The 139215-nt window shown below is 32.4% G+C and overlaps 1 protein-coding gene across 5 annotated transcripts; it reads right to left on the bottom strand.

The window, feature by feature from the left end:
- Positions 1 to 32479: 32479 nt before the first annotated feature.
- LOC132738682 (ATP-binding cassette sub-family C member 4-like) lies at positions 32480 to 134677 on the bottom strand. Of its 5 annotated transcripts, none has more exons than XM_060726265.1 (27): positions 134497 to 134677; positions 127581 to 127691; positions 125020 to 125140; positions 123901 to 124116; positions 119563 to 119652; positions 117069 to 117232; positions 115035 to 115160; positions 96342 to 96591; positions 59357 to 59470; positions 58283 to 58372; positions 57460 to 57651; positions 56514 to 56695; positions 55713 to 55809; positions 54690 to 54823; positions 53232 to 53400; positions 52491 to 52666; positions 51245 to 51537; positions 50774 to 50853; positions 48394 to 48544; positions 47888 to 48118; positions 47084 to 47184; positions 46300 to 46497; positions 45667 to 45822; positions 43498 to 43587; positions 42406 to 42578; positions 41043 to 41148; positions 32480 to 38038 (listed from the first exon to the last, which is right to left on the bottom strand). In XM_060726265.1, the coding sequence occupies exons 1-27, from the start codon at positions 134568 to 134570 to the stop codon at positions 37313 to 37315; spliced, it is 4611 nt and encodes a 1536-aa protein (XP_060582248.1). In that variant the 5' UTR covers positions 134571 to 134677; the 3' UTR covers positions 32480 to 37312. The 5 variants fall into 5 exon arrangements, with proteins under 5 accessions (XP_060582248.1, XP_060582250.1, XP_060582247.1 ...); XM_060726267.1 differs by lacking the exon at positions 96342 to 96591 and adding an exon at positions 92959 to 93208; XM_060726264.1 differs by lacking the exon at positions 96342 to 96591 and adding an exon at positions 82790 to 83039.
- Positions 134678 to 139215: the final 4538 nt, after the last annotated feature.

The raw sequence follows: 139215 nt of genomic DNA, 5'->3' as shown, positions 1-139215 counted from the left end.
TTTTCCCCTAAAAATTTAAAGGTGGCCGGCAATCGCCATTTTGACTTAAAAACCCAATTAACAATTTTTCCTTTTTTTAAAGCTAAAAATTTTGTTTTAAAATATGGTCATTTTAAACCCATTTTGGGGGGTAGGAATTTTTTTTTTTGTTAAACCCAAGTATCTTTTCAGTATCCCAACTTGTGACGGGAGTATTTATAAAAATTGAATGAAATGGGGGGAAGTTGTTTCGAGACTATAAAATTCTTCAAAGAGGCCCCGGCCAACATTATACTCGCAAAAAGGATAGGGTTTGGAATAGTTTTTAAACACCTCTTTTGTGGCAGTTTTTGAAAAGGAATTTTGGAAAGGGTTGTTTCAGTGGGGAAGAAGATGAACACTTTTTTAATGGTGGGTGAAAAATTTCTTTTGAAAAAAACAATTTAAGGTCTCTTTAAAAGGGCATTTCCTTTTCTATTGTCAGCAAAGCTATGTTTTGGGGAAATTTGGGTGGTTTTACTCTTTAATGGGGTTTTGTCTTTTTTTTCCCGGGAAACAGATGCCTTTAAAAGGCCCCCTTTTTTCCCCTTTTTTTAAACAGCGGGGGACATACGTACAATTGATCTGTTTAATGGGAAAATTTTGTTTAGGTTAAAACTGTTTACCTTTAAGAGATTGCAATTTTTCTTTTTAACCCCATTTAACATTTTAAAAAAAACCTTTAAATTACATATGGATAGTTTCTAGTTTGATGCCCCGGGAAAGTTGGGGTTGGGGGAAATTAAATTTGTCAAAAAAATGGGGAAATGTTGGGGTGACATTGGTGAAGTTTTGTCAAGTTTTGGGGAGTTTGCCCCCAGGTTGGGGGAAAGGGGAAAACAGTGTTTTGTTTAAAAAAAACTTAAAAAGGGAAAGGTCACAGGTACCCCCTTCATTTATAGTAAAAAGTCGGGGAACACGGGTTTTATAAAAAATACAGCCCTTTTCTTGATTTTTCCCCAAATTTGGGTTTTTGGGATTAAAAATTTACTTTGAATAATTTAATTTCCAAAATTTTAGTGATGGGACAACAAAAAAATCCCAATCATTACAAAATTTCCCTTTTTTTACAACACACTTTTCCCATAGTCAGTCGGGAAAAAAAGAAAAACAGAAGATGTTTCCCAAAAAAATTTTTTTTGCTTTTTTTTAAAAGGAAATGAATAAATTTTAATTTGCATTTTTTTTTCCCCAAATTATGTAGAACATTAAAAAGTTACATGGAAATTATGACTTCATTTTGAAGCTTTTAAATTTCAAATGTGATGCAAATTTGGAAACCTTTTGCAAAACAAAGGGAGTTGCATCAAATTTTGGGGGCTGATTGCATTTTTGCAGACTAGGGGACTTGCAATCATTTTGAAAGACTAGGGGAATTGCACAAATTTAAATGCTTAATTTGCACTTTTGCAGGCAAAGGGAACTTGCATTTTTTGAAAAACAGGGAATTTTTTGGGCATCAAAATGGATCCAAAATTTGCATTTTTGCAGACTTAGGTTTTGCATCATTTGCCCCTTTTGGAATTGAAATTCAAAATTTTGATCTGTTTTGCACTTTTGAAAGACTATGGACGGGGCTTTTTTAAAATTTTGCAGACTATGGAATTGAAAATAAAAAAGTGTTGTTTGTTGAATTTTTGCGGGGACTAGGGATTTTGCTTTCTTTTTTGCAAAATTTGAAAAATTAAACCCCAAATTTTTGATGCTGATTTGCATTTTTTGCGGGACTTTTTTGGAAACCTTTGCATCATTTGCAGACTTTTAAATTTGCATCAAATGTGATGCTAATTGCAACTTTTTTGGCAGGCTATGGATTTGAAATAAAATTTGAAAGGACTATGGAATTTCCCATTCAAATGGTTTGGTAATTTCACTTTTGAGGGCTATGGGGGGTTGGAAATTCAAATGTGATTTTGAATTCCCAAACTTTTCCCCAAAAACAAATTTGGAAAACTTGCATCATTTTAGACAAGGGAATTTTTTTAAATCTATTAATTGAACTTTGCAGACAGGCCCTTGCTCATTTCAACTAGGAATTTGATCAAATTAAGCTATAGTTTTTTTGAGATAGGAGTTTAAAAATTCAAAAATGTGTTTGCTAATTGCATTTTTTGGCGGGGACTAGGGACTTTGCCCCTTTTTCCCGGGACAGGAAATTTGCATAAAAATGTGATGTTTGATTCCCAATTTTTGGGCGGGACTAGGGGAATTGCATTTTTTGCGGGCCCTAGGGAAATTTGCTAAAATTTGTGAGCTGTTTGACTTTTGCGGGAATATGGAGTTGCATCAAATGTGATGTTTGATTGCCTATTGAGACAAATTGGATTTTGCATCTTTTGCAAAAACAATAAAATTTGTTTAAATTTGTGATGCAAAATTTGCACTTTTGCAGGTTTAGGACTTGCTTTATTTGCAGATTATGGAATTGCATCAAATGTGATGCAAATTTGGGCATTTTTTGGCGGGCCTAGGGGACTTGCATTTTAGGGAATTTGCACCCAAATGTGATGCTGTTTGCATTTTTTGCGGGACTATGGACTTGCATCATTTGCGGGGACTAGGGAAATTGGGAAATCAAATGTGATGCTATTGCACTTTTGCAGACTTTTGGACTTGCATCATTTGCAGACAGGGAATTTGCATAAAAAAATGGATGCTAATTGCATTTTTTGCAACTAGGGAAATTGCTAAATTTGCAGATTTTTGGAAATTTTCATAAAATGTGTGCAAATTTGGGGCATTTTTGCGGGCTATGGACTTGAAATCTTTTGGCAGATAGGGAATTGCATCAAATGTGATGCAAATTTCCCCTTTTGCAGGCTTTGGAGTTGCATAAAAAATGTGATTAGGGAATGCACCTTGCAAAACTATGGATTTGCTTTCAAATGTGTAAATGCACTTTTGCGGGGTTTATGGACTTGCATAAAAATATGTGATTTTTCAGACTGAGGATTTGCATAAAAATGTGATGTAAATTTTTATAACGGAATAATAAAGAACTTAAACATGCATGGGGGGAAGTTGATTGAGACTTATCTTTTCTTCGAAGGCCCAAAGCGACTATATACTCGCAAGAAGGTTTGGTAGGGGGAAAAGTTTTCCCTACACCTCGGGCCCTGGCAGTTTTGTTAATTTGGAAGTTGTTTCAGTGTGGATTGAGTTGGACACTTTGTAGGGTCTTGAAAATTTGCTTTTGAAGACAAAAGAAAAGGTCTCAAAAAAGGTATTTTCCTTTTCTAGTTTTCAAACGCTACCCTATTTGAAAGTTGATGGTTCAAACCTTAAAAGGTTTTTCGGGTCTTTGTCCAAAAAAAATTTGCTTTTTAAGGCACTTTTTCCGCTATCTGAAAATTTGGGGAACGTCCCCAAAATAAAAATAAAGTTTTGTATCTGTTTAAAAAAAAGGGAATTGAGCTTAGTTTTTTACTTTTTTAAAGAATGCAATGTTATTCTTTAACCCAGTAAACCTTTTCAAAAAACCCTTTGCAATATGTTGGGGGGATTGCTAGATTGATGTGGGAAAAACTGTGAGGGTGATTTATCCCGGGAATGGGGGATGGTTGTGGACACGGTAAAGTGATGTACATTCATGAATTGATTTTTGTGACTTTGGGTTTGAAGTGTTAAAATGTTTGAGAAAAAGACATGATGGACCCATGGGGAAAATTTAAATTTTTTTAAATTTTGGGTTGTGAGTCACGGGGTCAGCCGGAGTGAACATATATGGTGGGTTAAATTTTTTTCGTAGCTAAGAAAATAAATCAGTTACATTTGGGTAAAAATTAAAAATTTGGAATTTCCCTTTTGTACTTTAAAGTCTTTTATTTGGTTAAAGCTAAGAGTTTTTTTTAAAAAAATGGTCAATTTTAACATTTTGAGTTTGGGAATGTTTTTTTGTTAACCAAAATCCTTTCAGTAAACATTTTAGATATGGGCTGAGTGAATTGCTTAAAGTGGCCTAAAATGTGATATGGTTTAGTTTGTCTAAAAATGGGGGAAAAACACACGGGACAAAAGAATGAAAAAACTTGACGCATGGGGGGAAATTGATCGGGACTTTTAAAATTTTCAAAGGGGTTTCCAGCGACTATTACTCGCTAAAAAGGAAATATGGTAGGGAAATAGCTTTCTCCACCTCTGAGCGGGCAGTTTTGTAAGTTTGGGAAGTTGTTTCAGTGTGGAGAGAGATGAACACTTTGTATGGTTGGTAAAATTTTTTTTTTTGAAGTCACAAGTAAGCTAAATTTAAAGGCTTTTCCCCATTAATATTGTCAAAAACTAGCTTTTGCTTTGGGGAAAGTTGGTGGTTCTACTTTTAAAAGGTGTCTTTTCCTTTGTCCGAAAAAAATGTCTTTAAAGGGGCACATTTTTTTTCTATTTTAAAAAGCGGGACAGTCACCGACAATGTCTTTTGGGGGGAATTTTTCCTACTTTAAAGGGGGGGCCGGCAAGTCCCCATATAAACCTTGAAAACCCAATTTAACAATTGTTCCTTGTTTAGCAAAAGAGTTTTTTTTAAAATAGGGTCAATGTTAACTTTTTTGAGATGGAAATGTTTTTTTTTTTTTTTCCAAAAGTATTTTTTCAGTTTTACCCCACTTGTGACAGAGTAATGAAGAACTTGAAAAAAGCTGGTGGAAGTTGATGGGAAAATATCAATTTCTTCGAGAGGTCCAGTGACATTTTTACTCGCAAAAAAGGATATGGAAAGGGAATAGTTTTCTACACCCTGTGCTGGCAGATTTGAAAATTTGGAAGTTGTTTCATGTGGAGAGAGATATACACTTTTTTAGGGTGGGGTTTTAAAATTTTTGCTTTTGAAAAACAAGTGGGGTCTAAATCAAGGCTTTTCCTTTTTCTATTGCCCTAACTAGTTTAACTTTTGGAAATTTGGGTGGTTTTTCTCATAATAGGTTCTTTTTTTGCCCCGGAAAAAATCCCCTTTAAAGGCCCTTTTTCCCTAAACCTTTTACAGCTGGACAGTAGGGTAAAATTGATCTGTTTAAGGGGAAAATATTTTTTAGGTAGTCTTTTACTTTAAAATTGCAATTTTCTGTTTACCCCAGTAAACTTTTCAAAAAACCTTTTTGATACATCATGGATAGTTTTCTAGTTTGATGCGGGGAATTTGTTTTGGGTGGATTAAATGCCCAAATGTGGTTTGGTTTATGTGACATTGGTAAAAGATTTGGCAGATTTGGAGTTGCTCCGGGTTTGGGAGAGAGAGGGACAAAAAGTGTTTTAAAATTAAAAAAAAATTTACTAAAGGGATGTCACAGGTCCTCTCATTATGAAAAAAATTTCAGGACACATGTTTAAAATTTAAAAAAACAGTCCAATTTTGATTTTTTCAAATTGTTTTTGGATTAAAAATTTTTTTTTGAATAAATCGAACCCCGAATAAAATTTGATAGAAAACAAAAAAATGCCAATCTATAAAAGTAAAATTTACCACCTTGTTTCCTTTAGTCAGTCAGGAAAAAAGAACAACAAAAGGGGTTAAAAAATTTAAATTTTTTTTGGCATTTGAAGGCAAAATAAAAAAAAATTTGCATTTTTTTTTTCTCCTTTATGTAAAACAATAGTTACATGAAAATTATGACTGTCGTCTTCAAGAAATTTAAACAGTAAAAAACACAGTGTAAAATTTATATAATTTTTAAGCATAAATAAGAAAACATATTCACTTAAAAATATTTTTTGTTACTCCCACACAATGAAACTCATTTGAAAAAAAAAAAGGAAATTTTTTCTGTATTCATATAAAAAAATTAGGGTTAGTTTTTGCTTGTTTATTTTTCTCTATTTTAATTTTTTTTTCCCTTTTCTTTCCAAAAAAAAATTTTAAAAATTTTGAATATTTTTAAAGCTGCCCCACCTCCAGAGGGGAAAAAAAATATTTAAAAGAATTTCAAAATTGTGAAAAATGTACTATAATTTTTAGAAAGGTATATATTTATATTTTAATGTTATGTTTTTTTTTAAGACTGATTTTTGAAATTTATTTTATCACCATATTTCCCTATTTCCCTTTACAACGCAGTAAGGGTTTTTTTTTTGCATATACGGGACCACTTGGGGGGGCAATTTTTTTGGGATTGAAAACCCCCCGGTTTTTTCCCCCAAAAAAAAAACCTTTTTTTTTAAACTTTACAAATATTTTTTCACCGGGGAATTTTTAACGATTTAAAAATTTATTTCCAAAAATTTCTAAAAATTTAACATAAATTTGGAGGGCGCTGTTTTAAACCCGTCCAATAATTAAATGAGAAAAAAAACTGGTTTTTGCGGGTGATTTTCGTAAAAAAAGGAAATTTAAAAAAAAAAACAAGATTTAATCATCACGTTTGTCAAAAATAAGGGCACGGGGGTGTAAAAAAATTTTTTCCTTTGGAAGGTCTTTGCGGGATCAGTTTTCATTTTGTCGGGCCCTTCAAAAATAGATTTTGAATTTTTTTCTAATTGAAAAATTCAGCCCAAAATTTTTTTTAAAAAGAATAAGGGGTATTCATTAATGCTTTTGGGAAAAATACTTTTTGTTTTATATTGATTTATTTAATCCCTGCAATTTTTTTATGCCTTTTTTTGCGTATAATCGTGATTTTTATAAAAAAAATGCTTGCTGTAATTGATAAAGAAATCAAAAACTTTTTTTTTCTAAAAAAGAATTTTTGAAAGTTAAAAAAATTTTCCTTTATAAATATTCCTGACAGGTCATATGGCCAAATATAAACGGTTGTTTGCAATATAACCCTCGCTTAGCGGCTCGGGTTATATTTCCAATTCTATCACTCCACGTGATTTTGTCAATATAGAAAAAGAAGGAATGATTTTAATTTTGAAAATCTCTATTTTTTTTGCAAAATAGGGGTTTTGCGAAAATTAAAACATTGTTAAAACAAAAGGGGGGCCCACAGGAATTTTTTTCCATTTTAAAAAAAATTAAAATTAGGGGGTTTTTATTTTTTGGATAGAAATTCAAATAATCGGCCTAAAAGGGGCTTTATTGGTTTTTCACCGGTTTTGTCTTTTTAAATACGAGAAAATTAACCATTTCGGGCCCTCTCCCTTCGTGGTAAATTTCCTATGAAAAACCCGGTTTTAAAAATAGCCATATATAAAATCTCTCAGGCCGATGTTATTTCTTAAACAACCTTTTTAATTGGGGCCATATAACCGGTAAACATTCTTTAATCAAAAATAAAAAGAGATAAAAAAAATTTTACTGCCGACAAATTGGTTTAATAAACTTGGGATTTTTTAAGGGGTTGTTGAAATTCTTTTGGGTTTGGGCTGTAAAAGAAATCCTTGTCAAAGCCCGATTTTATTTTTCCCTTCCCTTTATTTATAACTTTTATGAAGGGGAAATTCCTAATAAGGGTTCCAAAAAATTTAAAAACCAGCTATTCATTCATGTATCCATTAGCAAGCCTTAAAAATTTTCTTTGTATCCCCCCCACGACCCACACCCGTTTTAGAAGGTTGGGCCAAAAATCCCAAAAAATATTTTTCCCTTTCCCAAAATTATATGGATTTTAAATTTTCATAATTATAAAAAAATTAACATTGGGTTAAAAGGTTAGAACCATATTTTTTTTTGACTTTGAAACTGAACAAAAAACAATCATCAAATTTTAAAATTTTTTTGAAAAAAATAAAAAACCCAGCATTACTTATGAGGTTTTATTTATAAAATCACTAATAAACCGTATTAATCATTTAAAAAATGAAATTGTAATGGCAGAAAATTTGGCCCCCCAATTAAAAAACAAGCAACAAGGAGAAAAACCTTTTTCTTACCCTTTTGAGCCTGATGAGGGAACCCAGCGGACAAGCGCAGGTAATTTTTAATTTTAAAAAGATATTAATACCCAAAGATTGCCTAGTCCACTCGTGGAAAAATAGGAATTTTCCAAGCCCCCTTCCATGGGCAAAACCCCGTTACACCACCCGTCAACCCAGTGCATTTCTAACCGCCAGCCAAAAAAATTTTAAAACCCCCAAGGGTTTTCCAACACAAATGATTTTCTCGGGACTATAAAACTATTGCCCCTTACTTATCAAAACGAAACCAAATTAAACCCAGCCATACGCTTGGGTTTAAAACTACCCCACTTTTTTAAAGCAATCAAACAAACTGACCTTTAAAGGCTGAACGGACATAAGGGGTACAAAGGACAAAACGGGTTTAGCGTACTTTTTCCGGATAATAAATGACATGCCTGGCGGTTTTGTACACACCCCGAAAAATCAAAACTTGATTTATCACAAAAGGGAATTTTTAGTTGAAAATTTCAAATTATAAACAAGAAAATAATCCACTACCCAGGAGAAAAAACTTTGGGTTTTCGATTACCCCTTTTTTTACTTTCATGTATTTTGGGCCAAAGTGAATGTCCCATTTAATATGTACATGGCATAAATTTTCTACTCAGGGGATACACCTTGATGTAGCAATTTGCCCCCCAAAGATTTTAAAAATTAATATTTAAAATTTTAAAAACCCAAATCCCTTTTCACTTATCCCCCCTGGCATTTAATATTTTTGCGGGCAAATTGCCCTTTTTTTGATAAAACACTGTTTATTTTAAAAAATATAATAGTATAATAATTCAGTTATATAAATTATTACTAAACGATTGAATCAAATTTAAATACACTGTATGCTGCATAAGAGTTTATAACATTGATAAACATCGTATTTAACGTACTGTCCCATAATTGGTATAAAACAAAATAATATAAAAGATCGTTCACATTTTATCCACACCGTTAACTAGATAACAAAGAACACTGTACACCTATAGATCGTTAACCAAATCAAATCATTTCCATGTGTCCTAGTATCGATGTAACCGCATGATAACATCCCAAGAAAAAATTGCGTCGTCCAAGAACAAGTTTGCGTCGTCCCGAGAACTAGCTGCATCGTCCCAAGACCAAGCCTGCATCGTCCAAGAATAAGTTGTATGACGATATATACGTTTAGTTGAACTCGGCTTATGTGTATAGATGTAGTTCCTGGTGTGGGGGAAGACAGTACTGCCCATGAACTCGCAAACTATTCTGAAAGTATAATAAGACCGTGACAGCAGAAAAACTGAAGGAAATTCAAAAACCCTATGAACATACCAAAAAATTGTTCAATATATTGTTTTTCCTTAATAAACTTTGATAATTTTGCCGAAAACTCATGGGTGTGGTGGGTGGGATTTTATCAAAGCCGAATGTTTACAGCAACAAGTTCTCAAGGAACAATGCTGACGGAAAACGGATGTGTCCCGGTGATTATAGCGTAACCGAGGTAATCCGCATAATTTACCGCCAAAATCAAGGCTGTATACAAAATCACGTGAAACTTCGGTGCGCAAAATAAAATCAAGTTATTTCGCTATCTGAAATAATTCGGGCCCTTATTTTTAATGACTTCGAAGCTGAACAAAACAAATCATCAAATTTCACATTTTGATTGAAACAATAAACACCGACAGCATTTACTTATGAGGTTCATTTATAACATCACTAATATACAGGTATTAATCATTTAATAAAATGAAATTGTAATCGGTGCAGAAAATGGCCGCGAATTAAAAGCAAGCCCAAGCAAGGAGAAACCTTTTGTCTTACTTTAGAGCCTGATGAGGGACGAGCGGACAAGCGCAGGTAATTTATAATTAAGAGATATTTAATACCCAAAGATTGCCTAGTACAACTCTGAAACTAGGGAAATTTACCGAAGCCATTCCATGGGCCAAAAACCCTGTTCCACACTCACTGTCAACCGAGTGACTAACTAACCGCCGCAAAAACTTTAAAAACCACACAATTTACCAACACACTGTTTACTCGGCACTAATACACTACATTGCCCATTACTTCATGCAACACGACCACACTTAACGCCGAGCCCATACCTGTTAAAGCCTACACACATTTTTGGTACGCAATCAAAACAAACTGACTGAATGGCTGAACGGACATAAATGGGTACATGGAAAAACGGCTTTAGCGTACTTTTTGCGGTATAATAAATGACATGCTGGCGGTTGTGTACACACGCGAAAAATCAAAATTATTTACTTCACAGGCAATTTCTAGTAATGAAAATTTTTAAAAATTATAAACAAGAGATAATCCACTAAGGGAAAAAACCCTTGGTTTAGCGATTACCCCTTATCTGTATGCCCAAAGGAAAAAAATATTTTAACAAATGACGAATTTAGTTAAACTCGCTTCTTTTTTTTATTTACCGTGCGCTTGTCCAACCCGTCCCTTTGAATTTTTGCCCCACGATAAATTTTTATGCAAAAAAAAATTTTTATTCCCCCGAAAATTCAAACGACGTATCACAACTTAATTCAATTATATGACCAAATTGTTTAAGTTTTTAAACGTACTTCAATATGAACATCCTTAATGGCATCAATGTAAAAATGCTAACCCTATATTTGATAAATGAAACTCCTGTCCGCCCTGAAGAAACCAGGTGTTTTATAAAATATCTACCGAAATTACCTTTCAGATTTGGGGTGACGACGAACTTGCTGCCTACCCCAGCGATTTATTTCGTTTTCCTGCTTTCTTCAATTTTATGTTTGACTACGGTCGGAATTCCATGAAAAGACTTGAAGAAATGTCTATCCAAATAATTACGGAATCCGGAAAAGCTTCACTAAAGAACTTAATTTCGGCACCAATAATAAATCTTAATTTTCTCAAATTTAGACAACACAAATCATTACCACTCCGAGATTGAATTAATATAACATCAGGTGGCTTGCTAAAGAATGACGTTACATCCACAGAACACCGGCGGAAGTCGTCCCAAAGACATTCCCCGTATGGCCCCACCATCCAATTGTTTTTTACCGTCAAGTTTAAGGTTAGGGGGTTTCCCAAATTTATTGGGTCTTTTCAAACCCGGGCCCCGTATGGATGGAATTTTCCCCCGGATCCAAATATCTAAAGCATAAATTTAAATCAAGGTAACAAGTACCCTGTATTTCAATTCTAGCTAAAAATTTTGTTTTTTTAAATGCTGAAAATCAATAATTCAAAAAAATTTATACGCGTATAAAAAGTTTTTTTAGGCAACTGATGACCAAAAAGAACCCCCTTTTTTTTTAATTTTAAAAAGGACGGCAAACCCATTTGCTAGGGGCCGTTGCACGGGCCCAAACCGGAAGCTTGTGAAGTATACTTTCCCCGGTTTAAACCGGCACGGACAAAAACATTTATCCAATAGAAATGAAAATTGATTCTTTGCACCGGTTTTTCCCCTCACATGGCAAAAAAAAGAACCCTCGATATCCGGCCCTCACCATTAATGGTAGAATTTAAGGGCCGTAACCGGACATGCGTTTTTTCTTGTTCAAGTGCGGAGTTTCAAACGTTGCTTTTCTGCATTGGATTTGTTTTGGGTGCCTATTTAATGACACTGAAACGAAATGACCGGGCCGGTGAAATGTAAATATTCACCGCGATTAATATTGGGAATTTGGACCGTATGCATAACAAGGCCACTAATTCCACTAATTCTGACACGACCAAAATATGCCAAAAAGCCAACCCAATGATTAATAAATTAATTCCCTACTGATTATAACATACTCCTGTGAAGTTCATTTAATATGCCTAACAAAATGTGTTTGTGATAGGCGCTCTATTACAACTGTTTTTCCTAACCCGAAAACACAACCATCAAGCAATTTAGCTGATCAAAAAGTTACATGTGACTGGTGGCCATTTTGTTACCCTAAAGAAAATTTAATTTCCCAAACCTGCAATATAAGTTTTTGTTTGATTTCGGAAAAGAGGGCCCTTTTTTGAAAACAAATATGGGAATAAACAAAAAATAATTGCTGTTGAGTTCCGGCCAAAAAGCTCCTCCAAAATTGTTTCATGGATCTTAAAATTTTAAAAAAGGGAAATAAAGGCCGTATTATGTTTTTAAATGGTTGAATGCCCAAAATATTTTGCATAAACCCCATTGTTGTTTTGGGTTTAAGATATTCAAAGTGATTTGGGGCTACCACTGGGGGACAGATTTCCCCCTCGGGGGCCCAATTTTTTAACTTCGTCCTGAAAATCGAGGGCAATTTATCGCAAAATTTTATTACCCCAACCAGGAATATTTTTGCTTTCATCAAGATATTAAATTTCAAACATTTTAAACGTTTAAACGCTCGCAAAAATGCACAAAAAACTAACTCAGATTTCGATTTTTAAAGTATTTAAATGTCACCCAAACCCCTTCAAATTGGGCACAATTTTAAAATTTTTAATTTTTTTAAATTTATTTAATTTTTTAAACCCCCGATTTTTTATGGCAATTTTCCCGATAGGAAACAGCTCGAGAACCGTTATATTGCTTGTAATATTTCTTTCATTCCAAGCTTTGGGCCATTTTTTGCCTGCACCAGTGATTTCAATAAAAAATTCCCCAAAACCAAAAAACCAAAACCACCTGCGCATCTTTTATATAATTGAACTTCCCCCGTTCGAAAAACCCCAAAAAGGTCATGGAAAGCTGTATTTCCCTTATGAATTTTTTAAAAAAAAATTTGCCACATACGTTTGTCGGGGCTTTAAGCCTGTATTTTCTCTTAAAAGGCCCATGAAATGACTTCGATACCCACATTAGCAATTTAAAAAGTCGTCTGCAAAAAAGGTCTTGCCGGCAGGGTATGCACGGCAGCAAAAGTTTAAAGAACCTATAAGAGACTGTATTTCCGTAACGACGCTTTTTTTCTTGTTTAAAATCTCCCTAACTTTTTTTTATTATTCCGTTATTTTTCAATAGGGAAAATTCGTATCTGCATTTTATCCGTATCAAGTTTCGAATACCCAAGAAAACCATAATTTTTATTCGGACCTTCGGTTTTTTTCGGGTTTGCTAGGGGAACGTTAAATCAGGATTCAATACAAGTTTTGAATATGTCCATAGCAGCGCGAACTAAATGTAAATGACCTACCTGCGCCAAGAAAATCAATCAAGATAATGAATTTAAACCCACCAAAACGTTTTAACCTCTGCTTAAACCGAAATACTCCCAAAAAAGTTGAAAACTTTTCGAACGTCTTGCAACTAACAGATGCCACCGAAAGGGTAATGATTTATCTATGTAAGTATAATCAACTTTTGAATTTCAATCTAAATACTTTCAAAATCTTCGGGCCTAATGGTAACAATCGAAAAGGCATTTTTAAAGAATCCATTTTAACAAGTAGCAGTGCCTTCCTAAAAAATTTTTAATCATTGCCACTGCTTCATCAAAATTCGAGTATATGACACAGAACAAAATTTTTTTCTATATAATCATTAACTGATTCACCTTCTGGGAAAGAAAGATGGTGTATAAGTCGAACTCCCCTTTTAATTTTCTTCGGAACTAAGCCTATAGGTGAAACGATTAAATTTGCATTGGTTTTATCTAACAAAAGGCCGGCCATACGACGGGCGTTTATTTCTTTTATTAATTTTTGGCTTGTACTACATTAGGATTGGATAAAGCCGAGCGTAAATTCTTACATCCCTGCCTAATCTCGGCCCGAATAATGCATATTAAACCATAAAGAAACCGTTTAATAAAAACTTTAGCATCCTTATGCTTATAATCCCGTTACCAAACGGCGAAGAGCACTCAAATTTATCGGGGGTAAACGCAGATCTTAATTAAATCTAGATTTTCCTGCATCTTTGATATTTTTTATTTTTTGGAATGAGCCCCTGGCATTACCCACGGGAAACAATTTCGCCTCTTCTGAATTTTGAGAATCGGAAATTCCTTCCCCCGAAAATTTTTAGTATAATTACCGAGAATTCTTGACGTTGCATAAACTCGGACAAAATCACGGCGGCGTGAAAAGCGTAACACTTCGAGCATATGTGAGGGAATTTACACATTGGCCAATTACCATCCTGCCCTCATTGAAAATTGATTACAATGATGGAGCACGAAGGTGGCTCGTGTTATTGTCCCAACTGGGAAAGGCGAATTCGGGCCCTAGTTTGGACACATCTCCACCATGAGGTCCATTATTAATACGTGCCCACGATGAGGGTTTCAATGCTTGCCTCAAACGAAATTGCTCATCAATATTCTCGCCATGCAAGTCGCCTTGCCTGGCCCGCAGCATTCCCTTATAACCCACATGTAAAAAAAATCTCGTATATTTTATTGAGGTTAGAAGCAGTGTAAAATCGAAGCGTAACACGATGAAGGCATCGGTCCATTTTTCAATGGTGTATATCTTATCTTTTACACGGCCTCGCCTGCGTTTCAATTTTTTCCCGTCTGCTGACAAACGAAGTGTGCTACCTTTATCATAGATATCGGACAACTCAATCGAGCCTTTTAACAACAGGGCTAAATTTACATACTCGCCACGTGCTATCTGCTGTTTGAGAGCGGGCGGCACGTGCGCAGCGATATCGTCGTCTGCTAAGATTGAACACATTCAGTAACACGCTCGTGTATTAAGAACTGGAATGCGGGTTTAAAATTGTATTGTGCAAGAGCGTGACGTGGCGCACAGTGGGGGATTAGCAACTACCTGCGCACGATCCTGTTTCTGACAATTGACTTTGGTTTGTTTGTTGAAAAACACCACCACACCCCTCATTAATATTTTGCTGGCTAACAATAACATTTACTTGAATTAGCCGAATCATCTGAAAAGCGGGCAATATACCCGAAACCTCTTATTAATTTCTTCAAAATCTATTACATTAGAACGGAACGACGTGAAGGTGAAGAAAAAGGTTACCTGGATCAGGCTGTAAAAGCCGAGATTCACAACCACTCTCCCTCATCAGAAGGTCTTGCTTCCTTTTCCTCCTCTGCGTTTAGGAGCATGATGCGCAATATAAATTGTGATTGAAACTGATTTTATCAAGCGATGTTTACAGCACAAGTTCTCAAGAACAATGCTGACGGAAACGGATGGTGTCGGTGATATATAGCGTAACCGAGGTAATCCGCAAAAATTTACCCGCCAAAATCAAGGCTGTATACAAATCACGTGAACTTCGTGCGCAAAAATAAAATCAATTATTTGCTATCGAAATAATTCGTCTTAATTCAACATATATCCAAACTTTATCATTTTACAATTATAAAAACAGGAGACAAAATAAAGATGTGACACACTTGTTGGGGCACCCTCTGTAAAAAAAAAAATTGCTGGGCAATTAAATTTTTTTTTGGTAACTGTAATTTTGGTGGGTATATTGTGGGAGGGGGAACAATATTTTATTTTAGACCTTCATCAAAACTGGAAATGTGCCATACACAAAATATATAATTTTATTAAAGGGTAAAATTAAGAAAATAATATTCTATTAAATGTAAGAAACGCCTTAGTGTTGGGAATAATGGCCACTTCCCTTTTTAATGCTTTGGGTGAATTTTCATAAATTTGTGGAAACAGTTGATTCCCTCCCTAAGTTAAATTTCCCATTTCCTTTTCCAAATTAATTTAAAATTAAATTTATTTTTTAAAAATGGAATCGATTTTGATCTAAAAAAAATTAATTAACAATAAGCCTACTTTGCTATATCATCTCTAATTCGATGAAAGCTTCTATTTTTGTCACAGTTACACAATGGCAAAGTAGAAATGCAATATGACCGCGTCATGACAAAACCCAAACATAATGGGTTTGCGACCCAATGGGTCCAGAACCACCTGTGCATCTCCGCAGTCTGAATCAGGATCCATGCGTTCGCTTACCAAGACTCTATAAACAAATAAAGAAACCCTGTTAGTGAACAGCATGGATCCCTGATCAGACTGCGCGGATGCGCAGGCTGGTCTTGGGAATCCATGCTGGTCGCAAACGCATTAACGTTGGTTTTTTGGTCAATGAACACGGCCTCATATGATTTTTATAGAAAAATAACATGCTACTGGCCATTTGCTATCAAATTTTTTGCCTCTTTTTTGAAACAAAATTATCTCGTTCAGTGCTTTTTTTGTTAAGATTCATATCCAATAAGCCTTATCAATATAATTAATAATTTTCACTTAAAAAAAATGCTCGAAATCAAAATTAAATGCATTTTTTGGAAGGACAGATAATCTAGACTAGGCTTTGCTTAATTGTCTCCCTTTAAAAAATTTAAAATAGTTTCTTTATATTTTACAAACAAAAGCATCACACCATTTGCTATAAACTTGAAATCCTTGCCTGCTATCAAGGACAAGTAATTCTGCCCCCTTTCTTCTTTCGTTTTAAAGCGGAGCATGCTGGTCTTGTTATTTTGATAAAAATTGGTGGTTGGTAGTTTTAACTCCAGTTCAAGGCAATGTGCCACATAAAATTTACAGAGCTCAATTCGGCCACTGCATGTTGCTGTCATGCATGTTTACCAGTACTGATTGCCTGATTTTTCACAAGGAACTGATAACTTCTGTTAATGCCAAGCAGGGGTTCAATGTGAATGACCATAGGAAGAACTTGATGATCACTCACCATTGAAAGTGAACTTGCATTGTCAGAGAATCGAAGTCATGTCACCCAAGGGTTCCAAGGTTACATAAGAAATCCTTTAAGCTCAAAAACTCAAATCTCAGGTTTCAGATTGGTCAGAAACTCCCGCAGAATGTACACTGACCAATGAGAATCCTGAGATTTGAGATGGTACTCAGAAAAAAGTTTTTATAACCCCAGGGCCTGATTGTTAGTCAACACTGCCTATTGGAAGCTAAACCGGATGGCTATTTTGATAATTTGTCTAATTATGCCCACTTCGAAGTACTTTTAGACCTGAACTATCAACAAAAAACAGTTAGTTAAATATTTGAGATTGTTTTTATTTCTTCTTTCTCGTCCTGGAAGTTAATACTGTAGTTGTCATTATTCATTGTATTAAATCATACTGATATTTACAAATTTCTTCTGTATTTTTTCTTGTAGGAGATCTGATGGTTCATCGGAAAATGGTGTAGTGTTGTGTGTGTGTGTTGATCTGACGGGACAATTTATTCCATTTTAGTAAGAAAGTTTCATTGATTTACAAATGTATTAAGTTTGTTTCATGTAGACCCAAGAACCACCGACCTTTCATAGTTATTTCATTAAACTTTAAAAAAGTAAAGAATTTAGCAAATTATCATTATTATTTATCAGTTAAAATAATTTATTTGAATATATTAGTTGTAAGGAATGTAATAATGTATGATAACTAGCATTTCTCTTTTAAAAAATAAGTACTTAGATATATTTTCCATCATGTTATCAAAGACGAGAGACAAGGCAGTAAGAATTGCAATGTTTTTAGTTGCTCAGCATTGTGAAAAGACGAGGCAAGTGCAGAACAGAGGTAAAATATTGAATAGGTAAAATAATGTATTTATTGTGGCGGGAGGGACATAAATAAATCTCATTATGAATAATATGTTGTGGTTAGTGAAATGAATAGAAAAAGATATAGTGAATTGCCTGTAAGAAATGAGAATGAAAAACATTGTGTAGTTTTGAGAATATGAATTAGGACATGAAAAGTCAGTGTAGTGAAAAATTGAAAGCGTTGTTTGAAATAGGAAAGATATGGAGGAACTGCACGAGGTCAGAAATAGACAATTTTTTGAAAAACAATGGAAATTTGAAAGTGAAAAATGAATGAAAAAAATGGAAAGGGAGAGAATACATGGAAATTTGAATGGAAACAATTGAATAATTGAGTCAAGGAAATGAAAAGAACTAGAAGAGTTGAATGAATAATGAAAAGAACTAGAGGAGAGTTGAATGAAATGAAAAGAACTAGAGGAGAGTTGAATGAAATGAAAAGAACTAGAGGAGAGTTGAAATGAAATGAAAGAACTAGAAGGAGAGTTGAATGAAATGAAAAGAACTAGAGGAGAGTTGAATGAAATATAATTTAAAAGCAAAAATAGTTCATCATATGTGAAAAGCGAATGAATATAAAAGAAAATCGAGAAAATGTAGATGAAAAAGATAAGAAAGAAATTGACTTTCTAGACAGATCAAACCATTCTGTAGAAAGTCAATTTCAGGTCTCCTGGCATACATGATTGTTGTTTGTTTGTACCTCCCCATCATAGTTCTGCCATGAAGGGGAAGTGCATATATGACATATTTTCTACTTTATTCTCATCTAACTTTATCTAGATCTTTAACAAAACTTTCTTTTCTATACAAAGTTTTCCTCACTTATTGACCAGAAAAGATTATGTAGGTAATGACCATTGGTCATTGACATATACCAGTTGTGACAAACCTATCCATCAAAACATTTGATCTTACTAGCTTTTATCATGGCATTGACCATGACATTGACCAATTTACAAGACTTTACGAACCAGTCGTGGCTTTCCCTATAGTTATAGATGGGGGAAGCTTTTTACTAATTTACTTTTACTACTAGGCCTATGCAACCTTAGACCAAAACATTTTTCGGGTTATTGGTCAGATAGAGACATTAGGCATTTATTGAAGCTCTTTGGCGGCAGTTGAATGGTGGGAGATGTGTACTTGTGACTTACCCCTCAGTTTCTATTCTAGGACTTGTTAATGCGAGATTCACACTATTTTTTCAAAGATTGCGCACATTTTGGAAACCCATGTGTGAAATTCTGCATCCAAATTCATCAGTTCTCTCAAAAAGCATAAACGTCTAGACAACTTATTTTGTTTACATGAACACGGGGAAGCCAAAGGGAGGTAATTGTGAACTAAATAAACAATCTCCTTCACAGTGATCTCCCCTTGTTAGTATAGTGATTACAATCTGCCAAGGGAGGTAATCATTGGGAGGAGTTTGCTAAATTAAATCAATACTTTTTGTTGACAACTCCTTTCTATAAAGTTTGTGACGGCACTTTTAGAATCTATTTGCAGCAAAAGTTATGTTCAATAATCCTAACTCTAAACCTTAACACATAAACATTAACCCTTACTCATTACTCAATATTAATAATAATGTGTAATATGATAAAAATAGCTGCAGACATATTCTAGATGAGCAGTCGCTGATTTGTTTGTACGAATAAAAACCCAATCTAGCTACCTTTTTATTTTTTAAGAAAATATAAATTGATAAAAACAACATTGAATTCTTTTACACAATTACTTTTTACTGGCACCCCTTGTTTTTGAACAACCTATTTTTTAATGAGGGGGGAAATTCACCCGTACCTTTGAATTTCTAGAATAGATACTGAATCCTACGACTTACTGTGACCAAACCCTACAACGTACAGTGACTGACTTAAATCCATTCAACATTTCAGAGCTTCAAGGTTTTGACAATCTCAACACTTCTCCCAATGCTGCCTAGTTTTAAAACAGCACACTCACAGATTTATATTGTTTCAACGTGTAATATTTTTATTATATGTCTAAATGATTTAGTAAAATATTTAGATTTAATGTTCTTTAGAAAACTTACAAAAGTCAGAATTAAGACAATGTTTCCTTTAATGTCTTAGTTTTTATTTATCAACAGTGTGTAATATTTAATTAATATTGGGGTAAAATTAGTAAATCAATACTATTAATTTGCCATAAAAAAGCAAATTTTGACTCGAATTGAAAATAGAATAATTTTTAATTAAAAAATTAAAAAATACACAGATGTGTGCAGTTTTAACTAACTAGCATGTCCCAAGCCATGGTAAAAGCAGAGGGGGAGAAAATAGTCTTGTATTTGTGATTGTTTATTACATTTTAAACACTATTAACATTTTGCCCAACGTGTTCATTATGTGAAGAGTGAGCCTCTGATAAAATATTAACAACCAAGTTGTGATAATTATGTTCTTTTTACATTTGTAGATCTGACCATGGTTATTGAAGTGTCAAATGTAATATGTCAGCATGGAAAAGCTGTGAATTTATTCGATTCTCTTAAGATAGACAAGTTTATTATGTAAGCAAAATTAAAAACAAATCATTTTGCCAACAATATTGAACATGTTTTTCTGTAACAAATTTTGATGTGTATCAACATAAACACCAAAATCATTTCATTTGAAAATGCATATAAATAAATTCGACCACAAATGTTCATGACCATGTTTTTTCTGTTGAAACCAAGTCCGTCTGCTTGCCTAGCTCATTAGGGAGAGCATCATTTTCATAATCCACTCTGGTTCAATCCTCTGACATGGCATAATTTCATCATGATGTTGTTATTTGGAACTCGGCAAATGTACCCCCTCATTAGCTTGGAAAAACCCAAAATAATTCTTTTATTCCGGAGTAAAGTCTGTTGATCTCAGATACTGTGCCAACTGGTTATTTAATTGTCTCTCACTGTTGATTCTGAAATCATTTGAGGTTAGTAGTCGGGTCGTTTGTTGAGAAACTGGTTAGTTATCCAGGAAAACTCCTAAAGGTGATCAACCTCCAAGATGTGACCAAGACATGTTATTGTCGTCTTAAGGTAATGCTTTCCCACCAAAACAATTCTAACATTTGTCAATACGGAACTTTATTTTCTCAAACTCTTTTGCAATAGATTATAAACAATCACTCATCCTTCACTACCGGTATGTACTTAATTCTGGTTAAAAAATTATTGAATACCAAAGACTGTGAAAAAATCTCATTCCTGAAATGACCAATTTATTACGATATTGGCCAATGTAAAAGAATTTGGGCAAGGAAGCATTACAGTATGACTACCTTAAAGTTAAATCCAGAAAGATAATACAAATTTGGCACCGAAGTTCCAGGTTTTACTTTAAATGGTTCAAATAAGCAATATATTTTGTTCACTATCAGCCATATATAAATGATGATTAACCTTAAAGAAAATCCACTAAGGTCCAATAGCCTTAAATAATAAATTGAGCCGCGTCACGACAAAACCAACATAATGCGTCTGCGACCAGCATGGATCTAGACCAGCCTGCGCATCCGCGCAGTCTGATCAGGATCCATGCTGTTCGCTATCGGTTTCTCTACTTGTTATAGAGTTTGTATGCGAACAGCATGGATCCTGATCAGACTGCGCGGATGTGCAGGCTGGTCTGGATCCGTGCTGGTCGCAAAGCCATTATGTTGGTTTTGTCATGACATGACTCACTTATGAAATTCTTTCTTACATCAACTGGTACTCTTAAATTTGAAACCAAACAATAGATGATATAAAAAACACACAGTATTAAATTGATAATCAATTTTTTATGCGATTTTTGCCTGATTTGAGTGAAAACAGTTTTCATTTTTGGGACCATTTTGCACAATAAAATTAATTATTTCTGGAAATGGAGTGACACATCTAGTTATACAAAAATTTTGAGAAAAACAATTTTGTCCTATCAAGTCGGAGTCCCTTTAATTACAAATGAAAATGTTACCAGTAAAGATGGATCTATATTCATTTCAAGGACAGCTAGATTATAGTTGTATTTTGACATAATGCCATCATATTTAAACCATCTTTTCTGTGAGTGAATTTAATAACAAGGCTAAAATTTGTAGTGTAAAAATAATCTTTGCGTACATGTTATCTTTTTCATGAACATCTTGGAATTGGAATCAATTATGACACATTATATTCTTATAAATGATATTGAAAATTATATATATCAGCATTTTTTCTTACTCTTGAATTAGTATTTAAAGCTACATGCCTCCAAATGAGTCAAATTATTTCAGGACAATCAAGGTTGTAGTACAATTTTTAGAAAAGGAAAAGAATCGAGATTCATGTAATAATTTACATGTGTGCAATTAAGGAGTGATTTCATTGTTATTATCACCATATTTCTTTTGTTTTTCTTACATTGCAGCATTACGAGCTATTTTTGCATATTTTAACCTTTTTTTGGTAATTTACATGAATTGTGAGTGTCTGCACTCTTTGTTCACTTAATAATATTTTACTTTGAAATACATTTTCATGGAAATTGGCATAAATCTGGAGGCAAGCTGCTTTAAGGATAGAAAATCCTCCCTTTAAGAGCAGAAATTCTCGGTATTTTACAGGGATTTAGGTTTGCAAAAAACATTTTAAAAAGATATAAGTAAAATATTAAGCAGGGCTCGGTTTTAGAGCCTAAAAGTAAAATATTTTATAATTATTTCTTTTTCATGTATATTCTATTTTAAGGAACCTTGGAATGGGACTGCAGTCATCATTGCGGCTTATATTTCCTATCCTGTAACGGCTTTTAAAAATGTTTCTCACATGACATTTCTCTTATGCCCAAAAAAAAAAAACTATACCAGATTTGCTACAATATTGGCCTATGTTATAATGTTTTTGGCAGGAAAGCATTTCACTGAGACCTTCAAATCGCCAAAAATCCATTAAAATTTGAAATTCCTACATAGAGCATTTTGGGCACTGAAAATGGAAACAATGTGAGAGTTAATAAAGAAACACACTTGAATTTGATAGAAAATAGATTTTTTGTGTGATTTTAACAAACAGCGTCTGCTTACCTTATCATGTTTTGTTTATTTTTCACTCTTATAATAGGAAATAACCGATTCACTACAGTAATTTGGCCGATGGTAGAATTTTTTTGGTGGTAAAGAAATTTACAGTAAGACTACCTTAAGGAATTTCAAATAAAAAACTACTAACTGATGAAGAAATGATACAAATAATTATTTATACAGTGAAAAGATAATTTTTTGTTTTAATTAATAACAGTCTGGTAACAGCATTGAACCTTCAAATGAATTTTTTTTTCGGCGCATTCCCCTCTCACCCCATCACATATTACAAATGTATAGCACTTTAAATAAAATCCTGGGGAACTCCCTGCTCATGGAATAGAAAGCATGTGTGAAAGCATGACACAAGTTGAACTACACAAACTTTGTGTCATTTTAAAGTCTCCCCCACACTAAAAATGCTCTTAAAAAAGTGTTTTATCCTAAGTTATTGTCAATCAATGGATTTTAAATGCATCATTGTGTTTATTCAGATGGTATTTATGATGATGTGGCAAAAAATAACCCTTAAATATTTTACCATCTTAGATTTGATTTGCACAGAGGCCACCATTTTATTTATTGATCAAGCATTCTTAAAGGGACTCCACTAAGATTTTTTGACATGATGGGACAGGAAATAATTTTCAAGATAGATGTTTCATTTGATGTTTGTTTATTCCATTAACTTTTGTGCAAAATTTCAGATTATTTGCTCACTTTTTTCTTCCCAATTTCAACAAATTACCCAAAACTGAAAAGCGTTACAACATTTTTCACTCAAATTAGGATACATGTATGAATATCACATAAAATACAATTTTCAATATATTTTGGAGTTATTTAATAATTATTTTTTGCATATCTTTCTGTTTTAAGGACCTATAAGGCCATCTATGTAAGAAATGATATTCATTGCTTATCTTTTTAGGCTTTTGGAGTTCCTTCAACATATATTTATATTGTACATTTTTTGTGTGTTAAGAAATGCTGTCCTGTTTCTTAGTCTTTCTTAAACTAAGAATATTAATAAAGAAAATTCTTATAATAATTTCTTTTGAATAAATATGAATATTGATAATACATTTATGGTATGATTTATATGTCCTTTGAAAAAAGAACATATTCTTTTTCTTCTCTGTTTTATGATAAGCTGATTGATATATTAATATTTGTGTAATGCTATAAGTAGCAAAATAACTTTAGTGACAAAGATTTGAAAAAACTTGAACTGTTTCTTCCAAAGATGGTTTTCACTATGAATTATAAATCATATATTATATTTTACAGGACTGATGCTTGCTGAACAAGTTGTTAAATATTTGATAGAGGATCTCCATTTGAATTGATACTGTGACATTAAAAATTGTATATATATGGCAACTGATTGATACAGAGTTGTGTGCTGGGCAGTGCCGTGTGGGGAACGGGTAGAGGAGCATGTTGCTTGAAGTGTTGCAAAAATTGCTAAAAAAGAACCAATTAAAACATTGTTTATGATTGGTAAAGACCATCAACTTGAGCAGTTTTTATAAAAGATTAATTAGATATTCATTATTTTATTACGTTCTTGACATTAGGTCACCCTCTTTGTGTCAAATTACCACAGGGCAGCAGTAACATAAGCAAAATGGGGCAATTACAAAAATGAAACATTTTGATGGATTGAGAAAATGGGCTGAGTGTTAAAAGTTTTAAATGTTAGGTGTTTTTAACACATTTTTAAAAATTCATCATTTTTGCATTGTAATTTTAAGTTTATTTGAAACATAAATATTGTTTTTATTCCCTTATCGGTTTAACCAGAGGTGACTTGGGTATACCCTCTGTCCTTCTGCATGTCCATCTGTCCACCAAGGTGATGCAAAAAGTAATGAAAATACTTTAATGATGCTTGAAATATGGGTAAATGGCAGTCTGGAAATTATGAAGATGTTCTTTTCTTCCTATGTTGAAAAATTTGGTTGCTATGGCAACAAATAGACTTAAAATATGGCAAATATAACAAAATTTTTGATTACTCAAAAGTACTGAAAATATTTTTATGAAACTTAAAATATGAAAAGATGACATCATGACCATACAGAGATTATGCATGTCAAGGCTCACAAATCTAGTACCAAATTTATTAGATTTACCCCCCTTGAACTTACAATTTTCATTAAAAAAATGTTCTTTATCAACTTCTTTATTTCTTAGCATATATACTTTAAACTTTGAATATATGTTTTATCATTACCCACTTCATAGGTGCATTATTCTAGCACCTTTATATTATCAGCCTTAAAGTTTCATATTGAAATTGGAATTTGTTTGAAAATTGTTAGATTTTTATTTTTTATTTTCTTCTTTATTACTTTAAATGGTATATTGTATTTTCCATTGCAATGTCATGTTGTATTTTGGGACGGAGTACTATGTTACAAGAAATAAACTTTACTTTTATATATTTGAAAATTGTTATATTTTTCACTTTTCATCTTTGATTCTATATATGGTATCTACTTGAGATAATTGTTGTTTGTCACTACTCATATCATGTATGATAATGTTCACTAGTCTAGCATCTTTATTTCAATTAACTTATATCCTCTTTAGTGTAAGCATTTTGCTTTTTCTTAAGTGTTATATTCTGGTTACAAACCAGGGATATTAAAAAAAATTGCCCTCATTCTGTCAGTCAGTCTATCTGGCCATCCAAAAACACTGTTCATTAGATGATAATTAAAGAACTTGAAACTTTTTGAACAAATTTAATTTAAATAGAGAAAAGTTGGCACATTAGTTATACATATTCATCCTGAAAAAATTTGTATAAACATAATTTCCTCATAAGTCATGGAAACTTAACACATTACCATGATGCAGATTAAAACAAAAAACTCCAAAGATTGAAGTTGATTCATGTTTACCACAATGGCTAAATTGAATGGCCATGACCCTTCAAAATGTTGCTTGAGTTCTTTCCGGTAGGGGACTTTAATATTACTTGCAATACTATCAAATTGATAATTGCTTGTTATTTTTAGCTCACCTGTCACAAAGTGACAGGGTGAGCTTTTGTGATCGCTTTTCGTCCGGCGTCCGTCGTCCGTCCGTCGTCCGTCGTCCGTAAACTTTTACTTTAAATGACATCTCCTCATAAACCACAAGGGCAATTTCACCCAAACTTCACAGGAATGTTCCTTTGGTGGTCACCTTTAAAAATTGTTCAAAGAATTTAATTCCATGCAGAACTCTGGTTGCCATGGCAACCGAAAGAAAAAACTTTAAATATCTTCTTTTAAAAAACCATAAGAGCTAGAGCTTAGATATTTGGCATGAAACATTTTCTAGTGAGTGTCTACCAAGTTTGTTCAAATAAAAGCCCTGGGGTCAAAATTGGCCCCGCCCCGGGGGGTCATTGATTTTCCCTATATGCATATAGTAAAAACTTAAAAAATCTTCTTTTAAAGAACTGAAAGAGCTATGGCTAAGATATTGAGCATGAAACATGTTCTAATAAGTGTCTACCAAGTTTGTTCAAATAAAAGCCCTGGGGTCAAAATTGACCCCGCCCCGGGGGGTCATTGATTTTCCCTATATATGCATATAGTAAAAACTTAAAAAATCTTCTTTTAAAGAACCAAAAGAGTTAGAGCTAAGATATTTAGCATGAAACATGTTCTAATAAGTGTCTACCAAGTTTGTTCAAATAAAAGCCCTGGGGTCAAAATTGACCCCGCCCCGGGGGTCATTGATTTTCCCTATATATGCATATAGTAAAAACTTAAAAAATCTTCTTTTAAAGAACTCAAAGAGCTATGGTTAAGATATTTAGCATCAAACATGTTCTAATAGGTGTCTACCAAGTTTGTTCAAATAAAAGCCCTGGGGTCAAAATTGGCCCCGCCCCGGGGGTCATTGATTTTCCTTGTATGTGTATAGCAAAAACTTAAAAAATCTTTTTTGAAAAAACCCAAATAGCTAGAGTTAAGATATTAAGCATGAAACATCTTTTAGTGAGTGTCTACAAAGTTTGTACAAATAAAAGACCTTGGGTCAAAATTGGCCCCGCCCCGGGGTCATTGATTTTCCTTATATGTGTATAGCAAAAACTTAAAATCTTCTTTGAAAAAACCCAAATAGCTAGAGTTTAGATATTAGGCATGAAACATATTCTAGTAAGTGTCTACAAAGTTTGTTCAAATAAAAACCCTGGGGTCATAACTGGCCCGGCCCCAGGGGTGTCATTGTTTTTAACTATATGTGTATAGTAAAAACTTAAAAAAAATCTTCTTTTAAATAGCCCAATGAGCTAGAGCTTAGATGTTTAGCATGAAACATCTTCTTATGGGTGTCTACCAAGTTTGTGCAAATAAAAGCCCTTTGGTTAAATTGGCCCTGCAACGTTTGGGGGGGGGGGGGTTGGGGGGGCCTATATACAGGTGAGCGACCTCAGGGCCATCATGGCCCTCTTGTTTATATTTATTTCTGTTTCCAGTAAATATTTCATTAGAACGATAACAAAATTGAATGGGCATATTATCAGATTGTTAAATATCACATTCATAACGTAAAAATGGTATTGCACAACCGTATATTTTGATGTGATGTCATTACTGTACAAACATAGTGAAAACTGCGGTGACTTTTTGGGGGTATGTGATAAATAGAATATTAGATTTGTGCAATTTCATAACAGAGTTTATTGAACTTGTCGAATAAAACAATATTATGCTCGCATAATATAATTTTATTCAACTCTTGCAATAAATTCAGTATTGAACTTACCCTCATTCAATATCCTCTTAACACAACAGGAGATATTGAATGTACACATTTTTCCTGTAGTTAAATTGTGTATTATATATGTTCTTTCAAATGTTGTACTGCTGCAGAAAAAATAGTTTTTATATAAAAATGAATAGGACATTAAGTATATATTAATTGTAAGTACATTACAACCTCTGTATAGCAACCATTAAACTTAAAAAATCTTTTTTATGCCCCCAAAGGGAGGCATAATATAATCGGTCTGTCTGTCCGTCCGTCTGTCCCACTTCATTCCTTTCCGGACTATAACTTTGTCATACATTGAGGGATTCTGAAAATACTTAGCACAAATGTCTACCACATCAAGAGGATGTGTCTCGTCTAAGAATTAAGTCTCTACCTCAAAGGTCAAGGTCACACTGACATTTTGAAGTTTCACATTATCACAAATAGAATTAATAGGTTCACATAATCGTGTCTGGGCTGTAACTTTGTCAAGCATGAAAGGATTTTAAAATAACTTAGCATAAATGTCTACAACATCAAGACGATGTGTTGCATTCAATAATCTCATCTCTACCTCAAAGGTCAAGGTCACACTAACATTTTGAAGTTCACTTTATCACAATTAGAGTTTATAGGTACACAGATTCGAGTCCAGGCTGTACCTTTATCATGCATCAAAGGATTTTAAAATAACTAGGCATAATTGTCTACCACATCAAGACGACATGTTGCGACAAAGACCCATGTCCCTACCTTCAAGGCCAAGGTCACACTTATAGTTTAAAGGTACTCATTCTCTCGAGAGAAGAGTTTGAAGATACACATTCATCTCCGGACTGTAACTTTGTCATGCATGGAAGGATTTTAAAATAACTTGGCACAAATGTCTAACACATCAAGACAATGTGTCGTATCTAAGGCTCATGTCCGTCTGTCCGTCCCCACTTACACAACAATCATGTCCAGACTGTAACTTTGTCATGCATTGAGGGATTTTGAAATAATTTGGCACAAATGTTTATCTCATCACAACATTTTGTCGCGTCCAGGAACCATGTCCCTTCTTCAAAGGTCAAGGTCACACTTATATTTTGAAGGTTCATGCTATCAAAATTAGAGATTACAGGTACATGTACAAGGAACAATATTCAGCAATTAGTTACTTTCATTCTCTTTTCTTTTCATAATACCTGCATGCTAAAAGAGACCTTTTCTGGGGCATTCGTCACTTGGGTGATAGCTCTTGTAAAAAAAATATCTAGAGCTTAGATATTAAGCATTAAACATCTTCTAGTGGGTTACTACAAAGTTCAAATAAAAGCCCTACGGTCAAAATTGGCCCGCCCCAGGGGCTCATTATATATCATAAAAACTTTTAAAAAAATCTTCAAATAAAAGCCCTTGGGTCAAAATGGGGGTCATTGTTTTCCCTATATGTATATAGTGAAAACTTAAAAATTCTTCTTTTAAAAAAACCCAACTATCTAGAGCTTAGGTATTAAGCATGAAACATCTTTTAGTGGGTGTCTACCAAGTTTGTTCAAATAAAAGCCCTAGGGTCAAAATTGGCCCCGCCCAAGGGGGTCATTGTTTTACCCTTTATGTATATAGTAAAAACTTAAAAATCTTCTTTTAAAAGACCCAAAGAGCTAGAGCTAAGGTATTTATCATGAAACATTTTCTAATGGGTGTCTACCAAGTTTGTTCAATTAAGGGCCCTTGGGTAAAAATTGGCCGCCCTGGGGGTCCTTATTTTCCTTATGTGTATAGTAAAAACTGAAAAAAACTTCTTTTAAAAACCCAAAGAGCTAAAGTTTAGATACCAAACATGAAATATCTTCTAGTGAGTGTGTACAAAGGTTGTTTAAATAAAAGCTCTTGGGTCAAAATTGACCCTGCCCACAGGGGGGGGGAATCATTGTTTTTCCCTATATGTGTATAGTAAAAACTTAAAAAAACTTCTTTTAAAATCTCTAAAGCGCTAGAGCTTAGATATTTCTCATGAAACATCTTCCAATGGGTGTCTACCAAAATTGTTCAAATAAAAACCCTTGGGTTAAAATTGGCCCCTCCCCAGGGGCCTATATACAGGTGAGCAATTTCAGGGCCATCATGGCCCTCTTGTTCTTATTTGAACCTCTTTTTGCTATTTTTTGAGGATTATAAGTGCTATTTGCAATAAGTGCAATTTTCTTTGTTCACTTCACAACCATTTTATTCACTTCACAACATTTAACATTTAAACACTTATTTCAAATTTTCATAAAATCTAGCATGAATCTGGAGGCATGCTGCTTTAAGACAACATGTGGTGCACAAAAGCAAATTCAGCAACCAAAAGGTCAAGATCATGATAGGATAGTGCATTAATGTAAGGCGTGTCAGTCAAGTACCTAACAATCTGCCCAGTATACTGCGCCAGTAATTTCCCCTCGGGGGATCAAAATATAACTGAAACACTACCTACAACATTAAAACTTTTATTATGAATATCATTGGCAATGTTTCCCATAAAATCAAAAACAATTGTTTCACCAATACATTAATCACAGTTTTTTTATCATCTTTAATCACAAAAATTAACAATACCTATACCACAAACAAAATCTTAACCATTACAAAACATCATAACAAAAATACAGGCACTAGACACAATTATTTTACCCATAAATGCTCATAATACTATATATAAAGAATTCTTTATATATAGTATTATGAGTGTATATGGGTAAAATAATTGTGTCTAGTGCCTGTGAACAAAAACACATTTTTTTCTTCTGTAATTTGAAATATGAAGATACAGAGGCACTGATTATTTGACCAGTAAATAGATATGTTATGTAGTAACAGTTTTTGTTCTAACGTTAAAATTAAATGTTTTCATATGAGGAAATTTAGGTTTTCTAAGAAATTTTCAATCTTATCTAACATACAATGTATAAAACTTTGGGGGAGTAAACCAACTACAAATAACACAAAAACAACTTGTATAATTTAAAGCAACAATTGTTACTAGTATTTCATATAACTTAACATTTCATTATCTAAATTTCAACATTCTTTAAAAAATTTACACTTACTTCCCTTGAATTTTTGTAACCGGCTTGTACTACTAGTATTTGAAATTATGCCAGTCCTTTGGTTGGTTTAGTGATTTCAGTATGTTAATAATGAAATCAAGCAGCAATTTAAAATATAGTATTGGCATGCAAGCTGATCTGACTGTATCATAGTGGTGACATCAGCATGTCTTAATAATAAACACTGCAAGCACTTAGTAGTTAGAAATTTCAAACAAGGCATGTATTAGAGATAAATCTGACTAAAAGTTAGACCATATGTTTTACTTAAAGAGTAACATTATTTGGATGCTGATATTAATAAAGATTGTGATGGTGATTTGAAGATAATTCTCTGGAGCACTTTAATGAACTGTCAACATTTATCCTTCAAAAATTACACAATCCTAAATACATATTCACAGTCATATAACTAAGAAATATAAAAATTAAAATCAAAAGGATTCTTCTTCAAATGTATTTCTGAATATCATTTAAATATCATAAAAATAAGAAAATGTCTAAAATTTTGCAATATCAAAATATCTCTATAAATGGCAAGACATTTTAAAATCCTAAGATTTACGTATTAAAAAAAAATGGTAAAAACATCAAAAGTCTTTACCAACAAGAACATTCATAAGTTGTTTACATGAGAACATAATTATATGATAAAATATTTCTTAGACATGAAAATGTTTAAGAACAACATTTTAATTACATTGTACAAAAGAATACTGACTACAATGCCCATTAGCATATTAATAAAAAGTGTAATTTAGAAAACAACTGCGAGAGAAATACATATATTAAAACTAGAAAAATATTATTATTGCAGTCATGAATCGAGTAAATACAATATAGTTTGGTAAAACAAATAAAAAGAAACAACCAATTACAAGAAAATTCTACAGATGCAAATTCTTAACATTTTTTTTTTTTTAACAGAAAGGTCAACAATCCTACAAAACATTAAAAAAAAAATAACAAGAGGGCCATGATGGCCCTGAGGTCGCTCATCTGTGTATAGGCTCCGCCACCCCCGGGCCAATTTTTACCCAAGGGCTTTTATTTGTTTATTTGAACAGACTTGGTAGACACCCCATAAGAAGATGTTTCATGCTAAACATCTAAGTTCTAGCTCATTGGCTTTTTTAAAAAAAGATTTTTAAAGTTTTTACTATACACATATAGTTAAAAACAATGACACCCCTGGGGCAGGGCCAGTTTTGACCCCCCGGCAGTTATTTTAACAAACTTTGTAGATATTTACTTAAAGATGTTTCATGCTTAATATCTAAACTCTAGCTATTTGGGGTTTTCCAAAGAAGATTTTTAAGTTTTTGCTATACACATATAAGGAAAATCAATGACCCCCCGCCCCCCCGGGCGGGGCCAGTTTTGACCCCAGGGCTTTTATTTGAACATACTTGGTAGACACCCATTAGAACATGTTTCATGCTAAATATCTTAGCTCTAGCTCTTTGAGTTCTTTAAAAGAAGATTTTTTAAGTTTTTTACTATATGCATATAGGGAAAATCAATGACCCCCCTGGGGCGGGGCCAATTTTGACCCCAGGGCTTTCATTTGAACAAACTTGGTAGACACTCATTAGAAAATGTTTCATGCTAAGTATCTTAGCTCTAGCTCTTTGGGTTCTTTAAAAGAAGATTTTTTTTAAGTTTTTACTATAACTATGCATATAGGGAAAATCTATGACCCCCTGGGGCGGGGTCAATTTTGACCCCAGGGCTTTTATTTGAACAAACTTGGTAGACATTCACTAGAAGATGTTTCATGCCAAATATCTAAGCTCTAGCTCTTATGGTTCTTTAAAAGAAGGCTTTTTAAGTTTTTACTATACGCATATAGGGAAAATCAATGACCCCCTGGGGCGGGGCCAATTTTGACCCCAGGGCTTTAATTTGAACAAACTTGGTAGACACTCACTAGAAGATGTTTCATGCTTAATATCTTAGCTCTAGCTCTTTGTGTTCTTTAAAAGAAGATTTTTAAGTTTTTACTATATGCATATAGGGAAAATCAATGACCCCCTGGGGCGGGGCCAATTTTGCACCCAGGGCTTTTATTTGAACAAACTTGGTAGACATTCACTAGAAGATGTTTCATGCCAAATATCTAAGCTCTAGCTCTTACGGTTCTTTAAAAGAAGATTTTTTAAGTTTTTACTATATGCATATAGGGAAAATCAATGACCCCCAGGGGCGGGGCCAATTTTGACCCCAGGGCTTTTATTTGAACAAACTTGGTAGACACCCATTAGAACATGTTTCATGCTAAATATCTAAGCTCTAGCTCTTTGGGTTCTTTAAAAGAAGATTTTTTTAGTTTTTACTATATCCATATAGGGAAATTCAATGACCCCCCCCGGCGGGGCCAATTTTGACCCCAGGGCTTTTATTTGAACAAACTTGGTAGACACTCACTAGAAGATGTTTCATGCCAAATATCTAAGCTCTAGCTCTTATGGTTTTTTAAAAGAAGATATTTTAAGTTTTTTCTTTTGGTTGCCATGGCAACCAGAGTTCTGCATGGAATTAAATTCTTTGAACAATTTTTAAAGGTGACCACCAAAGGAACATTCCTGTGAAGTTTGGATGAAATTGGCTCAGTGGTTTATGAGGAGATGTCATTTAAAGCAAAAGTTTACGGACGGACGGACGCCGGACGAAAAGCGATCACAAAAGCTCACCCTGTCACTTTGTGACAGGTGAGCTAAAAAACAACATCGTAACTTATGTAGGCTTTTACAGAACGCTTGTTTCTTGTCAGCTAGAACACTTGTCATTAACATATGTACATGTATTTACATTGTCAAATGAAATTTTACCCTGGAAGGGGCAGTCAGTCCAGAACAAACTATATTTTAAAAAGGACCAGGAAATTAAAAGAGAAGCAAAGTTATATTCATGAAGAATTAGACAATCAAGGCTTAACTAAAGTAACAAATAGAGTGAATCTGAACTAATCAATAAAATGTTACATTGATTAAACGAAGAACTATAAATCTGAACTAATCAATAAAATGTTACATTGATTGAACGAAGAACTATAAAAAAATCTATTAATAACAAGAATAATTGGAAGAGGAACCAAACTAAATACAGCAATAGTAAGAGTTAATTTACTGAGTGTCTTATTAAATTCAGGAAGAACTAAAGTAAAATTAAAAAGAACCAGAATTAATTCAGGAAAAACCATAATAAATTCAGGAAGATTCAGAATCAATTAAGAACCAGTATGAATTCAAAAAGATCCAGAATAAATTCAGGAAGAACCATAATAAATTCAGGAAGATCCAGAATCAATTAAGAACCAGTATGAATTCAAAAAGATCTAGAATAAAGTCAGGAAGAACCATAATAAATTCAGGAAGAAATCATAAATGCACGGATATGATTAACATTTGGGCACAGCATCATCATACAACATGAAGTATGTTCTTGAATCTTAAATCACCTTGACCGTCAATGTCATATTTTAAAATTCAAATAAATCTGAAGTGACTTTTTTTTTACTGACGGGTTTGATTTGCATTTTTACACAACAACAATTAGGACCAAACAGTAATTTTGAGTAATTCAAATAAGCATTGATTTAAAAAAATAACTTTCAACCAATAAAAAAAAAAAAAAAAAAAAAAAAAAAGCTGAGAGAACAGCACCACACTTATAATTCCTTTTACTCATAGCATTGCCATGTTTCTTGTCTGACTATTTCAGAGGAACAAATTAACTAGTAACACATATTCTTTTTCTTAAAATCTATATAAATGTATGTGTGTCAAATATTGTTTTTCATTATGCTTTCATTTCAATACACTTCTCTACAACAGTATCACTTAACAGCAAGCATACAATCTAACAACAAAACAGAGAAAAATATAGAACCATAATAATATAACACCATATTAAATATTGCCAGGAACCAGGGACATATTTTTCATATTTTCTTTAAATGACTATCTCAAAGCCATTCAGCAAAATTGCCTTATTTCAATTTAAACCCATCTCCAACCATCCCCATATACTAAGTCAAAGAAAAAGATAACAATGTTCCTTTAACAGGGAAGAAAAAGATAACAATGTTCCTTTAACAGGGAAGAAAAAGATAACAATGTTCCTTTAACAGGGAAGAAAAAGATAACAATGTTCCTTTAACAGGGAAGAAAAAGATAACAATGTTCCTTTAACAGGGAAGAAAGAGATAACAATGTTCCTTTAACACAGTAGAAAAAGATAACAATGTTCTTTTCTTCTCTGTTAAAGAAAAAAAGATAACAATGTTCCTTTAACAGAAAAGAGAAGATAACAATGTTTTTTAAAGGCTGTTTCAGGAACCTGGTCTTATTTTGACTAGATACTGTAAAGCTACACTATCATGTACACAGCTATATCTGTAATGAATGGATTATGCCCCTTTCAATTAGGAAATATTTATAATTAACTTTAAGGGGTCTCGATAACAAAATACTAAAAACTAAACAGCTAACAGACATGTATCTGAGTGACGCATTATATAGAATATATACCAATTAAAGTTAATAGAACAAAGTACTCTTAAGAATATAACACTAAATAGGGGTCATTAAAAGGAAGTTAAAGTGAATTGTTGAAAAATTGAAGGTCTGTAATAGTATTAAGTATTATATATTATAACAAACCATGAACAAATTTATAAACCATTGCATGATTTTAGCTAGTGTTGAAGTGTGAGACACTTGATCTGATATTTCATATATTTATATAACAGATAATAAAGTGTTCTAGAAAAAAGAAATATTATTCATCATAATAACTATCCATACTAAATCACTAAGACCTCAATCAATTTTTTTTTCCAAGACATATTTTTATAAGAATACTTAAATGATACTGTTACATTTCTTACATTTTAAATGATATTTGAAATATTCATTGAATATGTGTCCATTGTAGACCATGCAATACACTAAGTAAATACTGTCAATTTAAATAATTATTCAAAGTTCCATATTACCACTTCTTTGACTTTTTAAACCTAACTCACTATGAATGTGTTGTCATTATGGGCATATAACAAATATACTAATCACTTATATTCAAATGTTCTTCATATCTCTTACAAAAGGGCAACAACTCTGCAATGAACAGAGCAAAATGTGCAAACCACCATTCCTGTCAGATTTTATACAACTGCTGGAGGTATTGTTTTAAAGCTATAAATGTGTCCATAGGACACAGACGCTCCACAGTCTAGTTTTGTCATGCAACAGACAACAGTACAGACGGACAGGTCCAAGTTGAGGCATAAAATGTTAGTAATCTATGGCACACAAATGACAGTTTGGAATTCAGTATAAACATAAACAATATAGAGGTAAAGCTATTTACAACAGTTGGCAAACTGGCTATTATGTAACATCTATAAAATTTCTGTGATGTCTTTTGTCATGCTTTGAATTTGGAACAGTTTAAAGCATTAAAGTATGATACTAAATTTGAGGAACAAACAGTACAAGAGTCTGGTCATGATAAACAGATGTATAGGCTGGTCAGACTCTATACTGGTTATATATACAAGTTATTATCTTCACTAACATTCTGAGTCATGTGATCAGTTACTATGGTAACCAAATACAACAAATGTTCTGTTATAATTTAAGCAGTTTATATCATATATAACATTTAGATTTTATTTCTACTTTCTTTAAAAACCTTTCAAAAATATTCAATATAATTGTAAAAGTTGCCACAGTATATATAACTCAAATGTATTTGTAGATAAAACATAGTTCAATATTTAAACTATTTTAACCAGGTATACACAAAAATACATGCTGTTTCATTTACAGGTTTATTAAAACATTATTTTGCTACTAATAAATAGTCATTCTAATTTACTGTATGCATTCTAATATACATGTATATAACTTACTATCTGGAAATTGTACATGCCGGCGCTAGCAAAATAAACATTGTCTAGTAACACTATATTTTACTCATTCATGAACAGTACAAAAATATTTATGTGAGCTCAAAATAACTTTCTAAAAGCATAAATAAAATGTTAATTAAATGATCCTGACTATAAGCATAAAAGCATGTTTATAGCATATAAATATATTGTGTCATTTTTACATTTTTCTAAACTTGTCCTTAATCAAAATGTCTGATTATAATTTGGATAGTTCTCAATAACCAAAGTTAGTATATATAGGTACTACATGTAGGTTTAGTACTATCCAACATAAACAATAATACTTCAGTTTATTGCAGCACTAAACCAGCCCTACTTGTATGTTCTAATAAAATAAATGATATAAAAATTTTAGGCAATCTAAAAAAATAGAAAAATACTTAAAAATACATCTGACTAGGCAATAAAGAAAACATGTAAGTCATCATTCAAGTGATTTTTAAAAAATGCATTTATTAAAAACATGATTAATGTGTACCTAATATGAAATTCAAATATCCAAATATAAATAATACTTTTGTCTCGAGTTAATGCAGTATATAGAAAATGTATAGAGGATATTTGTTTAGTTCAGTGAAAGATCGGAATATATTTCACCGAGTGAGCACCAAAAGGTATATTTCACGAGTGGCACAGCCACGAGTGAAATATGAACTTTTGGTGTTCACAAGGTGAAATATATTTCGATCTTACAATAAACTAAACAAATTTTCTTTTTATTACATGCAAAGAAACGTTTTAAAAAGATATAAAACCTAATACTGAATGAAAAGCGCGCCAAATAATAATATAACGTGACGTCATTTACGACGTCATGTCATTAAGCTGGTACCCAGTACTGTGCACGCTGGTATTTCACTGAAACAATGTAAGGGGCTTAAATTCAAAACAGTGAAATTACCAGTTTTATATCACTGATATATTTCTATAAACCACCAAAAACATGTAATAAAAGTATATAACTAATTTTCAAAATACATTAATTTTTTTAACTCTGGTCTACCACAACATCTGGTCTGTAACTGTTAGGAAAAAGGTGGAACAAAAAGAACCTATAAATGATTAAAATGTTGCTATTTAGTTGTCAACCTTCTCATCATGTCCAGGTAAAAGTTTTGATGTTTCATCATTTTCATTAACCTCATGCTTGGTCTCTGATCGTTGTTTTGTATCATCAACCATGTCTTCCTTATCTTTCTCGTCCTTTCCAAGCAGTTTGGCATTATCATCATCTACATCTTCAATATCATCATGACTAGCATCTTCTATATCAGTTAGTGTATACTCATTAGCACCATCTTCAGTTTCATCACTTCCACTTGCACGCTCTTCTTTATCCACCTCATGGTCAACATCAATTTTGCCTTCTTTACCACTAGCATTGAACTCTTTATTCTCCTTTTCTACAAGTTTATCTTTACCTTCAGTGTTTTCCATGCCATCATTCACCACTTTATCTACCTTCCCTTCATCACCTTTTACTACATTACCACTATCCTGAACTAAAAGACTTCGCTCTTCATTCATTTCCATATCTGCATCATCATTATTGTCCCTATCGTTGTCTTCAACTATTGCAGAAACGTTATTGACTGAAACAGAATCCTGCTCATTTACTTTACCATCTTTAACATTACTGTCAACAATCTCTTTGGACTTTTCAAAAGCAGTTTTTGCTATCTCCATCAGATGAATGGTTTCAGATTTGCCAGTTTGTTCAACCAGCTTTCTTAGCGTACTGTTTGAGCTTTGTAGAAGCTTGTATGGCACATCAAACTCTACTACCTTTCCATCGTCAAGTACCTAAGCGTTAGAAAAATACTCATTTAGAACACTAAAAACCATGTAATCAACATTATAAAAATATAGACAAAAGAAAACTTTAAAGTTTCTTGACACAGCAATATTGAAAATCTTGCAATCTTACCTTGTTTGACATATAAAAATATCAATTTGGTCTTCCTTTATTCTTTGCATTGAATATGCTACTAAATCAAATCAAATGTAATAAGAAACAGTCAGTTAAAAGAAGTGAAGTTTTTCTATATTTTTTTCTAACAGTGGTACATAATGTTTCTTCTGATAACAGTGGAAACAAAAAAAACAAGAGGGCCATGATGGCCCAAAGTCGCTCACCTGTATATAGGCCCCCCAACCCCCCCCCCCCCCAATGTTGCAGGGCCAATTTAACCCAAGGGCTTTTATATGCACAAACTTGGTAGACACCCATAAGAAGATGTTTCATGCTAAACAATCTAAGCTCTAGCTCATTGGGCTTTTTAAAAGAAGATTTTTTTAAGTTTTTACTATACACATATAGTTAAAAACAATGACACCCCTGGGGCCGGGCCAGTTTTGACCCCAGGGCTTTTATTTGAACAAACTTTGTAGACACTTACTAGAAGATGTTTCATGCTTAATATCTAAACTCTAGCTATTTGGTTTTTTTCAAAGAAGATTTTAAGTTTTTGCTAAACACATAAAAGGAAAATCAATGACCCCCGGGGCGGGGCCAATTTTGACCCCAGGTCTTTTATTTGAACAAACTTTGTAGACACTCACTAAAAGATGTTTCATGCTTAATATCTTAACTCTAGCTATTTGGGTTTTTTCACTAAATTTTTTAAGTTTTTGCTATACACATATAAGGAAAATCAATGACCCCCGGGGGCAGTGCCAATTTTGACCCCAGGGCTTTTATTTGAACAAACTTGGTAGACACCTATTAGAACATGTTTGATGCTAAATATCTTAGCCATAGCTCTTTGAGTTCTTTAAAAGAAGATTTTTTAAGTTTTTACTTTATGCATATAGGGAAAATCAATGACCCCCAGGGGCGGGGCCAATTTTGACCCCAGGGCTTTTATTTGAACAAACTTGGTAGACACCTATTAGAACATGTTTGATGCTCAATATCTTAGCCATAGCTCTTTGAGTTCTTTAAAAGAAGATTTTTTAAGTTTTTACTATATGCATATAGGGAAAATCAATGACCCCCCGGGCTGGGACCAATTTTGACCCCAGGGCTTTTATTTGAACAAACTTGGTAGACACCCATTAGAACATGTTTCATGCTAAATATCTTAGCTCTAGCTCTTTGGGTTCTTTAAAAGAAGATTTTTTAAGTTTTTACAATATGCATATAGGGAAAATCAATGACCCCCTGGGGCCGGGCCAATTTTGACCCCAGGGCTTTTATTTGAACAAACTTGGTAGACACCCATTAGAACATGTTTGATGCTCAATATCTTAGCCATAGCTCTTTGAGTTCTTTAAAAGAAGATTTTTTAAGTTTTTACTATATGCATATAGGGAAAATCAATGACCCCCCGGGCCGGGACCAATTTTGACCCCAGGGCTTTTATTTGAACAAACTTGGTAGACACCCATTAGAACATGTTTCATGCTAAATATCTTAGCTCTAGCTCTTTGGGTTCTTTAAAAGAAGATTTTTTAAGTTTTTACTATATGCATATAGGGAAAATCAATGACCCCCTGGGGCCGGGCCAATTTTGACCCCAGGGCTTTTATTTGAACAAACTTGGTAGACACCCATTAGAACATGTTTCATGCTAAATATCTTAGCTCTAGCTCTTTGGGTTCTTTAAAAGAAGATTTTTTAAGTTTTTACTATATGCATATAGGGAAAATAAATGACCCCCTGGGGCGGGGCCAATTTTGACCCCAGGGCTTTTATTTTGAACAAACTTGGTAGACACTCACTAGAAGATGTTTCATGCCAAATATCTAAGCTCTAGCTCTTTGAGTTCTTTAAAAGAAGATTTTTTAAGTTTTTACTATATGCATATAGGGAAAATCAATGTCCCCCCTGGGCAGGGCCAATTTTGACCCCAGGGCTTTTATTTGAACAAACTTGGTAGACACCCATTAGAACATGTTTCATGCTAAATATCTTAGCTCTAGCTCTTTGGGTTCTTTAAAAGAAGATTTTTTAAGTTTTTACTATATGCATATAGGAAAAATCAATGACCCCCCCCGGCGGGGCCAATTTTGACCCCAGGACTTTTATTTGAACAAACTTGGTAGACACTCACTAGAAGATGTTTCATGCCAAATATCTAAGCTCTAGCTCTTATGGTTTTTTAAAAGAAGATATTTAAAGTTTTTTCTTTCGGTTGCCATGGCAACCAGAGTTCTGCATGGAATTAAATTCTTTGAACAATTTTTAAAGGTGACCACCAAAGGAACATTCCTGTGAAGTTTGGATGAAATTGGCTTAGTGGTTTATGAGGAGATGTCATTTAAAGTAAAAGTTTACGGACGGACGGACGGACGGACGGACGCAGGACGAAAAGCGATCACATAAGCTCACCCTGTCACTTTGTGACAGGTGAGCTAAAAAAGAATTCCTTCTTTTTGGCTTGGATTGCATTCACACTTATACTGAAAGGTCATATGGTGACTTCCCAGATTCACTTGTGAAAGAGCTGGTTATCTTATTTACAAGAAAAAAATCTATGGCAGGGTTCTAACTTTAACCAGTGAGGAGGAGGTGATTCAAACTCAGCCACCTCACCCACCCACCAAAGCTTGCATACATACTTTGTGAGAGAATCAGAATTTTTTCATGAAAATAAGCCAGCCAGTTAGGTTATGATGTTATAAAGGCAAGTAGTTCTACTAAAATCACTGTTTTAAAATACAGCATATTTAATTTTTCCATTTCCAGGAAAACAGGACACCAATTTATGACCTTAACAGGGTAGGTATTATTCAAAACCCAGTCAAACACACCAGCAAACTATCTTTTACATAGATATTGTAAATGCTTTTACTTTAGACTTACCAGCAATCTATCAGAATCCATAATTGTATGTAATCTATGGGCAATAGTCAATACTGTACACTTGCTAAACTTCTCTCGTATAGTTTGTTGAATCAATGCATCAGTCCTGAATAACAAAAATAAATTGTAAACATTTCAACAAATATAACAAAACTTTATTGCTTAAGAGATTTTCTACCAAAATGCCAAAGAAGAGAAAGAGCTGTAAAAAGAAGTGATGTTTCACTTTTTCATTATCCTTCATGCACAGACTCAATAAAAACCAAGGCTGCAATCTTTATGTAATTTTCTTGTGATTAATGCTTCTGTGAGATCACCCTTTCTCCAAATTTTAAAGCTTCCAACTCTATCCATTAATATTTGAAAGTCAAAATTTTAATAATAGAACAGTAAATTAAACAGGATTTTCTTTAAACACCAAACTGTCAGAATTTATAAGTATAAAATGACTATAATCACTAACAAGAGCTGTCGGTAGGACAGCACGCTTGACTATTCTTATTGCTTGATAGTAAAAGAGCCTTGATAATGTAAAATTTTCTAAGTTAACAAAAGTAATAAATTTTTCTTTTAATCCATATTACAGTTACAGGCCTTGGAGAGAGTCCTATTATGATCTCAAAGAAGTGTATAAAATTTCAATTTGTTTCAAAGCTAGATGTCAATGGAATATGAAAATATCTGAGGTGGTATGCAAACTTTAATGTAAATTCTTAGTCAAAAAGGGGGCATTATTCTGTCAAAATGGTTAATACAATTACCTCCTCCTGTCTACAAGTAGGGGTCATAATGGTGAACAAGTGTGCTAAGTTTCAAAACCATATGTCTATGGACTTTATAGATATTTGAGATGTTACAAAAACTTGACCATAAATTAGTTGAAAAATGAACATAATTCTGTCAAAATGCTTGAACGAGTTACCCCCTCCTGTCTACATGTTTGGGTCATGATGGTGAACAATAGTGCAGTTTCAAAACCATATGTCAATGGGCATTGAAAATATTTGTGATGGTAGCAAACTTTAACATAAATTCTAAGTAAAAAAAGGAGCATACTTCTGTCAAAATGCTTGATAGAATTACCTCCTCCTGTTTACAGGTTGGGGTCATGATGGTGAACAATAGTGCAAAGTTTCTAAGCCATATGTCAATGGACTTTGAAAATATTTGAGGTGTTACAACAATTTAACATAAGTGGTTACCCTGAAGCCAATGCTCAGGTGACTAGGACAGCTCTTCTTATTCTTATCAAATAGTCAAGCTAAGAATGGGCATAATTCTGTCAAAATGCATATTTTTCATCAGTGACAATGTGCCATCTATAATGTGATCATTTGATGTCAACAGAAAGGAGACTATATACCTTGGGTCAACATTTGCTGTAGCTTCGTCAATCATGAGGATTTTATTGTTGCGTAAAATTGCTCTGGCAAGACATATCAGCTGACGCTGTCCGACACTGAAGTTAATACCGCCCTCTGACACCTCCGAGTCTAATCCATGCGGAAGATCTTCGATAGCTTGTTTTAGCTGTACCTTAATAATGGAAAAAGTCATTGAATACAAAATTTATTTTTTGGACCTGCCTTTGAAATTCCGACCAAATTTTTGTTAATCATACTAACAAATTTGAATACAAAAATCATTTCTGTGTACACATTTGTTATATAGTTGTTAGTTCTAACCTGGGGAGATTCTTCTTTAAATTCCACAATTTGCACTGATGCAATTACTTGCTATGAAACCCTTGAAGCAGTCCACTGTTGGGACTTATCGGGATGTCTAAAGGGCATGTCTAAGTCCAAAAATGGGGTTTGACAATGAGAAAACTGGCAAAAAACATAAAAGAAATTTTTTTTGGCCTTAAGAATTGCACCTCATCATTTTAAACCAACTGAAGAGTAGATATACATCTAAGATACCTTCATACTAGATATTGATGACATTGGCTCAATAAATGAGAGAAAACAACAAAATTTAGAAAAGTCCACTATAAGCCTCAGTGACTTTAGCCTTCAAACTACTGTCTTTTTTTTTGGGGGGGGGGTTGGGTTTTAAGTCACATCGACTCAGTATAGATCATATGGCGACTTTCCAGCTTAACTGGTAGAAGACCTCAAGTGTCTTCCGTGCATTATTTCAGGCACCAATGGGCACCTGAGTAGAACCACCAACATTCCATAAGTTAGCTGGATAGCTTCCCCACATGAAAGAATCCAAAGTTCCTGTCGAGAAGATTCAAACCCACAGCGGTGAGGTGCTAGTGGATTGAAGATAATGACCTTAACCACTTGGTCATGGATGCCCCTGACTAATCACTATTGACCTTAATTGTGCTTGAATGCATGGTTTATGTATATACAAATTTTTTTTTAGGACTGCTATGACTGTATTTGTTTTTCTTGTTTAGAGTAAATATCGTAATATTGAGAAAATCAAGTATTAATGTTCTTACTTCAGTAAGTGCATTCCAAAGAGCATCATCTCCATGGTTACTGAACGGATCCAAATTTCTACGTAGCTTTCCGGTAAATAACACAGGGTCCTGAAATCACAGAAAACAAATATAACAATGTCCCAATAATTTAATTAATTTTCTTTGAATCCAATTTGAATTTTTAGCAAATGTTTTTTGTAATTTTTTATAATCTTGCAATTTAGAGCTAATAAATCACTATTTTTTCCTTGTTTGATCATAATAAGACATAGTACATGTTTTAAGAGGCCACCTGTTATAAGCAATTTGTTCGTATGGTTGGACTTTTGAAACAAAGCTGACTACTAAGAAAACAAGCAATTATCATAGTATTGCAAGCAATCCATAAGTCCCCTACTGGTAAGAGCCCAAGCAACATTCTGAAGGGCCATTGGCCATTCACTTATGTTCCTATTTTAAGTAAATTTGTTGACAAAGTTCTTTTAAAGTGATCACAGGAAACAGTTTTTATGTACAGACAGACAGACTGAAGGACACTCTAAAGTTATTTTTTAAACATCCCTGTTATCAAAATATAACATTTTTAAAATCCTATCATGATTGAAGAAGTTGGAGTAAAAATTACCAATTTCTCAAAAAAAGAGTCTAAGTTCAAAAGGGGCATAATTCTGGAAATAGTCTTGCTAGAGTATTGAACACTCACAAATGTTGAGTGATAATAAGAAACATTATATGAAGTTTGAAGTAGATACATTCAGAAAAAGAAGTTATTAAAAAAAAAAAACAATGTTTTTTTCATGAAAATTTTAAGTTCAAGGGAGGTAATTCTGATAAATTTTGTGCTAGAGTTGTAAACCTTGTCACATATTATGTGGTTGATGACAAGCAACTTATATTTAAAGTTTGAAGAAAATAGCTTAAGAAATAAAGAACTTATAGTGAAAAAACTTAAAAACTAGAATCAGAAATCTTGAAATTCAGTCTATTTGTTGCCATAGCAACCAGAATTTTCAACACAGGAAGATAAGAAAAGGATGTGCATAATTTCCATACTGCCATCTACCCATATGTCAAGTTTCATAAACATATTTTCAGTACTTTTTGTGTTATCACTGGATCCAGGTTATGTGTAAAATTTGCCATATTTTCAGTCTATTTGTTGCCATAGCAACCAGAATTTTCAACATAGGAAGAAAAGAAAAAGACGTGCATAATCTCCATACTGCCATCTATCTATATATCAAGTTTCATAAAAATATTTTCAGTACTTTTTGCGTTATCGCGGGATCCAGGTTATGTGTAAAATTTGCCATATTTTCAGTCTATTTGTTGCCATAGCAACCAGAATTTTCAACATAGGAAGAAAAGAAAAAGACGTGCATAATCTCCATACTGCCATCTATCCATATATCAAGTTTCATTAAAATATTTTCAGTACTTTTTGCGTTATTGCGGGATCCAGTTTTGCGGACGGACGGACTGACGGACGGACAGACGGACAGACAGACAGACGGACGGAGGGTAAACCTAAAGTCCCCTCCGGTAAACCGGTAGGGGACTAATAATAATATATGTATAATGTAAAATACATGTTTTAAAGAGGCCACCTGTTAAAACAAACTAATGGACAGTTTTTTAAAATAGGACTGATGTTACAGTTCAGAACTATTCATTACTTGGGGAGATATTGTGTGTAAGCTTTATTTAGGTGGCGCGATAGCTCAGTTGGTTACATCACTGACTGTCACTCCTGAGGTTCCAGGTTCGATCCTAGGTAACACCCTTGGGATTTTTCAGAAACACTATCAGTGCTTCCAACCTACCTAGAACTATACTGGTACAAAACCCAGATAATCATCGCATGTATCAGTGCTGTACACTGGGCAGGTAAAAGAACCAAGGAATCTATTCAATAAGAGCTAGGGACTGGTTCCCGGATTTCCTTGTATCTCATAGCTGTCTCTAGTGTCTGCTAAGGTGAGGACCCTACTGGAAATAAGTGCTGGCACGTTTCTTTGACCCCCCCCCCGGTCTAAAGAAAATCAATCAATCAAGCTGCGGGACAGCTCAGTTGGTAGAGCCACAGTACTGTATTCCAAGGGTCCCTGGTTCAAGTCCCAATCAGGCTGCAAATTTTTCTCACCCTGACACTAAATATAAAGATTATATATAATAATATATACCAACCTGTGGAATGATGGAGATATGTTTTCTTAGATCATGGAGACCAATACTCTGAACATTGATGTTGTCAATTGTAATTCTACCATTTGGTTCAACCAACCGGAACAACATCGTAATGAGGGAACTTTTTCCGGCGCCCGTCCTTCCCACAATTCCAACCTGCAAGAAGTAATAAATTTTGTATAAACATTTGCTAAAAATGTTGATTTTTTTTTTAAATGCCAGCATAATAATGTTGAAGATGAACACATCTGCGGATGTTTCTAAATTCAAAATTATACTACATTTTGTATTTTTATATTTAAATGTTGAATTCTGCTTAAGCCAGTGCTAATGGGCACTGCAGCATCTTCAATTTTGCTGTTTTGTGTGTTCTTTAGGGATTCTGTTTTTTCTATTTTATGATCAGAATATCTATCATATCTATAATACAAGATTAAATGACAATTTAATAAAGCTTTCATTTTACTTATTTTATCCCTAATCTGTAATTTTTGTTTCAATTCTTTCTTCCAATAAACAGTGTATTTAGGTTTAAAAAACAAAAGTTGTGAAAAATCAATTATTTTTAATTCTATGAAAGAATTTTTTCATTTTTACCCAAAACTTTTTTTTCTTTTTTTTTTCATAACAAACCTTTTCTCTAGCTCTGATTGTGAACGAAAGGTCCTTCAATACAAGAGGCCCATTTTTAGAATATCTAAGACAAGCTTCATCAGTTGATATTTGTCCATTTTGAGGCCAGCTTGGGGGTGGTTGTTTCTCTTCTTCTACCTCTAGCTGGGCCTCTGATGGCAATTTGGCATAGTCTAATACTCTTTCTACTGAGATCATCTTAAAGATAGAAACAAAGATGACAAATTTCAGACTTTGAACAAAATAATTTTGTTTGTCTTAATAGACTTATAAATATACCTTACATTACATATTCAACTGTAAAAGCTTTTTTTACATGATGTTATAAATCAACAAGTGCTGTAACAGTGTCTTAAACAGGGTGAGTAAGATGGTCAAATTTTTCTTTTAAATATTCAAGATAGAAATAGACATATACACTACCCTTCATTAGAAAGATTTAGCTTGTAAATTCTAAAGCTGTATAATAAGAGTTACCCTGCTTTGTATTTGGAAAATGTCAACTGCTGTATTTAAGAAATTTTAATTGAAAAAAGCTGAAATTGAATTGCCAGAAGTTTCTAAAGAATCCACTGTGTCCTTGAGCAAGAAACTATTGTGCATTCATTGCTTTGTACTGGTTGGTTCAAGGAACAAATTCAAGTGTTTCAATAAGCTTATAGCTTATGACACAATCAAACTATAATAAATTCATATAAACTAATAATGATCATCAGGATAATGTAACAAATGCTGCTAACATGTAAAGTATAAAAGACATTTTTCTTGAGAACAGTAAGTTTACCTGATTTTCAACTTCTGCACTTTGCCTCACACCCCACTGGAACATTCCCATTAATGTCATAGCATAGGTCATTGATAAACCTACCAGCCCAGCATTCAAACCTATAATATAAATAAATCATTGCCATTCAATCAATGCCATAACACATGCCATAGATAAATCAATAAAAAAATATGCATTCATATCTTATTATTTCATATCTAAATAACAAGCAAAACCTGTCCACAGACAACACAATTTTCTTTTCTGTGCTGGATCATAGAAAAAAGACCACATGGAAAAAGGGACACAAATAGCAGAGAAAAATACCTGCTTTCAACAGCCAACAAATATTGCAAGTTTGAGGTGCATACCTTTAGCAGTTTTTGAAAAAGGCCAATATTCTATGTAAAAAAGGGAAATTACTAGTATTAATCAAAAATAGCTTTAAGGATAAATTGCCCCTTAGAAATGCATTTCAAATTTAGTAAAGAAGAGGTACTCCAAGTTTAAAGTGAATATCTTTGATACTTCTTCATGAATTAACCTTAACAAAAAGTTAACCTAGAAATTCAGTCAAAAAAAATTTAAACAAGTTTTCCCAATTTGACAAATAGGAACCTGAGTAGAACCACTGACACTTTGTAAGGTAGTTGGATAGTTTCTTCACATGAAGGAATCATGGAAAGTTCCTAGTGGGATTTGAACACATAGTTAAGGGTCAAGTGGTTTGAAGTCAACAACCTTAACCACTTAGCAAAAGATGCCCCTTTAAGCTGTAGACCACTTAAATTGAATCTATAGGTGATCTGTCACTATACATACTTTCAGCAGCAAATACACAGCAGAATGAGACAGCCGTAACAAAAATAGCACACAACCAGTCAAGTCGGATAGCGAGCCATCGTGATGAGGACAGAAACAGGAACCAGCTCTCCGTGTGTAAATCCTGGTGACAGTCAAATTCCTCCGTAAACTTTCCCTCGGCCCCAAACGCTCTAATAGTATGTAAACCTTGTAGTGTGGCACTTAGGTGAGAAAATACTGGACTACGTGCTGCAAGTACAAACATTTATACATTCTTATTTATGTTTGTTCACTTAATCACTTTTTTAAAATACGTTTTTATTATAATTTTACAAGATATGCACATTTAAATCTTCATTCAAACATTGATCTTCATTTTAAATTTTATCATTCACCTCGCTTGAATTGCTTATATGGAAAAGTTTTTATTATCCTTTACATTCTTTACTGTCTTTTAATAAATTTCTTCCTACATACCAAAATAAGTATCGTTTAAAGTAACAATTAAAAAATAATTGACTCACTGGTTCCTTCAAGTCTTTTGATATGTCTGGATGTACGGATATAATATCTCCGCACAATTATAAACATCACTATAAGAGGTACAACAATTATAAACACCCAGGGATTCACTACTCCAGCAACTATCACTATACCAAGTATGAGTAACCCACACTGAAATCATAAAATGTATGAAAGACATGAAGTTTCCATGAAATTTAAAAAAAAGTTGTTGTTGTTTTTATTAAAATTAAAAACTTAAAGGGATACTGGTTTGGGAAATAAACTCCGCCGAAAATCAGTGTTTTGGGGGTATATTTCATTTATTTGTTTACGTATTCTGATGAATCTTGCACCATAATAAACTTCAGCTCTTCGATTTTCCGGTATCACCATAAAAGTCATATTTAAAAACATAACGGGTAATTTTGAGAGGCCCTGGAAGAGGTACGTAAAAAGGATATTTTTAACGCGCGCGAGTAGATAATTCCGGCTCTTTGTTTTTCTTCTTAAATGAGTAAGTTAAAATGTAAAATAAGATGTTAAGACATTCAATTATTTCTTTGCTGTTCATTTATGTCAAATAAAAAATATTTGTTACCAAAATTGTTGAGCATTACGTTAGTATAATGAATATCTATGATACCACGGTATTTATATGCAACGAACTATGTAACATATAAATCATTTTTACGTAAAATCACATGCATTATCATTTATTAACGTATACATAACGAACTATGTAGTTAAAGAATTAGTGATTCAAATTTATTTTTGCTTAGCTTAACAGAGTGAAGAAGAAATTAATTTAGTGGTATTCAACCTACACATTAACATATAAAAGAAGCATTTAACATCAGTCTTTTTTAAATCCATACCACTTAAAGACAAGTAAAATGGTTTCCTGCGGTGAACATTTTAATGATATAAAGATATTTCATTTAACTATTTTCAACATTTTTTGGGGGTGGGGGGAATAAATAAACATTTGTATCAGGAATATATTTGACAATTGAATAAACGATCAATATAGAAGAAGGTCTTTGGAAAGTGGTGACCGTTGAAGACCGGAGAAGGTCGAATTTCTTTTTAAGAAAATGAATAAATAGGCCTACCATTTTATGAATTATTCCGAGCAAAAAATAAATAAAGTAAACACACAAGTTTATGCAGAAAATATCTCTATTTATTATGGCAGATGCCACTACGAATATTTTAATTTTGTAGATTTTCAGTATAAACAATTTATTGTTTGTAAAATTTGAGATAGATATTAAAGAAACATTGATAATTTTCAGACACATCATTCAAGTTTTTCCACCTTAAACGGTAAAATAATTGTAGAAAATTAGAAATATCACGCAATAGTTTTTTGTTCTTAATTAGGCGTAATTCTGACTAATTCCCTACAGGTAAATCCGTAACGTACTGGCAAACGTTATTTAGCTGGGTTTTCGAAAAGGTCAATTAACCAATCATGTACGGTTTACAGATCACATGCTCCTCCATGTACCGAAAACAGGTCACGTGCTCCTCCATGCCTCAAAAGTTAAACGCGTACCAATACCCTGCGGTCTCCAGACCGCAGGGAATTACAATTGTGTAATCAGCCTTTTTTCTGAGTTAGCAAAACAAAAGTGAGTCTGAATTTCATCTACAAAATGTGTACGTAAACGTCGCCTGCTTTACCGGTAGTCGGTCAATATATAATTTAAGTACCCCTGTGCGGGCCTCAAAAAGAGCATCTGCTGCACATGCGCACAACAATGGGATTCCCGTACTTTTTATAGGCATGTTTTGTAAACAAACAGGTAAAAGTCTGTGTTATTTTTTAAATATCTTACCAAACTTGAAAAATTTCCAGATATTGTAGAATTCCAGCCATACTATGAGATGGTGAGCTTGATTAGATTGAAAATTCCGATAACTCGATTTAATTATAAAAAGCCGAGTTTATCAACCAGCCGAAGTTATCTCCCCAACCAGTACTGAGGCAAATTAATGACAAAAATATTAAAATAACTTATGAACTAAAATCACACTAAAATGATAATTTTTAAAGTCCCAGCAAGAATTTCTGTATAAATTCTATATATTTTGGGTTTTAAGTGTAAATCTAGCTAAATATGCTGAATCAAATTTAGATACCGACTGAATCACTGAGTAGTTTTAATATAATAACACACACTGAAATATAAAATGTATGAAGACATATGTTTCAGCCATGAAATAAATAATTTAAATACTAAACTGAATACCAATATACATGATTATATTGAAGATATTACATGCTTAAATATGATATTACATTGTCATCTAATTTAACATTTATTATTTTCTGTAGTCACTAATGCTCATTGTTTTTTCCCATTGAGAAAATTTTTATTTCAAAACAAAACTTACTTGGATGAAATCAAAGAATGTTATTGGTAGAATATCGTCCATGTGACCCACATCTTTGGAAAATCTGTTTAAAATTCGACCTGCAAAAGTTATATTTTTTTTTTGATTGTTGTTATTTTTTTGTGTGTGTTTTTTTAAGTATACTGGAAAATGAACTACACAAAAATCTGATAAATTTAAGATGATTATTTATACATGTAGTATGTTTTGGGTACTCCATCTATCCTGTAAATTTAAGTGACCTCGTTGTAAAAGGAAACATTTTAAAATGAAAATTTTAAGGAATCCATGTTTACATTACATTGCTTATTACCAGGGAATTTGACCATATTGAGGGTTGACCACAAAATTGTAGTAACTAATATGAAGTATAGAAGGACTTAACTTACATAGGTTTTGCTGTCAACCCTCAAAATATTAACTTAAAATATGATATTCAAATTTTGTTTCATTCTCCATAAAAATACATACCAACTGGATTTGTATCGAAGAATCCAATATGAGATCTTAAAATAGCTGCGAACATTGTATTATGTAATGCTTGTGACGCGTCTACAGCGACCTTGAAAAACATGAGAGCTCTTAGAAGACCTAAAAGAAAGACGCTGGCTATAAGTCCACTGAATACAGCGACGTTAAAATGTGTATCAACTTCTGGTATTGTTATATTTGTGCCATTATAAGTTAGGTTACGAAGTTGATATTCATTACGTAACAAACTGTCTTCTCTCATAGCAGCAAATCTTGCTTCCTCTTGATTGGACCTGAAACAAAAGAATGCAAAATATAGGAAATATAAAATGACATAACAGCATTATAATATTACAAGTTCAACTAATCAAAACTCCCAATTATGAATATTGGAAATGTCCTTTCAATTCAAACTATGCATTTCAACTGTATGGGATTTTTGTGCCAAAAACACAAAAAGTCAATTAAACATTCAGCAAGAAAGAGCAAGGTATTTTCTACCTATTACCAGGCGCTTAAGTAAGGCATCATTCTCAATCAAAATGAGCCTCATTTGACTTATGACATGTTATATGACCAAACAAATGTTAAAACCTAAAAAAGTCATACATAATGGTAGATTTTCAATTATTTTAATTTTCTAAATTGAATTTCCTAAAAATGTCGATTAATTTACCCCAATTTATGCCTATGGATTTTTCCAAAAATAGCTGGGAGAGTCCCTGAAGAGAGTATGGTTAAACTATGCTGTACTGAAGATAGGCCTGCTCTATATTGGCCTCTCATATTGTGTCCAGCAGAACCTTATATTCTGCTGTTGTATTTTTGTTTTATTTTAGGCAAGTCCAATTCAAAATCATAAGAAATGCCTAAGTTTTCCAAAATAGAACCCACAATTTATCCAAATTACAACAAATAACTAAAATTAACTTCCTCCTCCTACCCCAAATTTCACAACTTCAAATTTTCCCACAACTGCACCAAAACAAGTGCATGAAAAGCTGTATTTCATAATTGTAACACAGGTAAGTGAAAAAAGAAACATAAACATTATTTCTCTTGACTAAGTGTCAGAATATAATTAAAATGAAGCCCCTTAATTTTCTTACATATACATTTATATAAATGTAGCGAACATTAATTGACTAGATGAGCACATTTGGATGATAAAGAAGCAACCCTTTATCAAGATGTATAGATCAAAGTAACTTTCAACAAAAACACCAATGTCAACCAATTATCTCACCATATGGACAGCCACCAATCACTGTAGATATAAGCAACTTGTGCAGCTATACAGAGTAAAGCGAGAATTAAGAACTTGATAATCCCCGCTCCTGCCTTAAAATACTGATAGTACACACTCATTCCAACAGTGCCTTCATGTCTCTCTTCCTCTTCTGGTAACTGTACCGTCTCTGCCTGTAAAATATAAATGATTATCTTGTTACCTAACAACTTTAACTTTCGTTTTGTTTTATAAACACCAACAAAATTTAGGTCTTATGGCACCAAACCTGGGAAAATAATTTTGGCTAACCTTCGGTGTTACAAACTAACACCAGGGGTCAAACCACCTCACCTCACCTGCTGGAGCTTAGAGATGCATTGACTCAAGTAATTTGAACCCATTTAGTTGCCTCATATGATCACTCAGGGATAAACAGTAGCTGCAATTCTGATGCCTCAAACCTTTAAGGCAACCCCTTATGAATCATGATGAGTCTATCACAAGGAATAAAGGCAGAATTACAAGAAGTACAAAAGGGGGGCAACTCTATAAAATTCTATATACTTATTATAAATTTTGGTCAGTGACTTAAGAAAATAGCTTTAGTATTTCATGAGAAGTAAGTTTCAATAAAAAAACCTGGACTAGGTGTTTCACGGATATACATATAACCCTGTTGACTCTAAGGTTCTATGAGAATCCTGTAAAATGTTTTCTTACATTACTGAAATAACTCAATAATCAGTATTTCTTTACCTCAAATTCCGTTCCAATGGAAGCAAGTGACATCATAGAGCCCTTGACGGAATCGTTAACGGAATGATGTGAACAAGAAGAATCTACACGAGTACGCTTCCGTAAATTATGCAAATATCCATTAACGTGCTCGTGTGATTTGGAATGTAGGCCATGTAATCTGCTCTGGCTGTTGGTTACAAAAATAATTTTTTAATTAAACCTGTTATAAACGTCAATCATTGAGTTATTATATGTACACTTAATAATTATTAGCATAAGAAATCAAAAGATTCAAGAAATGTTCTTACGTGATAAAATTTTAGAATTTAAGTCAATATTCTGATAATATTTCAACATCAAAATCAGTAAAATCTAGTTTTATTTTAACATCACTAACTCATGACCCTAAATTTCACCCCAAAACAAGACAAACCTAGTCTCCTTCAGGCTTTGGTTCATAAAGTACTTAACCTCTATGGATTTTTTGTATAACTAACTTGCCAAAATTTGTCTTAAATTTGGAAAAGTCCAATAAAAGATTCAAGTAACTCTATACAACTGCCAAATAAATGGTCTATTACCACTGGAAGTGCTCAAAAAGACAATTTGATTATCTTTTGCCATAATATCTGATTCCTAACATCATATTGTTTCCACTTTTCAAACACCCCTCCCCCCTTACATTTTCTTCAAGGGGGGGGGGGGGGTAAAATACAAACAATACAGTATGATTCACATATGATTTATAATTTGATAACAGATAAATGACAACAGTATAAAGCTCTAACCTTTGATGTGGGTCGAATGACTCGTAAAGGTCACATATGATTTATAATTTGGTAACTTATAAATGACAACAGTATAAAGCTCTAACTTTTGATGTGGGTCAAATGACTCGTAAAGGTCACATATGATTTATAATTTGATAAGTGATAAATGACAACAGTATAAAGCTCTAACCTTTGATGTGGGTCAAATGCCTCGTAAAGGTCACATATGATTTATAATTTGATAACAGATAAATGACAACAGTATAAAGCTCTAACCTTTGATGTGGGTCGAATGACTCGTAAAGGTCACATATGATTTATAATTTGATAACAGATAATGATAACAGTATAAAGCTCTAACCTTTGATGTGGGTCAAATGACTCGTAAAGGTCACATATGATTTATAATTTGATAACAGATAAATGACAACAGTATAAAGCCCTAACCTTTGATGTGGGTCAAATGACTCGTAAAGGTCACATATGATTTATAAATTTGATAAGTGATAAATGACAACAGTATAAAGCTCTAACCTTTGATGTGGGTCAAATGACTCGTAAAGGTCACATATGATTTATAAATTTGATAAGTGATAAATGACATCAGTATAACTCTAACCTTTGATGTGGGTCAAATGACTCGTAAAGGTCACATATGATTTATAAATTTGATAAGTGATAAATGACAACAGTATAAAGCTCTAACCTTTGATGTGGGTCAAATGACTCGTAAAGGTCAGGGGGAGGCTCCTCCTCTTCCTCCTCATGTTTCAGTAACGATGAGAAATCTATACCTGAGGTTGATAACTCCTGGAATGTTCCTTTACCTATCATGTCTCCCTGAAATCATTTAAATATTAATGTTTTTTCACTTCAGCAAGATAATTCAGTTCAGAACATGCCCTTTGTTTTCATTTTAATTTTAAGAAATTGCCCTTTTCTAAGAAATTGCCCTTTGTTTTCATCTTAATCTTAAAAATTGCCCTCTGTTTTCAGCACAATTTAAGAAATTGCCCTTTGTTTTCTTCTTACTTTAATAAATTGACCTTTGTTTTCATCTTAATTTAATAAATTGCCCTTTGTTTTCATCTTAATTGAAGAAATTACCCTTTGTTTTCTTCTTAATTTAAGAAATTGCCCTTTGTTTTCATCTTATTTTAAGAAATTACCCTTTTTCTTCTTAATTTTAGAAATTGACCTTTGTTTTCATCTTAATTTAAGAAATTGCCCTTTGTTTGAATCTTAATTTAAGAAATAGTCATCAATTTTAAGCGAGTTGTTGTAGAATAATGCACTGTTGGAGTTTCAATATAACAACAAAGGCCAGCATTCCTTTCTGATGCCATGCATATATTGTGTAATAACTCACTTGACTGCCCTGTATGTTGAATAGGGAATAGTTTAAAGTATGTTAGAATGTTCAGAATTGAATTTGATGTTAAAACAATTGCAGATGTTGTTCTTTATTAGGTAATGTAGGTATTTGAACTTTGTTTATGAACGTTTGATACATATATTTCTAAACTTGTGTAATAAACTTGCCCTCCTTTGAACTTGGGCACTGTCCCTTGTAAATCAGAAATATTTTTGTAACAAAATACCAAAATTGACCAGCAAACAGTATGGAGTCTGGCCAAAATGACAGGCTAATGCAGAAGGCCAATGACAGAAGGGCAAGTGGGTGGGGTCTGATCAGTGGGAGGAGTTAACTTTAAATTATTCACCATACCTCTTTTAGAATGAGAATTTGTTCTGCCTCCTTCAGAAACTGTAACTGATGTGTCACCAGAATTCTTGGCTTATTCTTCAATATTCCTTGTACAACACTGTAAGAAATCATATAAATCATAGAAAATTTGCAACTTTTTCTAAAACATATCATTAACTTCTTGAACTTCATCTTATGCAACCCTGACAAAATTCTATACATGTTTTGTTTGGTTTAATAGCATACAAACACAATTAAGGTCATATGGCGTTGAAAAAGGAAAGAAGATTTTGGCCTACCTTGGGTGTTACAAACTTAATGTGAAAACCATTATATCTGCTAGAGTTAAGTGATCCATAGACTCCAGAAATGCAAACCTATTGAGTCGCCTCCTAGGATCATGCAGGCCAGTGGGAAAAACAGTGGTTAGACCTTGGCCTCAAGGGAGACAAAAACATGTGAAGAAATTACAGAACTCTTTTCAATGATTCAAGTGAGATGTGGCCAAATGGTTAACATGTTTGCCTCACAAACAAGGAATATAAAGTTGAAGCCCTATTTGAATTACAACCATGTTTCCTCATATCAGACAGGAGCTGGTTACTTCCTAAGTTATAAACGTAACTTGCAAGAGTTTACGTTAAATTTCAGGACATCTCCATTTCAAGCATTTAAAATAATTAGGGTATTAATGAAATTGTTAGGTTTCATAATTAAAAAGACCATAGAGCAACTAAATAAATCCAAAATACTTAAGATTAATAGCTCCTTTATCTGAAAGCAGCTAGTCATGAACAATATACAAAAACTAAAATTACAAACTTTTCAAACAAATGTCTTCCAACAGATGCGTCAACAGCACTGAGTGGATCGTCAAGCAAGTAAACTTCCGCGTCCATATACAGAGCCCGTGCCAAACTTACACGTGCACGCTGACCTCCACTGAGACTTACACCTCGGTCCCCAATCAATGTCATGTCACCATGAGGCATTACATCAATATCCTAAAACAGTTAGATACAATCTTGAGACAGTAGGTATAATTATGGTTGATTATTTTACTAATACTTCGCTTAAAACGTTATTCAGCGGACTGCCGATTTGATATAATTATAACCCAGAGACACCAAATTTGAAAACAAGTCGGGACCACAGTAGTAGCATCGTTATAAGCTGTATATCGTTATAAATGATATCGATACAAGCAATATCATTCTAAGTGGTGTTTACTGTTATACTGTTATAATAAAATTATGTGTTTAAAAATACTACATCACAGTAAGCTAATTATTAACATTTAATAACATATTAACAAGTAATTTAAATCTCTCTCTTTTCTTTCTATATCTGTTTTCATTTAAAGCAGCCCGTCTCCTGGGATTCATATTAAATTTTCATGAAAGTTTTGGAAATGTGTATTTAAAAGTAAAATATTGTGAGGTGAACAAATAAAGTAATTAACATATTGCTATTGGCACTTACAATCCAAGAAAGTTACCAAAATGTGGTCAACATAAATATTATGCAAAAACTGCCCTTACTGCATTAGTAACGCAGTAGAAATATGGTGATAAAATACTGCCAGTCTTAAACCACACATAACATGTAAAATTTAACTTGAATCTTGTATGTTTTTACCTTTCTTAAAATGTTAGTACAACATTTTTCTCAATATTGATTTTCTTGAAATATTTTGGCTCTTGAGAAGGCATGCAGCTTTAAACAATGTCTTACTCTTCAGTGTTATAAAATTTTTTGTTTTTTATACCTTTGTTAATGCACATGCCTTCAGTATTCTGTCATATTTCAGCTTCTCATACTTGTTACCAAATATAATATTCTGACGTAGACTTGCTGAGAACACCCATGGTTGCTGGGATACGTAAGCTATCCGACCTTTCAACTCTATATTTCCTTTCAACAGAGGTAACTCTTTCAATACTGACATAAGTAATGACGACTGCAATCAGAAATAGGAAAAATTATAGATTCTAGAATCACAATATTTCAAATATTAATTTTCAAATAATTTTTTGATGGAAGAAATTTTTGAAAACATTTATGCAAACAACAAAAAGAAATTCATCCAAACAATGCTTGAGTTAATAGGAAAACAGATAAAAGGACATAAAAACATTGATTACTTATTTACTTTTTGTATCTTTGTTGCGAATTTGATTGTCCCTTGTTAATTGAAGTTAGAATTAAACTGCCAGCAGCACAGACTAATAATACATTATTTTGTCATATGTTGCGGTTTCGGATCAGAATATCCGTCACAAAGGGAACAGCCTATGGGCGGGTTCCCATGGGACGGATATTCTGATCCGGACCGCAAACATGTGTCAGATACTTTTTCTTGCATATTCTACCATATTCCATTATATTTTAAATTCTTTACTTTAATAAAACAATTTTCCATTTCCTACTGATTTCTATGAAAATACAACTTCATTCATAAACGTACGTCATCCTAAGCCGGCCATTGTAAAGCACACGACTCAACTGGCACCCCCCATGCCAGATGAAATTTCCAGCATGAGTAAAACTAAAGGAAATGCCAGTCTAATATGCAAGACATAAATATTTACCTTTCCAGCACCAACTGGTCCAATTACAGCCAGTAATTTACCAGGCTCAACTCTTGCAGTAACATTCTGCAAGGTAAACTGTTCAACTTTCTGAAATTATAAAAAAATATATATATCACTTATAAAATATTTTGCTTGTAAAACAACAGGAAACTAAATCTTTAACATTTTGAATATGAATCTGAATTTCTCCAAAAATACTTGGAAGTTTATAACACAAATATGACAGTTTAGAAGGCTAGTTAATAAATACCAATTTGATTTTATTTCTGAAAGTTTTTTTTTGACATGACAGGACTGGAAATAATTTTTCGAGATTAATATTCCATTTGATGTACGTCTAGACCAATAACTTGTGTGCAAAATTTCAGGTCATTTGCTCACATCATTTTTCCAGAATAATTATTTCAATTGTGAAAAATAACCAAAAATTGAAAAGTGTTACAAAAAATTGCAAAAAAATACAATTTTCAATGTATTTTTTTATTATATTTCTTTTTTATCTTTTGCAATCTTTCTGTTTTAAATGTCATAGCTGATCTATGTAAGAAATTAAAATTTTATGTTTTAATGTTAAATGTAACTCATATACAAGCATAATAGTAGGGGTCTGTTTAAACGGGTATGGTCGGTTTTTAAATAAAAACCTGTTAGAAAATTCAATAACCTGTAACCAAGGTTAGTATTTGACTAAGGAGCAGAAAAGTTTTAAATTGATTCTTAATATTACCTTAATTTTTTATGACAAGATATGACAATTATTTGTTTTTTAGTTACTCAGCAATGTACTTTTATCCGATCTGATCGAATACGGTACGACCCTTGGGAAAATAGTTACTCCATATTCGGATATGTATTGTAATCATTTTGAGTACAACAAAATATGAACAAAAATGGCATATCTTGTCATAAAGAAACAAAGTAAATGTTGAATGTCTAAGGCTTTTATTTAAGTATGGTCGGTTAAACGTTTAACACGGTTATTACGTCACCGTTTAAACTGTTAGTATTTTCTCTAACTATGACACCACTACACGATAGTATTTTTATTAATATTACAATAAGATAAATTACCTGGTCCCATCTAGCAGAAACATTGTTAATATCAATAAAACATTCTTTAACAGGTATCTTTTCCTCTGTGATCTTTTGTTCATTTTCAGGAAGTTCATCTAGTTGTAGAAATGTCTGAAAAAGTTATATTTTATTGATTAATATTTGATGTCAACAAATAAATATGTGTAAGAAATATCAATTTGACAGTAAAAAAATAGACACATACATAAACAGCTGGCCAAAAATAGGATTATGTCCTTGACCTTTGAACCTACAGATTCGTAAAATGATGAACTTTGAGTCAGTATGTTGACCTTTGACAATAAACAGAGACTTTTGAATTTGGCCTTTACTTTTCAACCAAATGGACATAATTTAGCTTTTATTTTTTGAACCTACAAATTCCTAAAATGGACAGAAATTCACTTTAGAAGACCTTGAACTTATTGATATCTAAACAGAAATGAAATACAAGTATTCAGTCTTGACCTTTCAACTTACAAAATTCTAAAATCATGTGAAACTTGAAACCTTGACCTTTGACCTACATATCCAAAAAATAAATAAAACCTTAATATTTTAGCCTTTTAACATACAGATTCCTGAAATAAGCTAAAACTATAATTTGTATGGCAATGGATTCTCATAATAATACGAGTTGAAATTATCTCTTACAGTCTTGACCTTTGACCTACAGATTTCTAAAATGTATTGAAATTAATGACCTTTGGTAAAACACAATAGACAGGGACTTTTCCTTTGTTAAAGTTTGTTAAAATATACAAATAATCTCCAAAGTAATGTATAAAGAATTCAAATTAATTAAAAGGAACTTCTAAAACAATGATATTTAAGTTTTAAAATGCTCATAAAAATCGGATGTTACCTTACAAATGTAATAAGACATTATTTACTTCAATAATCACTAAGCAAACAGAAATATTTACAATTATCCTGATTCAGAAGTACTTTATTATTTTCCTTATCATTGAATAAGAAAGCACAAATAATTTGATACTGTTTGAAATTTAAGATATTTTGCATTTTCTTACTAAATAATTACCAGAGCTTATAACAGTCTAGTTATTGAATATTATGCTACATTCTTTTGTATCTTTTGTATTTAGATACTGTTTATGTATTTTAAATATTATATGAATCTTTTTTTTAATTTAGCTTTAAAACTAATTAAGGTATCAATAAAAATTATTTTTCTTTCTTATTTTACTTATTTTTTCAATAGCAATGCTTTAATAATAAAACATGTATATTATTATAAACTACAACAGTCTTTGGCTGCCTTTTAACATTAAAACATTTTGTATTTTATATAATACTCTTGATTATATATGTGTGCTGGGAGAGGGTCTGGTTATTGTTGGTGAAAGATAAATATACTGAGGTGTTAATAACCCTTAAACTGCTGAAACTGAAAGAAAATAGCCTTTGTGTCCTACTCTTAAACTGCTGAAACGTAAAGAGAATTATCTTTGTCCTACTCTTAAACTGCTGAAACGTAGAGAATTATCTTTGTCCTACTCTTAAACTGCTGAAACGTAAAGAGAATAATCTTTGTCCTACTCTTAAACTGCTGAAACTTTTAGAGAATTATCTTTGTCCTACTTTTAAACTGCTGAAATGTAAAGAGAATTATCTTTGTCCTACTCTTAAACTGCTGAAACTTAATGAGAATTATCTTTGTCCTACTTTTAAACTGCTGTAACGTTAAGAGAATAATCTTTGTCCTACTCTTAAACTGCTGAAACGTAAAGAGAATAATCTTTGTCCTACTCTTAAACTGCTGAAACGTTAAGAGAATAATCTTTGTCCTACTCTAAAACTGCTGAAACGTAAAGAGAATTATCTTTGTCCTATTCTTTAAACTGCTGAAATGTTAAGAGAATAATCTTTGTCCTACTCTTAAACTGCTGAAACGTAGAGAATTATCTTTGTCCTACCCTTAAACTGCTGAAACGTAAAGAGAATTAATCTTTGTCTACTCTTAAACTGCTGAAACGTAGAGAATTATCTTTGTCCTACTCTTTGCTAAAGTAATAGATCGAGCCAGGGCCAGCCTGAATTTTCTTGACATTTCACTGTTGGTAGCTTATTCTTATTTTAATACTGAAATCTTTTACCCCTGTAACAAAGTAGATCCAAAAGTGACAAAGTCATGCAACCAGTATAGAGCCAGGCCAGCCTGAACATACATGCAATCTGAACTTTCTAATGATCAACTTTTCATCTTGATATCCCTAAATTTAATAATGGACAGCTCCCAAAAATGGAAACTGGACAAGTCCATTTAAGAAATCCAGCAGGTTAACAGACTTTAAATTGTCTGTTTTAAATTTAAAACAGGGCTTATCCAATACACAAATTCTTACAGAAGGATCTGGCTTAAAAGCATAATAAATACACAATATCATTTTTTTCTTTAAACAAAATATATAATTGCAATATATAATAATCCCACGGCTTTAATTACATGTAATAAAAAGCCTTTTTATAATGGCATAAACCTTTTTTAAACATTTTTCTTTTACTTAAAATTGTATATTTTTTTTTATCATAATCCCCGGATAAAACAGATCCTGGGTCAACTCTGGCCCGCAATTGCGTGCATATTTTCGTTTAAAGGGTTAACCGGTTTTTAAAAATTTTTTGGGCCAAATTTAAAAAATATTTTTAAAAGTATTAAAAAACAATACAATAAAAAATGTACTAAAAAAAATACCTTTCGTTTTTGAAAGCCAAAAATAATTTTAAAAACCCCAAATTTTCTTTTTAGAATTAAAGGGGAAAAGGAAAAAATACATTGTTCTTCCTATGGAAAAAGGGGGCCAGGGTAAAATATTTTGATTTTTGGTTAAATATTTTTGAGGGACAAAAAAGGAATTTCCACGGGAGGTTTTAAACCAAAATTTTAATTAAAAATTTTAAAAATTTTTTTAAATTAATCAATAATTGGAAGGAATAGATAAACATGTAAATGAAACTTAGGATAAATTTATGCTTTTTTTTGAGCGGGTTTTTTAGTATAAAAGTTAAAAGTGGGGGGCAATGTTTTCTTTTTGGTTTAAAAATTTTCCCAAAAAATTTGGGGTTATCTCAGGGGGGGAATGGTGTGAAAAAAGATTTAAAATTTGGGCACACTTTTTTGGTTTTACAGTTTTTAAAGATTTGATTACAGGAAAAATCTTTTAACTATTTTTGGGTTCCCCTTTTAGGGTTAAAAAAAAACAAAACCTCAGTTTTAGCCCTTTTTTAAGATAAATTTTTTTTAAATGGTTTATTTGTATTTCCCAATCTTTGATAATAAAAAACTGCTGTGTTTAAAACTAAAATAAAGGGTTGATCACCTAATTTTTAATTGTTGGATTTGTTTAAATATGATAAATATTTCTTTTTCTTTTTTGTTTTGTATGTCAAACTGAGCAATAAAAATTGATGATAATTAACTTCTGTGATATGACCATTCATTTTATAACTTAAAACTAAAACTTAAAAATTTTGTCAAAATATACTCAGCAATCGGGAAAATTTTAAAGTTAAAATAATAACAAATTTTAAAAGCCCCAAAATTTATAAATTTAAAATTTTTCTCAAATCGGGCCCGGGGCATTATAAAAAAGAAAATTTTAATGTTTTAACTCTTTTTGGCAGTCTTGTTCAAAGTGCCCAGATTAAATTTTCCCAATTATTGCTTATTTTTAAAATAAAAAATATCCAGGGTTTCTTTTACGGGCGGGGGCCATTAAAACCAGACAAGGGGACCAAAGGCCCATTAAACCAGAAAAGGGGGGACACAAGGCCCTTTAAAACAGAACAAGGGGACAAAAAGGACCTTTTAAACAGAAAAGGGGCCAGGAAATTCAACAACAAGGATGGGGTGTTACAAAAAAAGGGCGGGAACAATTGACTTCCCCCTGAGCACAGTGGAAAAGGGTAAGCTTGAAAGGATTTAAAATTTAAGGAAACCAAAATAAAACTCAAAATTTTTTAAAAATTTCCCTGAAACCCTGTCTATTGTACCTTAAACTGGGGGACAAACGTACACATTTAAAAAAAATCAGGCCCCAAAAAATCCATTCCACAATTTATTAATATAGGGGGTGAGAACTTTAGCCCGTCCCTAGGCAGTATAGGCCCCTAAAAAAAAAATGAATCGGGGTTTCTTTGGGTTACAAAAAAGAATGTTTTTAGTGCATATACCTTAGGGGATACCACACATAAAAGGCAGAACAAGTTTTTAATAATTTCCTTATACTCATGTAAAATTTTACAAAAAAGGGGAATGCTTCAATAAACCTTAAATTTTTAACCCTTTCCCAAAACCCTGTTTGGAGCCAAAAAAAAATTAGCTTTTTTTGCCCCCCAAAAAATTTGGGGGGTAATATTCCAGAACAATCTGTTTTTGTTTAATAGCTTTGTTTTCCTTTTTTGTTTTTTTGATATAAAATATACCAAAAAAATTTTTAAATAGCCCTTTAAAAATTTCAAAGTGTTCCAATTTCAAAGCTTTCAAAAGTAAAAGCGTTACAAGTAAAAGCGTTAAAAGTAAAGCTTTCCCAAAGTCAAAAGCTTTCCCAAAAGAAAAAATACCCCAAATTTTCCAAAGTGTTTAAAAAATCAAAGTGTTCCGAATTTCAAAGCTTTCCAACCCAGTTTTCCAATTTAAAAAATTCCCAAAAGTAAAAGAATCCAAAGTAAAAGGCTTTTCAAAGTCAAAAAAAACCCTTTACAAAAAATCTGGGGTTTAAATTAAAAGTTTAATTGTTTAATATAATGACTCATAAATTTAGGTTGGTTGAATTTAGAAAAATTTTTAATTTCATTCAATCTACCAAAAACCTCACCATCGATTTTAAATTTCGACTGATCAAAAATTTTTCAAACTTTTTTTTTCAATTCAGGAAAAGGATAATTAGGGAAAAAAAAAATAATATCAATTTTTTTTAATCAAATTTTTTTTCCCTCCTTTTTTTAAATATATTTTTTTAATGTCCACATTCCCCAGATCCCAAAATTGTATGTGTATATAAATATATATATACATTTATTATATTACATTAAAAATATTCAGGGTGGGGTTTTTTTTAAAAAAAGGGAAAAAAAAGGATGTATTTGGAGGGTGGAGCACAGCATTTTACAACTTTCTTTAATTTTTAAAATTTTTTTGAATCTAGCAAAAAGCAAGCTTATATGAAACACTAATATCTTTTTCCCTCTTAACCCTTTAAATTTAACCTGCCCTTTTGGGGGGGGAACGTTTTTAACCTTTTTAAACCCTGCGGCCAAGTTCAGCTGGACTTTTCCAAATTCCCAATTGTATCAGGGTTTCCATGTTTGCATTTGGTTAAGTACTTATACTGAAATTTTTTAACCTATAAAGGGAGGGGGAAATAAACCCAGGGTTTTTGTTAAAGTTTTGAAAGTTTTGGACAATATTTTTAAAGAAAATGAGCATTAAGGAGGAAAGGAAAAAAAATTGGGGAAAGCAATACCCCTTTCATGATAAAAAAAGAAATAAGCATTAAATGTATTCTCAGGGTTCTTTAATCTTGGGAAATTTCTAAAGCAGGAAACAACTTTAACAACTTTGCAAATGCTATACCTAAAAAAATTTATTCATCTATAAAAACCCAAAAAAATTAAAATGAAATTTGTTTTTATTATAAGAAGAAAATTTTCCCTCTATTTTGCAGGGTTTACTTTTGTTTCAAAAAGACGGGTAATCTTTTCCAAATATTAATTACAGACAATGCTTTTATTTGCAGAAAAACAATGGAAGAACAGAAAACCCCAGTTTTTGTTTGGTCCATGGTTTTTAAAAAACCCAAAGGGTTTTTTAAAAGGGACAAAAACAAAAAGGAAAATTAAAATCTTGTAAGGGATACCCAAGGGAAATAAGGGAAATTTTAACTCAAACCTTTGTTTGCCCTTTAAAATTTTTCTTTACCTGACGGGCAAAAAATTAAAAAAAAATTTTTTTAAAATGTTTTTTTAAACAAGTTTAAAAAAATTTTTAATCTTTAATGTCCCAATACATTGTTATGTTTTTAAAACCTTTTTTTGGTTAAAACCTGTGTTATTTCGTATCACCAATTTTGTTAAAAATAAAAACCATTTTTTTAATATTTTCGATTTTTTATTTATAATATAAATTTTATATTTTATAGATATATATATATTATATATTATATATATATATTTTTTAATTTTAATTTTATAAGGCATTTGACAACCGAAACTTTGTATTATATCCCAGATGTATAAAATTTGTAATGGGGTGTCTTTAATTTTAAATTAATAGAAATTTGCCCCCCATTAGCTCTTTTTTTAAAGCTGGGTCAATACAAAAACAAAGGGCCTTTAAAAAAACCCCCCTCTGTCAAAAATTTAGCAATAGAAATTTTAATCCAAAAACACTCCTAAAGGGCCCTTTAAACAAAAAAAATTAAAAAATTTTAAAGGGGACTCAACTGAGTTTTAAATCAAACAAAAAAGGGGGTTTGGAAATTTTTTTTGTTTTTTTGTTGTGTCCCCAAAAGATGAACTCAAATAACTTGTTTTTGAAAAAATTTTCAAGGAATCATTTGTTTTTTCCCCTTTTTTTTCCAAAATTTTTTATTTTATTTACAAATGGATGAAAATGTAAATTTTTTAAAAATTATTTTTACCCCAAAAAGGGGTTAAGAAGGGCCCCAAAAAACTATTTTTTTAAATTCAATTTTGATAGATCTTATATCTTTTTAATTTTCTTTTGCAAAAATTTCTTCTGTATTTTAAAATATCGAGTTTGATCTATCTAAGGAATTTCTCAAATTTTTATGTTTTTATTATGGTTGGACTTAAAGTTGCGGAGTTTTCTTTAACTACTACAGCTTTTAGCATTATAGTAGCATCCATTATATATAACTATCAGCAGTAACAATACAATGAGCCAAGCAAAAATTCTGCAGGTACCTTCAGTGTATATTATAAAATGAATTAAGTTACATGAAAAATTGACCCAGTTGATGTGTCTGAATAACATTTACACATATGATAACATGGGAACAACAGAAAAGCGCCATAATAGCAGCTAGTAAGTCAACCCTTCAAAAAATCAAGCTCATAAGATGAAAGGAGAAAAGGGGTTTTTTTACATTTTATATAATTAAGTTACCTTATACATTGTGAACGGATGATGATTCAAGTAGAAAAGTTTATGAAAGGGGACGGGTTTTTATTTTGGGTTTTAATTTTCTTTTTTTAAATTTTAATTTGAGAAGAGTTGAGTAAAAGGAGATTCCCATAAAAATTTTAAATTTGGGAAATTTGCCGGGGTTTCCTTTCATTTTTAAAGTTAATGTTTAAAAATATTTAAAAAAATATTACCTTCACTATTTTGGGGTAAAATCAGTGCCCACCCCCGGGCCAAAAAAAGTTCCCCTGTCTAATGAAACCTCTAATATAAAAAAAAGGGTACCAAAAAAATAAATAAAAAACTCTTGTAAACCAAAAAATTTAAATATTAATCTTAAAAAAACCCTGCCTATTCAATAAATTTAAAAAAATTATAATACCTTTAAAAAAACACTTTTTTAACAAGACCCATCATTTTAAGGGGCCCAAATTTCTATTTTTTTTCCTTTTTTTAAAAATCAAACACACTGGGGAAGGGAAAATTTGAAAAAAAATTAAATTAGCCCTACCCAAGAAAAACTTTTCTTTGTACAAAAAAAAAATTAAAGTTTAAATATTAAACCTTGACGCCCTTTTTAAAAAGTCACATCTGATTTAAATCATTTTCAAAAATTTACTTTTGTCCAAAAAGAATCAAGTCCAATATAAATAACAAAGTTTTTAAATTTAAAGAAATTAAAATTAATTTGACTTTGACAGTTTTTGGTTCTTTATTTTCCAAGTATAAATCAAGTTTTTAAATTTAAAATCTGTAAAAAAAATAACAAAAAAACCCAAATTTAATTAAAAAATCAATTTTTTTGCCCTTGAAGGTAAAGGGTTTCCAAAAAAAGGGCCCGGTTCATTTTTTAAATTTATTCTCACAAATGTTTTAACCCAACAGGGATCAAAACCCGGGACCCTCCGAAAAATGTACCCCGGCTTTTACGGACTGAGCTACCCGGGCCGTAAATACACACTATCTTCCCCTTTAAAAAAGTAAACCCGGTTCTGAACTGGTACACATGGGAAAAGAACTTTAAGCCTAAAAAAATTTCATGACTAACTTCTTTTCATTTACCCTCAATTCTATAGCTCACTCGGGACCTTCTGAAAGAAAGCGGGACGGGTTAAAAAAATTTGGCATCCCCAAAACCCAGCTTTTCCACAACAAGAAAAATTTAAGGGAAAATAGCAGGGGAACACCTGGCTGGTCTAGAGGTTTTTTAAAAAACCAGAGAGCAAATATGAGAAAAAAGCAAAAATTATCAATCGTGTTTTCAAAATAAAAATGATATAAACTGGGGGTTTAACTTGGAGCAATGATTTTGTTCAGAAATTTTTTTTAAAAATTCAGACCTGTAAAAATAAATCAATGTAAAGAACATGCCTACACCAAACTGCAAAGATTTTATTGTTTGTTTTTTTACAAGAAACAGTCAAGTCCTAAGTAAGAATTTATTCCTGAAAAAATAATAAAATACTCATTATTTCAATAAAATTTTTATTTGCACCATTAAAATTTCAAGCACTCATCCCTACAAGAAATCACAATTTTCTCAGATGAAAAGATCCAATTTGTGCTGGAATTCTATCACAACATATAAAATCAACCAATACTTCATATGATTGTCTTCAAACTACCTCTTTGAAAAAACACAGACTTAAAGGTAATTACTAAACAAGTATCCTCAACCAAGAGCTAACCTAAGATTATAGTGGTACATTGTATTACATAGAACACGATATCTTAAGTATAACATTTCTTTGAAAACCCCAAGTTACTAGAAACCATAGCTTTTTAAAAAATTTGGCACACAATCAAATCCCAATAGGGGATTTTCACAAAAAAAGGTCAATTGGGGTTTTTATAAAAATTTTGAAAGAATTTAAAATTTTAAATTGTTCAGTTTAATTTTCCCATTTGATGTAAAGAGAATTTAACGAATAATTTGTTTTGTAAAATTTTTTTGATCTTTCCCCTCTTTCCCCTTTTTCAGAAAATTTAAATAATCAAATCTTTACTCTTCATTTTTCAAATTTTTGAAAACCCAAAAATCAACTGAGAATAGAAAAAAATTTATGGTTTTCGGGGTTTTTTTTAAAATAATCTTTTTGTTTTTTTTTAATTTTTAATTAACCAGCTTAATAGAAAACCTTATATTAAAACCTTTCCTTGCCCAATACAATGACCAACATGAATTCTGCGGGCGTACCTTCAGTGGATATCACAAAATGAATTGAGTTACATGAAAAATTAACAAAGTGTCAGAATAACATTTACACATACGATAACATAGGAACAATAAGAAAGCGCCATATAGCAGCTAGTTCCCTTAATCAAGTCAAGCTGAAGATACAAGCTGAGGAAAAGGGACAATTTAATTTGATTTTAATTAATTTTACTTAATAAATTGTTAACAGACTGATGAACTTAAATAGATAAGATATGTATGAGAAAGGTGTATCCTGTCAAGATAAGTTGAGTCAAAGAATAGTTGCATGGAAAATTTTCAACTGATGCCTGTGTTCCTTTTATTTTTAGTTAATGTTTAAAAATATTTCCCAAAATCATTACCTTTACCAAGATATAATCAGTGACCCCTGCCACCCCCCCCCACCTAAAAAATGTACCCCACCCCAAAAATGTACCCTCTAATGTACCTCTAATATAATAAAAGGTACCAGTAAAAACCAATACAAACTCTTGTCACCAACAATTTAAAAATCAATCTTACAAAAAGCCTGTCTAATACAAACATTAAAAGATTATAATACCCTTATTTCACCACACATTTACACGTTTAAATAACAAGAGCCATCACCTAACTAAGACCATACTCGACTTTTTCCTATTATTAAAATCAAACACATCAAACGAAGAAAATTGTAGCAAGGACTATCCTAGAAAAAAAAATTTCTTGTACAAAATAAAATTCAAATTTCATGTTTTGCCATTGACGGTCAAGTTCTTTTAGGTCACATCTGAATTAACCATCATGTCAGATTTGTTATAATTGTTCTTTTGTCTACAAAAAAATGAAGTCCATAGATTAATAACAAAGTAGTGAAGATTTAAAAAAAAAATTACAATAATTTGACTTTGACAGTAAAGGTCGATTAAAGGTCAGTCAAACCAGAATAATAATTCAACATGTTGCATTTGTCATATGTGTTCTTTTGTCCAAGTATAAATCAAGTTTAAATCAAATCTGTAAATAAATAACAAAGTTATAACAATTAATCAAATATCAATAATTTGACCTTAAAAGTCAAGGTCAAATAAGGTCATGGTCATGTTTGAATTAATGGCATACTGGTTTTGTCAGATTCTTTTTTTTAAGCATAAATCAAATAAATGAAGTAATGACAATCTAAGCTAAATTAAATATATGACCTTGATGGTCAAGGTCTTTAATAGGTCAATGTCATGTCTCAATTATTAATATGTCAGTTTTGTTCCAATTATAAGTCAAATCTATAAATTATGAACATTAAAGTTAAGGCCAATTGAAGCAAAATTCACTAATTTGACCTTTAGTGTCAAGGTCAATTTAAGGTCAAGTTAAATCAAATTTTCTTCAATATATTGTCCCAAGAATTGTTGTAACCAAATATGAAGATAATACATTCATTACTTTAACCCATTACACGATATACCCCCTTTTAATGCCTTTTTCACCCTCCCCCTTTTCTGTTGTCTCAAATGGTGAAAAATTGCCTTATTTAGCCCCCCAACACTAGTTTTTGTTTGAAAAATGTTGTTTAAAAAAGTGACCACTTTTTCGGGCCACCCCCTATCCAAAAGATACATCAGGGGGTTGCCAGAAGGGGGATGTGCACCCTTCTGTTTGGAGGGTTTGAAGGGGGCGGCTAAGTCCCCCTCATCGCCAAGAAAATTTTGGACTTGTGAGAGGCTAAAAATGACTCTATCTTAATCCATTGAGAAGTTGCAGAACTTTGAAATCAATTTTGATTGAAAAAATCAAACGCAAAATAGTGATTTTTGGCAATTTTGAGATGTCCCCTCGTTGCCATGGTAACAGGAAATTTAAGACTGAGCACATTGTTACAAAGTCAATAGTCCAGTCAACATTTGTGCCAAGTTTGATTAGTATTGAAGCAGTTTTCATTGTTTTATAGCAATTTGAACTTGTAACGGGAGACTTTCCAATGAAAACAGCCATTTTTCACAAAATGCTCATGCAGTAATGGGCTAATGAAAAAAATAAAAAATTCTACAAAAAAACAACAATTTTTCTTCAAATATATATGTTAGGCCATGTTTAACCATCGAAAAACAAGATTTTGGGTAATTTCAGGTATTTTCATCATTTTCTGTTAACCCATTACACGATATACACGCCTTTTAATGCCTTTTTCACCCACCCCCAATTTTTCTGTTGTCTCAAATGGTGAAAAAATGCCTTATTTAGGCCCCCAACACTAGTTTTTGTTTGAGAAATGTTGTTTAAAAAAAGTGACCACTTTTTCGGCTCGCCCCCTTTCTAAAAGATACATCAGGGGGTGCCAGAAGGTGGATTTGCCCCCTTCTGTTTGAGGGGTTTGAAGGGGGGCGGTAGTCCCCCTCATCGCCAAGAAAATTTTGGACTTGTGAGAGGCTAAAAATGACCCAAGATCGATCATAAGGTAACATGTAACCAACGCTGAAAAGCCTTTGACTCTATCTTAATCCATTGAGAAGTTGCAGAACTTTGAAATCAATTTTGATTGAAAAAATCAAACGCAAAATAGTGATTTTTGGCAATTTTGAGATGTCCCCTCGTTGCCATGGTAACAGGAAATTTAAGACTGAGCACGTTGTTACAAAGTGACTGGTCCAGTCAACATTTGTGCCATGTTTGATTAGTATTGAAGCAGTTTTCATAGTTTTATAGCAATTTGAACTTGTAACGGGAGACTTTTCAATGAAAACAGCCATTTTTCACAAAATGCTTATGCAGTAATGTGTTAAGTAATACCCAATTATAGCAAAAGGGAAAAACATTTGACTTTGGGAAGTAAAGGGTCTTTTATATTTTAAAGGGTCAAGTTCCACAAACAAACTTTGTGGCCCTTAAAGGGAATAAAAGAAAATCCTTTTAAAATAAAAAAAATTGTTGGCCAACGGGCTTGGGAATAGCTCCTTTTTTTCTTCAAAAAGGTAGGGTTTAAAAATTTTTTGGCTTGCTTTTTTGCTGATATTGCTATTTTTTTTAAATTTTTCTTTAAATTATTATTTTTTTGGGGTCTTTTACATAATTTTTAGGATTTTTATTTTCGCCCTTCCTTTTTTTCAAAGGGAAAAAATTTTTGCCCCCTTTTAATAGAAATTCATCATATAGGTTTTTTGCCCCATCTTAATTTTTGTAAAACGAAAATTTAAAAGGAAACTTTGTTTCAGGTTGAAAAAAATGTGCACCCTAACGGGCCCTCGAACCCAGGCCCCTCAGAATAATGAAAACCGGGCTCAAACTGACTGAGCTTTCGGCCGCATACCCCTATCCCCCCTAAATGGGTAAAAGTTCAAAACCCATAAACCACAAGAAAGAACCACCCCAAAAAAACCCCCCTAAAAAAAAAAAATTTTATCATAAAGCTAACTTTCCCTTTTCATTCCCTAAAATTTTCCCCCCAGCCTTTCACCCTGATTTTGCAGTAAAAAGGGGACGGGTAAAAAATGCTTTCTCCAAACCAGGATTTTCACAAAAAAGAAAAAATTAAGGAAAATAGCAGTAAAACCCCAAGCTGGTCTGCAGAGGTTGCATTTTAAACACAAGAGAAGCAAATATGGCAATAAGCACAATTCGATGGCTGAACGCAACACTGGTCTAACTTGATATTTACAAAATTTCAAGGAGGCTATAAAAACTTCATCAATTCTATAAATTGGACATTTTTGTTATTATTTTTAGATCTTTATATCCATAAAAGTTAAAATTTCAGTTAAAAGGAGTTTCATAAATTATTATTGTTAAATAAAAAAGATATTTGAAAAGATATGAGTTAGATCAGTTTTCCATGTATAAATCACAAAATTTCAATAACAGATTTTCAGCAAAACTGGTCTAACTTGACTTAGCCCTATGTTGCATTTACAAAATGGGTTCAACAAGGCCAAAAGTATAATAAATTAGTGCTATGTTTGAAAAAATAAGATGATATAATAGAAAACAGCTGTAACTTTAACCATATTTTAGTATGTTTTTAAAAGAAAACAATTTTTTTAGATTGACATGTTAATTAATACAAAATTGACAAATATTTGCATCATATATTAGAAATCAGACAATCTTAAAATAGTCAATTGTTTTATTACATAATTATAAGTTTTAAAAAAAATCTAATTATAAAGTTTCAGTTTGGATTGAATGGTTTGAAGACAAGATCAGATTTTTTTTTATAAAGCATTATTCAATGTAACATTAAATTGAAGCACATACTCATAACTGAAAAATAGAAGCATGTATATAAAACTTGCAACTCTTAGAAAACACTGGCAATTTTATTCAAAATGAATCAAATGTTTGCCTATTGGATCTTCATTTATATTTTCAAGTTTATTTATATAGTCAGGATTTCAAGTAAAATGTTTAGGAACATTTTGCATAAACTAAGCTGATCTCTCCAAGTTGCCAAAGAAAAAACTTTTGCCTCTCTTTGTAATTTAATTGGCATGGCACTTGTATCTAAAGCTTTGTCCACCTCAAATCCTTTGTCATCATCTGTTATACTCAATTTTTTGTCAGATTTTTAAACATAATTTTTTCCCATATTCCTATTACAGTAATTCATTACATTTTTCTTTTATCTATTATCATTCTTACTTTTTTATCTAATATTTTCCCCATTTAATAACTATTTTCTATATTACATAAACTTTAATTTTAACCATTCCCTTCTTGCCAGCACTCATTACCAGCATAATGATATCAAAAACCCTAATTTCACCTTCAAATTGATTAACAGCATTTTTATCACCATCATCATTCTTGGCTCTTATATAAACAGCATTGTCTCCACTAGCCCTTATTAACCAACATTACTATTCTGAGTACTCATCTCACCACCATTATCTTCCTCACCACCTATATAAGCAGCATTGCCACCAAATTAGACCTCATTACATTAGTTTTGTCATCAATCACACTTTTATCACCAGCATTGTCATCCTCAGCACTTACATAACCAGCATATTCCCCTCTAACTACAATTATAATATCACCAGTATTGTCCCCACTAACCCTTATATATACCTGCATTGTCCCCACTAACTAAAATATCAGTAACAGTGTCAGACTGTCCCCACTTAAACACTCATATTTTCCAGCATTGTTCTCACTTACTATAATATCATCAGCATTGTCCAAACTAACCCTCATCACCAGCATTGTCCCCATTTACTATGATATCACCAGTTTTGTCCCCATTTACTATGATGTCACCATCATTGTCCCATCTATGATTCAGAAAGCATTGTCTCCACTATTACCCTCTTTATCAGCATTGGCCCCACTAAATATAATATATCACCAGCATTGTCCCCCCTTTTTTTTTAAACATTTCTTTTCTTGTTGGGTTTTATGTCTCACTTACACAGTAGAGGTTTTATGGCAATACTCCAGCTTTCCCAGTGGAGGAAGACCTCAAGTACCCAAGTTCTGTTGCTTCATGTTTGTAACACCCCAGGTTAACTTATAAGGAATTAACTTAGCCTATAAGGAATTCACACCGGCTGCCGGTACAGACTGGAATATCTAACTTGACTGGTAAAGAGACTGCCGAGTTTCCGTTACACAGTTACCTGAGAGCAAGATATTCTTGTCTGTGACAACAGCTTGTGTTTGATTTTTTTTCTCGCATATTACATATTAGTGATATTTCGTAAAGAAATTACGATAACTAAAACTTTCATTTAGCACTTTTCTCGTATAGTAGCGTATGACTTTACAACTTCATTTGTTAAGGCAAAATGATGTCATCTTTCGAACGCAATTCATTCATAAAAGGCGCTATGGAATGACATCATTTAAAAACATTGACTTGTCCTACATGGGGGATGTTAGACAGGCTTTTTCTAGCACCGGTGTAAACAGTAGATAATCCTATCTGATATGCAAGAAAAAATCTTTCCTGTTTCAGCGACATAGGACCTCAATTGTGTTGGTGCGCTCTAAAACCAAACAAACCAAAAAATTTATTTAAATGATTACAAGCCTAATATGCATACAGATACTTCACTGAGGTCCAAAAGCATAAAAACTTCAGATTTGAATTTCTGAAATGAATCAACTTGGGCCACATAAGCTAAAAGATACATGAGATATAACGAAATTATACTTAACATGAAATTGTAAATTTTATCATGGTTCTATTAGTATCTAATTTGAGTTTAAAGCTGCATTAATATGCTTTTCAATATCCAGTCATTTTTATAGTTCACAATAATTGCTCGGGAAAAAACTAACAAATAATCTGAATGTTTTAACACCACAAGTTATTTGTCCAGACCTTCATCAAATTGTACGTAATAAAATCTCAAAAATATATTTTCAGTCCCATGATGTCAAAATAAAGGAGTCCGTTTAAGAAGAAGCAAATTGTATTAAATAATTATAAAATCTTGAAATTTTTAGAGGGTGGGAGATCTTGTTTCATCAGTATTACCATAATAGATCACTATGATTAAAAAAAACAACAGAAAAACAACACAAATTTTCTTGTAAATAATTTGCATCAACAGTGAATTACATGAGTTAAATATTATAATAAAAACTTTTTGAAAGGTTAATTTGCTATTATTTTTTATTTCAATCTTATATGATTATGTAAGAGATAATATAGCAATTTTAAACTAAATGTTCCTTGAAAACAAAATAGAATTAATTAAGAGTCTTGGATTTACAATTCTGCAATTTTGGCAACAAAAATGGGTAAAATGTAGAAATAAGTATTTATGAATATGCCAGACCTAACTTAATATCTGCAAATACAACAATACTGATGTTTATTGTATTGAAATTAAACAACAGCACTGTGCTAACTGGAGTAAGTACAGTGTTATTATCCAATAAGTAAATTTTAATTAATGCAACACAGTTCTAACTTGAGTTAGCTCTCTGTTGCATTTAAGTTATACTCACATTTGAGATAGAGCAAAATGCCAAGTGGTAAATAAAACCCATAAAATTTCCCAATTATTTCTAATATTTTATTTACTGATGTGTTTCATGCAATTAGGCTAAAAAATGCAAAAAAGTCATTTTTAAAAAAAAATCAAGTTAGACCAGTATTGCGTTCAGCCATCGAATTATCAATCGTGTTGTCACATCAAATGATATAACTGTGTTAACTTGGAGCAATGACTTGTTCAGAACTGTTTTATATTCAGACCTGTAAAAATCAAATCAATGTAAAAGACATGCCTATACCAAACCGCAAAGTTGTTTTTTTTTCAAGAAACACAAGTCGTAATTAAGATTTTATTCCTGCAAAAGTAATAAAACAAATTTTCAATTTCATTTTTATTTGCACCATTAAAATTTCAAGCACATCCCTAAAAGAAATCACAATTTTCTCACATGAAAAGACCATTGTCTCTAGAACCAATTCCTGCTGCAATTCTAACAACATATAAAATCAACCAATACATAATTATGATAGTCTTCAAATCACCTCTCTGAAAATCAAACACAGACTTAAATGTATGGGGGGGGGGGGGTTACATTGTATTTATACATAGAGCAGGATATCTCAAGTATAACATTTCATGCAAGACAAAGTACTAGCAGCCATAGCTTCTGAACAATGCACACAATATGGATATTCACAATTAAAGGGTTTGAGGTTTTATAATGTGACAGAACTGGAAATAATTTTTTTCGAGATTAATGTTCCATTTGATGTAGAAGATCTACAAGAAAAACTTGTGTGTAAAATTTCAGATCATTCACTCATTCATTTTTCAGAATAATTAATAATCCAAATCAGACTGAGATAGCACAAAATTATGAGCCGTGTCACGACAAAAACCAACATAATGGGTTTGTGACCAGCATGGATCCAGACCAGCCTGCGCATCTGTGCAGTCTGATCAGGATCCATGCTGTTCGCTGTCAGTTTCTCCACTTATAATAGAGTTGGTAAGCGAAAAGCATGTATCCTGATCAGACTGCGCAGATGCGCAGGCTGGTCTGGATCCAAGCTGGTCGCAAACGCATTATGTTGGTTTTGTCGTGACACGGCTCAATGATGGTTTTCAATTAATCTTTAATTAACTTTTGTGTTTCTTTCTGTTTTAATCATAGCTTATCTATGTAAGAAAATAAAATTTTATGTTTTTAGGCTTTTGGACCTCAGTGGAGTTCATTTCATACATGTGCATGAAAAGATGGACAGCATATATTGCAATAAAAATTTACTTGAGATAATAGGAAAATAACAAGATACATACAGGTGAGCTGAGTAAATATAAATGCCCTTAGTTAAGTAGATTCTGCAAGGATCAATTTTATTTTTACTTTTATGAGCATTTTAACTCTAATCCTGCTGCCTTTGTATCTAAATTTTTACTAGTGCAAAAGGCTAATCACTTTCAGTTCCAGTAGATAAAAGGTACAAAAGAAAACCTTAATTTGTTTACGTAAAATGATTTATTATGTTACATCACGATTCAAAATTAAAATTCTCCATAAATTTGTATTTGAAATTGTGTTTCTTGTTTATCTCCAAACATTATCCATGCCATCTGATTATGGTTTATATAATCAGTCAGTACAGACTTGAAAGGAGAACAAGAGATGTTTGTAACACATGCATGCCCCCCTCATCAGGATGTCAGAAGTTGCATACAATGTTGCTAGGAAACCGTTTTGTCTGCCAAGGTCAGTGTCCTTGACCTTTGAGCCCTTTCCTCAAAATTCAAAAGGGGTCCTTTACTGCCCAAGACCAATGCACCTATGATGTTTGTGCACAAAAGACCCATTGGTGGTTAAGTTATTGGTCAAAAACCATAATTTCAGTCAAGATCATTGTGACAGATGGACCAACCGACATGTGCAAAACAATATACCGCCACTTCTTTCAGGGGGGGGCGGGGGTCGGGGGAGGATAAAATTCATACACTATTTTCACAATTAAGTCAGGTGTACCTCAATATTCTGATACCTAAGCTAGCAAAGTAAAATTAATTGGTCTATCTACAGAATACACTCAGTCTCCAAAGAATACCTCAAGCCGATTCAACACAACATTTGATTACCTCAAGCCGATTCAACACAACATTTGTTTCTGCAATGTTAAACATCTGGTACAATATTGTACGATGTATAACAGCTTCAACAAATCTGTATATCAGTGGAATACACGGGTACAGGTACACCGGGCGCAGACTTATCCCATAAAGTGCTGGTGGAAGAACCATGAAGAACGTCAAAAGACGAGGGTAAACATCAAACGAAATCATCATCGAGGAGCCCATGTATTTTGTCTTCAGTTTCCAAACGAATTCAAGGCTGCAAAATTGCAAAAATTTGATACATTCAAGAAATGTTTGCTCCTATTTTCATGCTTGGTTGGAAGGAAAATGGTGAATATGAGTACTAATCTAAGTGTGATCACTCGAAAAACATCAGGGAAACGGGTTTGTGAGTTTATAAGACAATCCTTTTTTATTGCACTAAATCCTATAAAATAATCACATTTGGAATAGAATATGAAGGTAAGAAAGATCAACATAAGAGAGGTGTGTTCAAAGAGGCTCAACAAGGATAATCTACGCTCAATAAAACAAAGCCCTTGCCAATATCTATCAACACTGTCATCAAAACAGTACTACATATGAAAACACAGGCATTGGTATACTCAGGAACTGGGTAACATTCTACAAGGATGACTTGTATTTTCAATTTTGTAATAAATTATTTTTGTGACACACAAGGAGATGAAAAATCCCTTTCAACAAAAATTAAACTTTCTGAAGAGCACTAAAAAGTATAACTTTTATTAATCTCAAAGGTGACAAATATGAACATAATAATTAAAACAATACAGATTTTTTCAAGTATAATATCTATAAGTACAGTTGACTCTCGATAACTCGAAATCCAAGGAAATGGGCATTTTACTTCGAGAGAAACGGAATTCCAGTAACGTGGATCTGCCGCCATTACGTTGACATCCGTACATGTATATACATGTACCTGATTGAATGTGCAAAGAAGTAGGTTTGTTATTGTTGATAGCGGCAATGCTGCAATATTTAACCGTTGAAATGACTGTAAATCACTTACAAATACAAATTATAAATGAACAAAAATATATTATTCAAAATTTAATAGTGAAATATAAACTCAAGCATTCGTAGCAATGACATAAATGCAAGTTTGTCAGTATTCATCAGTAATGCACATGCTTTTAATACGTACTCATGATAAATCATTACAATAAAAGCACAATAACACATTTATTTCAACAACAATTTATCTAATGTTTGAAGTAAATTGATCATCGGACGAAAACGAAATTAGCAACTATCTTGAACCTGAAGTACATATTAATGTATGCAATATGACGGAAAATTAATTATAAAAATGGCATTTACGTTGAAAACACACATCAATACCTAGGCTAGCACAATTAAATCAATTAAATCTTAATTTACTTATCTAACTGTTAAAATCAATTAAGTCCTGAAACCGATTAAAGCCACTTTCACGACGTGCTTATAATACATGATGACCGGCAATTAAAATTACTATGAAACGTGTGAATCACGAGTGACAACATCTCAACTTGATGTCGCCGACCTTTGATCAGTCGGCTGTTTTCACACTTCGACCAATTAAGATGAAAATATGTTGGACTTTAATTGACGGGACCAAATTTTCCTTTTGACTAAACAGGAGTCTCGGTAAGTCAAAATTTGACCTAAGCGGAGTTAAAATACAAAGATAAGGAAGGAAATTTGACGGGACTTTAGAAATTCTTCGACTTACGCGGAATTTTGAGTAAAGCGATTTTGACTTATTGAGAGTCAACTGTAGTACATATGTTGGGATACTTGCAAGGGTTTAATGAAGCATTTCTGTTTACTTAGGTCAATTACACAGAAGTAAAGTTCTGTTTACAGGTCAATTACACGGAATTACATTTTTGTTTACTGAGGTCAATTATACAAAAGTAAAGTTCTGTTTACAGGTCAATTACACTGAATAACATTTTGTTTACAGGTCTATTATACAGAAGTAAAGTTTTGTTTACATGTCAATTACACTGAATTACAGTTCTGTTTACATGTCAATTCCACAGAAGAATTGCTCTGTTTACAGGTCAATTACACAAAATTATTATTCTGTTTACAGGTCAATTACAAAGAAGTATTATTCTGTTTACAGATCAATTCCACAGAAGAATTGCTCTGTTTACAGGTCAATTTCACAAAAGTATTATTCTGTTTACAGGTCAATTACACAGAAGTATTATTCTGTTTAAAGGTCAATTCCACAGAAAAATTGCTCTGTTTACAGGTCAATTACACAGAAGAATTATTCTGTTTATAGGTCAGTATGACAGCAGAAGAATTGTTCTGTTTACAGGTCAATTACACTGAAAAATTGTTTTGTTTACAGGTCAATTACACAGACGTATTGCTCTGTCAAGTCAATTACACAGTAGAAGTATTTTTCTGTTTTAGTGAGGTCAATTACACTGCATTATAGTGGTTTTTTCAGATCAGTAATATGGAAGTAATGTTTTGTTTACAGGTCAATTACACTGACTTGTTTACAGGTCAATTACACTGACTAACAGTTTTGTTTACAGGTCAATTATACAGAAGTATAGTTCTGTTTACAGGTCAATTACATTGAATTACAGTTCTGTTTACAGGTCAATTACAATGAATTACAGTTCTGTTTACAGGTCAATAACATAGAAATATTGTTCTGTTTACAGGTCAATTATGCAGTATTGTTCTGTTAACAGGTCAATTATGCAGAAGTGAAGTTCTGTTTACAGGTCAATTTCAATACACCAAAACTCAAAATATACCTTTAGTCGATTAAACACAACCGTTGTTTCAGCAATGTTGAACATCTGGTACAAAATTGCATAATGAATAACATTTTCAACGAATCGGAATATCAGTGGTATACAAGGGTACAAGTATGTGGGTCGTACAGCTATCCCAGACAGTGCTGGTGGCAAAATCATGAAGAACATCAAAACACGAGGATAGACATCCAATGAAAGCATCATCGAAGTACCCATGTAAATAGTCTTCTTTTTCCAAACGAATTCTAGGCTGCAAAATTGCATTATTATGTAAAATACAAGATATGATTTTTCCCATTTCCTATTAAATTTTGTTCAGTTTCTATATAATGAAAGGTTAGTATGAATAATTATAAGATGTTTATTATTCACATTTTAACAGGCTTCACATTATCGCCTGCTCAAATAGGTAGGACTGCCATAAATGCGTTACAAAATGATAGTATAATGCACTACTTAAAAAAGGAATGCTTACACGTCACGTCATATGATGTCAGATATGACATCAATTAACCAAATGATGTCTGGAAAATTACTTCTATGCTTAATGTAGTAATTCAGCATATTTTTATCAATTCTCTTTTTATAAGCATATAAGAAAATGGAAATAGGTAGTAATATTTCTTGCATTGTAGTATAATAATTTTTTATTTTACAATGCTCTTTTTTTATTTATCAAAAAAGTGCATTGTTTTCTTCTTCAACAATGAACAATGTTTTCTATATCAACAATGTTCATCATTTTCTTTATCAATGATGTTTATTTAATAACGTTAATTTTTATATACCAGTAATCCACATCATCTTTTCATCATCAATGTTCATTTTTATTTATCAACAATGCATATCATTTTCTTTATCAACAATGTTCACTGTTTTCTATATTAACAATATTATTTTTATGTTTTATCAACAATGTACATTGCTTTCTTTATCAATGATCAACATCATTTTTTTTAATCTTTAGTTGGTTCTTTTTTTTATCAACAATGCACTTTGTTTTCAATATCAACAAAGCACATGATAATTTTCTTTAAGTTATCAATAAACCTGTGGCAAAATTCCCATTAAATCGGGGTTTTATCTGGTTTAACATAAATTTTTGCCATTTCAGATATTTACTCAATTTGTCTGAAACACATACACACCATTTTACAATTTACTTCTTCCATGATTGCTTTTAAATTGTTTATTCCAAATTCATTGTCAAAATACATGTATGATTTAATTCTAATAAAATCATCATTTTCCTATGAAGATATTTTGGGGGGAAACCCCCACAAATACTGCTAACACAAATATGTTTGTAAAGTACAGTAGTTTTTAATTAATCAATAACTAACCACTAATTGGCTGATTAACATAAATGGACTTGTCCAGTTTCCAGTTTTGGAACTGTCCATTATCAATGATGAAAATTTGAGGTCAGTCTTATACAGAGCTGCAGGGATGTGCAGGCTGGTCTGGCTCTATACAGGCCGCAAATGCATATCACTTTATGGTCCAGCAGGGAAAAGCTAAATTATATGGTACTCAAATACCAGTATATAGTCTCTTAGGTGTCAAGGCTATAAATTCAGTACACAAGTCAAAATTAAGCCATTATCCAGAGGTAAAGTGAAGTCCAGAAATACAACAGAAATACAACTTGTTTTCAGTTTATAGAAAATAAAGATGTTTTCAACATGGTAAAAGCCAAACATATAAAAACTATTTTTCTAGTGAAATACACTTTCAATGCAGTTGACAGTAATTCTAGCCTATTTGAATACTCTTCAAAGCGGAGGTAATGCATTAGGGGGTATACTTCCTTCCACTCATATGAGAATTGCTGTCAACTCTATGGAGAAATTCTTTAACGTATCATATAACTGCTGTTAACTTACATAAGTACTGCTGTTAACTCACATAAGTACTGCTGTTAACTTACATAAGAACTGCTGTTAACTTACATAAGTACTGCTGTTAACTCACATAAGTACTGCTGTTAATTCACATGAATACTGCAGATAAGTCACATGAGCTTTGCTGTTAACTTACATGAGTTCTGCTGTTAAAATACACGAGTACTGCTGTTAACTCATATGTGTTCTGCTGTTAACTTACATAAGTTGTGCTGTTAATTAACACAAGTAAGGCTCTTAACTGACATGAGTTCTACTGTTAACTTACATGAGTTGTGCTGTTAACTTACATAAGGACTGCTGTCAACTTGCAACGATGACTTACGCTAATTCTTTTCACAGAGGCTTGGGCTTCCTTAGACTTTTGAACAACAAGGAAAACTATTCCCATCATTACATGAGCAATTAGGTAGAGTAACGGCAGACTTCGGTACAATTGTACTGGGCGTATTGAGCCGAAGGTGAGGACATGGGTCACTATCACAACGAAATACATCAGGCGCGGCCCTAAGATCCAACTTGATGCCACCACACCTTGAACATTATTTGTGCGCCATATTATGCGTTGTTCTTTTCTGAAAAGAACAGAGTATATAAAGAAAATCACCGTACCATGTCTTGCGAGCCTATACAATTATATGTATACCATGCCTTGAGATTACAAGTACCTGCTACTTCTGATCACTGTACCTTTCTTGTGAGCCTGTATATCTTATCATGGAGTATTTCTTGTGAAAACAGGAAGTAGACTTGATTATATAATGTGAAGACAGCACATGCCTCTTAACTTGTTATTATTCCACTCTTTCTATGCTAATATTACACCAGAGTGAATACCCCAAAAGCAAGATGCATTTTAACTGATTCAAGAAGTTATTGCAGGGTCACACTTCTGTAACTGCTAAATGGTAATCCTATGTGTAAACTATATTAAGTCTGTAAAAACTCATGCTTTTATTCAAACCTACATATAAATTAATTAAGCATTCTAATTTTTACCTAATATACATGTATATATGCACCATATATATTCTTTGATAAACAACTGCTTTTTTCCCAAAAGGTAGGATGCTAATTAAAGAACAAAAAATAATTGTGTAATATCATCAGGGTAAAAGAAGCAGATAATTTTTTTTTCTAATTTATAAAATGAATAATGTTTATCTCCAAAATCAATGACTTTAATGATCTTTTTAACACTTGTAACGATACAGTACAGAAATTTACTAGGTGACTGTCAGTGTAAAATAATATCAAACACAGCTTTGAAGCAACCAACATCAAGCAATGAGGTCTGTGAAAAGTTCAAAGAAAGCTGACAAATGATTTTGAATGAGCTTTTCAGCTGATCACAGAAAGCTTTTGTTCAGTGCTCCAAAAATGTGAGTATACAATAGTCAGCCAATCCTTGCATGGTCCCTTTTATTTGATTCTTAAACTATATGACCCATTGTTTACATAAAATAACAACGCTTGAACACTAAGCTTATTTTGAATTTTCTTTTCTGAGACTGGCAAATTATTGGGTAAACTATGTTTGTTAAAGAATACATGATTTTTCAAATGCTTTTTTTTGCCATTCAAAATCAAAATATTCAAATGCATGATTTCTGACGGTCAGCAATTGTCAACTGATATAAATAGTTGCCTCCAATGCTGAACGCAAAATCAAAGGCAACACATACTGCAACCTAGCTATAAAAAGCAATTTGAAAATAAATAATGCAATTATCAGCAAAAAAGATTACAGGTTTCAGCATATATATGTATATATACAGTTTTTTCATAAGCAAAATGTTGTGAATAAAATTGAAATACCTTAAAAAAAATGGTGTATATATATAAACTTACTGAAATTGATCTTTTTCAACATGAATGACATGTCATTGATATATTAAATATACCAATAGGCAAAAGTTTGAATTTGAAAATTAAAAAAAAAAAATTTAATAACCCAATGATTATAATGAGTCATTTGTAACCATCCACTAGTAATAGCTACTTTGACTTTTGAACTTTTCAGGTAGAGAAAACCTTCTGAAAACCGTTACTTGCTTCATCACAGTTTTATTGTGTTGAAAGCCAACTGATATTGCATTTTTGTTGTAGGACTTTCAGTTCAGAACAAGAATTGTTGATTCAAGTACATTCAGGATGGACATGATTGAGTATAATTTATAAAGACTTATAGACTCTTATTATTGCCTGAATTTGAATATAAAATATCACAATTTATTATCATCCTTGAAATTAGGTCAAGCATTTTTAACTAGGTTTAAATGGACTCCACAAAGTTTGACATGAAACTGGAAATAATTTTCGGGAATTCAAGTTCTATTTGATGTAGGTCTAGATCAGTAACTTGTGCACAAAATCTAAGATCATTCACTCACTCTATATTTTCAGAATAATTATTCTGTTTGTTTGTTTGTTTCATAATTTACGCCTTTTCCCAACAGTATTTCAGTCATATAGGTGGGTAGTTTATCGTTCCTGGAGAGTTACACCAGAACTAGACTACCTTCCTCCGAGCTAAACTACCAAAGCATCTCTCGGGGATCAAACCCACACCAGAGAGGTAACTGGATTAGAAGTCATCGACTCTAACCCCTCGACCACGTAGGCGGTCTGAATAATTATTCTTATGGTGAACAAACTGATAAGCATTGTAACTCTTTTCACTCAAATCAAGCCATGAATAACTTTAAAATACAATTTTCAATTCATTTCTGAGTATATTAAATTTTCATCAATAAACTTTGCATATACATGTACTTGTGTTTTAACTGCCTCAGCTTAGTTATAATTCAAACTTTATGTTTTTTAGGCTTTTGAACCTCAGTTGAGCTCCTTTAATATTTCATGAGAGACCAGCGTGATTAAGCCCAGTGTATTCATATTTAACTACCTGCAATATGTAAATAGTACATCTTACTTAAAAACAAAAAATATAGCAATAACTTATCACTTGTTGATAAAAGTGCACAATGATACAAAATGTATTTGTTTGTTTTTATGCAAGATGAAATTCTTATTCATACATAAGATGAAATTCTTTTTCATCAGTGAGTGTCAAAATCAGTATTTTCACAGTGAAATTATCAAATATATTTTTCAAGGATAAATCAGTATTCCGCTCAAAAGCATAAAAAATAAATAAAAATTCCCCTTTCAAGAAGATGACAAAACAAAATCAAAACAACCAGTACTAAACACTTAAACTGTTCAACAGTTGATGACACGCCCTCCAAGATAAAATAGAATGCACTTCATTTAAACATCTGAACATCCATAAACAAAAGCCTTACAAGACTATCACCATAAAAGGTTTAAATTAAACTATATATCTAATGATTTTTAAAAAAAAATAACATTTCTTAATGTTAAACTTACATTATCCAGCTGCATATAAACCAAATAAAGCATACAAACACAGAGCCTAACAGCTTTAGTAGGAGCACAAGAAATGGTTTGTACTAAAGTATAAGGCACTAATAGTGCCATTGACACCAAGCCTCTCACCTGAAGACAGGTTAATATTAGTGTTAAATGTAGAAATCTAATACAAACTATACAGAGTTCAATAAAAATTTAAAAGTCCTGCAAAAAAACAACAAAACAAGTCACAATGACATTCATGTCTCACAATTTTAACAGCAAAGAACAGCTAGAATACTTTTCTGAATTAAACTACATTCATTTTTTTCCTTTATAAGTTTATGTAACACTATTGACCCAAAGTTTGAACAGGTTTTTAGTGGTAAAGGTCTTGGTGATGTTGAGTTTTGACCTATTAAAGAGGTAACTTTGGAATGTTTAACTATAATATATACAAAAAGACAACACATGATCCTCCAAAGGCACAGGGCAGCGCCAATTGACAGAAACAAGGGCAATATTTTGAACAATCTTTGCAGATGTCCTAGAGATGATGTTTCATGCTACATATCTCAACTCTGGCCATTTGGATTTCAGAGAATTTTTGGAATTCAGAGAAGTTTTGGATTTCAGAGAAGTTTTGGAATTCAGAGAAGTTTTGGATTTCAGAGAAGTTTTTAGAGAAGTAAAATTTGGACAACTTTGGTAGATCTGGAGGACATCTAAATGAAGTTACCAAATTTCAAAGCTCTGGACCTTTTATAATCAGACCTGAAGATTATTGAAATTTGCTTCTTTTGAAACCCCATTTATAGCCCTTTGACCTACTTATGCAAATTACCTTAACAATTTTGGGACTACACAAGAATCACGCCAGTGAAGATTGCTAAAAATACTTTTATTGTTTTCAAAGATGTTGTTTAAAGACATTGATAAAGTCAAATGATATACAACAAACAATAGACAGAGAGTGACAAAAGCTCACTTAAATAGAAGAGAGATTTGCAACTAAACCTAAACCTTTGACCATTTGAATGTATGGGGTGACCATACAAAGGATATTTAATACTAAAACAAGGGGGAGTAGAACTCTACTAAAAAACAGGTGAGAGCAGATACTACAAGAACCGGTTGAACCGGGTGATGCTCCTCGAGAAGGTTTTGGACACAGGAAAGTATAAAAAAATGAACAAAGGGCAAAAAAACCAAAATTAGGCAAGGCGGAGTTATGTTTTTTTTGCACTGCACTTCTATTCAATGAGATCTATCTATCTATAAAGTTTCCTGATGATATCTCTTATAGTTTCAGAGTTATGTCCCAGGTAAAATTCAAAGTGTAAAAATGAACAAAGGGCAACAACTCCAAAATTAGGCAAGACATAGTTACTGTTCTTGTGCACTGCAAACCTACTTAATGAGATCTATCTACATACAAAGTTTCATGTTGATAATTCTTATACATTTAGAGGTATGTCCTGGACAAAGTTCAAAGTGTAAAAATAAACAAAGGGGAATAATTCAAAAATAAGGCAAGGCAGAGTTACGGATCTTGTGCACTGCAATACCTACTCAATGAGATCTTTCTACCTACAAAGTTTCATGTTTATACCTCTTATACTTTAAGAGTTATGTCCCGGACAAAGTTCAAAGTGTAAAAATAATCAAAGGGGAATAATTCAAAAATTAAGCAAGGCAGAGTTATGGTTCTTAAGCACTGCACACCTACTCAATAAGATCTATCTACCTACAAAGTTTCATGTTGATACCTCTTATTCTTTTAGAGTTATGTCCCGGACAAAGTTCAAAGTGTAAAAATAAACAAAGGGGAATTATTCAAAAATTAGGCAAGGCAGAGCACTACACACCTACTCAATGAGATCCATCTACCTACAAAGTTTCATGTTGATATCTCTTGTTTCAAAGTTATGTCCTGGACAAGAAAAGCGGACGGACGGACGGGCAAGGCGGCGACTATATGCTCGCCCGAAATTTTTCGGGGAGCATAAAAATCTAATCCTACCTCAATTCTTTTAATGCTAACTTGCGCCTGTATAGATGTGGCAAACCCAGCTAGTGTAAATCTTAGCAAACTTTTCCTTATATGGTTGAACACACCCACAGCAATATACACCCAATCAGGGGTGATGGGCTTATCAGTTAATATCGCACATATCAAAACTCCTATCATGCAAACATGGCTGCCACTGAAGTTTATCATCTCAAAAATACTCCATATATGAGTGAGATTTCTTGTTGCTAACATTTCTGACCTAGAAATAGATAACAAGGTTTTTACACTAAAAATATAGAAGAAGAATGCTAATATTTAAATGCTTTACCTTCACCAATGGTATTCAAAGCAGCCGCCTATTCAGTAAGCTTGATAGTTTTAACATATTTATTGTTCCTCAAATGTGACGAGAGTTGAAGCTTGTCAACTACACTTGATTCCTTTTTCTGGAACTGACCAGTACTGGTGTTATATTTGAAAACATGGTTGTGACCCCAGAAGGATTTAAACCTTAGTATTCCTTGAATTGGGAGGCATACATCTTTACAATTACTGGCCAGACTATCACCAATTTAATGTAATTGACATTCTATAAATTAGCTGGATAGCTTTCGTACGTAAAATAATCCATGAAGAAGCTTGCACAGACTCGAACCTACAGTGAAAAGAGGCAAGAGATTTGAAGTCAACGACCTTAACCACTCAGCCACAAACGCCCCCCCTCAAATATGTCATTCTAAAGCAAATGTCTCCAAAAATCTTAAACATGTTTAAAAATGATGTCAGGTGGACCCTGAGAGTTGCTTTTTTGTTCAATTAAATCTCAAGAGCTGACAGAGCAATATTTAGTTAACACTGTTCACTGATTGCTTTATATATCCCAGTTCCTGCTAAGGAATAATTATACAAGAAAATATATGCGAGAGTTTTGAAAATCATAATTAACTGGGTATCTATAATTTAATACAGCCTACAAGACAATTAGAAAATTCAAGCACACAAAACCATCAACAATAGGTTTCAGTTTTAGACACACTAATACAGTTGATGACAATCCAAGATAAAATAGAATATGCTGAACATCCATCAACAAAAGCCTTACAAGACCATCACCATAAAAGGTTTAAATTAAGCTATATATATATAATGGATATCTAATTTTAAACAAGATATGTTTGTAAAACATGTATGCCCCCTATCAGCAGCCAATTAGTCATGTGATAAGGTTATTATGCATGACTTCTGACCCAGTGATCAAACAATTAATAAGGGTTATCAAGTATCTACTGGTCATGACCTTAACCTTTGACCCCTTGACCCAAAACTCAATAGGGGTCATATGCTGGTCACGACCAATCATCATACAAAGTTTGAAGTTCCTAGGCCTAAGCGTTTTTAGTTAATTGATCGGAAACCGTTTTAACATACAACCTCAATGTGACCTTGACCTTTGACCCCTTGACCCAAAATCAATAGGTCATCTGCTGGTCATGACCAATCACCATACCATGTTTGAAGTTCCTAGGCCAAAGGGTTCTTAAGTTATTGATTTGAAAGCATTTTTACCTACAAGGTCAATGTGACCTTGCCCTTTGACCCCTTAACCCCAATATCAATAGGGGTCATCTACTGGTCATGACCAATCACCATACCAAGTTTGAAGTTCCTAGGCCTAAGGGGTCTTTAGTTATTGATCGGAAACCGTTTTTACCTAAGAGTTCAATGTGACCTTGACCTTTGACCCCTTGACCCCAAATTCAATAGGGGTCATCTACTGATCATGACCAATCACCATATCAAGTTTGAAGTCCTTAGGCCTAAGGGTTCTTTCGCTATTAATTGGAAACCGTTTTTACCTAAGAGGTCAATGTGACCTTGACCTTTGACCCCTTGACCCCAAAATCAATAGGGGTCATCTACTGATCATGACCAATCACCATACCAAGTTTGAAGTTCCTAGGCCTTAAAGTTTTTTAGTTATTGATCGGAAACTGTTATTGCTTACAAGGTCAATGTGACCTTGACCTTTGACCCCTTGACCCCAAAATCAATAGGGGTCATCTACTGATCATGACCAATCACCATACCAGGTTTGAAGTTCCTAGGCCTTAAAGTTCTTTAGTTATTGATCGAAACACGTTTTTGCTTACAAGGTCAATGTGACCTTGACCTTTGACCCCTTGACCCCAAAATCAATAGGGATCATCTACTGATCATGACCAATCACCATACCAAGTTTGAAGTTCCTAGGCCTTAAAGTTCTTTAGTTATTGATCGGAAACCGTTTTTGCTAACAAGGTCAATGTGACCTTGACCTTTGACCCCTTGACCCCAAAATCAATAGGGGTCATCTACTGTTCATGGCCAATCACCATACCAAGTTTGAAGTTCCTAGGCCTTAAGGTTCTTTAGTTATTGATCGGAAACCGTTTTTGCTTACAAGGTCAATGTGACCTTGACCTTTGACCCCTTGACCCCAAAATCAATAGGGGTCATCTACTGGTCATGACCAATCACCATACCAAGTTTGAAGTTCCTAGGCCTAAGGGTTCTTTAGTTATCACTCGGAAACCATTTGGTCTACGGACCGACGGACCAACGGACCGACGGACCGACAAGTGCAAAGCAATATACCCCCTTTTCTTCGAAATGGGGGCATAATAACATTTCTCAATGTTAAACTTAAATTGTTTAGCAGTATTTAAACCAAATAAAGCATACAAACACATAGCCTATAACAGCCTAGAGCACAAAAAGAGGGTTTGTACTAAAGAAAATAATACACAGTGCCATTGGAACCAAGCCGCTCACCTGAAGACAGGTTTGTACTTGTGTTAAATGCTGTAAGCTATTTATGTAAACTATACAGAGTTCATGTAAACTTTTACAGCATATTTATGTAAACTATACAGAGTTCATGTAAACTTTTAAAGTTAACAAAACCTATTTCCTGCAGATAAAATATGCAATGGGAGTTCATGTATCACAATTGTAATAGCAAAGAATAGCTAGAATATTTTTTAGAGTTTTCCCTTTCTAAGTTTACGTAACACGTAAATGACCCAAAGTTCAGACAAACTTTTAATGGTCAAGGACTTGGTGATGTTGAGCTTTGACCCACTGAACTCATAATCAATAGAGGTCAATTGGAATGTTTTACTATACAGTATATACTAATTTAGAAAACACATAATCCCCAACTCCCAGCCCCAGAGCAGCGCTAATTGACAGAACCAAGAGCAAAATTTTGAAAACTCTTTGCAGAGGTTCTCAAGACAATGTTTCATGCTAAATATCTTAACTCTAGCCATTTGAAATTCAAAGAAGAATGTTTTTTAAACTTTTCCTATTTAAATGTAAGGCAAATGCATGACCCAAAGGGCCTTGCAAATTCTGAGCAAGAAGCAAAATTTGAAGAACTTATTTGGAGGACATCTAAATGAAGTTATCAGATATGACAGTTCTTGACCTTGTACATGTATATTTATTCAGACAAGAAGATTTTTGAAATTTTGCATTTTTTTGAAATATGTATGTGACCTTCCTATGCAAATTACCAGAATTATTGGACAACTTCAGTGGGGACTACCAAAGGATCTTTCCTGTGAATTTATTCAAAATACTTTTTATTGTTTTCAAAGATGTTGTTTAAAGAAATTGATAAAAGTCAAAGCAAATGACAAACAACAAATAACAGAGAGAGAGGGCAATACAAGAGCTCATCATGAGTACATTGTTTGCAAGTGAACTAAAAATGAACCATACAGAACAGAAGAGAGAAACTTGCAACAAAACCAAACCTTTGAGCTTATGAATGTATAAGGTGACCATACAATGGAACAAAGGAGAGTAGAACACTACCAATAAACAGGTGAAAGGAGATACTAATCTTCTAATCCTACCTCAATTCTTTTTATGCTAACTTGGGCCTGTAGAGATGAGGCAAAGCCAGCTACTGTAAATCTTAACAAACTTTTCCTTATATGGTTGAACACACCCACAGCAATATACACCCAATCAGGGGTGATGGGCTTATCAGTTAACACAGCACATGCCAAAACTCCTAACATGCAAACATGCTCCCCACTGAAGTTTATCATCTCCTAAATATTCAATATATGAAGAAGCTTTCTTGTTGCTGACATTTCTGACCTAGAAATAGATAACAATGTTTTAACACTTAGATTATAGAAGAAGAATGCTAATATTAATGCTTTGCCTTCACCAATGGTATTCAAAGCAGCCGCCTATTCAGTAAGCTTTATAGTTTTAACAAATTAATTGTACCTCAAATGTGATAAAAAGTTGGAGCTTGTAAAGTGTTCAACTTCACTTGATTTCACTTTCTGGAACTAACCAGTACTAGTGCTATATATGAAAGCATGGTTGTGACCCCAGTAGGATTTGAACCTTAGCATCCTTGAATTGGGAGGCATACATTAGCTACATGCCAGAGGCATACATTAGCTACATGCCAGAGGCATACATTGCCAGACAATCACTAATTAATGAAACCGACATTCTATAAGTTAGCTGGATAGCTTTTTGCGCATAAAAGAATCCATGAAGAAGCACAGACTCGAACCTACGGGGAGAGCAAGAGGTTTGAAGTAAACAACATTAACCACTCAGCCACAAACGCCCCCTCAAATATGTCATTCTAAAGCAAATGTCTAAAAAAATCTTAAACATGTTAAAAAATGGTGCCAGGTGGATCTAAAGTGTTGGTTTTTTGTTCAATAAAATCTCAAAAGCTGACAGAGCAATATTTAGTTAACACTGTTCACTGATTGTTTTATATCCAAGTTCCTGTTAAGGAATATACAAGGAATTGTAAAACATTATATAACTTGTCTCACACTTTGATCTTGGAACACTGTCCTTATATAGTTTAAAGGATTTCATAATCAAAATACTTTACCTAATACCCAACTCACTGATACAATCCTCTGATCAGACTGAGCAAACATACAGACTGGCTAAAAGGACATTAAAAAGGTAATTACTGCAGCTAGCACTCTATAGGAAGGATTTTCTATATATAACATTAGAAAACACACATAAAGCACTTGTGTAATATTTTTATCTAATCTCATCAACTTTACCTTCATCCTTGTCAAGCTGACATTCACATCTATTGCTTTTTCAAAACCTCTTCGAGCAAACCGTAGCAACACAAGTCGCAATTTTTCAAACAGCCCAATACCTGTGTACAATGAGGCAACGTGGAAATGCTCCACAGTCATACTCAAAGCCAGTATTGTTATGAATATACAAAGATGTCTCCCATATATGGTCAACACCTCCTGTATTGCATTCAGACGAAAAATATGATCTCTATACCTTGTTTCTGCCCTACAATAAAAAGCCAGTTCATCACCTTAGTGCAAAAACTGATTATCTCCTATCAGATTTAGAAGGATTTAACCCATTACTGTACTAAGGTGACAAGTTGGAATTAACAGAATTGCTTATTATACTTATTTCTAATGCTAGTACCCGAAGTAACGATCATAAGCAGAAATACAGAAAATATGTAACTGTTTTAGCTCTGTTTCCACAACACAACACACAATGCACCTGTCTAATTCTTAAATTATCATATTAGTGAATACAAAAAGTAATACAGTAAGGACAGAAAACAGGCAGACACACAGGATGCATATAAATGCTTATGGTATTGTTTGCACAATTCAATGTATGCATAAGTAAGGAGTACAAACAGATATAGAGGAATATTGCTGCTTGAAAGCTGTTCTATAAAATGACATAAACACCGAATACAACCAGATATTGGAAGAAGGTTAGCGTTTTTTTCACAATAACACACAGAATGATTCATGATGTATTCAGGAATTAGCAAAGCAAAAAAACTCTTGCTTTGTGATATAGCAACACACAAAAGGACTGCAAAACTAATAGAAAATCAGAGGAACTTGTGAAGAAATATTCTTGTTTTGTTTTTACAATCCAACATACAGTTGCAAGGACTACAAATAGAAAATGACACAAGTTGCAAAGACTACAAATAGAAAATGACACAAGTTGTAAGGACTAGAAATAGGAAATGACACAAGTTGCAAAGACTACAAATAGAAAATGACACAAGTTGCAAGGACTAGAAATAGAAAATGACACAAGTTGCAAGGACTACAAATAGAAAATGACACAAGTTGCAAGGACTACAAATAGAAAATGACACAAGTTGCAAGGACTAGAAATAGAAAATGACACAAGTTGCAAGGACTAGAAATAGAAAATGACACAAGTTGCAAGGTCTAGAAATAGACACAAGTTGCAAGGACTACAAATATAAAATGACACAAGTTGCAAGGACTACAAATAGAAAATGACACAAGTTGCAAGGACTACAAATAGAAAATGGACAAGTACAGACTCACAATCCCAAAATCAGATGAAAGGACTACAAATAGATATTGGGAATGTAGTGAACTGCTCTGGCTTTTTTTCCAGCAATCCAACACACAGTTGAAAGGACTATTAATAGAAACTGGAAAACTTCAGAACTGCTCTTGCTTTGTTTCTAGCAATCCAACACACACAGATGAAAGGACTACAAATAGAAACTGGACAAATACAGAAATTGATCTAGCTTTGTTTCTAACAATCCCAAACACAGATGAATGGACTACAAATAGCAACTGGACAAGTACAGAACTTCTATAGCTTTGTTCCCACAATACCAAACACAATTGAAAGGACTACAAATAGAAACTCCCTCAATCCAACATACAACATTACAAGGACGGCAAAAAGGGAAGTATATCAAAGAATGCAAAGAGCTTATTTTGATCACAGTTACAGCTTTTACAATTTACAGTGAAATTTTCCACAATGATATGAAGCAATTAGTTGATAAATGTTTATCTGTGAGTATATATGTCACAGAAGCAAATGGCAATATTATATCAAAGACTTAATTGTGGCAATAAGGTCCATCATGTTAGTCGGCTTTCAGTTACATTAAAAAATACATTATAAGATAATTTATTATATTTTAACAGAAATGCTTTGATGTTTTAGTCATGAATGACTTAAAGAATATTTTAGATGATGAATACAATCACTTATATTTGTCTATGTTACAAGTTTGTTCAATGAGTTTTGAATATGCACTGTACATTTACAAAATGAGACAAAATGCTATCATTTTTGTTTCATAATCACAAGAACTTAATATCTTATAAATGAAAAAAACAAAACAAATCTGATTACAAATCTGATGTATAAATTTATTATTGATACAAATTGATTAAATAACAAAATTAAATTGACAAAATACAAACACATTTTTATTATGTGTGGGGTATTCAACAGGTTATTAGACTGGGCTGATTAATGTAGAAATCAACAAGGGTGACACTGCCACAAAATATATACACCTGTCACATGTTAAGCTTTAGGTGGAGATGTAGGCAATAAGAAGTGTGGCGAGCAAGTTGGTCCCTATACAATTTTAATTATTCTAATGTGATATTTTACCTCTATGTGTGACATTGACTTTCATTGCATGGAACTGAATTTTGCCTTCAACACTCTGCCTCACAATGGATGATATTTGTGCAAAGTTGTACTAAAATCCTCCTATAAGAGTATAAGATTTGCTCCAGACTAGCTCTAAGTTTGACCTTGACCTTTAACCTAAAGACCTGGATCATGTATGGAATAATACATCTCATGGTGGTGATCATTTCTATAAAGTATTATAAAAATTCTTCTATGCATGTAGGAGATATGCTTCAGACAAAATCTGGATATTTCATCCTCTTTAGTGACCTTGACCTTACACAAATTGACCTAAGTTACATGTGTCTTAGCCATAGTCATGATAATGAACATTTGTGTTACAATCCTTTAATAAATGATTACTAAATGGTCCCTTTACATATCTTCATATATTACGTGAACTTTGACCTCTATGTGTGACCTTGACCTTGGTTGCAATGACCTTAATTAAGGGCGCCCCACTTTGCTTCACAATGGTCAGGACAACATTTTATCATCTTTAGTGACCTTGACCTTGCATATATTAATCTAAATTTCATGTTTCACACCAGTATAGTCATGACTAAATGGTCATATCTTTATCTGAACTTTGATCCCTATGTGTGACCTTGACCTTGGCCGCAGGGACCTAAATTTTGCATATCTTGGAATATCTTGGTTTCACTTTAAATCAAATCTGCAATATTTTCAAACTTAAAGAGGTTAAATTTTGTGTAATGTCAAACATCCAACTTTTATATTGTTACTGTAGAGAACAACACATCACAACACAAAAACAGAATGTTAGACTGGAAACAGATCAATCCTAATATCCTGCCAATTAGCACTTTGTGCTCAGCTGCTAGATGTTCTAATAAAGGAAAATATAAAAAGTGTTTTACAATACTGAAAGATGTTTGCATCTGCAATGTAATTCTATTAGTATGCTTATCACACAAGTTACTATCAACCTTTTCCTTACCTGAAGCCTTTTTACACACATAATTAGCTCAGATATCATTTTAACTCCTTGTTGCAGAAACCAAAAGAACACGTTCTCCAAAGCGACAAATAAGACCAGCGTAACAAATACTTTTTCAGCTCTAAGTGCCTTGCCAATCACAGTTAAACAAACGACTGTAGCATACACACAGAAATAACGGCCACTATAAATATAGCTATCTAAAACTGCCTCTGTTATCATTTTTCGTTCCACATGTTTCACCTCCAGGCTGGGGACAAAGAAATATAATAGTAATTATAAAACCAGTTGTAACTCAAATGACTTATAGAAGGAGTTACATCTATTTTGCACTCAAAATTTATATCTGTTTTATGGTTTTCTGGCATTAAAAAAAGTATACCTTCACAACATGTAATTTTACTTAAGCAATTGTTATTTGCACTAATTATAAACAGTGAAGAACTAATATTATTGTGCAAACAAGCTTTTTAATTTGTGTTTACAACATTACTAATAAGAAGTGAACAAATTATTGAAAGCAGAAGCTTAAACAATTAAAAAGTTTCTTATGAACATTACCGGTCTTTGCTCACATGACTTGGCAGAAATGAAAGACAGCTTACAGACAGATAGATAGCTTTTGGTAATACACAAGTCCCAAGAAAAGTTTGTGCCGAGTCAATGGATACTAAATCGAAAAAATGACCAAGCACTCTTGTACTGAAATCTACAGTACTGTTAACTCTTGACAGAAATCATATATTTGTGCCTGCATATTAATGTTAATAGACAATTAGTGCATTACAATAAAAGCAAAATACTATCAAAAATTTCATATTGAAGCATAAGCAAGCCACTGAGTGAATAAAAATTATAAAGTAACAGTAAGTATTTTTCATATGATTTTAAGAACTTGTTTCTGAAAAATTTTTCAATGAAGACCAAAATGGTATAAAAGTACAAATCCCTTTGACATTTCATTTGACATTTGACCTCTAAATGTGACTATGACCAAGTGGAGAATACATTGTATAAGGTATAATACCATAATTGTAAATCCTTAAACAAATGACGAGACTGATTGTCTTAACAAATATATTTTCACAGATAAAAAGCAAATAAACAAAAGTCAAAAAATAATGATCCCAAAAAATATACTTTTTCAACTGGGAATTATTTCAACAAATTATGTGAAGCTTGTGGACTACTATGAGCTATTGTAGCTCTCGGTCCAATTAATTTCTGCTTAAATCATGAATTATTAACATGTATAATTATATAATTATACCTTGAATAAAAATATGTTTAAACCACTAAGGTTGTGGACAATCTTTCAATAAAAATCACATCTTTATATTGGCATGCTGCAACAACACTTAAATATTATGGTATCACAATTTATTTGCAAACAAATATAATATACGACAACAATTGAAACAAATGAATAACATACACCAATTCCTAACAGTCAAGAATGAAAGAAACAATTGAAACCAGGATACATTTTGATGAAGAAACAAAACAATGCCAGCCCAAATTATAATTATTCCAAAAATCTGGGTAGTTCATGCAACTATGAAGAAAAAGGAGGAATAGAAAATACAAGCATAGACATTTAAAAAAATGCATATTCTACCTACCTATCTTACAGTTAAACCTACCTATCTGTCTATAATCTTATACTACTATAATTATCAGAACAAATAATTTCCATACAGTATGTTTATGGTATATTTTAGACATCCAAAATTATACATGCAACTAAAAATGTGTCCATTGGCCACCAGTAGTGCCAGTTAATTTAACTTTCAGTGACACAAATACATAGAATATTTCAATAGGCCAAATGTTATCTTAAAAAGAAATACTTATATAACAAGAGCACTGCAAAGGCGGAGTAATATAGACCTGTATGTATAAATTTGTTTGAGTAATCAAAAATAATTTTACAGTTAGGGATGAGACCTAATCAAGAAACTTGTCTGAAAAACGTTCAATAGTTGTTGAATTAAAAGCAAGCTCTTTGGTATAAATCTGATTACATAATGTATTTAAAATGATTTTTTTTCTCTCTCTGATTTTTCATGTGGATTAGGTTGGATAGTTGATCTCATGTGGATGTTTATATGACATAGACATATAGATATTGCATAAGCTCATGTCTACATTATACAGTCTTTGAGTATCTACAGATGTTGTAATTTACAATTACTGTAGTGCCATGGTGCCCTTCTATTGTTTACAAACAAAATGAGGATTTGTGACATGTAGAGAGATGGCACAAACAAAATGAGGATTTATGACCTGTAGAGAGATGGCACAAACAAAATTAGGATTTCTGACCTGTATAGAGATGGCACAAACAAAATGAGGAATTGTGACCTGTGTGGAAAAGATGGCACAAACAAAATGAGAATTTGTGACCTGTAGGGTGATGGCACAAACAAAATGAGAATTTGTGACCTGTAGAGAGATGGCACAAACAAAATGAGGATTTGTGACCTTGTAGACAGATGGCACAACCAAAAATGAAGATGCTGAACTAATGACAAAAGCCAGAAACTGATCACTTCTAATGGCTTGACTTTAAGCACTTCATGCTCAACTAGGTAAGCATCATATACTTCTGTACTGCTATATGTATGCTATCACCTCTTTTGTTTGTTCAAGTCATTTTCAACCTTTGCCTTACCTGAATCCTTTTTACAGACACAACTAGTTCAGATATCAATTTTATTCCTTGCTGAAGAAACCAAAAGAACACATTCTCCACTGCGACGAATAAGACCAGGGTTACAAAAAGTTTTTCAGCTCTGAACACCTCGCCAATTAAAGTAAAACAAATGACTGTAGCATAAACACAGAAATAACGGCCACTAAAATTAAAGCTATCCAAAATTGCTTCGAATATCATTTTTTGCTCCACATGTTTCATCTCCACCCTGGGGACAAAGAAACGTAAAAGAAATTATAACTAGTGTTTATGTATCCCAATTTTTTACACGATTGTATCCAGATAAAACATGGTCTAAGATTGCTCACCCATGATCAATTGCCAGGAATAATTATAATTCTTCAATGCAGATTGGGTCATTCTTTACCCTGGGAGGCAGCAAGATTTATAAAACTTTTATACAGGTTAATTAGCAAATTAAACTGCCAAATATCTAAGCTCCAGGTATTAAAGTTTCATACATAATTAATAGCTTTTTAAGATTTTTAGGGTTTTTGTTGTTGTTTTTTTCTTCTTTTGGTGTGTTGGGTGGGGGTAGGGGATTTAATATAAGCCTAAATTAAGTTAGTAAACCCTGATGAAATATTGAATAGAGAGAGCATCATAATGTGTTTGGAGGAGAGGATTCTTATATGAAGACATGTTTTTTATGTACGTAACTTTGCAGTCTCTGAAAACTAATTGACCCCACGGCAGAGCCATTTATGACCCTAGGGGCAAGATTTATTTATAACTTCTGTAGAGGTGCACTAGAAAATTTAGGCTACATGCTATTGTCTAAGCACCCAAATTATTTAGTAAAACTATTCTTTGTGATAAAACATCACATACAAATTACACACAGTAGAGCCTGCATGGTATACCTATAATAAAACATTGTAATTTGTAATTTCCATTATATACAGAAAGTGAAAAACTAAATGGAGAAAAGTTTAAAAATCTTTTGTTTTGTGTTCATAGCATTATTTATCATTCATAACAATTTATGGGAAGCAAAAGCTGAGGTTTCACCTAACAAATCAGAACTCTTGCACCCGCTCTATATAAACCAGGCACAAAGAGAGTACATGTACATTTAAAGCGCAAAAGAAGAACAGATGAAGCTTCAGTCTGCAAAATCAACATTATTCAAGATTCTGCTTTTTGTGTACATGTAGTTCATAATTGTGACAATTTAATATATTAAAACTACATTAGCATGTTTGAAGCTCTGACTAAGATATTCAAATTAGATTTTAAAGATACTTCATATATCGAAGCATCTTCAAATACAATGAAGAATGCTTAAAGCCCTTACATAGTAACCAATGGGAAGTTCCAATCAGGCATCATGCAGTAATGGGAAGTTCCAATCAGGCATCATGCAGTAGGTACCTATGACGCACCACATTTCAAGTATATCTGAAGAAAAGTACACCTGAAGTATCTTTAATACACTTCAATAGTAGCTTTGAAGCATCATATTTAGTTACCCAAACCTTTACAACATCAAATGGCAGTTGAAACCCTCAAACATATAACTAGGCCAGTCCATGAAAGAAATTACATAGTTATGAATTGAGCTGAATTGAATATATATTTCAAGGCCAAAAGTGACCAAGTCAAGCTCACCAAAAGTGGGCTCCACAAAAATGAATGGAAATGTGGCAAAATGTAAATTTATTTTGACTTTCATCCGTCCACTCACTATAAATTCCTGTTAGATGGGCACAACGTCACTTTAATGTTGATAAACAAATAGTGCCATATGATATAATCACAATACTGTACCCAAACAATCATGCATATCTAAACATAATTATGTCTTTTGAGTAAAAATAATGTTAAAAAAAGCCTCTTTCCAAAATTTTCAAAAATGTTTTTTTTTTCATTTTTAACATTATGAACAAAATGGTGTGACTATGCAAATCCCTTTGACATTTCTTCTGACCTCTAATGTGAAGATGACCTTGACCCTTTGTAAAATGAAAAAACAGACTTTCAGTTTATAATAAATAATAGATTAATGCACTCAGCAAACCACATTCAAAACATATAAACAAGCCAATCAATCTTAAATAAATAAAATTTATGGCAAATGATCCCATGTATAACTAGTATAACTATTTACACAAACATTACAATCATATGAGCCGTGTCACGACAAAACCAACATAATGGGTTTGCGACCAGCATGGATCCAGACCAGACTACGCATCTGCGCAGTCTGATCAGGATCCTTGCTGTTCGCTATCAGTTTCTCTACTTGTTATAGGATTTGTTAGCGAAAAGCATGGATCCTGATCAGACTGCGGGCATGCGCAGCCTGGCCTGGATTCATGCTGGTCGCAAACGCATCATGTTGGTTTTGTCGTGACACAGCTCATATACAGATTGAAAACCTTTCAGCAGCAGTTTTGATTTTCACATAAAAAATGTTTGGCTTTTTTTTTACAATTTTCCCCAAAAGTTCCCTGATATTTTCAAAATTTTCAAATTCCTTGACACTAATCCTTGCAGGGATTTTTTAAGCCCATTTTCCCTCTTTTCCCTTTTCTCCAGAGTCTATGGCTACGCCAGCCTTAAAGTAACAAATCTTTTTCATACACTTTTAAAACTAACTCAAATGTGAACATAACTGTTAATACCTAAGAATTCTCTATTAAGTCCAAAACCTACATAATTAGTTTAATGGTGTTCTAGTATTAACTTCCAATAATAAAGCGTTAAATACATTGTTTATTACTAACAGTACAGCTAGAGAAAGATTTAATTTTATAATTTTCAAAAATGTTCAAAACCAATATTACATATTTGCTACACTTGTATCTTATTACTCTACATAAGAATGAACATTTCTTTGAATAAATTTTGTGCTTGCTCACAGTAGGGCTTTTTTAAGAATTTGATCACAGCAATAGTATTTCCTCCTTCAATACTTCTTATCATATGTTCAACAGCATATAAACAATCTTTCTTTCATTTGTGTGAGCCCATATTAATCAAGGATGAACCATACCTTACTTTATATCATTTGCTTAAAGATTACACTTACCCAATTTCACAAGATAAATCTAAATTAGTTACATATAACTTGCAAAAAAAACTACTACCAAAACTTAACTCATTATTTCCTCAAGATACACTTTTCTACACTTTTAACTCCAAGTCAAAGACATTAAACATTTCTTTTACATATTATTTGCTCAAGATCACAAAAACTTTTTTCTCTCCACATAATAGTTGCTAAAGAAATGGTCATTTCATCTTCTACTTGCTGTTTGCATAAATTAATGATTCTCTCTTCCTCTACTTTGCTCTTTTTAAATGACAATAATTGCACATTAATTTAAATATTAAATCTAACTAACTGGTTAAAGTAAGTACTGGGATTTGTGGAGTTAGTTTATATAAATGATAATGTGTATAAGTGCACTTAAATCAAGTAAATTTATAGACATGCGCATAAAACCAACATTATTTTTATACTATTATGTTTTTCAGAAACTGAAAGTACAAACTGTATATCTGTTGATTAGGTTACAAATGGCTGACAATGGACATTCTTTAATTGATTCTGATCGACATCTTTTTCAATTATAATTTTACCGAAATTGATTTTATTTCCCAAGTAGATATAAAGTAAATAATTTTGTTACTCATCTATAAAAGATAACACTGTCTGATTTAATTTGCTTACATCCTGATCTACTTTCAATCCATATTATGTGCGAAATTATAATGAAAATTGTTCATCACAAACAAATGAATTACCTCCCTTTACGTGTCTGATTATATAGGTATGTTATTGTGTATTGGATAATGTTTCTGTTTTGGTATTCTATAAACTTACAATGCATGGTGTTAACAGTTTCAGCTTACTTGACTAGCCAACATCACAGCTTTGAAAATAAAATTCTATGTACTAATTATTTTATAGTGTTACATAATACATGAATAACTTCAATAGTACTTATTTGCTCACATTTTCTACTTTTCATTTAGATATTAAAGCAATACCATTAGAAGCACAACACTATGGGCAATATCCTGAAATTTACTCTGGATTTTAAATAGTATAAGGTACATTTCATTTTCTTTAGGTTTTTATATAAAAAGTTTTACTCTTAAAATAGACAGAGGGGATTGCCATACTATGTAATGAAATATTGATATATCAGTTAGATATATTCTATATCAGTCACTGTGAAAAAAAACAACCTATCTCAATATATAACTTAGACTTGTGTAGTATGATGAATTGAATGGTTAATAAATGGAAAATGGTTAAACAAAAGTTAAATTGCCACATGTAAATAATTTTTACATCTAAAAAAAACTCCAAAACATCTAATTAAGATTATATTCAGTATAAAAATATATCATTAACATCGAATGTTTATTTTAAAAGTTATATAATGAAAGTGAAATGGAGCAACATTAATGTATATCAGTGAAATGTTAGTGTTTGTGAGGAATAATAGATTTTGCTACAGTCAACCATTACAATAGAACAAAATATTATACTATATTGAGGACAAATTTTATGACAACATCGGGAGTCAGTACTTACTGTGATTAACAAAAATGCAGGTATACAACTAACCTCTATTCTCTTAAACGTCACTTTTGTGTCGGAAATAAACTGTATGGCAAACGGCACAAACAGGACCAGGGACAGACGGACAGCCTGGTAGAGGGAGTAGGCCACAAATACAATCTCCGATCTCAGGACTCCCCCAGTGTAGACAAATGACACAAAAACTACCAGCGTTATTAATTTCACAGATGAAAAGAACGGTCCAAGAATCAGCCCTCTTATGTAGCCTAACATGGCCACCTTTTCTGCTTCATCACTGCAAATAATTGTAATAAAATTCATTCATTATTATGTTGACAAATAAAAGGAAAGCCACTTAAGTGATCAACCCATCACAGAGCTACAGTATCACAACACAAATTGTTAGCAAAATTAGACTGTTTACAATCATTTTCTTTGATGTTTGTGACCTTGACCTGAAAAGTGACCTTAACCAGAGAAGAAATGAATACCTTAGCGAACCTTATAAAATAGTAATGGAGATTCATATCTTACTTTTTTGAAAGAAAATCAAAAGGACATTGATACATTTAATTTACGAACATGTACATTATAAGAGAGAAGTACTAAGAAATTATTTCATATCATATTTACTCAATGTTAAGAGAATTTCAAAATCACATGTCTTTAGATGACTTCTACATAGCAAAAAATAAATAAAATTCCATAATGCACAATCCACTAATAATTATCTCCTTTTTAGGGGGCCGGGGGTCTCATAAATTGTTCATTGTAACAATTATAATTTTAGTAAGAGCCGGAATGTTCATGATGCAAAAACAAATTTTAAATCACTAATTCAGCAAATAAATCATAAAGGCAAAGTAAAAGAAGCTATAAACATATTCTGCGAAATGGTGCTGTTTTTCCTTTCTTTGTTTTCCTTCTTTCCTCCTCATTCAGTCACAAAAGAAAATTATCATGAGTTTTTTTTTCGTTTTTTTTTCTTTTCATTAAATGATTATGATCAGGGTTTTACGGGACGCAGAATTCCCTATACGCATAAATTTTTACATGTACGCATATAAGTTATCCACTTGCGTCCAAGTGTACACACAAATATCTATTCTAGGTAGCCGTTTTTGTTTTTTCTGTTGCTATATTTAGACAGACTATTTATAAAAAGCAATTACTATTGGTTAGCGTATCCAATGTCGATCTACCGGTTCGGCGAACGTATTTTGTACATGAACGGCAATAATAAAGAAAGCAGTGCTTTTTGCAAACCTATTTTCATAGTGTTAAAGAAATAAGTCACTGGGTATGTAATTATCGTTGTAGTTATAAATATAATGGTTTCGGCGAACTTAACTTATGAGGAGGTACAAAAGCGGTTTTGTCGACATTTTGTTATATAATATTTTTAAAAATGCAACATATTTAGCTGACTGGTCTGTAAAGATAGCTATTGTGTGTTTACTAGTTCAGCAAAAATATTTACAAATAGATCAGTACAAATTTTCAGTCTGTTGGTGTAATCACCTTATCAATAACAAAATATGCAACTAAAACTTGACATTCCAGCCACTCAATTTAGACTTATAAGCCTTGGAAATAGCACATGATTTTATTGTAAAGGGCTATAATAAAAACCTAGTGATAAAAGATATTGAAATCATATACTTCTTATGAAAACAGTACAATATACACAGGGTAAATAAATGATTTTAAGCAAAATAGAGTGGTCTTCATAGTCTTTTATAGTGAATATAATTTTGGACCCCTAAAATTCAGGCCTGGACCCCTACTTTTCTAGGCTGTGCATCCACTGGACCCCTAAAATTTCAAAGAGATGTAAAACCCTGTATGATTGTGTAAGAAAACAAATTGCAGTGATTGATTAAATAAGATAAAAGCAACAGCACAGTGGCTATTCCATTAAGCCTCATCTGACTCTACAGGCCATGCAAATTAAAGAAATGTAACAACACATTTTAAATAGTCAAAGAAAACAACAACTGATTTAAATTGTCAAGCAATGGAAAAGAAAAAATAATCAGTTTACAAGCAATATAAAAGATTGTATGTTCTAAGAGCAAGCCTCACTGCAAACAAAAACAAAAACATGCACTAAAACTTGTAAATTTGGAGACAGAATGAATTGTAAAAACAAAAATGCACTTAATACACTTGTCATGTACTCAGATTTGCATAATGTCATAAATATTATAAACTTTTGTTACATTAATTTTTGATGTTTTGGTAATATGTTCAATTTAAACAATTATATTATATTATTATTCTATTATATCATATACATGTATAAATCATTAAGTGGTTTCCACATAAATATTATTTAAGTAGTATCATAAGGACATACTATTTCTGGAAAGGTGGAAAAAAGTGTCATATTTTATCAGCTGTAAATATTCAGGACCGTAAAATCTGCCAACTAAAAGCTATATATTATGTCCAAACAACAAAATATAAAACAAACTACAAAACACGGTAATCACAATGTTTATAGCAACTTAAACATTACATTTTGTATTACACATCAGGATTTTTCACTACACATCAAATAAAGCTTCACACAAAGCATATTTATGTGACTACAAATAGGTCAAACAAGGTGATTCATAACCCCACCAGCAACCTTTACTTTTTGGAAAAATAAGCAGTCTAAAACAAAATTTGAACTCTACATGCATATAATTTATTTATGATGTTTCATCTGTATACCATTGATTATTACAATTAATAGGCTATCTTACAGAAAACATTTTCCTATTTTTAGTAACAGTGACCTTGACCCCAAGGGGTCCAAACACAATCCCAACTGGGGTCTTCATATATTAGCTTCCTATATAACAAGATTGAGTACAATATCTCCTCTAGTTATTGTCTGGAAAGCATTTTTCTATTTTTAGTAACAGTGACCTTGACCTTGATCCAAGGGGGTTCAAAAGCTTTCACAACCTGGGTCTTCATACAAGCTTGCTTTATAACAAGTTTGATTACAATATCTCAATCCTAACTCCAGTTATTGTCTGGAAACCATTTTTCTATTTTTAGTAATGGTGACATTTACCTGGGGGTCCAAATGCAATACCAACCTGGGTCTTCATATAAGCTTGCTTTATAACAAGTTTGATTCCTAACTGCAGTTATTGTCTGGAAACCACTTTTCTGATTTTAGTAGCTGCGTGACCTTGACCGCAGGGGGTCCAAAAGCAATACCAATCAGGGTTTTCACGTTGCTATATATCAAGTTTGATTACAATATCTCATTCCTAACTCTTGTTATTGTCTGGAAACCATTTTACTATTTTTAGTGACAGTGACCCTGACCTTGAACCGAGGGGGTCCAAATGCGATACAAACCTGGGTCTTCATAATTATAAGCTTGCTATATACCAAGTTTGATTCCTAACTCTAGTTATTGTCTGGAATTTTCTAATTTTAGTAACAGTGACCTTGGCCCAAGTTGGTCCAAAAGCTGTATCAACTGAGGTTATCACATAAGGTAGCTATATACCAAGTTTGATCACAATAACGTATTCCAAACTCAAGTTATCGTCAGGAAACCAAGATTAGGAGACAGCCCACTGTCAAGCTAACTCTTATATACCCCCCTAAACTTCGTGTGTGGGGGTATAATCATATTGAAAGTTATTTCTCACTACAGTTCAATCTTTGATTCTGCTAAATCTCAGAACAATGGACTTCTCCTGCTTTGAATTTATAAATATATACATGTATGTAAGAATAAGTGCCAGTAGTGACAGTAACTTCGGGCTCAAGCACAACTATTTACAGTGGTAACGAGGCTCTGCAGAGTTTACAACAAACAGCTAGCACTACTGAGTGTCCTACAAACAGTTATCTGATGCCAGTCGTAGGTGGAAATATCTGTCCTGATATGCAAGAGTGGTCATTTTAATGGTAAGAATTTCCATGCTTCAATTACATAACTATAACAGTGGTGAGTGTAAACATCTGTTCTAATATGTAAGAATGGTCATTCGAAATGGTCAGAATTTTCTTGCTACAATGCTACAATTTAGTAGCTATAACAGTGTTTTTAGTTTTTAGCAACAGTGACACGGATCTTGATCACAGATACCTTGGCAGCAATCCCAAGCTGCCTCTTGGTATAAGCTACCCAAACACCAAGTTTGGCATCAATAGGCCAAAGCAAACTCAAATAATTGAGTAGAAACCAAAAGTTGATGTCTGCCTGCCAACATTGGCATTACAATAACCAGTTTTCGTTGAAAACCTGGTTAAAAAGGCATAATGGAAGGTAAACCATGCAATTTAATTTTAGCTATGTATTTCCCTCAAAAAAGTAAAAGTTAAATTAAAGATAATTATGTGCAGCTGTGAAATAAATAAATTTCCCTGGTATGAAATTTCGCTCAAACCTTTTCCCTCTTTTCAATGAAACAACAGAAGTTTGCAAAATGTGTCAGAAATGTCAAATGTATTAACCATTTTAAGAAAATCAGAAATTATGGTCATTCTCAGTCAATTTGTATTTGAAATGTTCATACTGTCATACATGTGATATTCAAATTGCTATTATTATCATGATTATTACTAGGATAAGATGACTGTCATTATCAAATTACCATCAATTAATGTCATAAATTGATTCTATCTAAATTGGCATTACTTCTATATCAAAATAGTCTCCAAACTTGCAAATGCAGCCATTGATTCAAAGTACCACCATTTTACATTAAATTTTAACACTATAATACAATTTATCCAATTTTTCCTTTTTCACAGTGACATCCAATTTAATGCATCATATAAAAATGAAAGACTAAGTAGACACATTAAATTGCCACATTATGCAGTGTTTCTGCCAGAGCGCGTTTTTGCGTTTTTGGCGCACTATTTTCAGCCATGACGCAATGAAATTTAGTTAGTGCGTATTTTGTGACGCAAGAATTTCACCGTCGCTGATTTCAACACAAGTCAGATATACAGACTATAAACCGTCAATTCAGTATAAAAATGTACGGAATGTTTACTGTGGGCTCCACTATAATTTTAATGAGAAATGAAATTTACCGGGTCCGTGGTCCGGCATTTAGCCAATTTCAACTAGTTAATAAACGCTTGCATTTATACGTTACTGCATATATTGAAAGCGCCCAGACAAAATTATTTATTTTGTTGTCGTCATATTCTGCGAACGAATAACTGTCTGCTGGAAAATGCAGTCTGCGTATATGTTAGTGTTCATCTGTGCTGTTCTACAGAAATTAGAAACTTCGAAGGGAGCGATAGCGACAGGAGAATGTTTCTAATTTCTGTAAAACAGCTATCTATCTATCTATCTCTGGATACTGCCAACCCCTCTTACGAGTGTTACAGGCAGGTATACATTGTATACATTTAAGAAACAGCTTTTAAGATACAAGGGAATCCGGGAACCAGTCCCTAGCTCTTATTGAATAGACCCCTTGGTTCTTTTACATGCCCAGTGTATAGCACTGATACATGCGAGGATTACCTGGATTTCTTACCAGTACACCTCTATGTAAGGATGAACACTAACATATTAAGTGTCAAGCTTTATTTGGCCCTTGATTACGTCACTAGGCGGTACTATGAAGCACTATGAAAAATAGAAGGCGACTATGAACGAATTTCAATATAGTATCGACTTTCTTTCTTCTATGAAAATTAACACACATAATTTTTAAGAAATACAGCGTTATTATTGGATGACAAATAATCCAAAATAGCAGAGATTGACCAATTTCTTCACGAAAAATATACAAAATATTGTAAATAAAACTTATAAAGTGTTACCTGTTTTTTTTTTTTACATTTTTGTTAAATTTATTGGCATGACCCTTATGAATTTGAAATGACCCCTAAAATATCATACAGGGGGTCATAAAAGACCCTCAGAAAATCAGAGCTGGCAGAAACACTGCATTATGTTTGTTTTTAAACACCATGCTGTATTCAAATTGTCCTGTTACTTTTGTTGTTAAATTCTCATCTTTTTTTATATCAATTTTGTTGAAATCATGTAGACATGAAACAATAATACTGTTACATTCTCGCTAAATTGGAACTGTTATCAAGTCATATTTAAATCTTAAATAATAGTATGTTATATATTTAAAGTGCAAGACACTATATTGCATCTTAGCTTTCCTACTACAGTCAAACCTGTTAACATAGGCCACCCAAGGAAGACACAATAATGGTTTTAATAGACAGTTGGTCATTATTTGGAGGTTACTTATCCCATTATATCAATGCAGGGTTATCAAAAAGTGGCCTTTTATTGCAGGGTAATCTTACTGGTCTTTCACACAGGTTTAACTGATCATACAGACTGTTATATCTTACACAAGTCCTTATCATTAAACATCAAAATATAACACTATATCTAAATTGTAATGTTTTATTCTAATTGAGGGTATGTTATGTTTAATCTGTCCTCACTTTTTCCCCATTTATATCGTAATATTCATCAACTGTTCTCAGGAATATGTAACTACCTACCAATCTATATTAAAATAGCTATATCATGATTATAATACATCCATATTTGTTTTCATATGTTGTATTTATATAAAAATGTATTATTTTGTAGCTACAATATATTTCCTATAGTCAATATTATATTCAACTGACAATTGTCGTTACACTCAAATTGTTTATTATGGCAATTACAAATATTCATCATATTGCACATCAAAGTCTGACTAAAGTTTTGATGCTATGTTTATTTTTAAAATCTGAGCATAAAAATATTCATCATTATTTATCTATTCAAATTGAAATCTACCCTATGTCTTACATGAAAATCTGAGCATGTTGACACAAACTCTGTTTTACATTGGCAGTTTGATCCAGTTTTTACACCACTTTTTATAAGTAAGTTTTAAAAAAAAAAGACATTTTTTCACAAAGGTAAGATCTTAAATATGTAGCATTATTTTGGACCGGATTGTTCAAACTGGTACTGCTCCTTCATATTGTCCTTCACAAAGCCTCTCATAACGTTTGAATCACATCAATTTAAATTGTTACATACTAGTACATTGTTATTTTATATTTCATCATTATGTTTAAAATATCAAAATCACATTGAAAAAAAAAAATTCTCCATCAATAAATTCTGTCTATTTTTTCTTTCAAGGACATTTAAGGGAGACCTGATACAAATGTGTGTGCTTCAAATATTTGTGGGTTTCCAATTAATATGTTTTCAATGGGTCATTTGTAAGCTTAGTGCATGTTTTCTGGGTCTGAGACAGGTAAGATTGAAAAATTGATAGAAAGCTGCTATAACTATAAAATGTCTAATCCCCCTTATGTCTACCATAAATAATGTGTCAACCTAACAGTAAGTTTCATTTCCCCTTATGTCTACCATAGAAAATGTTTCAACCTAACAGTAAGTTCCCAAAAAAATATGTCTATCATAGATAATGTTTTAACCCAACATTAAGTTTTCTTCAGTTATACAAACTTGTGCAGAGTACATCAATGTTTGCTTTATCATAAATTAGGGCTTTAGGTCACACTCACATGATTTTAAGATAAAAATACAACTTCGAGGATCTGGTTTTCTAATGCATGAATACACCAGGTGTCTCTCTGTGCATTATTTCAGATATGAGCAGGAACCTTCATGTATACATTACACCATTAACATTTTGTCAGCTAGTTAAACATATCTTTGACAAATGGAAAAATTCAATGGTCTGAAAGATAGCTCTACAAAGCTGTAGCAAGGGGAAAAACACCTTATTACACCTCGCTTCATAAACCTTTCATTAAGTTATGGCAGCTTTCTAAACAATCAAGCAAACTGGTTTCTTCCAAGACGTTGAGAAGTTCACTTTTTTTCCCATTTCGCTTAAGAACTTATTTGTAAGTTATCTTTTTATTAAATTTTTGTAAAATCAAAAGTAATCCAACAATTCTCAACCTCTGAGTTTGGAAAATATTATGCAAGCAATACATGAAGAAAGTTGGAAAAAGCATTTTGTACAATTAAGAAGCTAAGGAAAAACTAGAAAAGCAAAGATACGGCCAAATGTTGACAGCAGGAGGGGTTAAAGCAGAGCAACTGTTGAAATACATGGAAGACAACATAGAGAAGGTAAAAGCAAGAACATTCAGACAGGGTTAAAAAAAAACAAATTCTGATGGAAATAATCAGAACAACTGGAAGCAAAAGCTGCCAAAGCAAAATGCAAAAGCTGTCAAAGCAAAATTTAAAAGCTGCCAAAGCAAAATTTAAAAGCTGCCAAAGCAAAATGCAAAAGCTGTCAAAGCAAAATTTAAAAGCTGTCAAAGCAAAATTTAAAAGCTATCAAGGCAAAATGCAAAAGCTATCAAGGCATAATGCAAAAGCCGTCAAAGCATAATAATGAGCAATTAAGCAACAGATCTTAATTAAAGCAAATGCAAGAATTTAACCTTTAAAATATCAAAGTCAATTGGTATAATTACATCAAATGCATTCAGATACTACCCTGCTTCCAAAATTGGAACAGAAAAAAAAATAATGCCTGCTTCTGGGTTACAGGAACAACAATTTTTAATTTTTAACTTTAAACTAGCAATTGCCTACAAAAAGGCACTTATATGAAAGAAATAAATTGCTAATAAGTAAATTTCTGTGTAAAGCATAGTTACCAAAGTTTAAAACATTTCCCGCATGATTTTTAATTTTAAAGGCAAATCTTTTTATTATATAAAATAATGCACCAGTCATTTGCTATACCTTCTACTCGCTTCCTGAGCAAATATCCAACCTTTTGACTTGGGGACGAGCAAAGTTCTAATAAATCTATTTGCCTTGCATGGAAGACAATTAAGTTATATAATCTCTACTAATTCACTACAGCCATGCTGTCCTACATGGTATGTTTGACAGCAATAAGTTGATAGCTTTGCAAATGACAGCTGAATGTTTAATTTAACCCTTTTTATTACATGCTGTAAGGGGCTTAAATTCAAAACAGTGAAATTATCAAACTGGTAATTTCACTTTTTGAAACAGTGAAATTACCACTTTGATAATTTCACTGTTTTAAATTTAAGCCCCTTACGTTGTTTCAGTAAAATACCAGCGTGCACAGTACTGGGTACCAACTTAATGACATGACGTCGTAAATGACGTCACGTTGTATTATTATTTGGCGCGCTTTTCATTCCGTATTAGGTTAAATGTCTTTTTAAAACGTTTCTTTGCATGTAATAAAAAGAAAATTTGTTTAGTTTAGTGTAAGATTGAAATATATTTCACCTTGTGAACACCAAAAGTTCATATTTCACCCGTGGCTGAGCCACTCGTGAAATATTCCTTTTGGTGCTCACTGGATGAAATATATTCCGATCTTACACTGAACTAAACAAATATCCTCTATATCTTCCCAAACCACAACCCTCCAGGGGGAATCGAGGGAGGGTATGGCAAATGACTGATGTATTCAATACTATTTAAACAGGGCAGGCAAAATCTGTTTTGGACACCTTTTCTCAAACATTAATTTTGGTCTCTTTGATATTTATAAAGTAAATTCTGAGAAATTTTACTTGTCCATATAGGCTGTAGGACAACCTGGGCAATATGGACAGTTGATTTTGCCACACCTGTGTTAAGTTAGTGATACTAATAAAAGATAAAACTAGAATAGTAGATTGACATGCATTATTAGTCAACATACAATATGCTTTAAGATACAGTTAAAACATGTTTAATTCACATGAATGCCATTTTCGTATAATGTAAACTAAGAATATGTTGAGTATACCAGAGACCAAATAATAGATAGTTTTTCAATGCAGAACTGTTGTAAAATCATTTGGTGTTTGTCAAAAACATATTATGAATTCTTTTAACAAGTTCAACATTTTACATTTACAATGTGTATGTAGCTTTTTTCAATGGACATAATTATATACATTAATTTAGTAAAGGAATATTTAAACTAAATTTGAATATGCCAATAAAAATAGCAAATAATTTTACAACATTTTGTGGTACAGTATATTTTATAATGCAACAAAATCTAAAATTATAATGGTCTATGTTTATTAAGGTTCAAAATACAAAAATGTTGTTGTTGTTGTTTGTTTTTTTTTTGCAATAGTTCTGGAAGACAGACTTGCAAGACTAATCCAGACTTGACTTTGAAACCTAAAATATCTTACAATCCCTTAATAATAGGGATTTCAAATTAAATGAGAGTTACCACAGCTATTTGCGAAATAATTTCAGACTTTTTCACATTTTTTTTTTAATTTCCTTTCTAAAATTTGAGAAGTTTTGCCAATGCATACACTATTGAAATTCATTTACAATAAACATGTAAATATTGTTCAGTTTTAATCGCCAGTTCTGTGACTAAAAAATGTTCAAAATATTTTTGAACTTTTTCTATTCTTGTGTTTTCCTGATTTCAACCAAATATAATAACAGAGGTAACCCTGAAGATCAAAATATCAAATTTGGATAGTCTAATGTAAAGTCTGGTTTGACTATAAAAATAATGGAAGCTAGCCATATTTAATAGCTTAATTTACTTGTTGTGTAGATAATAAGTGGAATTTGATCATTATGTGAATTTCAACATTAACAAACATACACCAGTCATAAATATATACATGGCAAGAAAGAATTATCATACAGGATAAAATGTAAATTTTCATGATGAAATATATATCATCAAAATGCAAGTTCATCATTAAGAAAGAATGGATCAAGAAGAGAACAATGTCTATAAGATAATAATGCAAGTTGTTGTTGTTTTTCTTATAAATCACATCACACAACTACCAAAACAGTGATTACACAACTAATAAAACAGTGATTAATTCAGGAACTGTTTATCTCCATTAATTTACTTAAGATTCTAAAGTAGAGTGAGTGACGCTTTCTTTGATAGGTTTTTAAGTCACACAGACACAGTATAGGTCATATGGCGATGTTCCAACTTTACTGGTAGAGGAAGACCTCAAGTTCCCTTCCATGCTTTATTTCAGGCACAAACGGGCCACTGAGTAGAACCACCGACATTCCGTAAGCTAGCTGGATACCTTCCTAACATGAAAGAAAGTCCCTGTCGGGATTCAAACCCACTGTGTGAGGGCAAGTGGTTTGAAGTCAACAACCTTAACCACTCAGCCAGGGACACATCCAAGTGTGTGACTGAACTGGATCAATTTGTCACTTTCTTGTAAAATTTTTAATTTTATAAAATCAGCATTGATCATGACCCTAACATATACCAAATTTGCTAATATCTTTGCAAAATATATAAATGTCAAATAAAAAAACCTTTACATAAAAATATTCCATCATTAAAACCTGATTTCAAACACATGTATTTAATTCAAGTGATACAAAGTGAAATAAAGCTATTAAGCAATGTTTACAAAAGCGCTATTTTAGAAGTTCACTTACCGTCTAACACTTCTAACAAGGTCGCCAAACGGTTTCTCCCAACAATACATCTTTATAACTCTCATACCAGCTATAATTTCATTCATTAATTTCACGCGCTCATCAGTATATTTTGCTGTTTTCTGCCTGAAAATTGACATAAGAAGTCTCTACAGTTAAATGGCCCAAAATGTGTTTTGTTTTTATTTATACTGGCCATCAGGACCAACCCATACAGCCAAAGTATCTGCGCACTTGCTGGTCCAGCCGTAGAGCCCACATCAGTGGTGACTTTCCAAGCTGAATCTTCCTCGACCTGTTCTTTGTACAGTGGTAGTAAGTGAACACAATACTTCCAAGGCATCATCTCTAACAAATAAGGGCTTTGTTCGAAAAAACCTCCAGGGAGATAGGATTCATCCTATTGAGATACCTTCAATAAAGTATGTTTATTTATGTATTTGGGAGCATCCGTGGCAGAGTGGTTAAGGTTGCCGACTTCAAGCCACTTGCCTTTCATTGTATGTTCAAGCTGCACCAGTTTCTTCAGACTCTTCACATTTGAAAGCTATCCAGCAGGGTAAAGGAAGGTCGGTCAGGGTTGCCAGCATCATAGATAAATAAAATTCCCTGACTTTTTCCTGACTTCACTGACCAAATTAGGTTTTTCACTGACCAAAACTACCAAACTTAAACGGTCTCCACCTCCCCTACAGCTGTCCAATTCACTCCAGGGCTTTTTTTCCTTCTATAGCAGGGGCCATTATAGGACTGTTTCCCAAAAAAGAAATTCTTTAAAATCATGCAGTTTTCCCACAAAATAGAATTTACATCAAGTTTTTTCTTCCCCTTTTGCAAATATACCATTAATTTATCCCCTAAATTAAGGGCAGGGCTGCTTCCCCAACCTGTGAAAAAAAGCCCTGCACCCATAAGTTTTTTTGTTGGTTTTTTTTAATGCTTTTAACAATATGGTCAATAAAACATGCTTTATACATCTAAGTTTGGTATTTTGTGTTCAGTAAAATGTTTTTGATAAGATCAAGTCTGAAGCAAAACTATTATCTTGAGCTACAGAATATTGCCATAGCCAATATAATTAATAACAAGAGGGTCATGATGGCCCTGAAATTACTCATCTGAATATAAAAACTCTCCATGAACAAGAATAATTTTGACCCCAGGGCTTTTATTTGAACAAACTTGGTAAACACCCATTGGAAAATGTTTCATGCCAAATATCTAAGCTCTAGCTCTTTTGTTTTTTTAAAAGAAGACTTTTTAGTTTTTACTATATATACATTTAAGGAAAATCAATGACCCCCATGACTGGACCAGTTTTGACCCCAGGGCTTTTATTTAAACAAACTTGGTAGACACTTACTAAAAGATGTTTCATGCCAAATATCACAGCTCTACCTCTTTGGGTTTTTCAATGAAGATATTTTTTTTTTTTTACGCTATGTACATAAAAGGAAAATCAGTAACCCCCTGGGGTGGGGCTTATTTTGGCCCAAGGACTTTTATTTGAACAAACTTGGTAGACACACACTAGAAAATGTTTCAAGCTTAATATCTAAACTCTAGCTCTTTTGGGTTTGTTACAAGAATTTTTAGGAAAATCAATGACCCCCTTGACTGGGCAAATTTTGACCCAATGGCTTTTATTTGTACAAAATTGGTAGACACTCACTGAAGATGTTACATGCTTAATGTCTGAGCTCTAGCTCTTAAAAGAGGTGAACATGTTTTTTTTTCCAGTTTTTACTTTATACATACATGTATAAGGAAAATTCTTCAAAAAAGAATTTTTCCCTGACTTTTTAGGATTTTTATTCTTCACTGACCAATTTTCAAAATTCCCTGACAATTCCCTGACCTTGAAAAAATATCAGATTTCCCTGACTTTTCAAGTCTGCTGGCAACCCTGTCGGTGATTCTACTCAGGTGCTGGTTGTGCCTAAAATAATGTACAGAGGGACAGTGAGGTCTTCCTCCACCAGTAAAACTGAAATGTCGCTATATGACCTATACTGGTGCGATTACGTGGCTTACCTGAATTTAGAGAATAATTTTCCCATCCAGCCCTGCACCGGTACAAGAAGGAGAAGTACAGCAAAACCCGCTAGTGTGGATGGGCCAAGCTCCCTCCACAATATGGCTAACACAGCTACAGCTTCTATTGGTCCCACCCACAGAAAGTGGAGAAATATCACAGCCTGTGAAATAAACAAGAACAGTATAATACAATTAATTCTTTTAAGTATCAAGCTTGGGAGTTCATTTATTCAAAATAAGATACATTGTATATGAAGGTTTCTAGAAAAGATAACAATAAATATGCTTTAGCAAACTTGTAATCATATATATATAGGGCCATATAACTTGTCAATTCTTTTTATAACTAACCATATAACTATAAGCACTGCCAGAACAAAGATTATGTTATTTTTGTTAATTAACCCTTACCCTGCTAAATATCTTAAGTGGACTTGTCCAACTTTAAATCTGGACAAAACCATTAAACCTTTTTGGGGAAAATTTCAAAGCAGGTGATGATCGAATAGTGAATTTTTAAGACCATGATCAGATGGCACGGATGAGCTGTTTGATATTGGTCTGCATGTGTTTCATAGGTATAATCTATTGCTAGAAAGTTATGGTTTGTCATTATGTAAAAATAAGGTTTAGATTAACAGAACCTAAAATTCATTTTATTTTGGCATAAAAAATATCACTCTTAACTTGTATGATATCACATCAGGTTTTTTTCCAGTTTTTTTTTTTTTACCCAACCCCAGAATTGGGAATTTTTACGATGTTTTAAACAAAATGGGAATCACTGACAAAATATTGTATAAAAGATATTTAATATTTGGTTAATTTAACTCCTTTTATATTTCATTCAAAGGCACATATTACAATTTAGATTTAAGATAACAATTTTCTATGGCACAGTGCAGTTCAATGTAACAAAATGCCATTAATTTTACTAATCTTATTTTTTTATTCCTTGAATTAGGAATTTTCTTGAAATGGGAACAAACCATACTTTTTGGCAATGGGAACATGACCCAATATTGGTCATCAAAATGGGCAAAAAAACAACACCTGCACTTAGCTTGTGGCATAGGTAGTTACAGGATTTTAATGCATATCAATAATGCCCTTAGTGCAGTATTCACATATTTTAATGGATAAATGATTATAAGATATGCATAAACATAGAATATTGTACATTTAATGCATTCATTTACGCAACATTCATTACTTCTTTCAAATGAAATTCACACATTTCACGAGTAAGCATATTAAGTTTTAATTTATATTCAATCACCTGATCCAATTATAGTGACACAAGCATGGCTATTGTCATTCAAGTATTGACAAAATTTTAATCAAAATCAGATGAAATTTGCATACTAACTTTATTCATGCTGTAAAATGAATCCCTTTTATCAGTATAAACATAGCTGTTTTTGATTTCTTTTAATCATTTAAGCTAACATTGTTGTGTGGTTAGGTTAATATTAAAAGTTGCACAAGGACTGAAAGTTTCAGTTAGAAAGCCAACAATTAAAGCTGCACGCCTCCAGATGATCCAAAATATTTCAAGAAAATCAATATTGAGAAAAATGTACTAACATTTTAAGAAAGGTAAAAACATTCAAGATCAAAGTTATATTTTACAAGTTATGTGTTGTTTAAGACTGATTTTGCAGTATTTTATCACCATAATTGCACTATATAATTATATTATACCCATCCAAAAGATACATCAGGGGGTTGCCAGAAGGGGAATGTGCCCCTTTTTCGTCAAGAAAATTTTGGGCTTGAGAGAGGCTGAAAATGACCCCAGGCCGATCATAAGGTAACGTGTAACCAACGCTGAAAAGCCTTTGACTCTATCTCAATCCCTTGAGAAGTTGCAGCACTTTGAAATAAATTTTGATGGAAAAAATCGAGGCAAAATAGTGATTTTTGGCAATTTTGAGATGTCCCCTCATTGCCATGGTAACAGGAAATTTAAGACTGAGCATGTCCTTACAAAGGCAATGGTCCAGTCAACATTTGTGCCAAGTTTGATTAGTATTGAAGCATTTTTCATAGTTTCATAGCAGTTTGAACTTGTAACAGGAGGCTTTCCTGTGAAAACGGCCATTTTTCACAATATGCTCATGTGGGAAAGGGTTAAATATCTAAATTCTTTACACAAGAAAACCTAAATCTGTTTTACCATTAAGTCTATATACCAAAGTAACCCCACCAAAACAGTTGGGCCATTTTGACCTAAGGGGCACAATTTATATAATTGTTGTAGAGGTATGCTAGGTGTGCTACATAGGCAATATATAAGTTCTTGGCATTGTAGTTTCAGAGATCAGGGTTTTCAAGACATGTCAGAATATAGTCAGTGACCCCTGGGGCTGGGCCATTTTTGTCCCAAGAGGCATAATTAATATATCTTTGAGGTCCACAATGCATTTCTACATGTCAAATATCTAAGCTCTAGGCATTGCAGCATTGCAGTTTTTTCTTCTGTACTCACCTGATCAAATCTATTGACATCATTTGACATCAGATTAACAATTTGTCCAGTAGTTGTCTTACCCAGACCTTCACTGCTTAACCTCAATGACTGAAATATATAAGTAGTTTATTCTCAATTACTGAAATATATGAGTACTTTATTCTCATTTACTGAAAAATATATATCAGTTTGCCTCAATGATTGAAGACATAAGTAGTTTAACCTCAATGACTGAAATATATAAGTAGTTTAACCTCAATGATTGAAGATATAAGTAGTTCAACCTCAATGACTGAAATATATAAGTAGTTTAACCTCAATAACTGAAATATATAAGTAGCTTAACCTCAATGACTGAAATATATAAGTAGTTTAACCTCAATGACTGAAATTTATAAATAGTTTAACCTCAATGACTGAAATATATAAGTAGTTTAACCTCAATGACTGAAATATAAAAGTAGTTTAACCTCAATGACTGAAATATATAAGTAGCTTAACCTCAATGACTGAAATATATAATTAGTTTAACCTCAATGACTGAAATATATAAGTAGTTTAACCTCAATGACTGAAATATATAAGTAGCTTAACCTCAATGACTGAAATATATAAGTAGTTTAACCTCAATGACTGAAATATAAAAGTAGTTTAACCTCAATGACTGAAATATATAAGTAGCTTAACCTCAATGACTGAAATATATATCAGTTTACCTCAATGACTGAAATATATAAGTAGTTTAACCTCAATGACTGAAATATATAAGTACTTTAACCTCAATGACTGAAATATATAAGTAGTTTAACCTCAATGACTGAAATATATAAGTAGCTTAACCTCAATGACTGAAATATATAAGTAGTTTAACCTCAATGACTGAAATATATAAGTAGTTTAACCTCAATGACTGAAATATATAAGTAGCTTAACCTCAATGACTGAAATATATAAGTAGTTTAACCTCAATGACTGAAATATATAAGTAGCTTAACCTCAATGACTGAAATATATAAGTAGTTTAACCTCAATAACTGAAATATATAAGTAGCTTAACCTCAATGACTGAAATATATAAGTAGCTTAACCTCAATAACTGAAATATATAAGTAGTTTAACCTCAATGACTGAAATATATAAGTAGCTTAACCTCAATAACTGAAATATATAAGTAGCTTAACCTCAATGACTGAAATATATAAGTAGTTTAACCTCAATGACTGAAATATATAAGTAGCTTAACCTCAATGACTGAAATATATAAGTAGTTTAACCTCAATAACTGAAATATATAAGTAGCTTAACCTCAATGACTGAAATATATAAGTAGTTTAACCTCAATGACTGAAATATATAAGTAGTTTAACCTCAATGACTGAAATATATAAGTAGCTTAACCTCAATAACTGAAATATATAAGTAGCTTAACCTCAATGACTGAAATATATAAGTAGCTTAACCTCAATAACTGAAATATATAAGTAGCTTAACCTCAATGACTGAAATATATAAGTAGCTTAACCTCAATGACTGAAATATATATAAGTAGTTCAACCTCAATGACTGAAATATATAAGTAGTTTAACCTCAATGACTGAAATATATAAGTAGTTTAACCTCAATGACTGAAATATATAAGTACTTTAACCTCAATGACTGAAATATATAAGTAAAGTAGTTAATTTTCTATAACTGAAATATAAAAATAGTTTAACTACAGGGTAATTCTTAAACATCACTGACTGACATATAGAAAGAGTAAATCTCAGTGAATGAGATATATATAAACTGTTTTTCCTCATTGACTGAATTATATAGGTGTTTTTTTTAAATTTTATTGATGAAAACAACAGACATGATGCCAAGTTTAAAGAAATTCTATAATTGAACAGATTTAATTCTGTCTATATGTCTATATTATGAAAGCCTTCAAAAACATCCATCACTGTGAATGACTGACATATACAAATAATCTAACCGTACTGACTGAAATTTGGATCTTATTGAAGATTTCTTATAATACAATGAACTCAATAAGTTATCTTTACAGTATATTTAAGTCGCGTCACGACAAAACCAACATAGTGCGTTTGCGACCAGCATGGATCCAGACCAGTCTGATCAGGATCCATGCTGTTCGCTTACAAACCCTATAACAAGTAGAGAAACTGATAGCGAACAGCATGGATCCTGATCAGACTGCGCGGATGCGCAGGCTGGTCTGGATCTATGCTGGTCGCAAACCCATTATTTTGGTTTTGTCGTGACGCGGCTCATTTAACATTTAACATATTGACAAGTTCCTTAAACTAAATGCAGGAGAATAACATAAGTGTTTAGAGATAAGGACATTTGTTGTGATAATTATGTTTGAAAAATTTTGAAAAAGTAAGCTGGCTGCCTTATGACAAACACATTGTAATATAATACTCATAATATTATCTACATTTCGTGGTTATATCTTTACTCTTAATCAACCCAAAAACCACCAAATAAGATTAATAAATGCAGCGCTTTAAGAAAAAAATACCCTGTTCTAATAATAAAGATTGAAAGCATGAAAAAGTTAGTTGACTGGTTGGCTTGCTACAGTAATTTCAGTTAAGCAGATACTGCTAAAACAGGAGGTACTGTAAGATCAATAATATGTTAATTTATTGTCTACATCAAACAACCATCTTTATTCTCTCCTAACTTTATTCTCTCCTGCTCCCACCACTCCCCCCCCCCCCCCCTGCCCAATAACACATACTACATTAGACATGATGCTAATTGTTAACACATCACTAAAGTATCTTATTACAGACAGTATTTACCAATAATCAATACAATCATTACATTTTTATGGAGAAAACTGATAATAAAACCAATGGTTAGACAGCAAATTTCATGTAAGCAGTAAAAAGCTATTTGTACATCTATTCCATCAGTGCTTAACCATTTAACTGCCACGGACAGTAATAAGGGAACATGGGAAATTCATGCAACAAATTTTATTCACTGTACAGCTGTGAAATCAGAGGATGAAAAGCTTTTACAACAAATAACCAATCCTAAATAAATGAATAACATTTCATTTCTTTGATAGTATAATCAAATGTAACATAATCTAAGCAATAATTATCATTATTTTTCTGAATCAGCCTAACATAAAATTTGTACTCTAAACAAGTTTTTGTACTCTAAACAAGTTTTGGAAAACAAATTGAAGATACAAAACTTGTAAAGTCACATGATTTAACAGTGCAAATTTGTGGTTATTAATAATAACCACAAATTTGAATATAAATAATTGTATAAAATAAACAATGAAATTAAAATTTTCAAGGTCCATTCGTAGCACTAATTACCTAGCTTAAACATACTTAAACATATTTAATTATTTGAACACTCACCTGTCTATATCAAATATATTAACACTAACCAATAAGTTTGTTTAACCCTTTACTTCATGAGCATATTGTGAAAAATAACTGTTTTCATTGAAAAGCCTCCTGTTACAAGTTCAAACTGCTATAAAGCTATGAAAAATGCTTCAATACTGATGAAATTTGGCACAAATGTTGACTGGACCATAGCCTCTGGAACAGCATGCTCAATCATAAAATTTCCTGTTACCATAGCAACGGCGGGACGTCTCAAAATTGCTTTTTTCCCATTAAAACTGATTTCAAAGTGCTGTAACTTCTCAATGGATTGAGAAAGAGTAAAAGGCTTTTAAGTGTTGGTTACACGTTACCTTACGATTGACCTGAGACCATTTTTAGCCTGTCAAATGTCTAAAATTTTCTTGGCGACAAGGGGTGCTGCTGTCCCCCTTCTGGCAACCCCTTGATGTACCTTTTTGATAGGGGGCGGGCCGAAAAAGTGATTGTTTGTGGCCTTAAAAAGGGGGGGGGGGCAGAGCCGTCAAAACACGTCTATATGAGGTAAAGGGTTAAACTCTTGCCTTTCTATACACACTAATTGAACACTCACCTTTCTATATAAATTATTTGGACACTCACCTTTTAAAAAAAAATTATTTGAACACTCGCCTTTCTAGATAAATTATATTAACACTCATTTTTCTATATGAATTTTTGAACAACCACCTTTTTCATAAATAATTTGAACACTTACATTTCTTTATAAATTCTTTGAACACTCACCTTCTATATAATTTTTTTTGAACACTTACCTTTTTAAACATGTAAATTATTTGAACACTCATCTTTCTATGAACACTCACCTTTCTATATAAACTATTTGAACACTTACCTTTGTATGCATGTAAATTACTTGAACACTGCCTATCCATAAAAACTATTTGAACACTTACCTTTTTTAATACATGTAAATTATTTGAACATTTACCTTTCTATATAACAAAGAGCAACATGCTATCCTCATTTTCATGCCTATACGTTGAACACCAAAGAAATATGGGTGATGTGAAATGGCTAACATAATTGCACAAAGACTCACGCCCATGGCGTACAGGTAACTTTCTGTCTTGCTCACACCAGACCCAGGTGTGAAGTAACGAATCAATCCACCTAGTAACAGTGGTTGGATGACTTTTGTGGCCTCCTAAAATTTTAAGAATAAAAACTAACTTAAATACAGTAAAACTTAACATATACATGTGCAAAGATAAGTAAGTGGTATTGAAAGAAATTGGGATTGCAGGTACTTTGGGCAGCTTTCAAATCATATATTAAAATTTTAATGTTTGTTTTTTTTCTAGTTCACAATTCTACAATCATGTAAGACAAAAATTTTCAACAGTCCTTAAAAAAATGTGCTGTCTCAAACATTTTCAGCACTTGACTGTTAGAAAAGGGGCATTACTCTGTAAAAATAGTAACTCAGAGTTATGTAACCTGTCTCCATGTTTGATAATCACAGGGAACAAATGTGTGAAGTCTCAACCCATTCCCTTTGGTAGAATTGGAGATAAAAAGCTTTACCAAAGTGTGACGCTGGCACCAACACCATGGAGAGTACTAAAGACTCAAATAGTTAAACTAAAACTTGAACTGAACTTTATTCAGTTTAAAATTCAGCAAATCAATTTTTTTATTTTCTAAAATCCACAAAAATTTGAGATAGAAATAAATTTTCCCTGCTTGTTTTCAGTTGATCATAAATTTATAGAATCCATTCCTTCAACAGATTCAATGTCTCTTGATCACCCAATGCATTGAGTAAACACAATATGCAACCAATTTACTTGCTCACAAACTGGCTATATTTTTCTGGGGTTTATATATTATGATGTCAGAAAAGCATTGTGTTATAGACTACAAAAAAAAACTGAGAGAAACATGGAAACACTTCGATATCCGATTCCTACTTTGAAACGAAGCCACCTCGTACAAATCAGATAACGTTGTGTTTGGATTCTCTTTCTATCATTTAGTTTATGTGCTAGAACTATTAAAGTGAATCAAATAAATTTTGGGGTCAGGGAAATAATTAAAATATGTATACCTCTAAAAACAGAACAAATCCTAGAAGAATGTATTCTAGACCAAATATTTTAAACAAGGCTTGAAACAAACTTGGCTTTCTTTTCCCATCCTTGCATTTGTCTACTTCTTTTTTCCACTCTCTACAAATTAAAATCATAATATATAAAAGTATAGTTATTGTTAAAGGGACTTAACTGAGGTTTTTTGACATGACTTGACTGGAAATATATATTTTCAAGATTTATGTTCTATTTAATGTAGGTCTATATTAATAACTTAAATGTGCAAAATTTTGGATCCTTCAATCATTCTGTTTTTCCAAATAATTATTTTGATTGTGAAAAAATGACTCAAAAATGAAAAAAAGCATTTGTACGCTTATAACTCTGATAGTCCCACAACATTATTTCAGGCATGACCTAATCCTTTCAGCAAATAAAAAAATGCCCATTACATGCCCCAGAAATGCATTTTAATTCTGGATACTTTCAATTAATTGAAGACATTATTCTTTTTGGTCAATTGATACTGTTCTGTCACGATAATTATACAGTGACATGATAACTAGTGATATACTTCACATAAATATCCAAAATAATTCCATCATTCAGTGTAATGTACCGGTACATGTAGTTGGTAAAGATGTTATCTGTGTATATCTTCTTATCAAAATGCAAAGTTTGGGGCTGTTTTTTTCCCAACAAAACTGACAATTTTACAAATTTCTTTCTTGTATATTTTGTGTTTTTCTTATGAATATTATAAAAGTATTTTATCTGCTTTCTATTTTAATGTATTTTTTCATACTATGTATTATTTTAATTATCTTATTTCTCATTTTTATCATGATATTTTTTTTCATTTAACTGCATGCGTGACATTTACATTTGTATTACAATTCACAACATTATGCATGTAAAACACAATGAAGATTTTTTTAGCCGTTTCATTGAAATTAAGTTATCAAAAGTCCAATTTTTTAAAAGTTATATCTAGCAAGTCTTTGCAACTATGTTCTGAACGGAATGCATATAATGTAAACAAATTACATTAACCCGTAGACAACTTGTCATGAAATATGTAAATACGAAATGTTTGATCTCATGCCATCCCAGCGATTTTAAACTAATTTCACCATCCAGACATTAACTAATCAATTGTTAAATGTTTAAAAACCACACAGTTGTACATTTTCAGGTGATGGTTAGAAGCTTATGTGTCATAATTAATAACATCTACAAACAGTATTAAAGATAAACTTCTACATTTTACAAAATGAATTAGCAAAGTGAGATGGTGCTATGATTGGGTCAAGGTCACATTGGATCGGATCTAGACAAAAGCTAACAAATTTTATTTCTTCAAGGTCAAGGTCAGCTCAACTTTTCATAAGGTCCTGTCCGAAAGGTTGTTTTGTCCAAGTTTGAAGTACTTGGATGAAATCATAATTATTGTTTATGTAAAATTATTCCTCTCCTAGAAATATAGTCTGAAGCTCAGACACACAGCTGCTTCCATTTTATTATAGAGTCAAGTTTCTCTGAATAAAACTGTTGTTTTGGGTTGTTTTTTTCTTTGGCATCTGAGTAAAAAACAAGCATTTAATAAATTTATATGTAAAGCTACATGTAAGTGGCTTAGTTTTGATCACAAACACTAAATCCAGCCATCCAGCTAGCTTATTTGATGTCAAATATGAGGTCACATGTACTAATGGTCAGGCCAAGTCGATGTTGGATTACAAGTTTTTCGGCCCTAGACTGCAAACTCAACATCTGTTATGTGACAATTAGTTGACACCATGGCCAATTTACATATCTTATATATCAATTTACTATTTCAGTAAAAATTGTATCAGGTAATAACTATATTAATTGTATATTTCTACATTACTAATATTTATAGCAACAGGTGTATCAAATGTATAATTAATCGCATGTTACTATGACCATTTAGCACAAAAAAGACCGGCAACACAATGTTAATGGCAAGTAATTGCTATTTCAATAATGATTGAAAGTTGAAATTTCAATTTTGTGCACGAAATGAAACTTTAAACTTTATTGACCACATGGCATTTGAACGACACTTTTAAATTCACTGACCACATGCACATCTTTAATTTCATTGTAGTTAATCAATATAGCAAATTCTAATGTATAATGGTATAGTTCATTTGACTATACAGTTCATATGGTCATGGTGTAAATTATTCATGTCAATGGCAAAATCTGACTAGGCCATTCAGTTAGTTTCTCGATAGTTATTTTCCAAAGGTATAGAAAGGTATGATTTTTTTTCAATTTTCAAAACAACCTGTGGCTTACTGAATGGGAAAATATAGCACCATAAATTGGAAAGAACAGAAAACCTATTTTTGGGTCATTTTTCGCAATCCAACTCCAAAACTGAGAAAGGAATTTACCCATTCCTTTTATAAACTTTTCAATGGTTCTTAAGTGAGGACTATGCATAGGGTATTTCAGGGAAGAATATAGCATTTTTAGGGGACCATTAGGGGAAACAGCCTTAAATTTGACTGTAACTTAAAGGGCCGAAAAATCACTGTAAACAACCTACTTTTCTAGTCTTTCACCAAGTTTGTCTGACTGATCTTCGACAGTTACATTGTACATATCATCTATTTCCAGTTGACGCCCATATCCTTTTTTGAACAATGGATTCATCCACCTGCAACAGAAAACAGTCTTACCTTCATACTTCCATCACAAAATTTTTCTCCTTGAATTTATACATCTATTACAAAATGTCTTTCTATCCCTCAAATAGTCTTCAAAAAGCACAGATATTGTATTTATAATACCAGGGATCACTTATTTGATTGTATATATTTTTATAGGTATACAACAGTTAATGAGTTAAAAGTAATTTGATGATTATTTTTATATAAAGTGTATTAATTTGTTATGTTCTGATTAATCACTGAAGCGTGACAACAGTGTAATCTGGCTTTTTAGGTTTTTGTGGAACGAATTTAAAAGCGAGCCAAATGTGTAAAGATGTTGTCAATATCTTGTTTGGTGCCCATTTATGTTGATAATGGCCTGACAAATTCATCTCATCAAGCTACTGATTAGTCCACAAATGGGGTATTAATTGTGGAAACAAACCCACTCCTTTAAGAGATGACCTATTTTTTTCTCTCTTTATTTTTTTTTTTTTTTGGGGGGGGGGGGGGAGGCACTGACGTTTTTTCCATTGTCAAGTGACCTTGGCACAAACAGGCACCTGAGTAGAACCACCCATATTCTGTAAGCTTGGATACCTTCCTCACATGAAATAATCCAAAGTCCCTGTTGGGATTCGAACCCACAGCAGTGAGGGGCAAGTGGTTTAAAATCAATATAGTTGTTTTTCTCTTCTATAATCCTTAAACTTAAAACGTATTTTTTCTTTGATTTCAAATGGTGACCTAGTTTTTTACCCAAGATTATCATTCAGACATTCAGTTTAATGAAGATTAAATAAAAATTGTAAATTGAAACTGTTAATAACATTTTACTTTGATTTGACCTGGTGACCTAGTTTTTGACCAAAAATGATCAATTTTCAAACCCGTCCTAGCAGCCACTAACATTCTGACAAAGTTTGATGAAGATCCAAGATCAATATTGTGACCTTTGAACTGTTAACTGTGGATAGTGGACACTGACAACCAGATCAACTGACCTATGCTAATTTTAGCTCAGTGCCATGACCTAAACCTCAGTTGAGCTTAAAATTTAAAATTTGCCTTTTTTATTCTTCACAACTAATAAAAGTTCCAAATTAGACAGACTCAAACCAATTCCAAATTTGGCAGACTCAAACCAATTCCAAATTAGACAGACTCAAACCAATTCCAAATTAGACAGACTAAAACCAATTCCAAATTAGGCACACACAAACCAATTCCAAATTAGACAGACTAAAACCAATTCCAAATTAGGCAGACACAAACCAATTCTAAATTAGGAAGGCTCAAACCAATTCCAAATTAGACAGACTCAAACCAATTCTAAAAAGGTGAGAAAAGCCCTTCTCATAAAAGTTGAAATGGGCTATAAAATTAATTAAATATTATGTAGCTACATTGTAGTTCTAAATAATAGCAAAAGACATCTCTGTATCAATATATAAAATTGAGTCTAAAAGCAAAATGCGATTTTTTTTCATGTCACGTAAATTTCACCAAATTTGTTACACAGTGCCTATATTTGAATAACCTAGAAAAGGTCATCAACATTTAGATAAAGTTAACATAACAGAAAAATGAGGTTTTTAAGGATTTCCTTATCACATATTTTAATCTTCCCAAAGAAAAAGAATTCATTGCTTGAATGTGCTAAAACATGACCGTACAAAGGTCAAGATAATTGTTACTTTGTTAAATGTCTTTGCTATATAGCGTATGATTGTTTGTAAATGGCCAAAGACAATATTCTTTGTTGATTTGCCAATAAACTTGAAACCAGGATAATGAAGTAACAAGTTCCCATGTTGATATTTCAGAAAGAAGCACAAGTTATTATGCAATACATGTTAATATAGATCTGTCCATCACACCAACAGCAAACGCTAAAACATTCTGTCTAGCTATTGAATCAAGTCATCATCTTATCAGCTCAAAAGTAGACAAAAAAAACAAAACTATATAGAGCCTTATATAAACAGAAAAATAATTAACTTGTTAGATTTGTTTTGAATACATTGATACTTTCATCAAATAGTGATGGCCTAGTAATTAAGGTATTTGCCTCTAAACACATGATCTGGATTAAAGTTTGAGCCCTGCCTAAGTAGAAACTACTTGTATGTTGCCTTTTGTAACACAAGTAAAGTGAAGCCAATGAAATATAAACCTCATAAAATAATTAAAGGAACTCCACTAAGGTCAAAATGTTTAAAAACATAAATATGAAATACTTACATAATTATATCAAGAAAAGCATTTTAAATTGAAAAATTTGCAAATGATAATTACAAATATACTCAAAATTTAAGTGAATATTGGTTTTTTGTTTGATTCTTAGCTTGATTTGAGTGTACAATCCTTTTCATTTTTGTCTCATTTTGCAAAATGAAATTGATTATTCTTGAAAAAGGAGTGAAGTATTGATCTGAAAAATTTGTACACAAGTTATTGGTGCTGACCTTCATCAAATGGCACACAAATCTCAGAAAAATATTTCCACTTCTGTCACGTCAAAAAACCTCAGTTGAGTCCCTTTAATATAACTAATAAGTTATAAATATTTGATAAAGGGAAAAACAACACATCAAAACACCAGGTTGATAATATGTATTTATTATAACTACTGGTTTCGGGTACTATATACCCTTCTTCGAGGTTAATGTGAATATTTGGTAAAGAATATAATTGTTAAACTACATGTATATGTAAAAGGCCATCATATAGAGCAAAGTAAAACATCTTAATGCCACTGTCAACTTCATTTAATCAAATTAAACTAAAGGATGTTCTGTTTACTGTCTTCACTAACTGACCTGCTTAAGCTACAGGATCCTAGATAGTTCATTGACTTATCTATACTAAGATAGCCTGACCTCCATTTAATCGCCCCAAAACCCTGTTTTATCAAGAAACTGACATTTTCAACAATCATTTTTAAATAAATAATAGACAATGTTCTAATTTCTAAACTGACAAAATCTATTTCAATAGAGAACATGGGCCATCCATTGAAGTCCACTTGAGATCTAAAAATAGAAATGTTGTAAGTAGGAAATAGTGACGTAAAGTGCAAAAGAATATACAGTTGTATATCTTTTGAAAAAATTTATAGTTACAATTTCTACATTAATATCTGCCCATGACAGCCCACCCTGCATACAATCTAACCTATATTGTCCCTTTTTCAGCTCCAACTTAACATCAATGTGGTTGAATTATTAAGTCACACAATACTCTATGAAACATAAAATATATTTGAAATATATGAAATTCAGAATAAATAAAAATGACGGAATTTGATTTGGCCTTATTTCATCCCCTGGTGATACATGTAGGACAAAAAAGCTGTCGCTATACATGTATATCAGAACAGAAATGGCATGACCAATTCTCAATTCATAATTTTGGTGCCGAAATTTGGAACTACTGTATTTTATATCGGCACCATTTCCCTCTCAAAAAGTATAATAATTACATGTATATAAATTTGCATAAGTAAATTTGAGATTTGTGTTTGATTTTTTACCAATTTTGTCTGTCAAAATGCAGGGCAAGTACATTTTATGAAGGGTGAGTAAATTTGGAGGCAAGTGGCCCTAGAAAAATTCATTGAGGCCTGTGTATTATAAATTCTGACTTTTTTTACAGTCTTACAGTAAATTTTTAAGGTCATAGTCTTATTATTGTGCTTTGTATCAATGCATAGATCCCTGACCTATCTAGTTTTAATTGACACAATAAGAATTTCACCAAAACATATTTGTGAACAAAAGATCTATTTTTTATAGTTAAATCTATTGTTACTCATATAAAAGGTTAGTGTCTGGATCTAACAACAGCTCTTGTTGTATGGTTGACTGAACTGGTCAAGCAAGTTTTATGAAGGATGAGTGATTGGTGTGGAATAAATTTGGGGGCTAACAGATTTTCATATTAAATAACCTCCATTCTTTTCATTGCTTTCAAAGTAGTTACAACAGTTTTGAAAAAGCTGATTATTTGTTGTTAAAAATACTTACAGATTGATTTATTTTGTAATCAATACCTTGCATATTTTATAGTAATCTTGATACTTCTAATATCAAACCTGGTATGTATATATTTACTTTGCTGTAATTGTGAAATGTAAATAATGTGTATATATTTATAATGTAATTATGAAAGTGAATTGTATTTTGTTATTGGAACTATTATTGTATTGTTTTATTGTTATTATTATACATACTTCTGAATAAATATTGAAACCTCACTGAGTTATTATGTAACTTAAAATTATAGGCAAGAAATTACAGTAATGGAATAATTGTGATTTTTCTGCTAATTTATGAATGAAATCTTTTTTTTTTTTCTTTTTTTTTCAGCTTTTGGTCCACATATGTGGAACCCCATTTATTGGAAAGACATATATACAATCATAAAATTATGCATAGTCATACAAATATATATAGAAGATCAGTAAAAAAAATAGAAAAAAGGAAAATGTGATATGATACAGTTTCAAAATTTTCACATTAATACATGTAATATGAAAAAGGCAAAGCCTCAAAGCGAGCTTGATTTTCTTTTACTGTAAAATAGTTAAAAAATAATTGTTCATTTTCATTTTACATTTTCTGTTTTAATGCTTCCGTTTATTCTGGTTCCCCTTTTCTTTATGGTTCCTATATAAGTGCGCAGGACACCTTTGTGTCGAGCTCGTTATAATAGTGAGCTAGAAGAGCAGGCCCAAAGGGAGCTTTACGGTAATGCGAGTACCGGTACCTGCTAAAAGTGATGGTTTTAAAAACTTTCGTCCAAAGTACTGAATTGACACATCTCAACTTTTCAAATTACAATATAACTATGAAAACAGAGGAATTCTGACTGAAAAAGGATGGGTAGACTGGTCACCAGCGCACTTTTATGGGAACCATAATGGGACAGGGAACCAGAATAAACGGGAGCAGTGTATAAAATACCGAAGCAGTTTTAAAACGGAAAATGTAAAAATGAAAATTGAACCATTATTTTACAGGCTGGTGAAAATGCCCGATCGGGCTTAGACATAAAGATATCATATTTCTATAAAAATAATTAAAATGTTTCTTTCTCAATTGTTTTGTTTATTAAGCATTGATATATGATACAAATCAAAATCAAAATATTTTGGTTATCTTTTATTTTGTTGGAATTATTTCCCTTTTCCTAATTTTCTACAAACAAAATATTTGAAGTTCATAAAATTATATTGTAATGTAAAATTCTAAATAGAAATGTGTCTAACAAGTTCATTTTGCTCCAGATTTTTGCGCCAATACCTTCTATATATTTGGATCAAATATTCTGTTTCTGGCATTTATATTTTGACAATTCTTTGACACTGAACATTATACTTTGAAGTTTTCTCTGAAAACTGAATGATATGTATGCTGACAGGTGTTGGCGCAATGAATTAGAGCATAAAGAAGTTATTTAACCTATTTTGTTTTACGCTTTGCATATGTAATATACTTTTTAAGGACTTCAAAAATTATGTGTTATGCAAGAGAGATCAGTAATCACATGTGTCGCCTTATAATGGCCAATTTCATGTTGGGACAAATTTTGTGACAGACAGACAGACGGACAGTGCACAACTAGACTTGGTACTGATCATTCCTGTAAAGTTTGGATGAAATTGCACCAGTAGTTTATGAGGAGTAGTCCGGACAAGCTTTTGTGTATCTGGCAACACACAGAAAAAAACACCTTTTTATCAAAGGGCTATAACTCGGCCAAAAATCATTCAACTGGAAAACCCTTGCAATATGCGCAAGGACTTGAGCTACTGATCAATCCTGTAAAGTTTCATTGAAATTGCATTAGTGGTATAAGAGAAGTAGTCCGGACAAACTTTAAAATTAAAAATTATTAAAGGGCCATAACTCTGACAAAAATCATTAAACCGGAAAATGCTGACAATATGCACAACTAGACTTGGTACTGATCATTCCTGAATGAAATTGCACCAGTAGTTTATGAGGAATAGTCCGGACAAATTTTGTGACGGACGGACAGACAGACGGACGACGGAGAAGTGATCCCTATATGTCGCCACTACTCCGTAGAGGCGACACAAAAATCATGAAAAAAGGGAAATAAATTTCACAAAAGTGACAGTAGGCAAATATTTTTCTTTCTGTTTATGTCAAATATTATTCTCAATAAACAAACAAAGTTTAAAAGAAATATCTTTATTTATTTTCTACAAATATGACTTTTTATGACATTTAAGCCCGATCAGGCATTTTCACCAGCCTGTTTTATACTATTAATAATTTCACGGTAATAGGAAATCGAGCTCGCTTTGAAGCTTTGCCTTTTTCAAATTATAATTTTGAAATGTGATTATATATAAATATTCGTTAGGAGGACATTGTAGTACGGTGGTTTAATAATTATATTATATGATATTTAACAAACAGATGATTTTGTGAGATAGTTTTTACATTCATTTATATATTGTTATTTTCTCATCCTTGTCACCATTGTGCCCCCAGCTAGAAAAAACCTAAACGAAAAGTGTACACGAAGAACAGATTAAATAACCAATTGACACCTGTAGGTCTCTAGAACAAAATAAAAAAATCGGACTTCAATTGGCAATTTAAGTCCATGACAAAAAAAAGAGAAAATCTGACTTTCCAGTTCAAACACTTTGCCTACTTCCATTATACATCATAAATTTTAAAGTATAAATTAATTAATCTACTGTATGGGTCGAACATTTTTTGAACGAATGCCTAATGTATGTCATTGAAAATTACTTGGAAAAATACCCACCAGAAAAATATCTTTGAAATTGGATTAGCATGGATCACTGGATTCGGATTATGGTGTTTCAAAGACTCGTCCATGTTGCCGTTTACTTTTGTTAAACCTGACTATTTGTGAAATTTATGCAACTTTCGTTTTCCACATTGTGACAGTGTTGTGTAATTTCCGCAGATTTTTTTTTAACGAACCTGCCCAAGTATTCCGAGTGGCCGCGGTTTTTAGTTTCGAATTTTATTAAGTAGATTTAATTTGAATAGTTAAAGTACAATATTTAAAAGCAATATAAAGTATGTCTTCTGCTCCGGATGTTCATTAGCCATCATAGCAATAATTTATATAATTCGAAAATAATAAGCTAGAAACATTAAAGGTCCGACGCACTTATTCCATTTTAGGTCTGTGACTACAATTAAAATCAAGCACTATAATGAAAGGGCCAAAAAGTTGCGATTGGCATTCAAGTGGACTTTAGTATTAATAAAAATATATCTTTATAATATGTACACTTTAATCTTAATGTAATATTTCTGTAAAATTTGGCTGGAATTCAACAAATTAATCATATTAGTAATTGTATTAATAAAGCAAATGAAAGCACTGGATTGGTTAGAAATAACTTCTTACATGTAAATTCCGGAAAATTTATAAAACACTGATATGTAAGACCACACCTTGAATATGGGAATATAAATTGGAGTCCAAGATTTAAAAAAGATATTGAAGCAGTTGGAAGAGTTAAAAAAATAGCCACAAAAAGTTAAATTTATTAGGAATTTATCATATGTAAAAAGACGAAATGTTTTGGAAATTCATATCTTGGCATGTACAGAAGAGTTCTAGGTGATATCATTCAAGTTAATTATTAAACGGGATAGAAGATAAAGATTATAATTATTTTTTGAAAAAGCACGATTTGATAATCATTATATCAGAGGCATTTATATGAGGTTGAAAATAAAATCATGTAAAAAGTCATTAAGAGTAGTACAAGAATGAAATATATTACCAGATACTGTGGTATGTTTACTAACGCTGATTTCCTTGGGGGAAAAAACAGACTTGATAAAGTTATGAGAAACAAATTATATACTGTCATACCGGAAAATAATTATTTGGTGTCAGACATTGTGGAGATTACATGAGATTGCTGATCTCTCGACACTACGTTGGATAAAGTGGATAAAGTAAGACAGCTCTATATCCAAAGGCATGCATAGAAAATATAAGAGACTAGTAAGGAGGCATGAGCGCAGAAAAAGCCGCCCAAAAGCGGCGACAGCGGATTTTATCTTCTTTTCCGGCATTCAAAAAAAGTGTGAAGCGCTGTATGGCTGCCCTGTACTTCACTTTAGAGTTGGTTCTTTTTCTGGTCTTTCGGGATCATTGATTCCAGCACATTAAATATTGAATATTGAATACCGCGCTTAAGTCAGTGCTAGGGAGCGTGAGAAATGTTGCATTTTCTCATTATCCCTTATGAACAGACTCAATCAAATCGGGTCTGCAAGTTTCATGTTATTTTGTTTTTGTTAATGCTTCCAATTAAGGGATCATACTAAATATAATAAAATGCGTCTTCTTTCAACTATCCAACGCATTGTAGTTTTGGCATTTTTTTTTTAAAAAATGTCACCTCACCACAGGCTGGTACATTTACAAAAGGGTATATATTTAAATGATTTAGACAAAAAATCATCTATGTCAAGTATTTGCATTGTTTATCCTTCTGTAAATTTAAACGGTTGCAACGTTTTATTAAAATTATAAACACATCCACTTATGCTTATTTGCAAAATCCGCAAGATATCCGTCATGAACATCTCGAAACGGTTACTTCCCTTTATAAGTACACTTACGCCGAAAAATTAAGTGGAGATCACTGCGTAAAGATTGTCCAATGACAGGCGCATTAATTTACAAACCTTCTCAGGGTAGAAAAAATAGTTCCCGATTGGTCGAAGATTTCTAATATTGTGCAATTCTTTAACATTTCCGTAAATTACCGGTAATATATTCAAATAATTTTGTTACTCGGATGAATATCATTTCAATCAATGAAAATTGCTCGGCTATTTCCGTAAAGCTTCGGATTATTGTTAACGTCTAAATGAATATTTAAGGATGTTGACTCTATGACAGATATACATGCTTCCCATTTCTCCGCTTTAAATGTTGTTGAAACTCCTGTAGGCTATTATTTTATTTATTTAATGACTTTCTGAGAGCAACATAAGTATAATCATGCAATATATGCATTGATTAACTTAATTTCAATGAATTTCTTTTTAGGTGTCCTTCAGTACTGGCTGCTCAAGGTGTCCCATCTGTGACGAGAGGAACAGAGAATATTTTTTATATTACATGGTCACTCATCTGAAAAATGTAATACGAAAAAACCTGTGGCATAGAAAATATTCACTATTAAGACATCAGTCAACAAGATATAATCGACATTTTCAGTTGCATTTTCATTACTATGTTCTTTGAAAACACTGTACAGGAAGTAGTAGTCAAGTTTTATTTATCATGACATTTCGCGATCAATACAACTTTTATTTTTTTACACAATATTAAAGGTTGGGATGATCACTTTTTTATAAAAAAAATCTGAGCATTTTTGTTTAAGGCACACATGGCACAAACCCGCCACAATAATATAGCTTTTATTCATTCGTCGGGGTCTTTCATATTTAGCAGGAACATTCCTTTGTTTCATTTCTCTTGTCCAGGTCAAGTAAGGTAAAATGCAGTTATAGCCCCTAGAAGTTTCCAGACCAGGAATAATTTACCTATGTTTCAAGTTTCAACAAAATGGATTTATACAAACCCCGAAGGCACTGGTTTGGCAATTTTTGACTATATTGTAGCTTCTCAAAAATAAATTGTTTTGCAGAAATATTCCTTTGATGGACCTTTCTAAAATCTTCTAAAGAATTATTTTAATTTAAAAAAATCGCATTGCTGTAAGGAGATTGGAGTTGTTTGCGTTTTTATATGAGTAAGATACATTGTAGCTGCTGTAAAAGAGAACATTCAACAATCAAATTGTTTATAATACATTTTAGTTTTATTTCATATGTATTATTGGCCATTTTTCGTTTGAAATCTGCATATCAAAAAATTGTTTATATGCTCATATTTTATAAAATTATTATGTGCCTGTGGCAAAGGCGTTGAGGCAGTTCGCTATACCTCAGTGCAAAATAAGATATCGTCATTATCATGAGGTTAAAAACCTCTTCTGATATGCAAGGTTTTAAAACACTAGTGACAGTTAGATTTTCGGATATGAGCACATATTAAGTTTTTGGAACTTAACATTATCTATTTACATCAAAACTGAGTAGTAATTGAGGGACAGTTGTCAGCTTGCATCATGACTGACTGTTCAGGTACATACAGATTAGTATGTCCTTTTGCATTGGAGCTGTTATTTGCAGCTGTTTCGTGGAACTAACCAATTTCGAGAGCATACTTCATCTCAATGTCTTCTTTACGTAATATTGTAAAGAAAAAAAAATCTGATACGAATTTCTAAGACTTTTTCTATTGACTGTTTAAGTAATAGAAAGAGCATCGAAACACGAGGCTATCTGATTTGTACGAGGGGACGTAGCCCCTGAGTATAAATCAGATTGCCGAGTGTTTTGATGTTCTTTCTCTTTTGTATCATAGTCAAAAATAAAAACACGTTCCCTGATGTCACAAAATGAAACCCTAGAAAAAAGGAACCAATGAACGAGCATCTGAATATGATATTTCTATCGCTTTCTCTTTCCCCGTCGTCACAATATGTAAACCCCAGACAAAATAAACCAATCAATGGGCATGCTCTGCAGTGCGGGTAACTAATACCTGCACTCCAGTTAACGCACTGTGCATGTATATTTATACGATTTAACTCTGACACATTTTCAACAGAAAGGTCCCCAAACTATGATACAATAATTTTTGTACAACTTCTTATGTGATATACGGTAGATGATAAATCATAATAAATGATTAACTCATTTAATTTACGGAACGAAAGTCTTGAAAAGGAAATGACTATCTAAAGGTCTATAGATGTGTTACATTGATCAGATACATTTGTTGACATTTACGAAACATACTTACTATCAGAAACGTGGTTTGATATAGGAGTCTTAAAGTGAAAACACGAATTTGATATGTTCTGGATGCATATATCCAGTTCAAAGAATATGTATCATAACATAAATTATGATTAAAAATACAAATACATTTGTATTGAAAAAAGTTCAAATATTCCATCTGCAGAGTGATTGCCATTATTCTGAAGGACATGAATTGAAATGAATAGTTTGCATTTTTTTGTTGTTGCTAAAATGAGATGGAAACATGTACTCTATAAATCTTGGCGAAATGACCATTCATTTTCTTTTTCAGGCAGTGTGTGTATGGACAGGGACATGCCGCTAATCATGTCTATAAAGTCACCACATGCCGAAAGGTGACCTTTTAATTTTGATTTCAGTAATTCACTGATTTATACTATTTAATCTGTAGATATGTCGACTTTGTGACAATTTACTAGTCGCGTTGCAGTCTCTAGAGCCAATAGCCGGGCTCAAACCGGTTTTAGCAATTATGGAGCAAGAAGATATGAAGCATTGCACACACATCGGTCACTCAAATCGACGGTTTGGTGGAATTAGAATGATAGTAAAATACGAAGAACCAGTGGAAACATTTCAACTTCAGGAA

The sequence above is a fragment of the Ruditapes philippinarum genome, unplaced genomic scaffold (assembly GCF_026571515.1).
Source record: "Ruditapes philippinarum isolate M1 unplaced genomic scaffold, ASM2657151v2 ctg4207_1_1_1_1, whole genome shotgun sequence".
NCBI lineage: Eukaryota > Metazoa > Mollusca > Bivalvia > Venerida > Veneridae > Ruditapes > Ruditapes philippinarum.
Note: the sequence above shows the minus strand (reverse complement) of the source record. Positions and strands in the feature narration are given on the sequence as shown.

Bases quoted from the DNA above. Each gene is read 5' to 3' on its own strand.
- LOC132738682 (XM_060726265.1), bottom strand. From the start codon at position 134,570: ATGGACGAGTCTTTGAAACACCATAATCCGAATCCAGTGATCCATGCT. The intron at 115,161-117,068 runs GTAAGCCACGTA...GTCAATTTTCAG, and splicing joins AAATTATTCTCTAAATTCAG to GCAGAAAACAGCAAAATATA. The intron at 52,667-53,231 runs GTAAAGAAATAC...TATATTTTACAG, and splicing joins CCATTGGAACGGAATTTGAG to GCAGAGACGGTACAGTTACC.